The sequence below is a fragment of the Arvicanthis niloticus genome, chromosome 13, assembly GCF_011762505.2.
Source record: "Arvicanthis niloticus isolate mArvNil1 chromosome 13, mArvNil1.pat.X, whole genome shotgun sequence".
Classification (NCBI taxonomy): domain Eukaryota; kingdom Metazoa; phylum Chordata; class Mammalia; order Rodentia; family Muridae; genus Arvicanthis; species Arvicanthis niloticus.
This window is the reverse complement of record NC_047670.1, coordinates 12,064,757-12,208,935: the sequence shown is the minus strand read 5'-3', so window position 1 is coordinate 12,208,935 and position 144,179 is coordinate 12,064,757. Positions and strand designations below refer to the sequence as shown.

The 144,179-nt window shown below is 41.7% G+C and overlaps 3 protein-coding genes and 1 pseudogene across 5 annotated transcripts; 3 read left to right on the top strand and 1 right to left on the bottom strand.

The window, feature by feature from the left end:
• Positions 1-22,919: 22,919 nt before the first annotated feature.
• On the bottom strand, positions 22,920-87,249 carry Ptdss1 (phosphatidylserine synthase 1). Its single transcript, XM_034516443.2, has 13 exons — positions 86,703-87,249; positions 73,643-73,734; positions 67,557-67,601; positions 64,754-64,878; positions 60,797-60,955; positions 57,564-57,715; positions 53,174-53,315; positions 51,280-51,392; positions 49,056-49,121; positions 34,746-34,845; positions 26,980-27,048; positions 25,605-25,674; positions 22,920-23,937 (listed from the first exon to the last, which is right to left on the bottom strand). Exons 1-13 carry the CDS (start codon positions 86,879-86,881, stop codon positions 23,828-23,830), a joined length of 1,422 nt encoding a protein of 473 aa, XP_034372334.1. The 5' UTR covers positions 86,882-87,249; the 3' UTR covers positions 22,920-23,827.
• A 57-nt stretch (positions 87,250-87,306) lies between these two features.
• Mterf3 (mitochondrial transcription termination factor 3) lies at positions 87,307-103,886 on the top strand. 2 transcript variants are annotated; one of them, XM_034516444.2, is made up of 9 exons: positions 87,307-87,455; positions 88,705-88,837; positions 89,842-90,182; positions 91,734-91,886; positions 97,329-97,518; positions 98,971-99,118; positions 99,463-99,534; positions 101,159-101,320; positions 103,620-103,886. In XM_034516444.2, the coding sequence occupies exons 3-9, from the start codon at positions 89,861-89,863 to the stop codon at positions 103,812-103,814; spliced, it is 1,242 nt and encodes a 413-aa protein (XP_034372335.1). In that variant the 5' UTR covers positions 87,307-87,455; positions 88,705-88,837; positions 89,842-89,860; the 3' UTR covers positions 103,815-103,886. The 2 variants fall into 2 exon arrangements, with proteins under 2 accessions (XP_034372335.1, XP_076767354.1); XM_076911239.1 differs by lacking the exon at positions 101,159-101,320 and having other exon boundaries at positions 87,311-87,455.
• Positions 103,887-106,130: 2,244 nt separating this feature from the next.
• Uqcrb (ubiquinol-cytochrome c reductase binding protein) lies at positions 106,131-110,941 on the top strand. 2 transcript variants are annotated; one of them, XM_034517589.2, is made up of 4 exons: positions 106,131-106,243; positions 108,696-108,767; positions 109,952-110,118; positions 110,723-110,941. In XM_034517589.2, the coding sequence occupies exons 1-4, from the start codon at positions 106,225-106,227 to the stop codon at positions 110,798-110,800; spliced, it is 336 nt and encodes a 111-aa protein (XP_034373480.1). In that variant the 5' UTR covers positions 106,131-106,224; the 3' UTR covers positions 110,801-110,941. The 2 variants fall into 2 exon arrangements, with proteins under 2 accessions (XP_034373480.1, XP_076767353.1); XM_076911238.1 differs by lacking the exon at positions 106,131-106,243 and adding an exon at positions 106,514-106,633.
• A 22,996-nt stretch (positions 110,942-133,937) lies between these two features.
• On the top strand, positions 133,938-134,890 carry LOC117719399 (small ribosomal subunit protein uS2 pseudogene; annotated as a pseudogene).
• The last annotated feature ends 9,289 nt before the right edge of the window (positions 134,891-144,179 follow it).

Sequence of the window (144,179 nt, the reverse complement as noted above, 5' to 3'; positions counted from 1 at the left end):
CTGAGCTGGCTCTTGGGCACCCAGGCCCTGCTGGGAGCCTCAGAAGACCTGAGAATGGAGTGGGGGATGAGAGTCCAGGGCTTGGGCTGGCTTGGCTTGGCTTGGTGGTTATGGCTGGGAGCACAGAGAGGTCTAGTATGGGAAATTAGACAATGGCTCTGTAGGTGAAGAGCTTCTCTATGGCTCCCAATGGTGGATCCTGATATTTAGAGACATATCCATGGTTTAAAGGTGTTTATTGTCATGGTGGAGAGTGGTGATGAGTAAAACTGTACCTCAGGAGGGCCTGAGGTTAAATACCTTTTGTAGGGAGAAGTGTCTGGGAAAGAAAGGTTAATTGGCTAAGCCCTTCTGGCCTTTAGGTACCTCATTAATATGGAGATCTGTCTTGAGGCTATGGTCTTGAGGCTTAGCCTCTGGTCACTTCTACCTGTGGAGGGAGAGAGGCGTTGCCCTTAGATGACTGAAGGACATAAATCTATAGAGGCCTCATGTCAAGAGCCTAGAGTCTGGGGATGTGGAGAATCACCTGCAGTCTCTCAGGGTCACCAGGGTTTCCAGCCTGTGCTGGACCCAAAACCATGCTGCCTTTCAAGGTTCTACAGTGAGAAATTTATTATTTGTCTTTGTGTCTTTTTCTTCCCTCACTTGAATATCAAAAGTCTTTGTTCTGCACATCTTGTCTTGTACATCAGCTAAACATTCACAGCACTTCCCTGCAACTCCCCCAAACCACCCTAAAGTCCTTCCTCAAAGCTAGTCTTCCTGTCTTTGATACCAGAGAATTGTTTACAATGCAGGTAAGCAGAAAGATCTCAGTGAACCGCTGGTGGCTTGGCCGTTAAGGCTCCCGCCCGCAGAGGGTGCACCATCTCTTGGTGCTCGGGTTCGAGTCCCGCTGTCGCCTTGTCCCGTTTCCCGTGTCTTGTGGGGAAAAAAAAAAAAAAAGTTTTATAAAGCATTTACCTAACAACAACAACAACAACAACAACAACAACAACAACAACAACAAAAAAAAAAGATCTCAAGAGCAGACTGGATGTAATCCCCTAGAAGCTTTTACGGAGATAAACTGAGTTTGCACCTACAACCTGAGACCTTGAAAAGAAATAACAAGATAATACCTAGATTGTACAGTTGTGCTGTGCTTGGGGAGTAGGCCTGTAAAGAACCCAGTTTTCAGCATTGAAGGGTGGTGGTCACTGAGATAGAGGCAAACAGGGTTGGAGATCCTAAGGGTGGGCATATCCCTTATGATATTGGGATGACATCCTCAGGGATGCATAGCTAACCAAATATTAGCACCAATTTACTGAGTAAATACTGCTTTGCCTCTAGATGGGTAGGAATTGGGATAGGATGTCTGCTCACCCTTTAAAAAGTAACTGAAGGTAGCTTGAATCGTAGTCCTAAGGCTATCAGAGTCCAGACTGAAATGTGCTCGAAAGCCTGGCAGGACCACAAAGACTTAGTTCTGAAGGAGTCCCCCACAGCCAGAATATACCAGGGATCTGGCCGTTTTAAGTACAAGGCCGAGAATAGAAAAAGAGGGTTTCTAACATTTTCATAAGTATCACCAGAGAGAAGAAAATTCTCAGATATACAAAAATATAATGCATAAGTACATATATCAGAGAGTGGGAGTCATAGAAGGCCCCAAGGACTAACTTTACTCAGCCTGAGGAAGAGTCAAAGGTCTCTGTGGGAGCAATATTGCAGTGTATTTCTCCTATGCCCAAACATCTAGTTTTTTTTTTTTTAATGCTGCCAGTCACTCCTCAGTGTTTTCTAGCATTGACACAGTGGCAATGGTCTTCTAGGTCCAAGTCTCGAAACCAGATGTGTAGGCTGAGATTTCTCAATAGAGTTCATTGAGAGTATTCTGAATGACCAATAGTAGGGCCCAGAATGTTAGTCCTGATGTGACATCACAACATATATGCTTGGATTTAAGGACTAGAAAGGTAAGGGCTTGGAATCAAGGAGCAGAAGAAAAACTAGAAATAAGTTGTTCTCTGTATTCTGGTTCCTCTGCTGGGACTCCAGGGAACAGTCATCAGTTGCTCACAGCACTTCCTACATGATCCCGACACATAAACTTCATGTACTTTGGATGCTTGAATACAACATCATTCTTACTCTCTTTGTGGCTTATTCAAATGAAAAGAGTTGCAAAGGAAGAAGACATTTCATTATTCCTGCAAAGACACAGACACTGAATAGGTGAAACACCATTTTACCACCATTTGTTCTACCGCAGTTTGGCAAATGTCAAGTCAGAGTCTGTGTGTTCAGACAGTGGTAGACAAAATGAGGTCAGCAGTCTCCTGGTGGGCTTGTTGTCTGGCTGACAGCACCTTGCCCTCCTTTACTCCACAGCAATTACACAACTCACAGGGGGGCACTGGCTAAATGAGACTTCTGGCTGCTGTCTTTTCTTCAGTATAAACATCAAAAGACCAGTTCATACCAGAGCTAGTTGCCACCACTCCACTACAGAGCTTATCCAGGGAACAAATTCAGGAAAGCCTGGGGGCATTTAAAGAAACAGCAGATGAAGATTTCTGTGTTTTCTCATTTCCAAAATTATTCCCAAACTATGGTGTACCTACAGTCGGCACCAATTCCCCTCACACTAAATGGTTTATCTTCAGCTGACCACATGCACCAACAGTCGCCTCTTTCTAATACATAGATAAGGATGAAGGAAAATATCAGTCTCTTTTAAACGGTTCAATTTTAAAAGCGAGGATGTTGGTTCACAACTGAAATCCCAGCACTTAGGAGGCAGAAGCAGAACGATTACAGCAAGTTTAAAGATGGGTTGGTCTACTCAGTGAGTTCTAGGTCAGCTGGAACGTCATAGCAAGACCCTATCTCAAAAAATTAAATCGATTTCATGAGCAATACTTTTGTCTGCTTGGCACTAAAGATACAAAAACTAGGAGTAAGAAAATCACATGACAGAGAAAAAACCAATTGATTCTCACAAATAAGAAGCCAACATTATGAGAAGATGCTAAAGAAATACATTCAACTTTAGTCTGATTAGGGACAGATCAAGGAGTCTTCCTTTGAGAAGTGATTCCAAGCTAAGTTCTAGATTGAGTATGAATATGAGTTTTCCAGGCAAATGCATAAGAAGGGGGTGGGGACATTGCATGTGAAATTTCTGATTGTGAACGATACTATATGTCATTCATTTTTTAAACTTCAGCCTGGACCAAGGAATATGTCTTAGCTTTAATCAACACTGTAAGAACAATTCATTAATGTGTGAAATACCTCAATCAGTAACACAACTTCCATAGTGTTTCATTAGTATTAAAGTCTCTAATGGGAAGCCCACACTGCAAGAGCCTCAGTAGACCTCCTCAGCATCTCCCTTCAACAGTAGATGGCTTGTTCATGCATGGTGAGTTTAGAACCAGTTTTTGTTGAATGGTGCCGATAAACTGTACAGATGCCTGGGAATATGATCTGGGCTTTCCATGTTCTGTTGCCTGTTTCTGACCAGTAGAGCTTCTAAATTTGTTACCTAGAATATTTTCTCATCATCCAAAGTGTATGACAGATAAGGTAAGGTTTTGAATTTAAATGGAAAAATCATACGTGATGCTTACTGGTAGCTGTAAGTAACAGAATTGGATACTCTCTGGATGGGGGCAGCTATAGAGGGGATCAAGGACCTGTATCTTCTTTTAACTATGATAGACTCTAGATAGCTTGCAAAAGAACTTGCTGAGTAGACACAGCCAAATTGGCAGGAGCCTGTTTTCCACAGCATGGTCCTGTGTTTGTTTTTAATAGTGCCAGCCATCCTTCTCTTCCATTGTAGGAGGGAGTGAGCCAAGGTAGCCGGTTCAACTAAGCAGCAGGAAAAAGGAGATTCTGTGGGAAAGTGCCCATGTCCTCCCAGTAAGTCAATACCTGTCCCGACGAACTGGCAGGACGATTCAAAGACAAAAGCAAAAGTAGTTTGCAACTGATAGTACTGGAGGTAGGAAGGACAGGGTATGAGGCACAGGTCAGGATACATGAGTCACAACTGAGGCTGTGAGCAGTGGGTGACCGCACAGTACACCCTTAGTCACAGTGTTAGAATGTACTGTGCTAGCTTAATGGAATTGCTCCCAGCTGGACCAAAGCTGTCTGCAATCAAGTTCATCACCTACTGTTACCATGTGCATCCTAAGTCTGCTCTGCCACCTGTTCCCTGTTCAGCTGCTGAAATCATCATTTCCCTGATTTTATTTTTTCTTTTCTTTCTCTTTCTTTCTTTCTTTCTTTCTCTCTCTCTCTCTCTCTTTCTCTCTCTCTCTCTCTCTCTCTCTCTCTCTCTCTCTATTTATTTATTTATTTATTTATTTATTTATTTCTCCTCCTTCTGCTTCTGCTTCTCCTTCTCCTTCTGCTTCTCCTTTTCTCCTTCTCCTTCTTTTTCTCCTTCTTCTCCTTCTCCTTCTCCTTCTCCTTCTCCTTCTCCTTCTCCTTCTCCTTCTCCTTCTCCTTCTCCTTCTCCTTCTCCTTTTTCTCCTTCTTCTTCTTCTTTTTTGAGACAGGGTTTCATATAACACAGGCTGGTCTCAAACTTGCTATATAGCCAAGGATGACCCTGAATTCTAAGTTTCCCTTCTACTGGGAACAAACCCCTGCCCCTTGTCTCTTGCCAAGTGCTAGGATTTCAGGTATGTGAAAATATCCTAGTTTACTTCTCTGTTGAAATGATAAAACACTGACCATAAGCTATTTGGGGATTGAAATAGTTTACTTGGGTTATAGGTTACAGCCCAATCACCAAGGGAGCTCAAGACAGGACTCTGAAGGCAAGAACTGAGGTAAAGACTATCATGCTTACTGGCTTGCTTTCTCTGGCTTGCCCAGCTATTTTTCTTATACAGTTCAGGATTATACAGTCCAGGCAATTCCTCAAAATGAGATTTCCTTTCTAAAGGTATATCTAGATCTGTGTCATGTTGATCAAGACTACCCAGCACAGACAAAATCCCTGGCCATCTTTTTAATCGTAATCAATCATTGAGTCCAAGAACTTCTTACCAATGACTTTTTTTTTTTTTTTTTTGATGTTTATTCTACTGGATCACATCCATCTGCCTCAGTTCTAACCATCTCCTGCTATCCTTTGGATGAGTGTCATGGATACTGCAAGAAGGAACTGCACTCCTTTTCTACCCTTGTTGCCATAATACCACCTTAGCCTTTCTAAAGCACAGATTAAAGCTCCATAAAGAGTTCCCTTTGTCTCTGGCTGACCAAATTTCAGAGCAGGACACATCAGAACTCTTTTACTCATACATGGTAGAAACTCTCTTGTGTAAAGGGGGGCATTATTGACTTGTAGATCTACATTGTAGGAAATAAAAGTGTTAATAGGGGGAGGGGTTCAAATGCCATTAAAGTTCTCTCTCTCTCTCTCTCTCTCTCTCTCTCTCTCTCTCTCTCTGTGTGTGTGTGTGTGGTTTTATTGTTTGCTCCATCAGCCTATAGCGTGCCCTGGGAAGTGCAGGGTTCACATTTATCCAATTTTATCCATCTCTCTCTTTTTTTTTTATTCTCTTCAAATTTAAAAACTCTCAGAAAAGACCTTTTGGTCTGGCATGGATAATGGACTCATGTCTAGTCTGAGGCTTATGGGTAGAGTGAAGTCACCATGGATGAGTGCAAATGATCATGGAGAAGAGCTAGAGTCGTCATATATCATCAACACTAGTTACAATGGATGGCCACATAGAAACTATTAAAGTCTTAGACATGCAAACACAGTCCAGTATTTTCTTACCCACCATTACCCTTGCTAATACAACAAAGTAGTCAAGCCCTTAGGCTCTGGAGACAGACCTCTGGTCTAGCATGAGTTAGCTCTCCCAGTGATTAGTTATGTGACCTTAGAAATGTCACTAACCCATGTGCCTTAGTTTCCTGATCTATGAAATGGGGGAGAGTATAGTGATGCCAACATGAAAGCTTCAGGAGACTCTGGGTATTGAGAGCTCCTAGAACCCAAGCAGGCTCAGGCTCATCTTAGCAGGGGTGCGGGCACAAGTAAGCAGCCTTTGGAAAGCAGCAGGGCCTCTGGCTACTGACTGTGCCAACAGAATGAGATCAGGATTAATCAGAGTAACAGACTGACCTGATTCTCAACACTCCAGCAAAGTGACCCAGCTGACACTGGGAGAAGAGGAGCTCTTGGCACTGCATCTTCTCCATAAGGCAGTACTCAGAGGTTGTCAAGCGTCTTATTCTCCCTGCCAGGGGAATATCTGGGAGGAAGCATATCTCTAGCTCTGAGGTTATATCATTGTTGCCTTGTAGGTCATAGCCTGGAATCATCTCTGTATTAAATAATAATTAACATGCCCCTGTAAAGGGAATCTGGGTATAATTACCGGAGTCATGAATCTGTTCAGTCAAAACTGGGAGAATGGTTCACTATTGTGGTCCCACTCTCAGGCAATCTTCACATTTCTGAAAACAAGGAATACAGCTTAACTTTTAGGGGAGGTTTGGACTCAGTGCCATCTATTTTTGTTGATCTACCATTCCAAAGAGCTCCAAGCAAGCACTGCACTCCAGGGACATAGCCTTTTCTTTTCTGGGCTATAGAATCAAAAGTGGTCTTGGAACAGAGAACACAAAGGAAGGGCTGAGAGACCAGTCAAGCAAGGAAACAGCTCATTAGGAGCCTCTAAGGAGGTGTTAAAATTAAGCAAGTTAAAAGCACATTACATTAAATGAGACTTATCAAAAATAAAGAGATGTGTTTAGGTAGGAAGCAAATTTTGAAACAGGGCATAATTTGATAATTAATGGGGAAATTGTCAGAATAATCTTGAGGGAGCCCCAGGAAAGGAAGAAATCTTTCTTGATTAAGGAACACTTAGGAGAAAAAGTTATTGGGATGCAGGCAATTCACCAGCAAAGTCCCGATAGCAAGTCTTTATTAGATGTGTATGTCAGGACAGAGTCTCTTGTCACAGCTGTATTTTAATTCACCAGTCCCACTACCTCTTTAATGGAAACATGGAACAGAGAACAATACGCACACACTCCCCTTTCACGCACGCGCGCGTGCATGTGTGTGTGTGTGTGTGTGTGTTTAGCAAACTCAAGTTTCTTTCTGTTGCTCAGAAAAACTGAGTGTCTCTACCAACCTCACAGAGGACAGCAAGGAATAGTGAACTTGCTGGACACATACACAATGCCCTAAAGCCTGGCCAGCTGACGTCTGCTACTCTGGACCCACCAAAGAAACTTTTGGCAACTTCCTATGAAGAAGTTCAAATTCCAGTCAGTCAGAAAGGCATCTTAGGGAAGCGTTTGACAAAGTTGTCCACAGCACAGTAGCTAAGGCTAAACTCTGGATCTAGAATGCATGGGTCCAGCCTTCCACATGGATGCTGGGTTCTTGGCCTCAGGCATGTTACTTGAACTCTCTGAGGTTCAGCGTCCTGGCGCCTATCTCAAAAGTCCCTTGTGAAGATAAAGAGTCAATCTGTGTAATCGACTGACTCTCAGCAGTGCTTAACCCTTGAAATCTGCTCTGGAATGGTGATTTGTTAATACTAACTGGCTTCACCATCTAATACTGCAGCTACTGGCCACAAGTGATGGTTATGCACTACAAGATGCACACAGACTCCAGGCTTTGTACAAGAGAAAAAACAAAATTTTTTATCAACAAGTTTCCATTGGTTGATTACACATTAAAACGAAAGCATTTTGAGCATAATAAGTTAATTTGTTGTTGAGATTAATTTCACTCTCTCCTTTGAATCTTTTTATTGTGGTTGATAAACAGCACAGAATACAAGATTTATCATGTTGGCTATTATTATTACGTTGGCTATAGTTGTATGGTCGTAGAGAATACAGAAGTTCATCTTGCAAATCTGTATCTCTGTGCTCATTAAACAGTCACTTCCCACTTGCTTTCCTCCTGATCCTGACCACCCTACTTTCTACAGACTTGACTGCTTAAGCAGATACCTCAGAGAAAGAAAATCACAGTATTTGTATTTTTGTGACTGGCTTCTCTTACTTAACACGGCATCCTCAGATGTCATCTGTGCATGGGACAGAGCTTACTTCCCTTTTAAAATAAATTATGTTCCATTATTGTTTCAAAATGGCATAAAATTTAAATTTTAATTTTTGTCTCATCTTACCTATTGGATGGTAACAGACTACTATCACTGACTATCCACCCTACCAGTCCCAACCCTCCTTTATAAGACTTCATCTTTAACTACTCCCTCACCCTCCTGAAGTAAATTTCAAAAATCTTAACACTTATTTACACTGAGAAACTTTTACAAAAAGTATAATATCCTTACTGTAACATGAAGAATAAAGGAAAAGACTGTATAGGAAACATGCATTTCAAAGTTATGTTTAAACATAAATACTTGAAGGCCAAATGCAGAGATTAAGTGACCGTAGGGAGCCCAGCCCCAACTGAAACATCTTTAGGTCGCCCTCTAAACCTGAGGCTCAGAGAAAATTGTGGAAGGGAGAGCAGAAACATTATAGGGATTAAAGGACCAGGCTCCCTACTGACAAATAGTATCTTCTTGAAGCTCCAAGGAGTAGGGAGGCCTGGTGTGGTGGGGGTGGGTGGGGATATCGTCTTGGGGAAGAGGAAGGAGGAATGGGATGAGGAATTGTAAGGGGGCAGACTGGGAGGGGGATAATGACTGAACTGTAAAAAAAAAAAAAAAAGGTTAAAAATAATTTAAGAAAAGAAAAGAAAGGTGCTCATTAAATGTTGTATCTGAAAACAGGCTTGTCTTGCATCTGAGGATTGAGACAAGTCATCCTATACAGTCCTGCTAAGGAGGCTGGGCTGCAGGGCTGGACAGCCCTGATTTCCTGAATCCAAGTATTCACCATGTGGGCAAATGGGTCTCTGTCTAGAGGCGATAAGCAGAACTACAGGTGTGGGTGATGAAGCTGGGTGGGACAATAAGCAAGCCAGAGCTTCTCTGATAGCTCTTTGTGTCTAAGGACAAACACAGCAGCCCTATGGCTTGCTTTTAAACACAAATGTGTTAGGATATTTAAAGAAATTATAACAGGTGAATGTACCAATTGCACAATTGGTACAAACTAGGAATATAAATTTCTATGGTGTCTACTATGAAAGTGATATAAAGTTTCCTTTACAGATTCCAGATGTAGAACTACCATATGATTCAACAGTCCCATCTATTAATATATACCCAAAGGAGCTGAAGTCAGAATCACAGACATATGTGTATTCAGATGCCTATTATATTAGTTAAGACAATGAAACAATCTAAAAGTCTATTGGTAAATAAACAAAACTTAGGGCATTTATACAATATTCCACCATAATAAAGAAGGAAATCATACCATTTTTCAACAATATGGCTAGATCTAGAAGAGATTATGCTAGGAAAAATAAGCCAGGAACCTGAGCAAACACCATACGGCCTCATTTTAAGAGGAATGATTGGTCAAATTCATAAAGTATAACAGTATAGGAAAGTGATAGTCAAGAACTTGAGAAGGAGGAATAGGAAAATATTGATCAGGTTAAGTTTTTGGCGTGCAAGGTACGTAAGTTCTAGAAATCTTCTGTACAGCATAATCATCACCGTTAACAGTATTGAGGTATATACTTAAAATTCATTGGAGATATATATGTTGTTCTTTAATTGCAAAAGAAAAACAATTAACATGCATACATCCATACATAATATGGTGGTTTGAATGAGAATGGCCCCCAGAGGCTCAAATATTTGAACATTTGGTCCCTAGTCAGTGGAGCTGTTTAGAAAAAATTAGTCGCATGGCCTTGTTGGCAGAGGTCTGCTGCTGGGGACAGACGTTCACTTTTGACAAGTTCATGCTCTTCCCTATCAGTTGTGGCTTGAGTTTGCAGGTAAGGAAGAAAACTCAGCTACCGCTCCAGGACCATACCTGCTTGCCTGACTGCTACCATGTCACTGTCTGGATTGCAATGACCTCACCCTCTGAAACTATAAGCTCAATAAACTTTCTTCAATAAGTTGCCTTGGTCATGGTGTCTTTTCACAGCAATAGAAAAGTAACTACAACTAGTGGGGTGGATGGAAACTTCTGGAGCTGATGAACCACATTGTGGAGGCAGTCTTAAATGCATGTGTATTTGTGCACATGTCTGTGGAGGCCACAGGTCAATCTTGGGATTCATTCTCAGGCATCTTGATTGTTTGAAACAGGGTCTCTCACTGGCCTGGAGAAAGGGTTTATTTTAGCTCCTAGTTTCTGGTGGCAGGAGCTTGATGGAGCTAGTCACATCTATAATCAGAGAATAATGAATACACCCTGTTGTTTGGTTTATTTTTTCTGGCTTTATACAATCCAGGATCCCAGACTCAGGTGGGTCTACTAATTTCAATTAACAAATCGAGAGACCCTCCCACAGACTTGCTCAGGGGCCCATTTCCCAGGAGATTTTAGTTTCTGTCAAGTTGACAACTAATACTAACTATCACAAAGACATGCATGCGCGTGCTGCTTCTCCAGTCTGTGGTAGAGTGTTAGGGGGTTTGGAGGAGTCAGGCATTTCAATTTTGGTTTTGCTCTGGGTTTTGGTCATTTGTAATGTTTCCGTCCTCAGTATCTGATAACCATGTTAGATTTTAAGATTTTTTTTTATTGCTTATTTTAAAAAATGAGATCTTGTATAGCCTAGGTTAGCTTATTTTATTGCCATGTAGCCCAGAATGGCCCTCAACTTATGATCTTCCTGCCTCCCGAATTCTGGGATTACAGGAGTATGCCAAGATCCATAGCCCCCATGCTCGCTGTTAATGAACCTGCACTGATGGTAGTGCTCCTCACTTTTTCCTGTAAAGATGGTTGATGACATCTCCTTTTAGACAGGGCTCTAGAATTTATTGAAAACTAATGGCAAGTTTATTGATCTAGTCTTCAACAGCTACTCCCTGATGCTGATGTGTCCCTTTCTTGTGTCTGTGGGTTTAATCCACATCATTTCTGAGATGCAGTCCATGACAGTTAGTTACTCCTCAGGATCTCTGGGTGGTATTTAAAAGGAGGTTAGGCCATCTGGAGTTTCAATTTTGTTTTATCTTTCTCATGTTAAAGAGCACTGTAGGCTGAGAACATATGGAAAGACTATAAGTAAATCAGATTCATTGTCAAGGCAGATGCTAACTGTTCCTTCCAGAGACTCTCTGCTGTTCATGGAGGGTAGATCCTCCAAGATGACAACTTGCCTAGTATTGATGAAAGGAACAGGACATGATGGAGGAGGTTCTAATACAGTTTCATGGGATGATGATAACAGGACAATATGACTGGAGGCAGAGATGAAAAGAGAAAATTCCTGGAGAGAACAAAGCCAAAGCTTATCTTAGGAGACCTGATAGAGTATGAAGCAGGTTGGGCATATAGCCTTAGTTACCTAAGTACTTTCATAGATGGGGGGAAGGGGGGGGTAGTGCTGGTTCTATTCTCAATGCTGGAACAAAAAAGAAAAGGCCTCCTGCAATCATAGCAGGAAGGACCATCATTTTCCCTTCTTGCCTCTCAAGTATTTCTTGAAAGTCTTACCTTTAGCACTTGCTTTTCAGTCCTTTGCACTTTCTTGCATTTATTTAGTGGAGTGTACGTGTGTGTGTGTGTGTGTGTGTGTGTGTGTGTTCTCATGCCATACATCCCACGGAATATGTTGGGAGGCGGGTAAGTCGGATAACAACTGTGGGAATTGATTTGGTCCTTCTACCATGTGCATCCTAGGGACTGAACTCAGGTCATTTGGGCTTGAATTTGGGCTTGGTGGTGAGTGCTTTTACCTGCTGAGCCATCTTGTTGGACATTCTTTGTACTTTCTAAACACTACAGGTCACCTCATATACTGCCATCCACAATGTTTGACTTGGAAGGTATATCAGCAACTCTTTTGATGGTCACTGTTCATTGTCAAGCTGACCAGATTTAGACTCATTATGGAAACACACCTCTGGATATGTCTATGAGAGTCTTTCGAGAAAGGTTTAACTGAGCAAAGAATCCTCATCTTAAATGTGGGTAGGCAGAGTCCCAGACTGAATAAAAGGAGAAAGTGAACAGAGCACCGGCATTAATCTCCCTCTGCTTCTTGACTGAGGGCACAATATGACTAGCCACTAGCCTTTCTTGTCATGGTGTACTGTATCCTCAAATACTGAGCCAAAATAATCCCCCTCCCTTACACTGCTTAGCAGGATTTGTGTCACAGCAAATAGAGCAACTGAATATCTTCATCTGTATACACTTCTTTCTACACACTCAAAGTTTGGAACCCCTGATAATACAAGCCCTAAGAGAACAAATCTGGGTCCTCAAGATGAGAACTGTGCAGGTTGAGGAAGAGGGAAAGGAGTCTGACTGAAAAAACGGTGACTCCCAATGTACAAACAGATCATCTTTGGCAATTATAGGTGAACACCACACACAGGGTAGGAACCCAAGTAGTAGGGATGGGAGTGAACCCTGTCTCTGTTTTAATGATTCTAAGCCTCCAAATCTTGGAAACGTAGGAGTTCACTATAGTCCTACCCTGAGTCCCCTCCTCTCCCAGACTTTTCCATTGGCTCCTCTTTCTTTTGTTCCTATGGACTCTTTTCTGCAGAGCTTTGCACCATCCAGGCTAATTCCTCCTCTTCCTTGAACCATTTGGAACCAGAAGCTGTACAACAGGCAGAGCATTTGGGATTGACTTTCCTTGGGTGGGAAAGGGAGTGAAAATGTGTGTTTCTGTTTCATTTCCTCAGTCTTCTTTTAATTCACCCTAACCCTCTGGTTCCTATCACCACAAGGAACTGGGGAGTTATGGCCTCTCCCTGAGGCCAGATGAGTAATTTGTCCTTGCTCCACTGCCCAAGAGAGAAGTCAGAATAGTACACACACTCTTTCATACACGGATGTTGCACAGAGTGGCTTCCTCTGGGAAACACATTTTAAAAACAAAATGAAAACAAAAGCCAAACAAACAAACATACAACCCACACATTTTTCCCCCCACAGAAAACCATTTAGCTCCATGGTTGATCATTTCTTGTCTGGTAAACTTATGCAAGAAACACATTTGTGTTTAAAAGCAAAAAATAGTTCCGTAAACTAAACTGGTCCCAGCAGGAGAGTTACAAAGATGGAAGATAATTAGTTCAGTTTGGGTACTACCACCAGTGGAAACGCCATTTCTTGTGAGTTCTTTTCTCATTAAAGCAATGAGCAGCCTTGCAAGATGAAGAACATCTTCCTTAGATATAGAGCAGATACACCACCCCCTGGCATCTCAGATCTTGCAGCTCGGCTAAGTTCAGGAACCCCCACCATGATCCCCATTTGGAAACCAGAGTGGTTATTGGTCCCATCAGGAGGGAAGAGACTTCTATGGGAGCATAGATGCCCTTATAAACTGTCAGGTCTGATGACTTGGGTCCTGCCAGCTTAAGAGGAAGGAACAATAAAATTGGGAACTGGGAGACTGTGGGAACAGAATATTTCAGTTCTGCTTTGGGGACCTGGCAAATTATTTGCAAGATACAGCCCCTTGCCAACAAGCACAGGAGGGAGAAGGTGATGTATCTGCAGGCAGACCAATAGGGAGGAAAGAGACTGAAGATCCCACCTTTTTCTTTTGGAAATAGCCCTTATAGGACGTTCTTGGATTGAATAAATAATAGCAATGATGGAGAGACACTTAGATACCAAGGAAGGTCCTCAAGGAGACAGAGGATGGTTGGATGGCAGAGTTGGCTCCCTAAGCTGTAAGGGCTGGGTGTGGTCTAGGGGGGAGAGCAGACCATTTGTGGATGCCTACTGCTGTGCCAGCAAGGATGGGAGCACCTCAGAGAGGAACTATGTTGGTGGGACTAGCCAGTTTGTTGGCCTTGGGCAACAGAAAATGCCACTCATACCCATTTCTTCAGAAAATTTGGGTAGGCTAGAAGGCTCAGAGGACAGCAGAATACTACACTTCCCGTGGACAATGGTATCTTGGAATCTGCCCAATTTATGGGGGAAAAATTACAAGATGTAGCTTGACTGATCTCTATGCAGGTGAAGTGTGGGGTGGGGGGCTGTGAGAAGCAGCTGGGTGCTTGGTCAAGCATGAGCTTGGAATCCCGGAACCTTACTGGATGGCAGGAGTTCAGCTTGGCTCTCAGGCCCTGGTTCTTTTCATTTAGCTTCAGCCCTCCACAACCCCTCCCACCGAGAGGTTTATGACCATCAGTCAGGAGGAACAGTGCCTCAGGCTCTCCCACATGCAGATGAGGTATCTCCAAGCTCTCAGACCAAGCCAATAGGCATTATCTGTTGCCAGACCCTAACCCATCCTGAAACTGTATATAAGGGCTCTATTTAGGGGAAGTAAAGTGTTCAAGAATCATCCTGGTGTCCAACAGTTTCTGTCACAAGAGCTGTAACACTTGGGGAGAGATCTGCTCTACCAGAACCTGCCTGGGACACCAAGCTGCCTCCTTGCCAGCTAGCTGGCTTCTTATTGGCCCAGCCCAAGCCTGGACCGGCTCAGCGGGGAGAGACAGGTGCAGCACCTGGGAGTGACTGGTCAGCAGACTGAGCAGAGGCAGCAGCGGGGGCAGGCAATCTCCCCTCCCTGCTTGCACTCTGTGTCCTTTGGCCTGGACCTCCCGCACCAGGCTGGGCTGGAGACCTACAGACAGTGGAGATGCAGGCCGGAGGCAGCGCAGAGACAGTAGCGAACCTTCCCTGCTTTCACCCTGTCCCCAGCTGGGAGATCATCGTGGGACACCCTCCAGAACAAGGAACCCACAGTTTTGGTTTGGGAAAGCATAGTCTTAGGTGTGGGAAAGCTGGAGCTGGTCCAGGTTCCCGGGCCTGCAATGAGGCTGGGGCCATGGGGTTCTCTAACTGTTGGACATCCAGCACCAATGAGAGTTGTGGAAGAGCAGAGAACGGAGTCAGAGGCCCTAGGGCTGGGGACATGGCAGGGGAGGGCGGCTCAGGCTTGTCCCACAGGGGTGATTGTCCTTATCTTGATAGTGGCAGACTTGGTGGTTGTGGCTGGGAGCACAGAGACTCCTGCGGGAGAATTAAGCTGTAGCTCTGTAGTCAAATGCCTTCTCCATGGCTCCCCACAGTGGATCTTGATGAAGACAGTCCATGGTTCTAAACAATGTATTGTCATAGCTGAAATGGATGCATAAAACCATACTCCACTTCTCAGGGTGGGCTTGAGATTAAATACTTTTTTCCAGGAAGGAATGTCTGGGGATGGATGCTTATTGGCTAAGCCCTCCATGCCTCTAGGTACCTCATTAGCATGGAAAACTCTGTTTTGAGCCTAAGTGACCATAAGACACGTTTCTTTTATGTGAAAAACATGGCATGTGTTCCAAGTCAGGAGTGTGGCAGGGAGCTGGGAGTCACCTAAGCCTCAGGTGTGTGCCCACCGAGTCTCCGGGTCTCGACCTGGTCTACTTTACAAAACTTCCTGGCATGGTTTTAAGTCCCACAGATCTCTTTATTTTTGATTCTGCAGAAGTCCTTAGTCCTCTGGTCTAGGCACATCTGGCCAACACTTGCACTGAATCTTGGTTTCACTTTCTCGGTTGCCACATTTAATGTGTCCTGGAGCCCTGTATCCTACATTTTGGAGGACCGTTTTGCTCACTTCATTTTCCTCCTAGAGTTCAATCAGCCATGGAACTTGATAGCCCTTCTTTTACTAAGTGCTAATTAGAAAATACCTTAAGCTGGGTATAGTGGCAAATGCCTTTAATTCCAGCACTCCAGAGGCTGTGGCAGATCTCTTGCACGTTCCAAGCCAGCCATGTCTATACAAGACCCTATAAAAAACAAAAACAAAAACAAAAACAAAAACAAAAACAAAAACAAAAACCCAGCAACCAAAAGAAACAAAAGTACCACGAAATACCTCTTCTTTGAAAGTAATTGAAGATCTCTGGTCAGTCTTCAGGACTTGGAGCATCCATCCCTTCTTCCCCCGTACCTGTTTGAATATTTTTGCCAGATCCCATAGAAGGCTCTGAGTTTCTTCTTTGGCTACTGATTCATAACACCCAAAAATCCAGGCTTTGTGGGGCCCCCTACTCGGGATTTATAAGCTTGAGATCTTGTCTATGAAAAAGTAATTTTAAAAACTCTTAGGGATAATGTTTCACAAAAAGAAATGTCATGTGGCCTGACTTCTTAGGCTATGCCTGAGAGCCTTGGGAAAGCACCATACCAAAGAAAGGGCCTTAAAGCATTGGTTTCATTAAATTCACACACACACACACACACACACACACACACACACACACACACACCCATTCTACCTTCAGTGTGTGTTAAGTGCAGTAAAACTCCCTGTGTTCTGCCTCCCCAAGTGGCCATGTCCCACAGTGGAGCAGACTAGGGCCTATAGAGACCAGTCTGTATTAGTCACTTTTTTTTTTTTTTTTTTTTTTTTTTTTTTTTTTTTTGTTGTTGTTGCAAGTAGAAGCCAGAGAGTCTTCCTCCATCACTCTGCACTTTTATTTTTGAGACCAGGGTCTCTTACAGATCCTGGTGCTTACCAATTCAATCAGACTGATTGGACAGTGAATCGTTCCCATCCCTGCAGTGATGGGGCTCCACACACCCATCACCACACCTGTCTTTTATTTATCCTACATCTTCATGTACTTTACTGCAGTAAGCACTCTAGTTTTCTGCCTAGTCAGACCTTTGATTATGTCAATTCCCTCTTTTAAAAGTCATTTAAAAAATTTATGTGTAGGGCTACTTTTACTGCATGCGTGTCTGCATACGACCTATGTTCCTGGTACTCGCAAAGGTCAGAAGAAGGCGCCTGATCTCCTGCAGCTGGGATTACAGATGACTGTGAGCCACATCATGTTGGTGTTAGGTGAATACAGATCCTCTCTGTATTCAGTGTTCTTTACTGCTGAGCTATCACCTCCATGCCTTTCTGTCATTTCCCTTTTTTAAGATCAACTAACAGGCCACATATAAAGCTGTCATACACATTCTCTGTTGTTACCACTGGTAGGCTTATCTCCTCCTCCTGCTGACAATTTAGATGCAAACCAGAAGAAGTTTCTAGCAGAGACACGTTACTAAATAAGGGATCCTCAGCTGAGGCGATCTGAGTGGTGAACACATTCACAGCCACGCTGACATATTGGGGAACCATGATGGTAATTCTCCTCCATGCCTTATGTGAGTCTGGCTACCCCACACTCCAGCTGAGCCTGACATTTTATGAATCAAATGTGGCTCAAAGAAAATGACAGTCAAAAAAAGGCTATGTGTGAGAACGGGCATTTGTGAGGGTGTTCTGTGGGTGAATATGTTTGTGATTATAAGCAACAGACTCACACCACACTGCTCTGCTGTGAGCACAGTCACTGACCACACCAAGAACAACAGAAGCATGTTGACTTTAGTAGGTACTTTGGCACAGACAGGCTGTTACAACAGTAGCCTGGGAAAATTTGAGCTCTGTATGTTTTTTCAGCTTTCACCCACTGTTTTGAACTGGGATGAGGCTGGGTCAAATAGGAAAATGCTCAATACCAGTAAAGCAACACCAGCTCAGCTTCTGTGGTCTGAGGATCCCAGCAGCAGGAATCCATGTGACAAACAGTGGCTTCCTCCCTCCTTAGCTGGTCAAGGGTCACTGCTGTGGAGCTTGTGAAAGAAGCCAGAGCCGACCCACCATGATCCAGGACAACTTTGTGGCTGGTTTTCCTGCTTGCAGTAGCAGTGTGAGCCCTCAACAGAATTTCCACCAAGAGAGGTAAAAAGAAAACTCAAAACTACTCCAGCCAAAACACCTGTGAAGTGAAATTTAAGAGGCGACTAAGTATAAATACCAGATATTGGGATGGACTGACACAGGCTAATCCTACAAATATTATAATGTTACTGCCACCTACTGTCCCATCTTCATCAGTGTCAAATGGCCACTTCAAAATATCAAGTGAGTTATGAAGAAGTGCTACTTTTCATTTTGAAAAAAACACTATCTCAGAAGGACATTTCACTGTTATCTGTCTTCCTAGAAATATGGTGGGGCCCTTAGAATTAAAGCCATATGCATTCCTTATTAAAAAATATAATAAAATAACCCACCCCAGCCATCCCATTACTTTTCACTATAGAAATTTGTTATGTATAATTTACATTTTTTGTCATACTTGCTGTTTTTCAGAAGGGAAGGGAAAAGCTCTATGGCCCCTTCAGATTGTAAATCACATTCCTGCAGGCAGAGGGCGCTACCACAGCAATAAATTGCCTTGGAGATGGCTAGGCTACCCACAGAGAGGTAGAATCTTGTTTCTAGGGATGAGCTCTTCTCCTGTTTCAGGCCACATACACAAATGGATAGAAAAGCTGTAAGCAGACCCTAATTGCATTCCTCTTGTAGCCAACATATGGAGAGTGGTTTGGCAGTCTGGTCATCTCAAACGAGGCCCTGAGATCTGAGTCTCTTTAAAGAGGAGGTGTACATAAAAGCAGTGATTCCCCAAAATCTGACTGTCCACCAGTCATCTGCTAGCTGCTGAAGCTGGATAGGAGGACTGGGTGGAGGCACGGAGGCTCTGTCCGGTAGTAGAGAACAGGACAGGAACATAAGCATTATGTCCAGACGTCTCAAAGAAGAGCCTTGGGTTGACCTAACAGCTTCTTCTTGGCCTAGTGCCTAGGTGCAAATATTCAACTGTTCTCTGCCATCTTACACCCCCCCCCCAAAAAAAAAAGAAAAAAAAAAAGAGAAAAGAAAGAAAGAAAAAAAAAAAGCCAGCCCTACTGACAGGACTCATACAACATACATTCCTTTCCTCTGAAATTAAGGTATTACTCTGGCACTTGGTGCACAAGTGAAGCCCTTTGTTTTGGAGGCTGTTGGAAATATAAGGGCTCCAAGAGCTACATGCAGAGTTGTTTCAGAGGTTCCAAGTACCGTTGACTCTGTGATGCTGTAAGAAACTCATTCTCCTGCACTGATTTAGGTATTTCCACTACAAGAGAAGGTACAGGATCCTAAATAACCAGGCTAGCCAGAGACCTCACTCTTTCCTGGTTGTACCTGTCCAGAATGGACCTCAGCAGCCTATGGTCTACAGAACAATGAGACAAGTGAGAGTGAAGCCAAGTGTCCCTTGGTTACGACAGTAGGTCGAGTCAGAGGTCACACTTTAGTAAGGGAGCATTCTGTCTTCCTGCCTACAATTTGACTCTGAAATTAAGGGAACTGTGTGTACTTTACATATAATGATGCAATCTTTTGGTTCTTTTATGAGATTCTGAGAAATCACTTTCTTTTAATGACAGACAAACCTCATTTGTTGTGGTTTGTGGAACCACAGAGTCCTCTTTTCGGCATGTAGAAAGGGGAGAGGGCTCTCTACCCTGGAACATGAATGTCTGACTACTAGGACCATTGGAGGCCACAATATACAGACCCTCACAGTTTCATACATTCCAGTACCAAAGAATATGTAGTAACATATAGTCATACTACAAAATATAAGCATGAGTCTAGATACTTAAACAGGCCCTCAACAGCTGGTTGACTCAGCTGGCCAAGCAAAGTCTTCTAGAAAATTATATTTTCTTAATAATGTTCCTGTCCTTAGTAGGCGCTGGTGGAAGAATGTGCTAATACCCTCTTTTGTGCATTAAGAGAGCAGTCGCAGGGGTCCTGAAAGTCTCTTTCTTAGGACTGTGGGTAGGAAGCTAACCTGACACCTCTCTAGCTAGTCAGGTACACTGTACATAAAAGCCAATTTTCAGCATGAATAATGAGGTACCAAATTATAAAGAGATATAAGCTAAATTGAACCACCTGAATCCTCAATGGGACCTAGACTGTTGCAAAACTTTGAACAGTATGGAACTATGGCAAAATATTTCACCTTAGAGGTCAGGAAGCTTCAAGTTTCTACCCAACAAGTCATATGAAGTGGTACAGGCCTGTATCACAGCACTCAGTAGGCTGAAAAAAGGAAGATATCTGTGAACTCACGGCCAGCCTAGGCTGCATAGAAAAACCTTGTGTTTTTGTTGTTGGGGTTTGTCATTTTCTTCTCTTTCAAATCCATCCGACACATTGAAAGAAACAGCAGGGTAGACAAAGTTCCAGACGAAGTTTGTAAAGTGGACCAAAGACAGTTTTAGTAGACATCAGAGAAAGAAGATCTTTTACAATTTAGCACTTGTTCAAGCTAAACAATTCAAGTCCAGCTATTTCTCCCTTCTTTTGTAGATGTCAGTAATTATTCCTTTTATTTGGGAAGAGAAAGGAAGCTATCAGGGTAAGAGGGGAGGCAAAAGGGAATAATGGTAAGTATATTCTAAGTGCATTGTATACATGTATGAAAATGTCATAATGAAACATATTATTCTGTACAATCAATATATGCTAACAAAATTATGTCAAGTCCACAGAAGATAGGAAAATTTAAGTCATGTTTATTTATTACATCAAATTTCAAAGTCTGACTAAATAAATATTATAACTTTTACCTGTGACCATCTAACCATAAGGTTTAGAATAACAGGTAATAAAGTGAGATGTGAATATCTAGTAATTCTGGATGAGCAGGAAGACTGTGATCAATCAATATCACCATTCCAATACCTACTGCAAAGAACCAAATTTTAAATATAATCATGGAAGCATGCATTCATGTTCCATTAGGTGCTGGGATGCAGAAGCCAGACGTCTTTTTCCATCATAGAAATGGAAAATACACAGGTGCAACTGTCAACTTGTTGGATTTCTAGATATTTAAGTGACACCTGATGAACATGTGGTAAGGCAAGGAGTCCCATAATAGTCACTGAGCATAACAAACGGGTTCCAAGCACACAGTGGTTAGAGGGTACACTGTAGTCTACCGCAAAGGCCCAATTTCTTATTTCCCATCCAGTGGTAAGCCTTTTTTTTCTCTGCCCAGGCTCTCTTCTTCTAGTCACTCTGTGAAGGCCTGGGAATGTACCATTTACCTCCAAACATTCTAGAAACCAAATTCCAAAAGGCAAGCCTTAGCAAAGCAGGTATTATTTCTCAGGATGCTCTGAGGCAAGTGGCTTCTGAGTAGGGACCAAGAGAGATGGAACTTATAGAACTAACTTTATTTTCTTGGGTGAGAGCTTGATTTCCAAGTTCACTTCAGAGGCAGTTGCAGTAAAGCCTGGCAGTTTCCAGATGCTGAGTATCATTAAACTGCTCAGTGGGGCAGCGGACATCTGAGCACAGCTGGGAGAACAGCTAGGCAAGACCTTTTTATGAATGGTGAAAGGGACATGAGGGAAGGAAGAGAGAGGCCTGTAAAGACCAAGGGTAACAAAAGGGAAAGAGGATTTGACACTCCATGTAGTGTGATTTTGGGAGAAAGACACTCAAAATCTCCTCCTGCTTTATATCCTGAACAGTGGTGTCTTTAAAGCCCGCAATCTGGCAAGAGGGTCATGAGATGACTTACAGTCACCACTCATTAACGGATACCTCTGGAACGTATGCTCTAGTTCCATCAACCTAGGGTCAATTTCCAGAGATGGACAGAAACTTCGGGCAGGACCAGTGGTATGGTGTGGAGGAAAAGAGCAGCACAGTCATGCAAAGTGTTGGGTTCATCATTACAGTAGCTAAAACACTTACTCAAAGTGCAAAATAAAATTTGAACTCAACGTACATGGAAAGTATCTAAGGACTTTCCTACAAAGCCAGAGAGGAAACAATGCCTTGTGTGCTTTGGTTCTGGCACACTCCACAGCAATGTCAAATTCACCAGGGGTTCCACAGGCACTTTCTATCTAGTTGTAGAAATTGGGCATGTGCCTCTTCAGAAGGGTTGGCCCACCCACTAGATGAGTCCTATAGTACCAGGCCCTGCTGTCCTGGAAAACAACCTTGGAAACCCTCATACAACCTATAAGAGCAATTTTGTTCTAACAAAATTTTGTTCTAACACTCACCTACCTGCAAAGTAAAGCAATGTTTAAAAGTCATAACTATATTCATAAAAGCCTACTTGATGGAATGTGAGGAGACGGCCAAAGCTCAGTGGCAGAGCCCTTGTCTAGCACACAAGAGGCCCAGAGTTCAATCCCAGAATGGCAAAAGGAGGGATGAGGACTGACAGGTACCTCTTTGTCCCCTTCCAAGCTGTGGCCTGCCCTAGCCTCTTGGTATGGCTCAGTGGCTGCTGATGCTCTTCTCAGGACATGTGTAGCTGGCTGAGAGAGCAAGTCTGTGGGTGGCTCTAAATCAAGTGGTCACCCAGAGCAATGACAGTGACCCGAGCTTTTTTTCATGGTTCATTTAAACCCCTCATCGGGGAATTTTTTAAAAAGAAATATATATAGATAGATAGAGAGAGAGAGAGAGAGAGAGAGAGAGAGAGAGAGAGAGAGAGAGAGAGAGAGAAGAAAGAAAGAAAGAAAGAAAGAAAGAAAGAAAGAAAGAGAAAAACAAAACATAATTTTTATAGTTTAAAGACTTCCTTTAAGGAGGCAAAAACATAGAAATCATTGTGGTTGGGAAAATGAGCAGAAGGGTTGTTTGTAGCAAGTTTGTAGCTGTACAGGTCACTTGTCTGAGTAAGAAAATCCAACCCGGTAAGTATGACTAGAGTGACAGACAAGGGCTACACTTCCATCCCCTGTGGATCACTTTGGAAGGTTCAAATAGGACATACACGTATAAACCCCTTTAAAATATATTTTCTTTTTCTTTCTTTACCATATAGAATATATATATATATATATATATATATATATATATATATATATTATCCTAAGGTTAACTGTAACATATGAAGTTGCCTCCAAACAGTTGGAAGACTAATAAGATACAAAGAAATACTGTTCTAACAAAGACAGATCTTTGATGAGGTTTTAATGTGAATTGATTTATTTAAAACAAGGATCCAGGTAGACCGGGAGAATGTTCTAGTAGAGCATGGCACAGATGGAAGTTAATTAATACTCACTAGCACCTCACATGAGACAGAACAACAAAGTAGGCAACACACCACAGAAGAAAAACCAAGCATGTGGAAAAGGCACCTGGCAGGAGAGCCCCAGTGTCCCAGCTCCTCTAGCAAGGTTGTTCTTGTGCACTCAGTCTGGACAGTATTTGGAAGGGAAATACTGTCTAATCTGAAGCCTAGGCTCCAGTGCCAGCAGCCAGCCTCTTCACTCAGGCTGGTCATCTGCCATGTGGCTGGGGACTGAGTATGCTAAGCAGGGACACAAAAGCTCCTTCCACCCTTTGCTTCTCTAGAAGGAACCCTCCCCCAATTTCAGCAGTGGATTCTGGAAGCTTTGAAGTATTTTAACTTGAAAACACAAAGTAAAAGCAGACTGACTGAACTTAATCCATCAAATGGAAAGGCAGACTCATAAAAAATAAAACCCAGTAACCAGTTCATTAACCAGTTTGTTAAGTCATCTGAATGAAGAGATTTATACAACATTCACAAGACACACCAGCATAGAACCATTGCTGGCAGATGGGAACAAACAGCTATCCCGTCCTTCCAGCACAGTGTATTGCCACCAGAGAACGTAGGCCATGTGCTGAACTTAAGAGCCTCCTCCAGTTGGCAAAGGACCCCAAGCCATGGTCAGCCACTAGGTCTATGCGAGACAAGACACTCTCAAGTCACTATCCCCAAAGCTCCCTCTGTTCTTTCTGTACATTCTGATCTCCGCATAGGAAGGTCCAAATGTGCTGTTCTCCTCTCAGGTTAGGCACTCTGGAACGTCCACCATTAGCTAGCCTCCTTCATTTCTTTCCAACTCCATTGGTGACTTTGGACTTGGAATGCCGGTTCCTTCGTCTGGAAGAATGGCTTTCATTGTTGCTTGAATGCTTCTGCGGGTTGTCTTCAGCACCTGCCCAAAGGAAGCCAAGACACTATCACCAGGGGATCTGGGCTCTGGGGCTGACTCCTGGGATCTGTAGGTCTCCCTTTCTAAAGCATTCCCTGGCTTATCAGCTAAAATCCAGCTCTCACTCAACATTTGCTCTCCCTCTAGTGGCCTTATTAATAAATTAAGGCCAGGGGAATCTGACAGTCTGTGCCTTGTGTGTACCAGGCAACTTCCCCATAAGACTGGAGTTCTACGGCATTTGTAGTCTGGGAATATGTAAGATAGACCAGTCATAGCACAGTCATGAGAACCAGAAGTGAACTGAAATGAAAGCTAAACAAGGGACAACTAAGAGTTCAGCCACATTAGAAGGTATCTATCTTATGCTTATAGCTACAGTACAGATTCCCCAAGTCTGTACACACTGAACTGTTAAATAGGCTTTGTAAGGTCTCAGAAAAGAGTATTGACTTCATAACTTTAAAACTATTAGCAGAGACATCAACATCTTTACAAGCAAGGTACCTGATGCTCTGAGTGACAGCCCTGAGGTGACACTGTAACACAGGGGCTACTCTTTCCTCTGATAGAGCATATGACTAGTCCCTAAGGGAAATGGTCAAACCTACGCCCTGTCTCCTCCAGTGCTCTGGTTCAGTTATGGGTGAAATAGTTACCAAAGACAGCCACTTAACCCCACTCTCCAAAGGCAGGCCCAGCAGCATTTGTCACAGTCCCAAATTTTCTGAAAAGTTCTTTTTTCCGCTCCTCCCTCTCTCTCTCTCTCTCTCTCTCTCTCTCTCTCTCTCTCTCTCTCTCTCTCTCTCTCTCCCTCCCTCCCTCCCTCCCTCCCTCCCCCATTCTTCATATGCATCATCACTTAGATGCATAAATTCTTTCTATTGGACAACCAGAAATGCCCAGGCTGATTGTGTAACTAGATGCCCAGACAAGGTCAGTCTGGTAAACCGCTTTGCCCACACAGGTCAGCACTACAGGGTGGCAGGGAAGAGCAGAGTTCACAGCACCAGCTCCCCAGGGTTATTTCAAAGCATGGCTTGTAGAGGAACTGACAGGTCTTCCTTAACCACAGACCAAAGTGAGTTCCATCTCTCAGACCTAGTTTGATCCTCCCAGCCATGCTTTTCAGTATTTACAAGATCTTACATTTATTGGCCAGTGGAGCCTCTTCACAGTTCATAAATTTAAAAATTTCAAAAAAACAGTGGCCATAGACTATTACAAAATGTTTCCCACAGAGAGGCCAGTTGAAGGCCTCCTCACACTGTTCTGCCTCTGGAATAAAATTCATCAGATTCCTCCACCTCTTCTGAAAGCCTCTCCCTTTGGGCACGCAGCTCTCTCTAAGCATTTCACTCACTATGAAAGCCGAGAACCAAGAGGGAAGTGAGTGCTTCCATCATGCCGACTGAGGCAAAGTAGACCTTATTACCTTTCTGCCTGAGGAAAGCAGAGCCCGGCAGAGAGTCTCATCTCACAGAGTACACTTTTGCCTGTATTCTGTGAACACTGTGTGAAGTAACAGGTGAGATTTGATGAGCAGTGTGAGACTCTTCAATATCTTTACCAATGCTCAGAAGATGAATACTGACCCCAAACCTCCACAGCAGGCCTGAGGATGCAGAGGACTTGATAAAGTTTGACACAATGAACAAGACAGCTATTACCTTTTGAGCCTTTCCCATGATGCCAGGAGATCTCTGGACTGTAAGTGCCATCTTCGCACTCTGAATAGGTCTGGAGAAAGACAAAGGGTTACTGGGTAAACTTAGGTCAATCTTGCAAGGAATAGCAGAATAACAATAACACTAACAGTAGTAACAATAAAAACCAAAAGTGAACCCAGGCTGAGTGTGATAGAGCCTTACCCTGTATTTCTCAGCTAGAAAACCTAAGATCTTCTACCAGACCACACAGAATTAACCTTCTAGAAAGCATTAGCTCTGAGACTGGAGTTTAGCATGGCCAAGGTCCTGGGTTTGATCCTGGTAACACACCTGCACAGATATCTAAGCTCAAAGTTCTGAATAAACGATGAAGTCATCATCTTTACTTAGACAAGCGCAGGGCTGGGAGACACCTCAGTCAGTAAAGAACTTTCTGTGAATGGCTGACACTGAAATTCAATCCCCAGAACACAAATCAAAAAGACTGGCAGAGTGGCTAATGCTTATAACCAGTGAGAGGCCTTGCTGCTGAAAAAAAAAAAAAAGAAAATTGGACAAATGATAAAAGAGGAATGATACCCGAATAAACAAACACCAACACACATGATAATCCCCAGGACTGTCCTAGTGTTGAAACCTACTTACACCATTCTCTATTTTTTAATATTAATACTTATCTTATTTTTTACTTAATCACTTTATATCCTGTTCATTGCCCCCTTCCTGGTCACCTTCCCCCACAATCCTTTTCCTCCATTCCCCCTCCCCTTCTCCTCTGAGTGGGTAAAGGCTCCCCTGAATATCCCCCCCACTCTGGAACATCAACTCTCTTGGAGGCGGGGTGCATCCTCTCCCACTGAGGCTAGCTAGACCAGGCAGCCCAGCTAGACGTACACATCCCACAGACAGGCCACAGCCTTTTGGATAGTCCCGCTTCAGTTGTTCAGGACCCATATGAAGACCAAGATGGTCATCCAGTACATACACCATTGTCTATTTGAACAGAGTGCAGCTGAGACGCCTGAACTAGGACACGTAAATAGCTTAAAAAGACAAAAGAGCCAAAATAGAAGACAACCTTGAGAGTTCTACATTTGTTTTAATTTCTTTTTAAAATTTTATTTAAATAACTAAAATTTAAACCTCTTGCAAAAGGAGGATAATATTGACCAGGCCAGCCACAAGCAAGCACAGCTGTGCAAGAGGCACATTCTGACATGTTAAGTTTCTAAATGGCAGGACTGACATCACTCCCTGAGGCTGCTATACTATTTCTTTCCCTCTGTCTGTGTGTGTGTGTGTGTGTGTGTGTGCGCGCGCATATTGGCCCCCTGCCAGGTCTTTCAAATGAAGACCATCTTGGATCCTTCTCTACCTTTTCCCGGTGACCATAGTGCTCTGCATACCAAACCATGCCGTACAGACACAGGAACGTGGTGAAGGCCTGCAAGACAGAAAGACACAAAGTCCTTTTATAAATGACAGCACACACATACACACAGACTCCACTTCCCAGGAACTGGGTTTCTGTGAGAATCCAGAAGACAGTTTAGCACCTTTCTGCCGTCTGTCTTCAGCGCAAGAGTTCACAATGTTTGGATGTGGTACACATGGGACAGTCAGGAATGGGTTTGGTGAACTGGTGCTGGGCAGGTCATATATACTTTATTTTTAAGAAGGATTATGGTGAGACCAGACATATGGCTCTACCTCATACCCATTCCTAAAAGAGTAGAGACTCAGCTTAAGGAAGAGAGAGACCTTCTGGATAGAAAATTCTCACCTAGCATCTTTATAGCAATGCCTGGGAGTCCTCCCTAGGGACTGAGACCAAGAGAGACAATGCTATCCTTACTGGTGGTGGCTTTTTGGTACCAATTGCCCCACCTTGACCCTTGTTGCTGTTGCTTTTGTAGACAGGGAAACAAAGAGACTGAAAGTATTTTACAACAACCTGAGATGAAAGGGCAAGTGGGGCTACCGGAGGCCAGGCGTCTTTACATCAGACTGGATTGTCTACTACACCTGTACACACCGTAAGGGAGACTCCAGTGTGAGGACAAATGTGCAGGCAGCTAGCCCTCTTCATGCAGAGCTCTCCCATCCTCAGAGTCAACAAAGTGGACCAGAAATATTTTGAGGAAGAAAAAATGTATTGGTAGCAAACATGAAGAGTTTTCAATTCTTATCATTATTCCCTGAAAACAAGTTACATGGTATTTGTGTTTTATCTACGTATGATTGAACTGCCATAGGAGGACATGCATACACTTTGTATGTGCAAGCACAACATGGAACCCATCTTTTATGGCTACTGAGAATCCAAATCTCAAAATGTGTCAAAAAACTTAAGTTTAGGAAAAAGTGTCTGGCTGCCCAGACTAAGTGGCAAAGAACAGAGGGAACAAGAGGGTCAGGAGAAAACGGGGGGGGGGGGGGGGGGGGGGGCGTTAAGAGGACAAGGAGACCAGACAGAGAGGTAAACAAAAGCAACCAAGCAACCGCAACCAAGCAACACGCCCCACAGTCCAGAACACCTGGACCAAGCCATCCCTAATACCCGGTTTCTTTCACATTATTGCCTATGGTCAATGTTCATTACCCAGCACCTCACCCTAACCATGGGGACAGATATGAAATCACAGTGGGACTCTCTCATCCTGAGAGAATAATTTTAATTCTTTCTGAGAATCATAGCTTTAGATTTAAAAGGCCACTTAAGTTACCTCACACGCTAAAGGAGGGAGAGCGCTCAGAGAGGTGAATGCTTGTCAGGGGCACAGGCGCCATGGAGGAGGAAGCAAAGGCAGAACGCAGGTTTCTGGATAGGCTGAGTCCTAGTTTTAAAATCTAATCAGGTACACAGTTTATGTCTTTACATCTATCTCCATCCCTTCGTGAAGCTGCTTAATCCACTGAGGGGAAATAAAAGCATCCTAGGAACAGCAGACCCCAGCAATGCTCACTCTGTACAGACGCAGTCTGGTGGCTGAAGCACAGACAGGTAAGAGCAGCAAACCTGCGAACGGCTACCCTACAGCATGAACCTATGCTCTTCTCCACTCCTTCATGTTGGCAATATCTGCTTTGATATTAGTGTCTTTGAAATTAGTGTCCTCCTAAAATCCCCAAAGAAGGGTCTCTCAGTGCTCCAGTTGGTTGCCTGCTTCTTTACCAACGAGGCTGAGATAGAGGCACAGTGACAAGAGAACATGAAACCTAATTCATATGGCAAACAAGCAGATCTCTATATTTTAAATATGGAGTTTTAAAGAGAAGTTCGCATTCCCTCACATCAAAAAACTGCAATGAATGAATATATTACAAACTGTAAACGATTTCTAACCTCTAGTATATTCTAATATTTGTCCAATTTTCTCACATATACTAACATGAAATTTGCCACTTTTCATGGAAGGGAAATGTACCATGTGGACTGCTGAGGACAGCATACAATGACAAGGACTGCCTGCAGTAGGCTGGGATGCAGACACCTCAGAAGCCCATGGCAGCTCCTTGTAAAGAGGATGGTGTCTGGGACCCTGAGAAGCAGGACACACATCCTTCCAGGGGACCCGCCATCTGAAATAAGGGACTGTCTGCAGTAGGCCAGGATGGAGACATCTCAGTAGCCTGGGGCAGCTCTATGTAAAAACCAGTTGTTCCCATTTCTCCTACCTCAGCCCTGGACAGCGGCTGTATAGATTTCATTTGTGGGTGACTGCTTTTCAGTTGGCCTTGGTGTGCATAATTATTCACACAGGACACACATAGCAAAGTCCTAACGGCCCAGGTGCGTGCTGTGTGTTCTCATCTTGGAAACAATGCAATAACCGCACAATGGTAGTTCCAGATTAATGCTTGACTTGCAAAAAAAGTTTGAAGAAATTATTAGAAAATGAAATAGAGCCAACACTGGGACCCCAAGGAAGGAAAAACCTATTGAAGTTATGAAATAAGTTCTGCATAACATTTAAGAGTGGTTCCTAGATAAGGAAGTATAGAATACATAAAATCTTATACTAGTAAAATTAAGTTAAAACACTGGGACTCTTAGGAGAGTCATTGTGTGCAATGCACAGAAGTAGAAAGCTAGTGGAACTACTGAGTTAAGGGTTAATTTGATTCTTTCTGGCCACTGCCTGGCAGCTTTGCCCATGTCATTTATAAGAGCTTTACAGGAAAATGCAAGTAGCTGACCTTAGAGCTCTGAGCTCTGAAGTATAGTAAGTTAAAAGTTAAAGTTTAAATAATAAGTTTGCAATTATTATTATTTTGGCTACAGGCCTGGGAATAGGTAAGCCTGAAACTTTGCGGAACAACTGTAATTCTTAATTCTTTGTGGGACATGGTTATTCTTTTGAATTTGATTTGGCAATGATTATACAATGTCTTTTTTCTACCTGCTTTTGGAGTATCAGTAAAAGACCAGGCCAAGTGAAAGGCGGAGAAGTATGTGAGGTGAATGTGGAGAGCATGTGAAGAGTGAGTGAAGAAAGAATGTGAAGAGTGAGCGAAGAGAGAATGTGAGGTGTGTATGGAGACTGTATGTATGAGTGAAAGGAGAGTGCATGTGGTGTGTGTGAGGTGTATGTGCGATGTGAGTGAAGAGTGTGTGTGAGTTAGGGGAATGCACAGAGGTGTGTAGGAGTGTGGGAGTTCAAGAAAAGAAAAGCACATAGGAGAAAAGCAGAGTGCTCAGGAGAATGCAGAGTGTGTGCAGCCTCAAGCTGCGAGCGAATGAGCGAGAGAGAAAACAGCGAGTGAGAGAAAAGAGAGAAACTTTAAGCCTTGAAAAATTGCCCATCAGTTTGTACCACAAAGTAGTCTGTGTATATTTACTATGCGCCCTCCAGATATCCCTGCTTCCAGTTGAGAACTCCGATCCTGTGTCGAGGCTGGACCCCCACAGTGGACCCTCTGTATATGCTAGGGATTTTAAAAAGAACAACAGGATGTCCTATGTTTCACACTGGGAGAGGGAAGCTAGGCCCCTCTTCCCAGAGAAGTGGCTACAGAATGAGTCTGGGAGGAGGAAGGTAATGTCTCCTCTAGTCTACCATTGCATAGTTTAACCATCAGAGGGCAGGCGTGCAAACTCTTTCTTTTTCTCATCTCCTGAGCCTGTCAGGTGGCAGCTGGGGTTCCCTCCAAAAGGAAAAAAGGCAGAGCTGGCTGTGCAGAAGGGCCAGGCAAACACTGGCAGGTAGCAAGGAAAGGTGCTTATCATCATGATCATTACACAAAGAGCCTGTTGTGGCTGCCAAATCTACTACCTCACCTAAGTACAAGAGGCCCATTTCCACTTGGTTCAAGAGTCAAAAGCTTGTAATTTATGGGTTTGCCATCATACCTGTGGAAATCTAGGCAAGTATCCACTTAAAATGTCAAGGTCTGGATTTAAAATAGCAATTGCACAGATTTTGTTTAAAGAGAGACAAGGAAGGGAGAATAGAGAACCCTGGAATGAAATCAGGCAGTCCGTGCCCATGGGTGGGAAGTAGTGAGCATGCAAAATCCAGCTTAGCTTTCACAGTAAGGTAATGAACATTAAAATCTATGATTATTGGGCAACTTTATTAGCTAGCACATGAGATGCTTGCTTCCACATTAATTTCAAGTTCTGTGCATGGTACCGTGTCAAGCAAAGGGAATAATGAGAGGCTTTGTTTCTCTGAGTACTGTGGTGTAACTTACCTCTCTCTTATTGAATAATGATCATCTCACTTCCGTGTGGGAGATCAATCTTGCTCTTTAATAAAGGTTGTGGTATGAAAACGTAGTGAGATTCTGTTCCATTCTTTTTGATTATAAAATATGCATGGTAGCAAGGACTTGCTATGCTTTGGGTTGTGAATGTCCCTAGAGGTCCATCTTTTTTCCTTTTTTTTTATTAGATATTTTATTTATACTTTAGATGCCATCCCCTTTCCCCATTCCCCCCCTTAGAAAACCCCTATCCCATGCCCCCTTTTTCTTTTTGCACTTATACATTTTTTTAAAAAATGTTAATCATAGGCTTTATAAGTTTGGTATTGCTCAATCAGAGGTGTAACCCACTATCCAACCTAGATATATCAACTATCTTTGACTGGTGGAGATACATGAACATCTGCCTCCCTGTCTCCCCCCTCTTTCTGTCTTTCATCACCTAGCTTCTCCTCTCCTTCTTCTTCTCCTCTTCTTACTCCTTCTCTTCCTCTCAGTACTCCTCCCACCTTAGCTCCTCCTACATATCACCCTTCCTGTTAAAATGAAACTTTTCTCTCAAAATACAATTAGAGCATAATTATGCCGATTTGTACCAGTGAGGTACAAGATAGTCCTAATACCCAGTCCATCCTTTTGTTGACTAACCAGCACCCCTAGAGGTCCATTTTAATCTGGTTCGTAGCTTGCTGCAACCGGGAGGTGGTAGGCTCCTCCAACATACAGAGTCCAATGGAAGGTCTTAGGTCACTAGGGAACTACTCTAATAAGTCTCTCCTTCCCACCATCTTTTAAAACTCTATCATGTAAATTTGCATATGGATTGAGTTTTCATGTTCTCTTGTTACCATGTCTCTATTGCAACCTACTTGGTAAGGAAGAGGAGGCAGTAAATTGAGCACTGATACACCCTTTCTTGGTGATCTTAGGAGGACACCAACTTCCGAGGATACTCAGCAAATGTTGTTGACAAAGAGGAACAGGTCAGAGCCCATTCGTTTACATCAGGCCAAAGGCAAGCATGCTTTCTTCTTAATGCGCTCACACCATGGGGTCAAATGATTGTAGATTGAAGCCTCCAAAGCTGTGAGCCAAAATAAACCTTTCTCTTTGAACTGACCTCAGGTATTTGTTACAGTAATGGAAGCTGAGCAGCTTAGTGGCCTTTTGTCAAACTGAGTCCTCTCCATGTCTCTCATGCCTGTCTTCAGAGTCTCACTATCATCTTATGAATACCATGTAAGCTTTACTTGGCCTCTTACATCTAATTGCTCCATAAAATCCCATCTTGGCCAGCATCTCAAGTTCCTATGGAGTATCTTCTAACTCTTCCTATAATTTCATGGCATCTCCTGGTCCCACACAGTTTGAGTTAGGTCCCTCTTGGCAAGCCTTATCCAATGTTACTGAGCAGATAAAAATTCCAGTGTAGCATGCAATGGGGCAGGATAGCTTCATCTGTAAATTTAACCTCAACTCGGAACTGCTTATTTCCTCTTGTCACAAGCTTCTCTCATGTGCCCCGTCCTGTTATTAGCACAATCTAGAAACCCTAGAGTTGCCTTCAAGTCAATTCTGGGTAATTACAGGAAAATAGTATCCTATCCAGTTATCTCCTGGACAACTACCAAACCTTCCCTTGAACTCCACGCCTCTATTTCACTTCCCCATTTTGTAAACTGGAACTCAGCAGCACACTCTAACTTAGCATTCTCCCTCTCAACCACATCCTCCAGAGGGTTTCTCTGGGACAAAAACCAGACTACATTATTTTAACATTTACAAATCCTGGAAGAAACAACTACAAGTATGCATAGCCCTTCCTATGTAGGCAACTCTTACCCTCTTCAGTGTTCCCAGTTTGCTCTCGTTCCCCAAAATAGGCTACCATTCTGAGCAGTGGGCACTCTTCACAGTCCCATGTCTATACAAGCTGATCCCTTGGCCTTGACAGCTCTAATCTTTGCCTCTCCAACTCATTCTTTACATACTTGCTGAGATTCCTGTACCCCAGGTTCTGTGCTCATGACAGTGGGAGGCAAAAGAATGATTAAGCTTCTTCATACTCATAAAGTACAACGCTGAAGAGGCAGATATAGACAAAAATCAATTCTGTATACGTGGGGAGAGGATTACAAGAGCTAGGGATGACAAGATGACTGGCTGGCACATGATGCCCTGTGGTAAGATGTTTCCTCTATCACAACTGGGGGCACACTGACTTATCCTCTCTGTAGCCCCATGGCTCTCCACAGCAGGTTAGGCAAGAAGCCCTCCACCCATGCAGGCAGGTCATATTCCAGTCCAAATTGGAAGTGACCATGCCAGAGAACAATTCAAGATCAGAAGCAAAATGTTACATACACTTAACCTTCTCTTCCCCAACCCTACTTTTTTCTAATCTTACCAGACTAGAAAAATACAATTAATTCTGTTCTTTAATTAAATATCTCTGAACTTTACATTGGAACAACTCCCTGTTACTGCTCAAGATCAATGAAGGCAGAGCAAGATACAAGGTGCTCTGGTGAATTCAGGATTTCTAACCTACAACACCCACCACCCCCCAAAAAAACCCCAGATGTTGAGAAAGTAACAACAACAAAATACACAGTACATAAAGTCAAAAACATGTGTTTAATTACAGAATAGGATGAAGCAGGTAAGATGATAAGGGAATCTATAATCTATGATAAGGACAGAGAGCTGCTTTCTCCCTCAAACTGGAAGGGAGAGTGAGCTAGAGACAAAGGAAATGCTACAGAACAGAAAAGACTTGATGGCCATGACAGCTACTTGGGATGAGTGAACAGAAATTGTAAAAATATGAAATCTAAGCTCAGGGAAGACTAGATGAAACTTTGGTTTCTGGACATGATATGACCACTGTATTCAGGAATATGCATCTGTGGTTTCTGCAGAAGACCTGAATACAATTAAGTTAATCATCTCTCCAACATTTCAGTTTAAAAGGTGAGTAAAGGACAGATAGAGCTTTGGGATTATGTCACTCTGGGCTTCTTTCTGCAGAGTGTGCATCTCCCTGAGGTATAAGTGTGACCTATGGACAGAACACCTGTGGTCTGACAGCCTCCCAAACCACTCTGTGATGCCAATTTGTCTATACCCAGGTATTGTGACATGTATGTTATACTATAAAAGCCACAGTGATAGGTTGAAGGAGAAGGCATGGAAACTGTCCTTGTTGCTTTTTCAAAGTCCTCAAGTTCACCTCATGTAGACACATCCCCAGAAGCTAAGAAGCATATAGATGGTTCTGCTGAGGGCATGTTTGGAAATGGCTAAGGTGGCCCATTTCAGATGCTGGATGTTTTATTCTTAAATTTTTAGAGTAGTGTCCAATTTAAAAAATGTCTATGAACATCTAAGGAAAACTTGGTGCACACTTGGGGTGTGAGAGTAACAACTTACCACACACAGAAGCCAAAGCACCACGTAGAGTATCTGGGTCTTAGAGAAGAGATCTTGTCCAAATTTTATGCAAACAATAGCTTCCAGGAAACCAATAACCCTAAGCAGAAAAGAGCAACAAGGTCAATGTTAGTTCACTTTATTAGACACAGCATGCTCATTGCCAGAAACATGCAATGGCTGAGTCACAAACGGTCAAGATTATGGCTCCAAACACGGGCACTCTACAAAAATCGCTTCCCTGGTGCACTTGCACTGAAAATATTTCCCCCCTCTTCTTTTCTCTAAAACTGTAACTCACTCCACACACACACACACACACACACACACACACACACATCAATCACACACACACATACACCCAGCATTACCCGAAAGTGGACACATAGGCCAAATTAGGAACCCTTTGAAGCACAGAGAACCTGTTATCTTTGAAAGATGGTTCAGTTTTCTGGTTAGAGTGCAGCTGCTCCAGAGCTGGTTGCTGTGACTGGAGACTGTCTCCTCTACCTTTCTTTTGCTGTTTTCAGACAGCTCTTGGCATACACAGATATTATTAGCGCCATCTAATGCAGTCGGTTTACACTGCATCAACCACATTCTCTCCTAGTCTTCGAGAGTTCCAGATTAAATCTCCTTAATTTTATCCTCTCTTTAACTTAAGCATTTTGGCTAAGAACAAAAAAAATCTTAACAACATAAGCATATAACTCATGATTTCCCTTTAAATTAAAATATTAATGAAAAGTACCAGGCCTTTATTAAGGCTCAGAGGTTGAAGGTAAGAATGGATGAAGTTAGGGCTATATAGTTACCTAGAAAGATAGAAGAATAAAGATGTTCAATTAATTTAAAGGGTTTATGTTTTAGAACAGAATCCAGGCAGTTAATTATTGGTGAATGAGTGGACTGGTCCCTCTGTCCACCAGCAGACACAAAAGTCACAGACATCATCAAATACATGGCTGGTTCTAAACAACAATAGCCTATTAGGAATTAGTCCCATTTCAGCAAAGCCGAAAAATGAACAGAAAGTCTTCTTGAAAAAGAGCTTGGGACTCTTTTTTCTTCTGTCTATACCCAAACAAGGTTAAATGATTGCCATTTGAAATTAGAGAACACTGTGATTTAACAGCCTCTCTGTCCAAAAGCCCATGATGCATGACTAAGTATTACTTAAACTATAGATTCTTACAGAAGACAATATTCCAGTCTTGAAATCTAGACCATGATCTAACCCTAGAGAGCAGTGAATCGTTCGAGCTGGTAAGACTCACCCTTTTGCTGGGACTTTCTAAACAATGAGGTTGTGATCAAGCATGACATGCAAACCAACTATCCTTTGAGAGGTCATTCAGTGGGAAAAGTAATTCACATGAGTAGTCGACTAATGCTGGCAACAAACCATTTTGAATTCACACACACACACACACACACACACACACACACACACACACACACACACACAAACTTTCAACAGAAGCGTCATAAAATAACTGTAGCTATCATGAGATGAAAAGTATAGGAGGCCACTGTTTTCAACTAAGCTGTTGCCTCAGGTCCCAGCAGAGCAGGCTAAAAGTCACAATGGAGTCACTCATGTTGAAGAAGTTCCATGTCACCAGGTAGAAACCAAGGTAGGTATTCATTTGATTTAAGAAACTGAGATAAAAGATTACAAAAACGCAAAATGTGCCAAATTGGTCAATTTCATAGGCATAAGAAGTTCTTTCTACCTAACCCTATAAAGAAGATAAGTTGAAGTAACCTGGTGTCAACAGTTAATTATTTGTCTATGATTCCGTTTCCTTGTCTTTATCTTAAAGGATTATAATGCTGAGATAACTTATCTTTCTGTTTTTTTGTTTCTGCTTTCTCCCCACCCTTTAATTTCCATTAATAGAAACTCCTCAGTTTATTGGAATAGTAGTCCTATTTTACAGAGTAAGTGTCGCCCAATTCTAGAAAACAAGAGCACTTATGATCTTTAACCAAATTATAATTTGTCTGTTGACACTTACTTTGGTGGTTTTCTATTCTGCTTCATTTTTACTTTATTTTAATTTTATACGTACAACTGTTTCACCTGCATGTATGTCTGTGCCTGTGGAGACCAGAAGAGAGCATCAGATCCCCTGGGACTGGAGATAATGAGTTGTCTTGTGGGTGAAACTAACCTGGACCCTTGGGGGCTCCCAGAGACTAAACCATTAACCAAAGAGCTGGACCCACCCCCATACCTTATTGAACATATGTAGCAGTTGTGCAGATTGGTCTTCGTGCAGGTCCCCTAACAAGTGGAGCAGGAGACTACCCTGACTCTGTTGCCTGCCTGTGGATTCTGCTCCCCTAACAAGGCTGTCTTGTCTGGCCTCAGTGGGAGATGCTGTACCTAGTCCTGCACTACCAGGATAGGTTGATACTCAGGACGAACTTCCCCTTCTCTGAGATGAAGGGGAGGGGGAATGAGGGGAATAGAGGGCCTATGAAGAAGGCACTGAGAGGAGAGGGAGTTCTATTGGGATGTAAAGTAAATGAAGTAATGGCGGAATTTAAAAAAAGAGTAAAACCCAGGTCCTCTGGAAGACCAGCCAACATTCTTAACTGTGTGCATCTCTCCAGCCATCTAGTTTGCTTTTAAATGATCAGGATCTACTATACAATGGGCTTCGTAAAGAATTGCAGGCTTTTCTAAACATCACATCTGCAGGATGTAAGAAGAGTGATTCAGTTAAGCCATTTTCTGTGCACATGGACACATCTCAGTAAGGAAGTGACAACTGAGGTGAAGAACATTGACTCCATTTTGAAGTCAGAAGCCATTATGCTGTGTTGTTTAAAATAAGTTGTTTTTAAGTCTGTTTCCTGGAGCCTGATCTGATCTAACCCATGACCTTGACCCTGTCCTTTCCTAAGCCTCCCCACCACCTTCTCTAAACACATGGTATTTGTTGAGATTTTTCTGTATTTCTTATTGCTCCATTGTCTCTCTTCTATAAACCTGCTTTGCAACTACTTGTGATTTTAACTCTTTTAAAAGGGGCCCAGACCTGCATCGGGCCTGGGCACCACAACAGAGCTGGCACTGATGGTGAAGGCACAGCTGAGCCAGCCGGAACATATGAGAGCAGAAGAGCTGACTCTGTCCCTTGCTGGCTGAGACACTGGGTGAGCTAGCTGGGGGAATACTGGACAGCTTGTCCTGGGATGGTATGGATGCTGGAGATTTGGCAGGCTGACCAACACAGCTACATCCTAAGTCCAGATCCTGGGCTTTGAGCTGACCCACCCCAACATCTATCCCATCTATGACCTGCTAGAAAGTGTGAAAGGACCAGTCTTGAAGATCCAAAGATGCATGGATCTCCACAACACAGGATGACAATAGTATATCTGGAAGGAGTCCCCATGAAGATCCAGTATTGATCCTCATATATATGAAGCTGAAGCCAGAGGCCTTGAAACAGGCCAGTGACTCAGTACAATGAACATCTGAAAGTAAAGATGTGTTGACATGCTACAGCTTCCATGACAAACTTAAAAAAAAAAAAAAAACAAAACTCTATTATATTTTATTTTATCTTGGTGGGGAGGTTGCAAGGGCAGAGTGGATATGGAGGGATGGGGACTGAGTGGGATTGGGATACTTGATGTGAAAGTCACAAAGAATCAATGAAAAGTTAACAAAAATATGTTGGGGGCCGACTTTTAGCAGAAAGCGGCTATCAGCTTTGCAGCCATCTTGAGCCATATACCCTGACATGTGACTTGTTTTACAACAGCCTACAACAGCTGAGCACACTCTGATAACATCTTGGTTTAGGTACCCAGGATCTTTCCTTGGGTGTGTGAGATTAAAGGTGTGTGAGATTAAAGGTGTGTGACTTAAGAGTGTGACTTAGAGATCAGATTTAGAGACAAGACCTAAGGGCATGATTAAAGGTGTAACTTAAGAGGCATGGCTTAGAAGTGAGACATATAAAAGGCAGAGGCAGACAGCAGAGAGATATACTCTTTAGGCAGACTCTTTAGAGAGTACAGCTAGACTTGGGACTTGGACTAGGAAAAGAGACTGAAGAATAAATGGGATTGAATCACACTCTGTTTGGTCTCCATTCTTCGAGTCCATCCTCACTCTCTCTCTTGCTGAACCCCGACCCACAGACCAGAGCGGTAGCTTGGGCCGGGATACAGTGGCCACCAAACTCGGGGCAGCCTGGGCCTCAACATTTTGCTCGGGCCCGCAACAAAAAGAAACAGACTTGGGGCTGTTGTCTTTACCGCGGCCTAGGAGGCAGTCACTGGCCACATCTTGGATGTACCCCAGTAAAAATCAAACTTGTTTCAAATTTGGTTCAATATTGTGGTGGTGGTCTAACTCTTGCATGGTAGGATTAACATTTTCTGGAGGCCACCAGACCTACCACCCACATTCTGAAGTGGGACATGTACACCTGGAGAGGTTTAAGGCTTCTGGTATGCTTTCAGTTTCAGGGGTGATCAGGATAAATTGCTATGCTGAGAAAAGCAGCAAGCATCTACAGATGAGCCACAGCCTAGTCTGTTGCGATCCTGGTCTGGGACATGGCAGGGTTGGAGGAGATTCCAACAGAACCTGAATATTCTCCAGTCCAGGGCAAAAAGGGAAATGTTGTACCACTTACCGAGGTTCTTGCCCTGATCTTATGTCTTCTTCTCTTTGGCTTCATTTTTACTGTCTCTGACTTTTACACTTTTGGTGGTAACTGGTTTATCTTGGACTTGGGGTGACTGAGTGAATGGACAGACTTGCAGCAGCAGTCGATCAGTGCTGCTCAACAGCAACACAGTGTGTGCAATAAGACCAGCAAGCCTAACAACCTGTAATCTGCGCTCTGAAGGATTCGGACCCACGCTTTGTCTCCTTATTTGCTCCCATGAGCATTTTGTTACTCCTTCTAAAGACCAAAGCACCCACACTTTGGTCTTCCTTCTTCATGAGCTTCATGTGGTCTGTGAGTTGTATCTTGGATATTGAGAGCTTTTGGGCTAATATCCAATTATCAGTGAGTGCATATCATGTGTGTTGTTTTGTGACTGGGTTACCTCACTCAGGATAATATTTTCTAGTTCCATCCATTTGCCTAAGAATTTCTCAAATCCATTGTTTTAATAGCTGAGTAATATTCCATTGTATAAGTGTACCACATTTTCTGTATCCATTCCTCTGTGGAAGGACATCTGGGTTCTTTCCAGCTTCTGGCTATTATAAATAAGGCTGCTATGAACATAGTGGAGCATACATCCTTGCTATGTGTTGGAGCATCTTCTGGGTGTATGCCCAGGAGTGGTATAGCTGGGTCCTCAGGTAATGCTATGTCCAATTTTCTGAGGAACCCCCAGACTGATTTCCAGAGTGGTTGTACCAGCTTGCAATCCCACCAGGAATGGAGGAGTGTTTTTCTTTCTCCACATCCTCGCTAGTATCTGCTATCACCTGAGTTTTTGATCTTAGCCATTCTGACTGGTGTGAGGTGGAATCTCAGGGTTGTTTTGATTTTCATTTCTCCGAGGAGTAAGAATATTGAACATTTCTTTAGGTGCTTAGGAGCAAATATGGAGACAAAGCGTGGGACAGAAACTGAAGTAGGGGCCGGCCAGAGACTGTTCCACCTGGGTATCCAGCCCTTGTGCAGTCACCAAAGACAGACACTGATATGGATGCCAGGAAGTGCATGCTGACAGGAGCCTGATATAGCTGTCTCCTTAGAGGTCTGCCAGAGCCTGAAATATACAGAGGTGGATGTTCACAGCTAACCATTGAACTGATCATTGGGTTCCCAATGGAGGAGTGAAAGACTGAAGGAGCTGAAAGGGTTTGAAGCTCCATGGGGAGAGCAACAATACCCACCAACCAGAGCTCTCAGTGTCTAAACCACCAGCCTGGGAGCACATATGTAGGGACCCATGGCTCCAGCTGTATTTGTAGGGGAGAACGACAGTGTCAGGCATAGGTGGGAGAGGAAGTCCTTGGTCCAGTGAAGGCTGGATGCCCCAGTGTGGGGGAATTTGTGGATGGGGAGGTGGGAGTGGGAGGGTAGGTGGGGGGATATCCTCATAGAAGCAGGAGGAGGGGGGGATGAGATAGGGGGTTCCTGGGTGAGGGGGGCAATGGGGAAAGGGGAATCACATCTGAAATGTAAATAAAATATCCAATAAAGAAAAGAAAACAAAAGAATTCTGACTACATCTACAGTCAAGGAGCATTATGATTATCCTATAATCACTAAGAATTATTTCTAAACATTCTGTGAAACAGAACGACCCACATTTGGGGTTGACTGCTCCTCCCAAGGCACTTCTGATTCTCAGATAGCCTGGGCGGTGGTAAATGTCACACTAGGTAAGCCTAGCCACTCAGATCGGATTGCCTTGGGCTGAAGCAACTGCCAAATTGCCCCACTGGATGAAGGTCTATATGGTCTACAATGGGCAAGGTGGCCAAGCCGATTGTCAGCAGATGGGCTCTTCATGAGCCTGTAGCAGAGACCCAGGAGGCCCCTCTGAAAACCCTTTTGCATGACTCACAGGAGGAAGAATCCCTCCTCCCTCCATAAACCCATCTTTACTCCCTTTTCCCTTCGTCACCTCAGTATCCACATTCACCCAGTGCCACCACACAGACTCACTCTGTCCCCTGACCACGTCTACCCCTATCCCTGCCCCCACTTCCCCCTACCCTTCTGTCTTTCCCCTTCCACATACTGGCCGGAAGTCCTGTATGGGATCCTCAGATACTGGTTTTAGGGTAGCATCTCCTTTGGTCCTTGCTTCCCTGTGGCTGTTTCCTGACAATCACTACCTGCATGTTCCTTTCTCCAGTACAGAACTCTACAACTGGAAGAAGCAGAACCGTTTCCAACCCTTTCAGCACTAACCCCAATTCCTTAATTTCTCTAAATGATTTTAGCTTTTTCAATCACTTCCCCATGTGGGGCGACTGTCAGCAGAGTTTACATATTACTGAAAAACAGGAAACTGATTCTCACAAAAGCAGTTGAAGCACTTCTGGAACAGCTTCAATGACTGATGACCAGCGTGTAGAGATAACTGCTAAGATAGAGACCCCAACAACACAGAGAGAAGTAGGAGGTCACTCAATGACTACCACAAGGTTCTGTTAGAAGGGATGAAATGGGTAGCCCGAAAACCTACTAACCAATCTAAGATAGCAGATGTGAAACAGGGCCCAGATGAATTGCCTTCAGCTTTCTTGGAGCACTGCCTGGACGTTTATCAGTTATAGACCCAGAGGACTTGGCAAATCTCAAGGCAGATGGGGTGTCCTACCATGACTGTACTACAAGCCTCAGCTACTTTCCCGTGATAAAACAAGGAGACCTTTACAAAAGGACTGATGTGCCTACTGCAAGGAAGTGATTAATTGGAAAACTGAATGCTCATGCCTGAAACAGGCAGGTCCACCCAAACCAGGCCCACCCAAACCAGGCCCACCCAAACCAGGCCCACCCAAACCAGGCCCACCCAAACCAGACCCACCCAAACCAGGCCCACCCAAACCAGACCCACCCAAACCAGGCCCACCCAAACCAGGCCCACCCAAACCAGGCCCACCCAAACCAGGCCCACCCAAACCAGGCCCACCCAAACCAGACCCACCCAAACCAGACCCACCCAAACCAGGCCCACCCAAACCAGGCCCACCCAAACCAAGCCACCCACTTAGTATTACAGGAGCTCACTCCATCCTGAGTAGAAACAGCCCAAGTGGTAGCTAAGAAATTATTAATGAAAATTATTTTGAGATTTGGCTTCCCCATATCTCTTGGGTCTGACAACAGCCAAATTATCTCAATTGCTCTCTAAGGTTCTTAACATAAATTGGAAACTTTGTTGTATGTATCATCCTCAGAGCTCAGGAAACTCTGGCCTTACATCCTTCTCAGGGTCCAATGTACTCACTTCCAAAAAAAAGTTTACCATACATGAAACAGTCTTTGAACAACCACCTTCCATGAACTCTTCGGTACATGCTGGACTGTCCTGCTCCAATGTCTGAGTCTTTAAAAAGATTGCATTTAACCTCGAATGAGATTTTCCTTCAGGTCCAGGCTGCTCAACCAGTTGGGTACTGTCTACCAGATCACTCATTCCAGCCTGGAGACACTGTATTAGTCCACTGCTTCAAAACTGACCAGCTTGAAACTAGATGGAAACTAGATGATTCTCTAGACGTCTACTGCTGTTAAGATTGCTTGGTACTCCTGCCCGGTTCATCAGTTGCACCTAAAGGTGGCACCTGATGAATCCACAGAAGAGGAGTCCAACCCCCAGAGGTGGAAAGGGAATGAAAAAAAGACCATTAAAAGTTAAACTTTCTAACTTTTGACTGTCTACATAACTTTAAACATTGTGCTCTTAATGTTAGAATTCCCACCATGATTTTCTTATGGCTAATAGTTTTGTTGTTTAATTTCCAACCTATGCCAACAGAACCTAAATGTATCTTGACAGGGGAAATAAAAGGCACCTCTATTATAAGAAACACTCCTATATTGTCTTTCTATGCAAAACATTGTTTTTATCCACCAGGGCCCATAGTTTAGACAAAAAAAAAAAAAAAAAAAAGGAACAGTCTTTAGGCATGGATGGAAGATTATTTAGGATGGACTAATTTAACTGACCCATATCTACATAATACAGACTTCAGCATAATCAAATATTCTTTAAAAGGTTCTGATATTGAAAATTACAGACTGCTAAAATAAGAATGGAAAGGGAAGACTCATTAATTACTTAACATATGCAGAGTAACCATGTCTAATTTATACTACAGGGCCAGTCTCTGGCTCCATCTAGCACTGAAAGCCAATGAGAAAATTCCTGTTGTGTCAGAGGACAGCCCTCTGTTCCTGGGCTCTTAAAAAGAAAATCTGTACAGAACAGAGTTTCCATATAAAAATTATATAAGAATAATGGGGGACGAAATGGAACATGCCTGGCTAATGTTTTAAAAGCTGTGGCTGATGTTCCAGTTGATAAGATATTTGCCTCCACAGTCTGTTTTGATTGCACTAATGTTCTTACTGTAATTCTACTTCTTATCACACCCTCCCCTTTGGTAAAACATTGCTCTTAGGATGAAATTTAAAAACAAACAAACAAACAAACAAACAAACATACTTACTCTGCACTCCCTGCAGGGTACAGGGGTTTATGTGGGCTAGACTTGCTATACCTGTTTTACTCAGCAAATCTTTATAACTGGTTAGAATAAGAGCTCTTCGTGAGAACTACAATGATTCCTTGTATCTATTGGATCCCACTATAATGGCTGCCACCTCAGCCTTTATTACCAATCCCAGGGCTTGTTGTTGGACTGCAAAAGGAAGTTTCTAATTAGAAATAGCTTGTCTAATTTCAAAAACTACTATAGTTTAAAAAAAATAACTGAAATTAATCAAGAAATGGGTGAACTTAGAACTAATTGTTCTACAAAGTAAGAGCTACTATAGGTTATCTGTTACTTAAACATAATCTTGGTTGTCACCATTTTACAGAAATGTGCTGTTTTAATATCTCTGATTTCTCTCCTACTATTGACAACTAAATTGATGATTAAGAAGAAATAAAATCTGTCAACAGAATCTGACAGGTCACTATACTTAAGATGGCTCTCCCACTTCAATGGCCTTCCCATAAGTGGGACTTTACCCTCCAATGTGTTACTAAGTTTATCACCCATCAGATAAAAAATTTTAGAATCATTGCCACTCAACAATACTATTAAAGGCAGTTCCATAAAGATTTGACAGGGATACATAAACCAAGCAGGGAATGACGAACTTTCCTGACTCCATTTTGAAGGCAGGAGCCACTAGGCAGTATTATTAAACAAAGAAGTTTCTATTTACTGTAAGAGCTGAGTTGCTGCTTTTAAGTCTGTTTCCTGGAGCCTGACCTGCTCCAACCTATGACCTTGACTTGTTGAGAACACTGTGACCCCCGCTAGCCTTCTCCAATCACTTTCTCTGATCATAAGTCACCCACATGTTGAGCATTTCTTATTACTGCATCGTTTCTCTTCTGTAAATGTCCTTTGCAGCAGCTACTTGTGACTCGACTCCTTAAAGGGGGCCCAGGAAATGGACTTGGGCTGCTTTCTTTAACTAGACTGGGGAGGCAGTCTCTGGTCAGGTTTTTGGATGCAACCTAATAAAAATCAAGTTTCCTTCAAATTTGACTCAAAATTGTGGTAGTGGTTTTATTCTTGCCAGGTGGGATTAACAGAGTAAATACAGAAGGGAGCAGCTTTGAGGTCTTCTGGGTGTGGGACGGGAAAGCGAGCCTGGCATGGGCAAGGAAAGGACAAAGGCTAGAAGTGAAAGGACAAAGGCTAGAAGTGAAAGGAACAAGAAGAATTGGTACTAGCGGGAGTCAGAGCAATCCTGAAGACTACCTCAGGGCTTGGCTTTTAGAGTGAGGGAAGGCTTAACCTACGGTTTACATATTAATAAGATCGTTCTGGAGGCTGAACCAAGTTGTAGTAATAACTAGGAGTGTGGGCACAGGATGACTACCACTGCAGTCTAGGCGTGGTGACCTGAGGAGATGGTGTAAGAATGTTCTAGTAATCATAGGAACACATCCAACCACCATCCAGTCTTCAATTCATGGGCAGATTCCTAAGCAACAACCTTCTGAAAGGTTAGCACAGCTTTCTACCAACTCAAACTGCACTAGTTTGGGCTAAAAATCCAAAGGCCTGCCAAAGGGAAGCCTGTTCGCCAGATACCTGCTACCTTCTCATCCACCTCCAGATGCCCTGGGGTGAAATTTCTCTTTATTCAGTTCAAATGTAAATATTTACATTTGTATATATGTCTTCTTCCCCATAGAGAAGGAGGTAGCCAGACAATATAGCCTGAGGGATATCAGCCAGTGCCCCCCCCCCCACTCCCCCTTTCTAAACCTTTCATGTCTGCTGCCACCCAGATCTTGAAGTAACAAAGATAAAAGGCAAATAAACATTAGAATAGCCTGAGGCTGCTGCATAGGGGCAGACACTGGAGAGCCTAGCCTCCTTAGTCCAGGTCTATGGCATCAGTCACATGTCTTCCATTTGGTAGCTAGGTCCACTGGGTAAAAAAAAAAGGATGTTAATGCAGGGGTAGAGGTGTGGAATTCCTCAACTAATGGTGTGTGGAATTATTTCTAGAACTGAGTGTACAAGATGAGCAGCATGTAAGGGGCTTTTATTTTGTCATTAGAACCTACTCTACATTATAAGGACACTACAACCATGTGTGCAACCACCTGCATCAGTAAAGGTCCATTAGGGAACCTTTCTTCTGCCTAAGAGGAAAAAAATAAAATAAAATAAAATAAAATAAAATAAAATAAAATAAAATAAAAGGGACTGGAGAGATGGCTCAGTGGTTCAGGGCACTGGCTGCTCTTCCAGAGGTCCTGAGTTCAATTCCCAGTAACCACATGGTGGCTCACAACCATCTGTAATGGGATCTGATGCCTTCTTCTGGTGTGTCTGAAGACAGTAACAGTGTACACACATATATAAACTAAAATAAATAAGTCTTAAAAAAAAATAATAATATGTGGCCTGACTTGAGACATAACATTCCAAACTACCCAAAACAGTTTTGTTCCAGTTGATCACCTGGGCAAGGGACCGCACCTTAGAAAGGCAAAGAGATAAGTGGAATGATCCCTTTAGTGAAATAATGGGTTTTCTTTTCCAGAATCTCTATTCCTAGCAGTCTCTAGCAACCACTGTAAAATCCTGGTGGGTCTGCTGACCTTCCCATGTGATTTCCTGTCTCTCTGAGATTCTAGTTAGAGCCTAGTAGGTTTTAGGGTTTTTGTTTGTTTGTTTGTTTGTGTTCTAGACAACAATTTCCAAAGAATCCCTCAGACTGTCTCTGACCCTACTGTCTGCCATGTGGCTGACCTCTACTCTGGCTTAAATTACACAGCACTCTCCTCCTCCGCCGCCTCCGGGAGGCTGCTAAGAGTTACAGCTGGCCTGTCCTCATGCTTTTCTTTTAAAATCTAATAAAACTGTCCTTCTGAATATACTTTGGCTTTGACTTTCAAACTTTTCTGGTCTGTTAATTCATTAATCAGCAGGAAACAAACCTGTTCCTGCACCTCTAGATGATTCCTACAGGGACTGACCTTTGGAGTATAATCTCAGAACCACCCTCAAGATTGGATACTTGGTAAGTATTTTCTAATTTAACTCATCACGGTCACTCAGGAAGCCAGACAGTGATCCTAGGGTTTGGGAGTGGGCTTCTAGTTCTGGCTGGAAAGAATCAAGACCTTTTTTTGGAAGAAGTAAGAGTTTCACTGAGCCTGAGAGAGAAAGCTAGGATTGTGCTCTAGGACCTCCTGAGCTCAGGAACCCCAAGAGGAAAGAAACAAGAGATCCTGAGCCTACACTTAGGGTTTGAGGCAAGATGCAATTTGAGGAAAGAAAATCAGCTGCTAAAAATCACTTAAATGCTAATGTTAGAGTTGTTAAGATGTGAGAGGGGTTTTCTTATGCTGAGACGTGGAGAGTGCCAAGTTGGAAACTGAGTCAACCATAAGACAATGATGCTGTGAAGACAGTATAAAAGGCACCATGGTCTGTAGCAAAGGCATCCTGGGCCCTGGAGGAGAGGCTCAGCAAAGGGCTGAGAGACAATGTGGTCAGTCAGCAAGATGGCAACCAGTGATCAGGGCCCCGAGAGCCCACACTACTTGTAGTTTTCCATTCTCAACAGCTTTCTCCTTCTCCCGTTTTATGGCTGCATCTGTGCTTGAGACAGTCTGAAGCTGTAAACTGGGAAGAATGTCAACATAATTATGAGAAAGTTTTCTGAAAAACCTCAGATCCAGGCATGGGGAGGTGGCTCAGGGGGTAAAGCGCTTATAGTGGAAGCCTGAGGCCTTGAGTTCAGGTTCCTCAAACCAGGAAGAACCCAGCATAGGGTGGCTTGCCTGTAATCCCTACCTTCAGAAGGCAGGGAGAGCAAACTCAGATGCAAGCTGGCCAATCAGTCTCTCTCAATCTCTGGATTCAACTGAGAGATGCCTCAATGAATAAAGTCGGAAGAGACTGAGAGAGACATCTGACCCAACCTTGGGCCTCCAACCCCGGATATGCACACTACATACAGGTAAGAAACAAAAGAAAACTTAGACCTATGTGTCAACTGAGGGAGATGACCTGGCAAGTCTGTAGTTAGTTATTTAGTAACTCAGAAGGATTTTCAGAGTTAATGTTTATATAACACATACACAAAAAACAAAACAAACAAACAAACAAACAAAAAAACCCAAAAAACAAAAAAAAAACACAAACTATCTCCTTCAGGAGAAAACTGCCTAAAATCCTGGAAAGGAAACCTGAGGTGGGTAGGTCTGTTTGACCTTTGCTCTGCCTTTCCTACCTTCCAAAAGGCTAATGTCAGTATGTATGGGATGTAGATACTCCTCTTCCTCCACATCTTGCTAATTCCTTCTTTAAAACCACAGAGAAGCTCTCTGAGTCTTTCTGATAGGTGCATGTTTATACATAGGCGCACAGGAGAGCACCAGAGCACCAGAGGGAAGGCAGGGTCACAGCAGTTCACCTCTGGATCATCTTCACATGACAAGTTCTTCTGTATTTTGCAAGTTTTACCGATGTGTGCAGTGATGTCTAACTCTGCCTGTAGTCATTTATCCTATCCTACTGTACACTCGAATTGGAACCTAGATTGAGTCTTGAACCTAGGCTACATCAAGGACTTGTCTTCCGATACAGGTTTACCCAGACCCTCTCGAACTCTGGATGTGAGATAAAATGCTTGGTGTTTAAGCAGCAGCATGACCTACCTGACACACAAAAAAAGACACTCACCCGTAAGGGGGTTTGGAGGAGGAACTAGGAATGTGAAACAGTAAGCAGTACCCACAATTTGTAACCATGTGGCTGTGTTAATTCTTGGAGCAATAAAATTATATTGAATATGCAGTAAGCTGTTTTATGGTGGCCTTCTAAGGTCAAAATAACATGAAGTGTAGCTCAGCCCAGGGTAGAATGATGTCTCAAACTCAAATATGTTCAGAGAAAATTCAACAGATCCATACTGGATCTAATTTATTTCGCAACGCAAGGTTTCTGAGTCCTACCAAGAATAGTTTCTTACCTTGATCAACTTCTTTCATGGGGAATTACATTGGAAGACTCTTAACAAGAACTATTCAAAGAAAACTAGGGGCTCAAATGGCTTTGGAACCCCTACAATCACAGATACTCACCCAAATACCCAGCACTGTGTCCCTACGCGTTTGCACTGTGTGTCTGTGAGGTAGGCATAATACTGTCTGAAAGAACAGAATTAGAATCCATGAGAGCTCTACACAATGGCATCACATTGACAGAGGGAACATAAAACCTGCTTTGCCTTGCTTGCCATACTCCAGCAGCCTGGTCTAATTCGACACGAGGGAACAGACAGCTAGGGCTATTCAAACATCCCTGTAAGAGATTCTGAATTTGGGTCAGGTGGGGGTGAAGGGAGTTCAGCTTACAGGATCATGCTATTGGCAAAGGCAGCTTTGGTCTAGCAACACTTCCACAGTCCTGAGCAAGGCAGCCTGAGCCGGATGCAGTTTCTCTGTGGAGTAGAGACCACTCCAGAGGGTTAACTACAGGCTTCTTTAACTGTCTCTTATGGTATCCTCAGGTTTATGGATGCTTATTGTAACCAGGTAAAAATGTAGACATCTTTGCCTTGCAGTAACTAGAAGGGCCCCACCTGCACTTCACTATAGCTGCGTACCAGGACTGAGTGTTGCTGACAAGATTAGCAAAGGGTGTTCAAGGGCTCTAAGCAGCACCCACGACTATGCCATTCAAATATTTCCAGCCATCAAATGAACATAAAGATAGATGAAAGTTACTTTAATAAAGTGACCAATACATTATATATATCAAATATATATAAAATAAAAAAATATATAAAAATATATATAAAATAAAAAATATATATAAAATAATATATATAAAATAAAAAATACATTATATATATCAAAATACTAGAATAACATTTTGTATTGCCTTTGAATTAACACTTGGAAATCTGGTTGGTGTGTTTGTTTACATGTACTGGAGTGGGTGTCGGTAAGACAGTTTGGCTTGTAGTCTCAAAAATACTCCTCAGCTCTATCTATGCCTACAGAAATCAAGTGAACCAGAAGCTTACCATTTTGGGAGAATTACAGATTCCCTAGAGGATTTGAGAGATTCTATGTCAAAAAAATATATATATCTATAATATATGCACAAAAGACTTTCCATTAAACTGTGGGACTACAATGCTATGCGATCCTCATCCATGAACTATGACCTCATTACTTCAAAGTCCCCAATGAAAACGTCTGAACACAGGTTTTCTCTCATTGACCCACATTTTTATTACCTTAATTTGCATTTACTAGATCAACATGTTGTCTTCTAGAGAATAGTTTTTCTAATTTTGTTTGTTCGTTAGTGTTGGGTTACTGTGATAATGAACGATGATGAGAAGCAATGGCTGACAGTCTCTTTGAACAGAGTAGTCCCTCCATTTGTGTGGTTCAAATGGGTATTGAAAATGATGATGTGGCTAGCAAGATGGGTCAGCAGGTCAAGACACTTTCTGCCAAGGCCAGAAATCTAGAGGTTGATTCCTGAGATCTATATGGCGAAAGGAAAGAACAGACTCCTGAAGCTTGTCCTCTTGACTTCCACAAGAGTACTGTGGCACACTTGTGCATGAGTGCAACAAAAATGCATTTAAAATGAAAGCTAAACAATTCTGTCCTTTTTAAAAAAGGCCTGTTTCTTCAGCAGATCTCTGATGTGGCTACTGTACTCTATGAGCTATACAGTGTAAATACTACTTTAAAAAAGGAAACTAACACAAGAGAAAAAGTTCTGGTTTAAGCTGCCCTTCATGAGTCTTCCTGAAGGGCAGTGAATGATGCCCTTCCTCTAGCTCTACAAGAACGCAGAGAAGCATTCTCAAGTACAGCTAAGCTCACCATGGCTGTCCTAGTGGACTGCAGTGTACTTTAAAAGGCATCAGCTTAACTGAATCTCAACAAAGTTCCATTGTAAAATTAACATCTGTCGCTCATGACTTCAACTCTATGCAAACTTTTCTACTTACCAATAATCTCATTTTAGGAAACCTTAGTGTCACCTTTACTGCTTTTTAACAGGATATGTGAACACCAGGAGGGACAGACTACACAGGAGTTGAAAACAAGGGCATTTGTATGGGCGTGCCACTAAAGAGTCTGTTTCTTTTTAAAAACTCTCACTGTTGTACTGAGGACTCAAATAAAAACGTTTTCTTCATATTCTGGATGAACACTTATTTAGAATGGTATTTTCACAGAAAATCTTGTAGTTGATGTGACAGACTTTATGCTAAGAAAGAAAACATACAGCAAGTATATGTCCTCAACAAATGGCAGAGGGACTGGACAGAATTACCTCACTGTGGGAGCCGTAATGCAGCCAATGAAGAGAATTCTACACCAGCTTAAGGGATGGCTGGCTTGGAACACAAAGATGTGCTTCAAGAAGAAGGTATTCAACTCAGTCAGCTGAAGAGAAGAGAGAGCAGTTATCCTGGTGTGCAAGACTATATCATGAGCATACCAGTCCTCAAACAGGCATTCTAGAGCTAAAAATAACCAGTGTATCTGAAGTGTTTTTAGAAAATACATGAGCCTTCCCAAAATTGATACTTAAAGTAGTAACAGCCACTACTAACCACCGACCAACTGGGAGGTGGCAAGTATGTGTGCAGGTGCACGTACATGTATGACTGCAGGGGTAGGAAGGGTATGTATGACCTCTTGTCATCAAGTAACTGAAACATTTTCTATTTTGCATCTCTGTCACTTGGCTCCTCTGTGTGATCTGCTGGGACAGACTCTGACCCCAGGGAAAGTCATGCAAATCAGAGGCTCATGTAATTCAGAGGCTCATATTTTAAAATTTCTCCACACTGAAGGAATTCCTTGGGGAGAATAAGCTAGCTTCTGTATGTAGCCTTGGAAATCAGGCCAGTTCTAAAGAAAGTCCAACTCTAAATAAATCAGCACTGACCTATGAAGCTTGAAGTCCATCTGAAAGATAACTACAGAGGCATATAGTGTGTGTGTGCTCAGGACAGATGCAATTTTTGTTGGTAGCGTTCCAGGATAGGATCTTACTATGCAGTGCTGGTTGACCTGATACCATGTAGCCAAGGTTGGTATTGAACTTGCATTAATCATCTTGTCTCATTCTCCCAAGGGCTGGGATAAGTGTGTAGCACCACTCCCAGTTTGCAAGGATTTTGGGAAAATATTTTTATTTACGGTTGGCTAAATTTTCAGATCAATCTTATACATATAGAGGCATAGTGACATTACTAAACCAAAGTAATGATTTATTTACTTACACCTTTCCATCTATCAAGAAAGGAATTGTTTTCCATGTGTGAACAAGATTTTTTTCTTAAAAGTGATATGTTCTGATCTTTTCCATTGTATTTTAATTTTCAAAATTCCCATTTATTTATATATTTATTATGTGTGATGTATATATGCAATCCAGTGCATGTGTGAAGGTCCAAAAATTTTGATGATTCTTAACGAGCCTTTAGGCAAAATCTAGCTTCCCATGGTGAGTTGCCAGAAGCTATAAAAACCCCTGGAGATAAGATCAGGGGAAAATAAAGAGTCTGAGGCATGAGCGTTCTTCTCTTGTGACTACTGAGATTTCTCCCATCTGGAATTTCTGCTTCTCTCCTCCAGTTTTCCCCAAGATCTAACCAGTGCTTCCATTTCCACAGCATAGCTGTGGACATTATACAAAAAAGAAAAAACTAAGGTAAAATTTTGTACACAAAAGAGTTAAGAATATAAGAAAAGATTCAGTTAATAGGGTGTTTATATTGCAGGTAAAAGGACCTAGAAAAACCAGCTATGTTCCTTCTAATAAGGAAAAGACAGAGCTTGGACACCATGGATTCTATACCCAGCAATACAAAAACTAAAATTAAAAATTAAACTAAAAAATAAGGAAAAGTCATCCCACAGTTTCTTTGGTTTTTGAAATTATTCTTCAGAATGTTAATACCTAAGTCATTGGGTGCTAAATATGACCATTTCTAGGAAATCAGTTTCTAATTTGTAACTCAGAGGCTCATATTTTAAAATGTCTCCACATTGAAGCAGCTCCTCGGACAGGGTAAGCTAGCTTTTAATTGCCTTATATGCCAGCTACAAAAATCTCTTCCAACGTATCCAGCGAAATGCAGTCTACCATTAATTCTAGACTTTAAGAAGATTTATGGTTTTTTTTTCCCACTTAGAATGGGTATTTATAAGATTACCTGCCAGATGATCATGAAAAGGTATATACCAGCCACTCTCTGAAAGGAAGACTTGGGGTCAAACCACCTGACATAAGTCCAGCTAGCAGGGGTGAACTGCAGCACAGCACGCTTGATCTTCCCTGTGGTGGTGTGGATGTCCCTAGGAGAAGAGAATGGAAACCATGAAAATCGAGGGGTTAGAGAGACGGGGAAAAGGAAAGCCAGAGCTGATGCTACTCTAGCAAGTGCTTAGAACAGAGAAGGTCCTTTCTATTGAAAGGGTCCAAGATACACACTGGACTGGGGGCTGGAGTTTCAGGGAGGATGGGCAGGGCACAGTGATGTCAACAAGATCAGGAATCTTGGTGCAGCTGAGCTAAGATAAGGCTCAGTTTGTGAAGCAGTGTCAAATGAAGTTAAACAGGCACTGACGACATAACCTAGAAGCACCCAGAAAGAATGTAGGTGGAGCAAGGATTCTATTCCAGTGCAGGGGTGTTGTAGGCTTCATGAGCTCACCAGTATCACTGATTTACCCTATACTTCCCTAGAGTTTGGGGTAAGAGCAACAGCACTTTTCATGAGTTTAATCCTGAGAATCGCTCATTTAAATGTCTCATGACAGAAAAAAATGTATCTTACATGTGAGAAAATATTTAGGCTCAAAGATTAGGTGGTATAGACCAGCTTTGTCAACATAGGAACTGGGTATAATCCCAGCGTTACAACTAAGGCAGTTAAACTGAAATCCAGGCCATTTAAATACCCAGTGGGGAATCTAATTCACCAGAGGTTTACACTGAGGACTCTGGTGTTTAGACTGTGTGCTCAGTGCCAATGACATAAATAACATTTCAGACCTTTCCTTCCAGAGGGAGAGAAGACAGGAGAAAAGCAGGTTACGACTCTTATCTACCAGCCTTATATGTCTTTTCAGCATAAAAATGTGCTGGGAAGACACCCTAACAAGGTTGGAGTCACAACAGCAATGAGAACAGAGACTAATTAACAAGTATGGCAGAGGACCTGTATTTTCAAAATGCCAAACTTAACCAAACAGAAACAGAAACACATCACAATCCATAAACATAATATTTAATGTAGTAAAGAGGCTAGCTTAGTTTAAAATAGTCGATATTCACTTATATATTTAATGTGAGTTTAAAATACTGAGTGCTTAGTAGTGAGCTTATGACCTGGCATCTTGACAAAATGATTCTGTTAAACTCAGAGGATAAATGAAGTATTGTGGCTGTTTCTGAGTCAGCCTGGTATAAATTCACACGCCACTGTTTAGTGACTGTGTATCCTTAGGCAAGTTACAGAACCTTGGCCTTACTCCTGCCATCCCAAAGAGAATAGCAGTAGTCTACCCTCAGAACTGATGCAGGACTCCAAAGGAGCACTTTGCTCCACTTCTTGGAGCACCGTCGAGCCCAGGTACCATTAAACAATAGATTGTCTTTAAGTAATTACAAAGGCCTCACGTCAACAGGCAAATAAAGGATTATTAGTAAGCCAAAGAGGGTAAGGTAGTAATTAATGTCAAAAGTTATAAACTCTCCCCTTTGTACCACATACCAGTATGATCCTGCCCTAGGCTGAACAGGTAGGCTTATAATCCCAGTATTCCAGAGGATAAATTGGGAAGATAAAGTTCAAGGTTAGCCTAAGCTATATTAGTAGATTTCATCTAAAAAAACCAACAAGCAAAAAAAAAAAAAAAGAAAGAAAGAAAGAAAGAAAAAGAAAAGAAAAGAAAAAAAGAAAACCTCAGAAACAAAAACTCTGAGATAGATCAAACATATTATTCTAGGGAAAAGACACACAATTCAAAGAATTGAAAGAAGAGGGAAGGCCTGCAATCCCAGCTACTAAAAGCTTGATGTGTAAGGGATACAGAGTGCGTTGAAGGCTGTCACTGTAGCTTAATGTGATTGGAGGAGATGGTCCAGAACTTGCTCAGCATATGCAGGCACTGGGCTCAGCCCAACTAGTGCGGGGGCAGGCTATGTCAAAATGGAAAACTACAGTTCTGTGTATGGTAACATCCAAGTATTCTTGAACTTGAATTCTTGAACAGTGAAAAGAGAAACTCCAGAAAATTAGGCAGAAACCCTTTCAATTTAATGTGGGATAAATCTGAAAAGTTTAAAATTAGATTCAAGGAAACAGTGAAAAAATACATCTACACGTTCAATGTAGGTGAGACTGAAATCAGTGGACTCTTAATTACAAGAAGCGTGCCAATTAAAAAGGGAGAAAGGACTAGAGATGGACATATAGATACACATATATGTCATAATTTTCACTGTAGCTTTGTTAACAGTAAAACCCTGGGAACACTTGAATGATCATGAACCAGTCACTGTGGAACTGTAATGGCCTAGAGACATGGAGGAAGGGTTGAGACAGTTTCAACCCTGGAAACCTCAAAGACAGAAAGGCAGGAGTTAGCTATCTTCCCTGCTCCCAACCTAGCACCAGAAATCTGGCTCTCACCATCAACTCTAGTAAGAATTTATTACCTTGCCAGTTATCAGAAGTCAGTCTTTGTTTGACCTTATAAGGTCACCCCTCACCCCCAGCCCCCAGCCCAAACCCTCAGCTCTGAATATGCAGATGAAGCGTCTTCCAACATCCCTGATCAATTGTATACAACCGCACAAACTTTGCCCCAGAGACCCTGGCTACCTCCCCAGGATCATACATACCCACCCCACCCCCATTAAAATGAACAAGTTCTCTGAAGCTATTCCTGTATGTGTATTCATTGCTCAAAAACCTGACCAAGACAAACAGACACAAGTTCCTACTTTATGGTTTGTCTCTAAGTTGAGATATATATGGAAAATCCCTTTAAAATCATCTCTTGGAAGGACATTGGCTGCTTTAGGGAAATGCTCATATTTCATGATACAGATTTCCTAATGCAACGGAAGCACCTACTGCCATTACCACAGCTTGGCTCTTCTCCTCACCCATGGCATGGTTCCTGCCAGAAGCTGAACAGCAAGTTGAACTAAGCACAACGCAGCAGTGGTAACAACACAAACTGCCCCCTACAAGCACAGAGATGTGACACTCAAGCTAGAGTCAGGGTAAACTTCCTGATATTGACAAGTAATCACAGTCAGCAAAGGAAAGCAGAACAGCCTAGTTTTCAGAATGCAGACCAAGTCTCTAGCACAGAAGGAGCTTGTGGAGAGCCATGGGACTGTGGGTGCCCGGCGTGACATGTCAAAGGGTCTTCTCTCCTAGGCCATAGACAGACACTTCGTACTTAAGACTGGAGAAGCTAAAACAGAGGTGTGTGGTGGTTTGAATGAAAAGGGCCTCAGAGGCTCATAAGGAAGTAGCACACTTAGGAGCCCTGCTGCAATGGGTGTGGCAATAGGTGTGGCAACAGGTGTGGCATTTTTGTAGGACATATGTAACTGGGGGTGGGCTTTAAGGTTTTAGAAGCTCAAGGCAAGCCCACTCTCACTGTCTTCCTGCCACCTGCAGAACCAGATGTACAATTCTCTATCAGCTCCTTCCCCAACACTGTGCATCCCTCCCTGTGTGCTGCCATGCTGATAATGGACTGAACCTCTGAACCTGTAAGCAGTCCCAATTAAATGTTTTGCCTTATAAGAGTTGCAGGGGTCATAGTGTTTCTTCACAGCAACAGAACTCTCACTAACACAGAGTGGGACATGTCTTCAAGAGCTCATTCAAGCAATGGTCTGATAAAAGTTGGAGAAGCTATCCCCAGGGGCAGGAAGCTATCCACTTAATCTGGAGGCGATCAGGCTAAGGAAGTGAACGAACTAAAAGGAATGGCTGTGGGAATTATTTTGAACTAAGAGCATGCTCAGAGCCTTTAAATAAACAAAAGGTTAAAAGACAAAAGGGTGTATGATTTAGCACTTTCTACACCTTTTTTGGTGTGTGTATGTGTGTGTTTTAAGACAGAGTCTCACTATATAATGCCAAGCTGCCATGAAAAGCACTTCATAGCCCAGACTGGCCTTGAACTTGCACAATCCTCCTGCCTCAGCCTCCCAAGTGTTGACATGATGTGTTAATAACTAACTCAGCAGCATTTTCTAGATGGATGTTTGAAATCAGATTTATAATTGCTTCAATTACAAGTGCTTCACTTGCCAAAGTGTATTCATCAGTTATTATGAGATTGTACTAGCCGGGCGGTGGTGGCGCACACCTTTAATCCCAGCACTTGGGAGGCAGAGGCAGGCAGATTTCTGAGTTCGAGGCCAGCCTGGTCTACAGAGGGAGTTCCAGGACGGCCAGGGATACACAGAGGAAAAAAAAAAAAAAAGAGAGATTGTATTAAAACCCACTCATAGTAAAGCACAAATGAGACAGACACAACACTGTGACCAAGGTTCCAAAGAAGACTCACTTGAAGCTTGCCCAATGGTAAGTCCTCATCTCCAAAAACCGGCAAACGACCATGCCCAGCCAGATTCCACCACCATTGCACAATAGGATGTCCAGAATGACCTGGTCCCACCAGCACTCAGCAAAGTTGGGCAGAAGATGCATGAAGAAAAGCTGAGGAACACAAAAGATGACAGTTGGGCAAACAGCATCAACGGGGCACGTCATGCATATACATTTCTTTTTTAATATTATATTTCAGAAGATGAGTTTCCTTTTCCCCCAATGTATATAAAAACAACAATAACAAAGTCTGAACGAGGCTTTTGCTTTTTATACTGAAGAGTGGTTTGTTTGTTTTTTTTTTTTCCAAACAACATTTACCAAAATAGCTCTCTTTTAAAAACAAAACAGAAAAAAAAAATGGAATTTAAGAAACAGTGGAAGTTGAATGAGTCACATTGGCTAATGTCACACAGAAGTATCTTCAAGGAGAATAAAGGGAAAGTTTCAAAGCTGACAACAAAGTGTAGCAAAATCCTCAAATGAGAAGCCTGAGAAAGCAAGCTGAGCGTTTGGGAACAATGCAGTATGGGGGCCAAGCATGAGTAACCGTAAAAGAACCAGAAAGGTTGGTTGTTGATGGCAGTGAAGGACACTGGAGGCTCAAAAGGACATCTCTGACTACTGGTGGCCAGTGGTGGCATCTCTCAGTAGGCACTATGATATGTGTGGTGGCCAGTCAACAGGAAGACTAGGCTAAGGATCTGGAGGTTCAACCTCAAAATATCCCAGCAAGGGGGGAGGGGGGCAAGTGCTACAGGGGTGACATCTAAGAACTGGTTTCTGGAATGAAACTATGTTGGAGTGGAAATGTAAACAGAAATTATAGAATTCAAGAGATGGGAAAAGAGGCCATTCCAGAGAGGGCCATGGTAAGATCTAGAGACAAGGTCTCCAGGAAACTGTTTAATACAAAACAAAGGGAGTGTCAGCTACATCTGAAGCACCACACCCTGCTGAAAGACAATCCAGCCTAAAGTGAAATTACACAGATACTGATGACAGCACTCAGTAATGAATGCATTCTGTCCGTCAAATGTTTCTTTTCAATGTGCCCAAAACTGAGAGGCCACAGGACAGCTACCGCATGCTGAGTCTGTGGCTGCTGTGTTAGGGCTGGCATCACCACTGATGCGCCTTTCCAGGTTGTAAGCTACCAGAGTTGGAATACCAATGCTAAGACTAGAAGGAAAAGAAACTACAGAATCAAAACTATGGGCAGAAGTGGGCATGAAAGATGCCCTTCAGCCTAGGTGCTTCCGGGAAGGTTACAAATCCTGGAGCAAGATAGAACCCTAAGGGATGGAGTCTGAGAGCTGGAACATCTTCGTTCCCTCACTCATTAATAGAACTGTGGAGCACGTGTGATGTGTAAGGTAGAGTACTTGGATCTGGGGCATGCAGACATGGGTCACATGCTCTTAAGGCAGACAGGAGGTTCTGAGTCTGAACATGGAACATGGGTAGTGGAGAGGTGGAAAAATATGATAGCCAGGGAAAGAATAGTCTAAAAGGTGAGGAACAGAAAAGAAGGGCTGGCCCAGGCTCTGATAGAGAAGGTGTTCACACACACACACACACACACACACACACACACACACACACACACAAAACCCACAAAAAACAGACAAATGGACCATTAGCTTGAGATGGGCTCAGCGAGGCCAGACTTGGATGCAGTAGTCAGTTCCTCTTGGATTCCTAAGCTGACTTTCAAGAGCAATGGACCACTAAAGAGTTTGTAGGAAGAGGAGGTCTTGATGTGATGGGGTACTGGAAAACACTTCAGACAAAACATAGATTAGACATGAGTGGGAACAGAGGAATGAAAGACTTCAGTGGCTGTACTCCAGGATTTGGAGACCAGAGAATCCTGGGGAATAGCAAAAAAGGACAGAAAATAACCCTGCCAGGTAAGGGAAAGCAAAGGAGTCTGAGAAAGGCCAGTTGCTTTACACAGTCGCAGAATAACTGGGCAAGGAAAATGCTTACCCAGGTAGAATGTGATATAATGGCAGGAAGGTGGGTTTACATCTGGGATGGAGGTGTGACTCTTCTACAATGTCAGCCTGAACTCAGTTTCCTTCCTCTGCACAATGGGAATAGATACAGATGATTGGGAGAATTCTTACTGGGATATAAGTGACTAAGCAGTGCTATGTGGGAGCTGAACTTCATCCTCTGAGAATTCCCTTGCCTTGGCCTCCCACTCCCTAGAGGGCGAATTCACTTGGAACTTTAGTCATTGCAGAAGTAGCAACTTAAGTAGAGTTCGCACTGAAACCAACCAAGTAAGGCCTGATCCACTTATGGTTCGTGTCCTTATAAAAAGAAGTCCATAGAAACTCATACACACAGGGAAAAGGCCACCTGATGATAAAGTTAGAAATCAGGGTGATGCATCTTTAAGTCAAGGGATGCTAAAGACTGTACCAAGTGGGCAAAGGCTCTTAAAAGGAGACCTGGGTTGGGTGTCCACAGCACTGTCAGAGGAAAGCAACCCTGCCCATAGCTTGATTGCAGACTCTAGCCTCCCAAACTAGGAACACACTGACAGAAGCTCACCTAACTGGAATGCTTCTGTACATTCAGGTCAGCAATAGCTGGCACTGAGAAATACGCTGTACACATAGTCAAATTCTGCGTCTTGGGAATGATTAATAAATATTGAACTAATTGGAAGTAGTTCTCCAACTTTCAGTTCGTTGATAGCTTCCCTGGGGGTGTACCTCTCATTAATTAATGGGTACTACCTCTTAATAACAGGTCATAGGGCTCTACTGGGAAGTCCCCGAGAGAGAAAACACCCAGTGGATGCTCTTATAATCGAACACCCAGTCCCACAGATCTAACAAGAAAACCAGCGTGTGGGCACAGTGAACCACTTGCTTCTACACAGATTTCCCCTTTACATGGATTTGTCATACTCTGGACTCCAATGTCATTCGTTTACTTGTTTCGTTTGTGTTTCTTTAAGACTTACCACAAAGGAGCACACGTTCTTAAGGACACAAAAAATTTTGTTTTGTTTTTGCTTTTTACATAAAAGTACACGGTATTGTCACAGGACTGTATAAGTTCAATATTGTTCCCCAGGGGCTAGAGGATGAGCTACCAACTAAGAAGTCATAGCCTCCTCTACACAGTGTCACTGTGACACAAAGCCTGGTGGTACTTTTGTCCATGTCTTACCTCTGTCAGCTCCCACGTGATACTGATGGTCCAGCAGAGCCCATAACTACGGATCAACAAGGCCTTCATGGCCCAGCCCCAGAAATGTCCAAATGCAAATATATCAAAGTGACTAACGATTCTTTCCCAGGTGATCACGTGACAGTTCACGGCATATTCCTGGTTAACATAAAGAAGTTCAAACATGTTAATTGGTTGCATAACAAACATACGATTCAAAATGCCTTAGGAATATATAATGTACTCAAAGCTGAAATTAGAATTAGACTACCCTCTAAGACACCGTAGCTTCCGTTATTCAGTGTCACTGTGACACAAAGCCTGGTGATACTTTTGTCCACGTCTTACCTCTGTCAGCTCCCGCGTGATACTGAGTCTCCAGCAGACCCCATAACTACGGATCAACAAGGCCTTCATAGCCCAGCCCCAGAACCAACATTCTTAAGTGCCTGAGAACTTTCAGCTTTGAGCTTATATAATAACTAATGCAGTTTTGGGTGGAGACTCTTCTGTTTAAAGCAGTTCAGGTTTTTCATCTTCCTCAGAGGTCACTCGCCTGATCTTCTCAGCATTTTCACTGTCATTGGGAATTTACAAATATTCCACAATAAGTTCTTCTTCAACCCAAGATTTTTAGAAAGTGTTTTTAAATGTCCAAGTCTACTGGATTCTTTGTGTTTCTATTGCTAGCTTCTATTCAGCTTCTCTGTGGCCAAGTTCATGTGATGTCACTTTTTAAAGATATGTTGAACCTTCGTCTAATTACATTCTTAACCATTTTATGCCAGTGTTGCAACTGTCATTTAGAAACTACGAATTACAAACTCTTCTTATACTAATTCACTCAGAAACTAACAAGTTACTCTAAGACTCCTGCTGTTACAGCTTTTGTTAAGTTGAGCAGAACACGCATGAGTGTGGAGTCCTAGTGAACTCGTTATTTACCACAGGAATCCACAGGCAAGTTCCCAGATTCTGCAACAGTATACTCTTCCTGGCTGACAGAGACACTCTGGGACTGAAACCACTTGCCAATTAATTTAAGGAGAATGACAAGGTACTGCCAGCCCATAGTTCTTCAACCCCTCACCCTATGATTACTCTGGAATAGGCTGCTTAGGGCTAGATAAAGACCTAAGTTGGGAGTGTCAATTTTAGTGGCCACTCAACATAATCACAAGCAGGAAGTGGTTCTGGGGGATTTGGAAATGTATGCTTTCATTGAACAAAGACACTTTAAAAACTACAAAGAGCCAATTTGAATAACCCAGCATTAGAACTTTAAAGAGTAGATTCACCAATTAATTCCTAGAAGGCCCCAATTAGTCACCACCTCTGAGGTCCTTGCTGCAGGGCGGGCATAGCAGTTTGGCTGCTTCCTCCCTCTTCCTACCTAACACAGTACAAATGCTCTGTGTGGTTTGAGGAAAATGACAAGAAAATACTCTGTCCATGACTGGTATAGTGGTAACTGTCTCTCCCTAATCTTTTTGATCTGAAGTTAGTTGATACAAAGGATGGCATCAGAGATGGCACTAACTGTGATGAAGCTCCACATAAGAATGGAGCAGGAGGGTGGAATCCCAACCTTGCCTGGTGTCGGTTAGTTTTTTTTTTTTTTTTTTTTTTTTTGTCAGCTTGACACAAACTAGAGTCACCTTCGGGGAGACTTCAACTAAGCAATATCTTTATCAGATTGGTCTGTGGGATACTTTCTTGACTAGGAAGCCTAGTCCACTGTGAGCAACACTACTACTGGATAGATCCTGGGCTATTTAAGAGACAAGTTGAGCAAGGCAAGTGTAGGAGGAACTAAGGTGGGAGGAGTAAGAAGAGGAAGGGGAGGAGCTAGGGGAGATCGAGAGAGAGAGAGAGAGAGAGAGAGAGAGAGAGAGAGAGAGAGAGAGAGAGAGAGAGAGAGAGAGAAGGGGGAACATGGAAACAGATGTGCGTGTGTCTCTAGCAGTCAAAGGTAGCTGGTATATCTAGGTTGGGTATTGGGTTACACCTTCGATTGTATGAGCATCTTGTTATTGAGCATTACCAAACATATTTTTGATAATCTAAGCATTATAGTCTCATTTGTACCGAGCCCACGTGGATGGTGGACTGGTTTGGGCTCAGCCAAGCATTGTGCAGACAGTGTGAAAGACTGGCAGGGCTGGTGTCTCTCACCTGCTGAGCAGACAGCCCAAGCTGAGCAGTGGCTATACGGCCAGCCACCAGCCGCAGCCGCTCCTGGCCGCAGGCCTAGGCTAGCTGGGAACATGGCAGCTGATTAAGAAAAGCCAGACTGAATGCTGCCATTTTAAATATCTCTTGCAATAAGCAAGGAGCAAGTAAGTCAGTAAGCGACATCTGCTGCTGCTTGAGTTCCTGCCCTAACTTCCTTCAGTGGTCAGCTGGAACTGGAACATGTAAGCCAACTAAACTGTTTTCTTCCCGGGCTACTTTGGTCATGGTATTTATCACAGAATAAAAAGCAAACTACAGCAAGCCTTTATTCCTGCGTCTAGTGTGCAGGAAATCTGGGTGTGGGAGTGGTGCAGAGCAAAGATCTGTGCCCCAAACGCTTATTCTTTCTCCAGAACACCACCAGCTTGTCCTTTAACCTTCACTGGATGGTAGGCCTTCAAAACACTAGACAAGAATGTCACAGTACAAAACAGCTGCTACTGACGTTGGTTTTAGTCCCTGGCTCCCTTGCAGTTTTCTGAGGAGAAAGGGTCCTGAGTGCATCCTTTGTACTGATGGTCTTTGACCTGTTTCAGGAGAGTTCCTCATGCCCTGGAAATCACAGCGGTTGTAGTGTCTCTTTAAAGAGGCAGTAAGTGGTGGCTCCTGGGTTGGAAGCTGAGCACCAAAAGACAGATGTATTGGAAGTGGGAACTTTCCAGTCCCACCCTACATTCTGTAACAAAACCTCCATAAGAGCTCCGTAACAACAGGGCTTGGAGAGCTCTGAGGAGAGTGACACAGTTGCCCGCTGGGACTGTGGCACACCTTACTAAAGGGACCTCTGCCTCTTACCTCTCAAGAAGCTGCTGCACTTGGAACCCTGCCAGCCCTCTAGCTGAGTACTCATTCTCTGGGTATCGGTGTAAAAGGCATCCCTGAGTTCTATAGGCTGGAGTCATGAAGAGAGTGGAATGCTCCTTCGTGAGGTTGGCCATTCAGAAACACAGGAGACTCACATGTGAAATACAGACACTCCTGAGGAATGACTTCTTAGCTCTGGGGTCTAACAGTACACGCAGGTGGTGCTGCTCATGTCAGGAGAGCTGGAAGACTGATTAGTATGGGCAAAAGCCAAGATACCTCATCACAGAAATGATCATTGTGAATGTAAAGGAAACAATGTTTCTTCCCCAAATAGTCTTATCAATAAAAGAAAGTCAAAATAAAAGTTGTTTTAGGTAAAACTAAAAAGGGTTTGTGTGTGTGTGTGTGTGTGTGTGTGTGTATTCTAAATATGTAACAAATGAAACAGCTTAAGTCATTATAGTTAGCCTCTTTGTAGCATGCAGCTAAAATCTGGCTACAGGCACATATAGCAGAGGTGCTGAACATGACTGGTTAACAGCAGTAGCTGAAGAGACCAGTGTGTGGCAGGCACTGTGCAGGCCTTGTGGAATGCACAGACAATATTACTCTGTTCAGTTCACAATATGCCCTTCCTACCCACCATATGCATTACCATTTTCACCAAAAAGGGAGCAGGCTATTAAGTACTTGAGCAGAGTTCAGGCCAAAGGCCATGTGATGGCAGTGTGTGTATTCTCAGCATTTCCTGGATGGCATCACTTTGGAAAATCCATACAATGGTGCACCCCGAGATCCAATTTTTAGCTATGCTACCACGAAATAAGGAGATTGATCAACTTAAAATGTGGACCCAGTGCTTCCTACGCCCAGGACCATATCACATTAACAACAGGACCACTAACAAGTACATACCATGATGTCTGCTTCTCTTGTGGCATATCGAAGATTGGGATCTAGCCAATACATCAGGGATTTAACCTGCTCAAAGTTCAGGAAAAGGAGGAAAACCAAGAAGAGGAAGTACAGCACACTGAGGCCTGACAAAAACAAAACAAGGTCAAGGTTAGGAGAGACACACATTAGACCCAGTGGCTTGGAGTATATATGAATATCAGAATGCAGCCTTTTGAGACTCTATCATAGCCAGGTCTGTTTGTTGTTGTTGTTGAGACGATTGGATACACAGTCCTAATTCAGGCTGAAAAGAATCTCCCTCTTTGGGGAAATGATAATTAAGCTAAGCCTTGAAGGACCAGCAGCCAGAGAATGTGTAGGGCAGGCCTGACAGGACATAAATAGAGAAAGGCCATGTAAATATGTCCCCGAAGAAAGAGTTAACTCACCATGAGGCTGGGTGCTGGTAGACAGGGGAATGGACTAAGGGGTGCTGAAGTGACGGGATTAGGGGGCAAGGCAAGGCTTTCTGATTTTATCCCAAGGTCAATGAGGAAATCAGATGAGTGAATCAATGTGTTATGAAGCTGAATGGGCAGACGCCGGGTGGGGCATACTTTCATACTCCATCCGAGACTTATCCTTCAAATTAGCCCTGGCAGGTATGATTTTCTTGTCATAGCTACCATAATTGCTATCCTAAATCACCATGTCATTTAAAACAGTAAAGCCACTAATACACTCCAAGGCAAAATCAAGTTCCAAAGATTCCATTCCCCATCCCAACCCCAAAGTGGGCCTGTGATTTATTCTGTTAAACTGGCTGGAATTAGATGAGAGATGCAGGGCATCCAGGAATTGTCACACTGATTACCTTGAATCACAAATGTGGCTTGGCTCTGACCTCCAGGTTCCCAAGAGAAGAGAATTTGCATGGCTAGTATGAATCTATCCATAGCAAGGGCTTTAGCCTCAGGCCTTCTAGCCAGGCCCCTCTCCATTCACCAAGGAGAGTATTGTATTAAGGACCCCTGTAGAGTTGGGTCAACATAGCCACACATCCCAGAGGCAAGGAACATAAATTTTCTGACACATAAGAACTACCTTGGTTTTGAATTTATGTACCAGTTTTTCAAATTTTAATCGTTAATGAGCCCCCCCCCCAACACACACACTATAACCTTTTAAAATTACAATCTTTGTGAGATAATTCTTTTACCATAGAAATGATCTATGACATAGGAATATTTATGCTAGGGTTCTAGGCTGAGCTTCAAGCACTATGAAACCCTCAATACTACAGCAAAAATGGTGTATGTGTGTGTTTGAGTGCTTGGGGTGCTGGGGACTGAACTCAGTTCCCTATGCTTGTAAAACAAGCACTGTAACAACTGAGCTACTTCTGTAGCACCAGGGAGATCTTTTTCAAATAGTAAATACAACCATTCCATCCTTCTAGGAAAGTGCTCCAATGTCCTTTGCACCCGAACTCTTTACCCTGCCCACAAGTCTGAATAATTCTGTATTCTCTGCTCTTTTGTTTACTGCTCTTCCCCCACCCACCAGGGCCTATAACATGCCAAGTGCTTTCCAGCCATGAGACCGGCCACTTAGCAGACATTCTCTTCTAGCTGAAGGTCCTGCTCCCTGACTGTGCTACATGCACAGGTACTTGGTTGCATCTAAACTTTACACTGAGTGTCACTCCCTCAGCCTCTCCTCACTATTTCAGTGGAAGCAGCCCAGTGGCTGTCAACTCACACAGTTGTAAGTAGCTAATGCTTAGTAACCTTTTACTATTGAATTCTTTAGGAGTTTGCTTATTATGGCGGCCCTCTGGTCCTTGGATGGAGGAGGGAGTCACAGGGACAGAGTCTTATTTGTTGCATCTCCACAGTTATCTGGTCTTCAAACCTGTCATATGCTAGTAAAAAAACTGCTAGTGAAGACTTCTAAGTAAATTTGAAAAGATGAACAGTTGCTGGGTGTGGTGGCACACAACGTTAATCCCAGAACTCAGGGAGATCTCTACAGGGTTAAAGTCAGCTTGATCTATACAGTGAGGTCCAGGACAGCCAGGGATACACAGATCTGTCTCAAAGACAACCAACCAACCAAACAAACAAACAAAAATGAAGAGTTACCTTAAAAAATGAAGGAGGCAACTTAAAAGCAAAATATTCTCTTAAAACTTCAAGTATGGTTATACTGTTCTAACCTACAGTAATTTATTTTATGTGTTACTTAGGCAAGATGAAGTCCAGAATCTAAGTATTAAAAATGTATTTTACACTCATTCAGGCAATTTGACTTTCTGGATGACAGAATCAAAAAAAATAAGACTCAATATTTATATGCTTAATGACAAACTTCAGACTCAATGAGGCGCTGTCTGTCAGAAGAGAGCTCTCTTTTTTGAGTTCCTAGAGAGTGCACTGCTGGGCCTCCACAGATGCTAACAAGACAAATGTGCTGTTATCTGCACTTGAGCATGAGCTCCAGGAAAGGGAAACAAGACAGAAAATAAGAGGCATTTGCTGAAGCTAAGCTCTGTGTATAAGAAGAAACAAAACATCAGAAGCAGGCATGTGCAACAGAAAAGGATCCTATGTCTGACAGTTTATGCCATCACCAATCACTTATTTTTTGATCAAAGAATCTAACATTTTTTGTATTAGGTACACTAAAAATGGTTTGTTTGTTTCTTTGGTTTTTTTTTTTTTTTTTTTTTTTTTTTGTATGGTATAAAACTACTAGTGTGATGCACAGAGAAAAGTTTTTTTTTAAATAGAAAATAATTTTATCTACTAATGGGACTCACCAAAAACCATTCGCCATAAGGCTGGATGAGGTCGAGTAAATGGACCTGCAAAGAGATGATATAAAGTTAGAATAAACTGGATTGTTTTTGTTTCCTCTTTTTTTTTTTCCCTCATAACTTTTGAAACATCCTTCTTAACCTTGGAGAACTGAAGAACTATGAACCCTGCACGCTAAGAGGGAAATACCAGCCAGGGCTTTCTTGCTGCCTGTTATAGCCTGGACTTGAACTTGACCTCAGGAGCTAGTGACTAAACAGGGAAGGATGCAGAGCTATCATCTGTGCTACTCCCAGTCCAGTCAGTAGGGGCAGTAGTGCTCACAGGCTCTCTCACTTGGGAACTGAGGGTCATGGCACGATGGTTCCAGTAGGGTTAGGTGTGGAACCTGTTTTGTTTGGTTTTATTTACAATGTTCTAAACAGTCATGTCAGGTGAGTTCTATGAGCATGTTTGGAGAGCACAGATGAAGAAACTGGCCCAGAATGGTGAAATAATTTGCCTAGAGTCAGCTAATAGTATAGTTAGATGAAGCTTCTCAGTGAGGTCCATAGTCACTGAGATGCAGTCATGAGAAGCAACAGTCTGAGGAAAGGTCTTTATTATAGAATATACCCAGGGCCCACAGAAGCTGGAAGAGCCCACTGGAAGGTCCTCTTCTTGTTTAAAGCACCAAAGAAGAATAGGGAATAGAAAGGAGGAAATGGAAAGCACTGTGAAGTAGACATCACACCCTTTCCTTCCCTGGTCTCCCAAAGGCTCTTCTATTACCCGTCTATAAAATGATGTTTCCCTATAGAACTAGGAAGAAGTCCAGAAACCCTGTTGGGATAATGTTATTGTCAGCTGTGTGAAGATTATTCAAATGCTGATTTCTGTGCCAGCAGAAAGTTGAGTGCAGACCAGACTTTGGCATTGTTATTTATTTATATGGCTATATCATATTTTGTAACCATTCCTTGTAAAAAGCTGATGGTCTATACCAAAGGCAAAAAAGAAAAGTGGGGCTTCTGGGCAGAAAGAGGAGCTCTGGGAGAGAGAGGGGTGTGGGAGATTCATCACCCAGACATGGAGATAAGAAACTGAGGAGGTGGTAACAACCCATGTGGCAGAACCTAGTCAAGTATAAATATGTTAACTAAACTATGAGGTAGTTGGAAACAAGCTTAGCTATAATGCTTAGTCATTCATAAGTAAAATCAAGTCTCCGTGTCATTATTTAGGAGCTGGTGGTCCAAAGAAAGCCTCATTATAGAACCTAATCCTACCCACTGACAGGCAAAGGGAGTCTGCTGAGTGTCCACCTCTCTCTTGTTCAACTTGGGTACATTCTAAACCACCAGAGATAACCCAAGTTCCTCTGCAACTTTCCAATCACTACATACGCACTAGACATCTATATGCCCACAGAAGTATGGGAATTATAAATTCCTGTCCTCAGGACTGTGCAGAAGTACTATGTGGCCCAATTCTAGCCAAAGAGACTTGAGAACAAGTACACTAAAAGGCTTCTAGAAAAGAATTCTTCAAGCTCTGTGTCACAGCATAAGCCTGTAGTCTAGGAGCACAAGAGGCTGTAGCATGAGGATTAGGAATTCAAAGCCAGCCCACGCTACAAAACTAGACTCTGTGTAGTAGTTTGAATAGGAATGGCCCCCACAGACTCATGTGTTTGAATGCTTGGCCCATAGGGAGTGGCAGTATTAGAAGGTGTGGCCTTGTTGGAAGAAGGGTGTGGCTGTGGGGTGGTCTGTGAGGTCTCATATGCTCAGGCTAGGCCTAGTGGGGCAGCCTCTTTCTGCTACCCTCACATCAAGACACAGAACGCTCAGTTCCCTCCCCAGCACCATGGTTTCCTTTTCAAGACTTGCCTTGGTCATGGTGTCGCTTCACAGCAATAGAAACCCAAACTAAGACACCAAGTCGCAAAAATCAAAAGCAGGAGGCTTAGTCAGTAACTATTTGTTGTACAAGTATGAGAACCTGAGTTCAAATCCCAGAAACCTGACTCCAACAGCTCATGTTTATAATCCCAGGTCTGCAATGGTGAGATGGAGGAAGAGACAGAAGAATCCCCGGAAGCTCACAATCCACACACCGTGGCACATGCAGTGGCAAACAACAGAGAGACCAACACCCAAGGTTATCACTGACCCCGATCTGTATGCTACGGCACACATGTGCCTGTACGAACTCATATCAACATGGGCACATACTTCTCATACAAACACACACGTACCCACACAAATTTTAAAAAAATCAGAAACAGGTTGTTTTACTCCTAATAACACAGAACATCACCTAAGCTCATCTGCTGATGGACGAGGCTGAGCCTGGGTCCCAGCTTAGAACCATCTGGGTGGGGCTGTCCAGGGCTAATTTGAAGGAAAACATGAGTTTGGCACTTCCATTGTCACATTCCTTTCCACACTTTGTTTGGAAGCATGTGTCAAGGGTGGGGAGAGCAGAGAATAAGGTGACAACACCAGAGCAAGAGGGAAGTCATATAATGTATATTCTACTCAGGAATGTATCCTCGAACAGTGCCTTCAGCAAGGCTAGCAGCCTGAAAGCTGGAGCAGAGGGAAAAGCTGCAAAGCCCTCCACAACGTCCACTGGGATCCTGAGCCTACTTCTAAGGTATTCTCCCACAAAGAAAAAAAATGGGTTTTATGACCTATGTAAAGTGTGAGAGAGTGGCCTTTGGAAAACAAGTTATGTTAACACTTATGCTGGGCAAACATGGCTGCAGGAAGAGGCTTGCTGCCTGCTTTCCTTACATGCTTTGTCCTCTGGAAGCTCTGGAAATGCCTGTTGAAGTCTGATTGCTTCCTTAGCTGCCTGCGGCTGTGCTGGTGCTGGGAAGAGGGCCTTTAACAGGTGTTTGGATGATTCATGGAGCTCTGTAGTTCATCAGGCTACTGTTAATTCTCATGGGTGTGATGAAGCTCTGTCTCATGGGGCTGGGTTACTTATCTGGAGTTTGAGTTACTATAAGGATGTCTGCAGAAGAAGGCTCAGATCAATATTCTAACTTCTTCTAATCATATACTACTTGAGGGTAGCAGAGTAGCGTCATACCCAACCTTGACTTGCCTTTGGCAATACCCAAAGCATTCTATGCACAGGCCAACCAAGTCCACACTATGGGAAGAGAAAAGCTGACAGAAAGGAAAAGAAACAGAAGGAAGGGGAAGCATTATCGTACAGCCAGGTGAAAGCCCTACATAGTGGATCTAGTTTGAGAGACGGCTAAAGAGAGGCTGAGGTAGGAAGATGCAGACCCAAGCTGAAAGCCAGGCAGACTGGGGCAGGCAGCTGACCTCAGACGATGACTGGTGGTCACAGGTTTCAGCTTTCTCATCTATAAACTGAGTGAGCTGAATTAGGTGAGTTCCAGATGGGCCCTTCTCTCCTCCTCTGGACTATAGTGTCTGTATGGCTTGGCTAAGGATAAGGATAGGGACTAAGAGCATGGTTTTACCTTCCCAAGTCAAAAGAAAATCACAGTTCCATGATGAGAGAGGACATGCTTCACTGAAGAATGGAGAAAAACCCAGAAGTTATACCAAATGTTACTTCAAATACATTTAATCCCCTACCTCTATGCCTTTGGTATCCTGAGAAAAGTATCTCAGTTACTGAAGAAGCACCAGGAAAGACATACTTGCAGATCAGGGCTTATTAAGATTCACTTCAAATTTTCAGAAAGCTCTGGACTCAAAATAACCAGAAAATGAAAAAATAGAGAAAGAGACAGACAGACAGACAAGACAGGACAGACAAATACACCTTCAAGTCATGAGTACATGACCACTAACAACTAAGCTGTATTTTTATACCACCTTTGAAAGAGACCAGGGGAAACAGACTTTGGCAACATTCCAACATGGCACCCTTGAAGGAAACGCTGGGCTGAAAAATGCCCAAAGTCTCCTTCTAAGCTTAAAATCTGAAGATTTTGAATGATACATATACAAAAGAAAACAAAAGTTGGTAGAGCCAAAAAGATATCTGACATTGAGGGCTTGCTTTTAGCAAATTTTACAGCAAGGTCAATAATGTACACCTTGTCCTCCAATCTTGGTAACTGTAAATAACATCAATCATCAAGAAAAAAATTATTATATCTGCATATGATCTGCAGGTTTTCATATAATGCAAAATTTCCATTAAAGGTACATTTAAAAGCTAAGCTGAGAGTTTGCCCCCAAAATGTGAGGACCAAAGTTCAAAATCCTAGCACTCACATAGCTCCTGGAAGGCATGATGGTCCACCTGTAATCAAAGCATAAGTGGCAGAGTCATCATTCTTGGAAGAACTGCCAAGCTCAGGGTTTGAATGAGAAATGGATAGTGACCCAAGAAAACACCTAGGTCAACCTCTGGTCTCCATTCCACACATACACACTTGGGAATGCGTGCACACATGCACCCACACCAAATGAAAACAAAGAAAGGGTAAAACATTAGGGAAGCTAAGGGAACTTAGAATTCATTTTTGAAAAAACTCAAGAGTTGTGGGTCTACTGTCTTGACTTCCAGGCTACCAGTATAAAAACACCATATTTTTTATAAACACAGTGCTTCACAGAAGAAACAAAATAATAAAACAAAATTCCAGTGCCACCAGCTTGGGAAACCTGGAGGCCTTTGCCATGGACCATATCCAGCAGCATTCAGTAACATTCAGAATGAGCTTCCTAAGCCATACATAGCAGTCTTCTGAAGCATGGGAGCCTACATGCTGAATACACTTTGAAGAATGCTATTTAAAATATGAGTAGTTCCATGGAGCATAACCCATAAGGCAGACTGCAAAAAATCTCAGAGGTGTGAGAAAAAGACAAGGCAACAGTAAGCATTTAGAAATGGGTACAGAGAACAAGCACAGAACATTCTAGAAAGGAGATATGGAAAGGGATTAATTACAAAACAGAACAACTTCTAAGGAAAACTTCAGAGGGAAGGTATGAATCAATTAGAAGCATGCACGAAAAGTTCTGTTTCTTTCTTTATCTACTCCTGACAGAAGAGGTTTATAGAAATCATCAGATTCCTGCTTGATCCAGATGCGCAATCAGTAAAGGTAAATTGTTTAAGTAATAAATACACATTACTCATTGGAGCCAGTTCTATCTTTGGCAAAACAATATACTGAGTACTGTACACCTACCTCAGCTAGCAATAATAAAAACATTTCAGAAAAGAAGAGCTGAGCTGGGCATGGCAGTGGATCCCTGTAATTCTTGTGATCCCAACACTCAGAGGCCCAGGAAGGAGAATCAAGCAGACTGAAAAGCAGACTGAAAAGGCCTCCCTGTGTTTTAGAGCAAGTTGGAGATAGCCTTGGAATACATAGAGATCCTTTCCCCACAAAACAGTTTAACAAACAAATAAAAAGAATAATTATCAAGAGTTTAGCATTCATCTTGGTTTGCATGTGCTTCCTCTTCAAAGGGCTCAGGTGTCAGGAGCTTGGTCCCACAACAGGGATGTTAAAAGGCAGTGGAAGCTGTAGGAGGCAGGACCTAGTGGGTGGTCATTGAGTGTTGCCTTTAAAACGAATAATACAGTTCTCTTGGGACCTTGGTTAGTTCTCCTCAGAGGGTCATTATAAAATATTAAATCTAGTCTTACCATGTAAGCTCCCTCTCTTGTACATAATTCTATCATGAGACCATGTACCATGATGCAAAGGCGAGGAGCCTCACCAGAGCCAGTAACATGCAGAATGCAATTTCAGCTTGAAAACGGTGGGCTTCAGAACTTTCATGCTTTATGAGGTATGTAGTCCCAGGCATTTTGTTATCGCAATTAAAAAACAAGACAACACATGGCTTTAACGTTATTAATTTAGTTAGCTCTCAGAATACCTTCCTGTTACCCTCATCAAACAGGAGAAAAACTGAAACACATTTAAAGACATGGAGGCCACACAGCTGGGAAGTGGCAGAATAGGTGGTCTAGCTACTGAGTCTGTATTCATGATAGTTATGCAAAACCCATCTTCTAGATGATTTGCAACTCAAAAGCTCAGAAGGGCATGATGCACAGGAGAACCTCTTTAACTTAAGACAGGACTTACCATTGGGGAATGCTAACACACTGATGATGAGAAAGAAGAAAATAACGGAAAGGATGCCTCTCCAGATGTTGTCTTCAGGAACAGAGTCATCCCTGAAAATGAAAAACGACATTGAGAATCCACCTTCAGATTTAAACAGGAAACCAAAACCCAGTGTGTTTCCCACCAGTCAAACACCAGAGACTGCAGTCTTTCTTTTGCTGAGCAAAGTCACTACACACAGTTCACTGTTCAGTGTCACATCCTAAAACCAACACTCCCTAAATAAAGCCCAGGTCATACATAAAAGGAAATGGTGGCTGAAGGTAGAGCTCAGTGTGCTTAGCATGCACAAAGCCCATCTCCACCACCAAAATTTCTATGAAATAATATACTTAAAAAAAACTGATCATCTTAAACATCAACATATATTCTACTCAAACATTCATTTGAGATGCACTGTTATTCAAATACAAAACCCCAAGATGTCAAAATCACAAGGTTTTGTTCTGGAAAAATGTCTTGATCTTAAAAGATACAAAAGATACCCTTGCTTGATACAGCAGCAAGGGAAATTTTCACAAAGAATAGAACAAGAAGTCACCAGGAAAAGAGCAATGTGACAAGATTATATCAACTATTCTTGAAAACGGACCTACAGGATACAGGAAGAAGCATAAAAACGGTGGTCAACAAGAAAGCAGCAGTAAGCCAAGAAAAGCAAGAGAAGAAAAAAAAATATATAAGATTTAAAATCAGAGCAGAAGCAGAATGATAAAAAAAGAAAACGGCTACCATTGCTCTCATGTCTGGCTTTCTAACATCACTTGTTCACTGATCCATCACCCCAGTGGTTGAACTGGTCCCATTTGTTGGTTGCTAAGTGTTCCCTGTCTACCTTGCAGGAATCACACTTATGAAATAGGGGCTTATTCCCTTCTGTTCTTGGAACCTGACACATGCTACACATTTAACAGACTGCGGACTAACTGCGGATGACAAGGAGCTACTGTGGAAATGCTGTTGGACCCTTTATGTTGAAGGAGCAAGACAGACAAACTGAAAGACTAATAAACACTAACTGGTGACATATGTGGAACTCACAAAAAGCAAACACAACGTGGGAAATAGAAATGTAAAACAAGAAGAGGATTTCCTGATTTACTGATAATTTCTGAGACGCTTGAAAGAAGAAAGTTCAGTTCTGCAGTTTTTAAAATGTAAAATAAGTAGGCAGAAAGTATGACATGAAACAGAATGAAAGGAGATATTTCAAAGACAAGGAGACAAGAAGCAAGCAAAAAGAAGCTGAATTTATGATGGGCAGTGGCAGCTAATCCCAGCACTCGGGAGGCAGAGGATGGAGGTCTCTGAGTTTGAGGCCAGCCTGGTCTACAGAACAAGTTCTAGGACAGCCAGGGCTATGCAGAGAAACTGTTTTGAAAAACTCAACTCAACCCAAACCAAACCAAACCAAACCAAACCAAAAAACCCAAACAACAACAACAACCTCCACCCGGCCCCCCAACAAAGCTGTCTGGGTTAAGACCCTTGCTGTGTAAGCCTTTGATCCCCAGAACCCATAGAAAGGTGAAAGAGAACAAAAGTTGTCCTCTAGTCTCCACACAAGCTCACACATTCACACTGTGTGCCTCGCACACACACAAACACACACACAAAAAAGAAAAAGTTATCCCAAAAACCAAGTATGGAACATGAAGAGACATGGAATGATACAACGAGCTGCCTTCATTTAAGGACTGTCCTAGGGTACTGGGTTAAAAACAGAAGTTGGAAGCCAAGTTTCTGCCACCAATTAATCAGCTTCTACAGTTAGAACAGGGCTGAGCAGTTCTGAAATGAGATCACATAGCGTTTCCCAGACCATCCATGCATCCAAGTAGCTTAACAAACTAATGCTGGTTCCATTATAGGGCTCCCTCCAAAGCCAAACCTAAGAAGCCAACAGATCTCATAGGCCAGCACTGTGTAATTTTATTTCAATGGACACCCCAATGATTTACTATCTACCACATTGCCCTAAAAATCCTAGCCTGGTCCCTTTGGCTGAAAGTCAAGGAGGCTCCATATTCCTTTTTCATGCCACTGGTCTCATGGAAGAATAGCTGCATAGAAGGAACAACATTTTTCTTCAAGCCAACATCCCAGTGCCCTTGCTGTGAGATGGTGACACTAACACCTCCTTCAAAAATCAAATAACAGAAAATACAACAGATGATCATAGCAAAATCATCAACAGGGAAATGGGAGAGGGTTGTGAAGAAACTAGCATCAGGCAGGAAATGGAAAGAGATGGACAAATTAAGGTAACACTAACAGACCATTTTTATCTGACTAAGCAGGAGAGGCTATGAAGAAACAGGTAAGCAGGCACTCTATGCATTAGTTACAATTATATGAACTTACAGCTTTTCCTGTGGTTCAGATGTTCTACCCTGAGAACCTCTGCTTCAAACACTCTCTGGTGTATGTTAAGTGGCATGTATACAAGGCTGTTTATTGCAAAATTATATGTATTCACAAAAGACTGGACAAAAGTTAGACATTCACCAAAGAAACTTGATTAAATTACAGTCTAGTCTCACAGCAGAAAACTAGGCAGCCATAAAAAGGAAGGAAAGTTTCTACAAATTAACTGTTCCCAGAAATTTAAAAAAAAAATCATGAAGAAACAGTAGAACAGTAGGCACGATGAGCAATTATTTGTACAAATAAGGTTAATATAGGAATTTAAGTTATAACTTGCATCTACAGCCACCTAAAACGTCTCTGCACCCAAGAAACAGAGAAAAAGACTTTATTCAGTTAGGGTCTGAAAGCGAGGTACTGGGAGAGACTTTTCCCTATACAAACCTTTGGTATAACTTTAACTTCAAACAATGTGAATAAATGTCTACAGAAACCATCAAATCAATCTCCATTTCAAGTTATTGGAAAATAGGATGGCTCAGGGGATAAAGGCTTGTGCACAAGACTGCAACCCCGAGTTCAATCCCCACGACTCACATAAAAGCAGAACTGACTCCGCAAAGATGTATTCTGACCCCCACATACCTACCTCAGCATATATGTACCCCTTCTCCCAACACACTCACACACACACACACACACACTCCCTTACACATAATTTTTAATTTAAAAATAATTACTGACTAGTCAAAACACTTGAAACCATATCAATAAGAACTTGGGATCACTACTAAGAATATAAAATCAAAGCTGGATATAATAAAACATATAGGTGATCTGAGCACTTAGGAAACAAATGCAGGAAGACTGGGAGTTTGAGACCACCTTGGGATACAGGACAATCTGTCCCAAAAGAATAATAATGATACTTACAATTAATAAAACAAACCTATAACCTGTAACCTTTGAGCAACATTATTGGGCAGAACCAAATGTGGCCTATTAATGGAAAAAAGGTAGTGAGACAACACTAAAATGGCAGTTTCCTATTTGCTTAATTAGAAAAAATGTATGAAGACACTGAGGACTTCAATAAACTGGAAAAATCCTGAACAGGGGGATCAAAGCAGACCATGCTCAGTGATGAAAGATGAGGGGAACAGGTAAAATTAGTAATCTGAGTCTGCCAGACCACAGCCCCACCTTCATGCCTTTTTTGAGCACCTAGCACAGCTTCTATGAGTGCATAAAAGGAACCAAACACTGAAGGGTTGCCCAGCTAGCCTCAGGGCAACCTGAGCACACAAGGCCACACTTCAAGAGTCTATCTTCTCTAAACTGCAAGTCATTGAGAAATTTAACCTTGGATTAAGATGTATTGACAGTTTCCTATTATTCATAACAAGGAACTTTGAGAAAGGGGCCATTCTTAATGAACCAGACTATCTACAGTCATCAACTATGTTCTATGCCTCACTGGGCAACTACCTGCTCTGTGCATAAACCACCTACACCTTAAAGTGGAAGGTAATCATAGATGCATCTTACTGATGAGTCCCGGTCCGAGGTACAAGCATTGTCCTGTGGAGCAGCTACACAGTACAGTGTTGAAGGCTACAGTCTCTAGCTGAAATGCCAGCTGTGTGACCTTAGGCAGATTATTTAACTTTTCTGTTTCCTCCTCAGTTAGTAGTCACAGCTCTCCATGGGATCCTCATGAGGATTACTTAGAGGAGAGTCTGCCACAAAAGGGTCTACCCTCATTAGTTCACATGACTGGACAGTCTTGTTTCCATTTGCTCCTTCATCTAATTCGTGCTATGTTGGGGAACTTTAGAATGCTGGTTGAGGTCAAGGTTTCTCAGATGCTAACACATGGGTTTGAGGAGACAAAGTCCTCTTCTCTCTTTGCTAAACCTGACCTATGCAGAAGAGCACTAGCCAGACACTGACAATGCAGCTGTGAAGAAGATTGCCATTAAGTTTCCTAAGGAACAGGTCCCACGTGGTTCTAACAAGGGACTTCCAATGCTCACAGCAAGTATACAGTGGATATCTGCAATACATTGGGTGGGGGCAAGAATGTTGCAGATGATTTGGTAGAGTGGGTGGGAACTGGATAACATGAAGGCGATCCTACAGTTTAACCTACAGTGTCCATTGACAGACTTTCCTTCCATCTACAAAGGGTCACTGCAGGGGCCTGCTGAGCCTACAGCTGGTATAAACAGTCAACACTTCTATGCTGTGAACATGGATCCAGTACTGTAGAAATCACCCAGAAAGGGGTTAACCAGAGTAGGGAAAGGACAAATCAGGAGACTTAGTGACTCAGATTCTATGTCAGTTTCATTTTTGACATGTATGGATAACAGAGTATACTCTTCAGGAAACTAGGCAACCATCCTCTCAATGATGGAAGATACTGGGCATCAACGATTTGACAGGAAACAAATATTGCAATGAAGGAAGCTATAATAAAATGGCATTGAGAACTATATACATGGATCATCCTTCTTAGAACATCAAGAAAGGTGGTTCAGGAAAAGAACCAGCCAAATGGGCTGTGAAGGGTGCTATGTGCTTGTGAATAGTCAGAGGAGCTGAAGGGAGGACATGGGGGAGGGGGAAAGAGACAGAGAGAGAGAGAGAGAGAGAGAGAGAGAGAGAGAGAGACAGACAGACAGAGAGGGGGAGGGGGAGGGAGGGAGGGAGAGAGAGAAAGAGAGAGAGAGAGACAGAAAGAGACAGAGACAGAGACAGAGACAGACAGACAGACAGACAGACAGACAGACAGTACTAGGGTATCTTAGGGTTTTACTGCTATGAACAGATACCATGACCAAGGCAAATTTTATAAGGACAATATTTAATTGGGGCTGGCTTACAGATTAAGTCCAGTTTAGTCCATTATCATGAAGGTGGGAACATGGTAGCATCCAGGCAGGCATGATGCAGGAGAAGCTGAGAGTTCTACATCTTCATCTGAAGGCTGCTAGCAGAATACTGACTTCCAGGCAGCTACAGTGAGGGTCTTAAAAGCCCATATCCACAGTGCCATGCCTACTCCAATAATGGCCCACATAGGCTTGTTCAAACATGAGTTTATGGGGGCCATGCCTAAACATTGCATAATGCAAAATACATTTAGTCCAACTTTCAATGTCCCCATAGTTTATAACAGTCTCATCAATGTTAAAAGTTCAAAGTCTCTTCTGACATTCATCCAATCACTTAACTGTAATCCCCAAAGCAAGACAAGAAACCAGCTGGGTAAACTCTGCATCACCATTGCTGATGTCAAAGCAGACTTCAGATCTCCAACTCCTTTTTCATCTTTGTTGACTGCAACAAACTTTCTCCTGGGCTGGTTCCATTCCCTGTTAGCAGCTTTCTTCAGCAGACAGCCCATGGCTCTGGCATCTTGAACATTTTGGGACTGTCTCCAAGGCAACTTCAATGTTACAGCTTCTTGTTTCAATATCTGGAATTCACACATGATTTTCTGGGCTCCTCCAAAGGGCTGGTGTCATTTCTCCAGCTCTACCCTCCGTAGCACTCTAAGCTCAGGTTGATCTACTCCACTGCCATGCTGTTCTTGGTGATCATCCCATGGTACTGACATCTCCAATATGCTGGTGTCTTCCACTGCAGCTAGGCTTCATCAATAGCCTCTCCTAGGCTCTCTTTATGGTATTAAGCCTCAACACCTTTGCATCACCCATTCAGTGCTGGATTATCAACTGCAACTAAGGTTGCACCTTCACCGATGAATGGCCTTCCATGGCCTCTCACAGTGCCAAGCCTCAGCTGTTCTTCATGACCCCTTCATGCCTTCAAAACCAGTACTATCTGGGTGACTTTTACACATTACCAAGTATAGCTGCAGCACAAGGTACAACCTGGCTATCTCTGGAACACAGATTCTTTGTGCTCTCAGAAAACACTTCCCAGAAGACTTCACCTTAGTGATTCTGGTCTCTTCTTAATCACCACTAATTTCTTACCTCCAGCTAACTACCATCAATTATCCCAGTAGTCCCTTCCATTCTGGACTCTAAAGCCAGAGCCACATAGCTGAAGCTGCCAAGTTCTGCTGCTTGCAGGAGCTGGAAAATGGCCCCTTGTTCTATTACATTGTCACTAGCTTTCTGTTTTCCAATTCCTTCTCTGCCTAAGCTTGGCTGTCCTGGAACTTGCTCTGTAGAATGACTTTGAACTCAATAGATTTGAATTGTGCAAACTTGGCTTCCTGTCTCCTAAGCACTAGGATTAAAGGTGTGGTCCATCTAGCCTGGATTTTAAGTTTTTTTCTTCACTTAAAACTTGCTCTGTTCTAGGCTGGCCTTGAACTCAGAGATCTGCTTGTCTTGGCCCCCTAGGATTAAAGGCTTGTACTACCAAGCTTGGACCTAAATTTAGCTGGGTGGGATCTTGCCCCAAGGTTACTACTTCCTTAATTTATTATCCTTGAACACAAGATTTAGCTCCATTTCACTTCCTGGTGCCCCTTTACTACTCAAACCATACACTTTATATTTTTCCTTTCTAAGTTTGCTATGCTTATTCAAAATGCTCTTCGAGAGACTTAACCAGAGAATGAAGTCTATGATGGGCATCTCCGAGACTTCCTTTATCAATGCAATTCATCTGAGTCTCTTCACCTTAGCCTCAGGCAGACTCTTCAAGGGCCACAAGCAGTCATGTTCACCAAAATGCTACTAAAACAGTCTCTAGGCCACATACTGAAGTTCTTCTACACTGAAACCAAGTTTGCACAATTCAAATCATTCTCAGTAACAAAGTCCATAGTCTTATTAGGATGGCCCATTAAGCCCCATTTAAAGCATTCCACTGTTTTCAAAATCCAAAGTCTCAAAATCCACATTCTTCTAAATAAAAGCATGCTCAGGCCTATCACAGCAATACCCCAGTCCCCGGTACCAACTTCTGTCTTAGTTAGGATTGTACTGCTGTGAAAAGACACCATGGCCCAGGCAAGTCTTAAAGGACAACATTTAATTGGGGCTGGTTTACAGATTCAGAGGTTCAATCCATTATCATGAAGGCTGCTAGCAGAATACAGACTTCCAGGCAGCTAGGATGAGGGCCTTAAAGCCCACACCCACAGTGCCATGTTTACTCCAACAAGGCCATACTTACTCCAACAGGGCCACACCTTCTGATAGTGCCACTCCCTGGGCCCAGCAGAGGCAGGCAGGCAGGCAAGATCACAGTTTTGCTTTAATATGTAATGATCCTTGAAGAGAGGCGTGGGAGTGTGCTGTTCCAAGGGGCTGGCGATTTGCTAAGCTAGTTTGAAATAGTCAATGGAGAACAGGTACAAGAGGTCCCCAAAACCTGCTAAAGATAACCCAGGTGAGCTCAAGAATAGCGAAGAGTTAGGCTGAATGGAATAGGGACAGCTCAGCTGTTGAGCAGTACTGAACACAAAGCCAGGACTAAGGAAGCAGACCAAGCGGGCTGGACCAGTCCTGGTTTCTGGACTAGGTGAAATTTCAAAACAGCTAGCTCCTGTACACAAATCAAGAGCTATGAGGATTATATCACAGGATTAAACTTGCTACGTCTGAAACAATAAACAAATATTTGAAAAGACCAGTATGAATTAGCATCATTTACCAAGAGGTCTGAGTATATAATCCATTCAGGGTAAGGTACCGTTGAAATCAAAATATCTGAGTCATCCAAGGGTCTATTCACTGAAGATGACCTCAAAGAAACATATAACTCTTCTACCTAATAGGTTTATAATTTATTGGGAGGAGAACAGATAAATTTAAGAAAAATATTTTAAAAGATGCTTATTTAATCCTAATTTTAAAATGATTCAAATAACAGGGAAACAAACGGTGACTATCAATGTTAACTGTCCTTCAAATGTGACCTAATATAATGCAGCTGAACAGCATTCTGTGGTTAGGGCTGGTCTAGTGTTAGCTGTACACTTCTTGAGCCAATACTACAAACCATTAATTAATATTGCCGGTGCCAGAGACATCAAAGTTTCTCTTACAGAGAGAGACAAAAAAAATTATATATATATATATATATATATATATATATATATATATATATATATATAAAAGCAGAACCAAGGCAACTTCATTAATAATGTACAGAAGCATTTTTAAGGGGCCTTTATATGCTCTTGAAAGAGAAATCAGGAAGGCTGGCAGGAACCCCTAGAGAACCACAGAAAGGCCAGAAATGAGGCCCAAGGAAAAATGAAAAACTGGAATTTGCAAAGCTGGTAAGGGAAATTAAGTAAAAAACACTACTCAAAACCAAAGCAAGCATCTAGTCCCCTCCCCTCCCCCTGGTCTATCCTCTTAGTTCTCTATCTGGAGAAAACAAGGGCAAGTGAATTAATAATCACATAGGTACCATAGGTACCGTCGTTTGCACTGAGATGATCTCATCTACACAGGGAACAATTTCTGTTGGCAAGTGCTAACAGCGTGCTAGCAGAGGGCTGCCAGTTCACTGCAACCTTTTCTGTCATGGGTAACAACGGCAGGAACGTGTGTGATTGAAATTTTGGGTGTCCTTTTTTTGTTTGTTTTTGAGACAGTCTTACTACATAGCCTGGCTGGCTTGAAACACACTATGTTAAGTGACTATATTTAAAATAGGGCAAGAGCAAGTTTCCTCCATTATAAGACCCTCCTAGTAAGATTTCAGTGATGAAATAAATAAAAGAAACCTTCCAAGAATAAGCACACAGTGGTCATAAGAACTTCCCGATAGGTACTATCTCTGAATGGTTCTACCATCTTCCAATATCTTGTAATATTCTACCATCTTCCAATATCTTGTATTGAACCTCCCACCAATAAGTACCCTTGAGTGACACTCAAACTAAAGAACTAACAGAAGAACTCCTGGACAAATCCAACCTTACTTCACACTGCTGTTTGACGTATCAAATCCTTCACAATCTAGAACTCCTGCAGGGTATTCACAGCGCATTAAAAATTAAGCCATATTTTAAAAGTTTGATTGAAGGACTTGCACTGAACATTGTCTCACCAGAAGTTTATATAAGGTAATATAGACAGTCATTACACAAAGAGCATAGTGTGAAAAGTTTTTTTTAATTAGATATTTTATTTACACTTCAGATGGCATCCCCTATCCCCATTCCCCCCCACCCCCCTTAGGAAACCCCTATCCCATGCCCCCTTTTCCTTTTTGCATTTATACATTTTTTTTTAAAAAATGTTAATCATAGGCTTTTTAAGTTTGGAATTGTTCAATCAGAGGTGTAACCCACTGACCAACCTAGATATAACAACTATCTTTGACTGGTGGAGATACTTGAACCTCTGCCTCCCTGTCTCCCCCCTCTTTCTCTCTTTCTTCACCTAGCTTCTCCTCTCCTTCTTCTTCTCCTCTTCTTACTCCTTTTCTTCCTCTCAGTACTCCTCCCACCTTAGCTCCTCCTACATATTACCCTTCCTGTTAAAATGAAACTTTTCTCTCAAAATACAATTAGAGCATTATTATGCCAATTTGTACCAGTGAGGTACAGGATAGTCCTAATACCCAGTCCATCCTTTTGTTGACAAACCAGCTCCTCTGTCATCTATTCTAACTAGAACATTTAGTTCTGAACCTGGCTTTAGGATGAATGTCAGCTGACGACCATCCACTCAAATCTTTTCTCTTAAGGTCAATAGCTATATGTTTTCAACCCCATCAGAAATCCAGAATGACTGAGTTAACTGTAATTGTGGGAAGCACAAATCGTAGTTTCTAAAACTTAGCCAATTTATAGAGACCTCTGAACACCTGGACACTCGCTCTACTTCAAAATGTTGGAGCATCTGTTCTTCTGCCTTCTGGCCGTGTGAAAAGTTTTTATTTGAAAAACCATTACTTTCAATCTTCATGGAGAAAACTGCGCTATCGTTATAACAGCTCACATACATGGATCATAAACTAGTACAGAAAGTAGACACTAGTAACTCTTAATTCTATTAATTATGCATCTGATTTTATGTAAAGTAAATGTGCGACTAATTCCTCAGTATGTGATTTCTTTATGAAATTAGCATAAGAAATAAAATTGTTATAACTTTTGGAAAGGTCCATAGTTCAAAGTTCAAGTGATTTTTTAAAAAAAAACTACTTTTCACAAGCTGCTAAGATTTGTATTCATTTTTTCATACTTCCCTGCTACAATACATCAACTAGACAGAATATGGCCTAAAAAAGAAATTCTAGAACATTACTTTCTGAATTAGAAAAGAGAAAGACAGCTGTAGTTTGAAAGGGCTTACAATAATTTTAAAGACACATTGTTGAAACAAATTATGCATTCTGATTTTCATCATCTAAAATAAAATAGTATAATACAAAAATATATAAATAAAATAGTAATATTTTTTGTCATTTCAAAAGAACCCTCTCACCACTCCATCACTTCAAACCCACCTGTTAGATGAAATTAAATATAAGTTAATGTGAGACAAGCAGACATGCTATGCAAGCCTCATTTTTCAACACCTCTACCTTCGTTCTCAACTCGAGAACATACTGTATCTTCTCAGCAATAAATGTAGCTTAGAAAGTATTATCACACAATGAAATGGTATGCCATGCACTTAGCTAAGTAAGCAACAGCTATCCAAAAACATTAATTCTCATTACAACTTTATAAGGTGTCAATACTGGTATTTTCACTTTGTGTACAGATGAGGACACTGGGGACTAAAAAATTAGGCAGTCGGCCGGGCGGTGGTGGTGCACACCTTTAATCCCAACACTTGGGAGGCAGAGGCAGGCAGATTTCTGAGTTCGAGGCCAGCCTGGTCTACAGAGTGAGTTCCAGGATAGCCAGGACTACAGAGAAACCCTGTCTTGAACCCCCCCCCCCCCAAAATAGGCAGTCATACAACTTTTATATGGTAAAATCAATTGGCACAATGAGTAGTTGACAGTAACCATAATTAGGCTCAAGAGTGAGTTCTTTCTAAAGCCAGAAATTTGACTGGCTAGATGCTATAGGAAGAAGGGTCTGATCTGCAAAATATTAGCATACTTTACAATAATGGGAACAGCACCCCTAAGTAAGAATAACTTACCTACTGTTTCTATATTTGAAGTAATATATACAAATAAACATTTGCAATGTAGTCTGTATGGTACAGCACTGTCTCACATGTAGCATTACATGCTTCTGCCCTCCCCTCTAGTAAATACCAGACATTGCTTCAAAACTTACGATTGGTCAACTTATTTTCCCCAGACTTTGACTGATTATTGGATAAAAATACCAAGAAAAGCTGGGTATGGTGGTCCAAGCCTATACTCCCAACACTGGGCTAAGGCAGGAGTGAGGATTAAAGTGTAGCTAAGGCTATACAGTCTAATCCTATCACAACAGAAAGAAGGGTAGACACTCAGGGCCTCATGTGCCAGGTAGTCTGCTGAACAGTGCACACGCTCATTTAGTCTTCCTAATCTGCAGGCATGGACCCTCACAAATAACTCCCCTAAAATCATAGCCAGTTCTGAAATCAACTGTCTTTCTTGGTTACTCCTGAAAGCCATAAGGGTGTGGTAGGTAGGGTATGACCCCTCTCTTTTAAAAAAAGTAGTTCAGATAATATAAACTGTAAACAGAAAGAGGGGTGTGTGTGCTCCTTGGCTGAGGTCAAGGGGCCACAGATAGAGTACCCTTGCAAGGTACGAACACTCGCAGCTACTTGAAGTGATCTGAACATGTGTGTATATTTTTAGGGGAATAAGAGCTGTGTTATGTTGTGTGCATTTTACGTGTTTTGTTCAGTATGGTTAGCATTCTCTAGTCTCTAGATAGTACACAATTGCTCGACACTATCTCCTTTCAGCCGGTATGTTGATGCATGAGAAGGCAGGGCAGGGTATGCCCCTTGTGATGTGTGGTCAGCTGTCGCCTATAGAGTACAGTACATTGGAGCTGATGGGTATTGGCCTGTGCTTGATGGGAGGTGTCCACTGGGATGTGTCAACAGCGGCTGCTGATGCAGTGGCATAGCGGTGGTGTTTGACACTGGAAGAAGAGTTATGCTAGACGACTGGAAAATGTATTGGAAGAACAGTGTGGCGCACCTCACATGTGCGTATGTGCGTGTGCGTGTGCGTGTGTGTGTGCCTGGTAATACTGAATGACAGAGGATTTCCCTGTATACCGGGCCTGCGTATGGTGTGTGTTTTATGTGTGTAGTGAGTAGAAGAAGGTTCAATCATGAAATGGTTCATGCGGTTTGCTGGGGACAGACCGCGGATGAAATGGTTACGGAGCAAAGCCACCTGGTAGTGACAGGGAATGATGCAGAGCAAAGGGGTGTGGGTAACCCAGCTAGGTGACCTGCATGAGCTTCTGGTGTGGCCGGATGCAGTGAATGACAGAGATGGAATTTGGACATGAGGAGTGGAAGGTGGAAGAGCAGGCAGAGAGGACTGTAAGCCACGCGGTAGGAGGAGGAGCTGCGTGGCCCTTGTGTCCGCGAGCTTGCACGCAGGGAACAGCTACTCACTTCCTCACCACCAGCCACACCGGGCCACCTTCCCCTCCACTGCTTCCCCGTCGTCTCTGCCCTCCGCTCTCCGGCGCTCTGCGCGACTCCAGGCCCAGACTCACCTGGTGAAGGCGAAGTACATGAGGCTGATGATGGTGAAGCTGAGCAGGGTGATGGTGTGCGGCCGGTAGAAGAAGTCTATGGTGATGTCCTCCACTTGCTGCTCGTTGATCATGCGGAAATGCATCCTGTAGTTCACATCATCCTTGCTCAGAGTCCTGCTCCCCACGCAGGATGCCATAGTTCTTCTCCCCGTCCTGCCGCGGCGCCGGAGGCCCCGGCCCGAGAAGGCTGGGACCCCGGCAGTGACAGAACACAGAAGCAAAGCCGCCTGACGCTGGGGCCGGGTCTGGCACCGGGAGAAGCGTGCAAGCACAGGGAAGGACCCGCGCGCGAGGGCGGGGTCGCGGCGCCACCACCGCGGCCCCGGGCAGGGGGAGGATGCAGCCTGAGGAGGCCGGCCCTAACGGGGCGACGTCGCGGAACTCTCACCCTCTCCACATTACCGCGGAGTCACAGATCCGAGGAACGCGGCGACCAGCTCCAGGGCCCGCAAGACCCCGGCCGGCTCTGTCCCCGCCCCCTCGCAGCGTCCCCTCCCGCGCCCGCAGCCGATGGTCTCGCCCATCGGAGCGCAGCCCACGTGGGGGGCGGCGCCGGCCGAGCGTGGCGAATCGCAGGCTTGCGGGGCGACGGTGCACCGTATCCCGGCGTGGGTTGCGCGGCCACCGTGAAGCAGCAGCGCGAGGCCGCCGCCCGGCCGGGTTAGGGTCCGGCCTACCTGTATCCAGCAGCGACCGGAGCCTCGTGGTTTGGTAGGTATCGGTGACCCGGAGAGGAGGTTTCAGGCTCGATCGGTGCGTCCCGGAACCTTGTGGTGGCAACGCCGCCGGGTTTGCTAATCAGCTCCAGACTAGGGCCCGGAGGGTGCTCCGGCTTCCTGCGGAAGTCCTGCCCGCTTAAAGCCCGTTGGGTAAAGGGTCTAGGGACCGCGGCTGCGCTGCCGGGAGGCCCTTTATTACGAAGTACGCCTTTCACCCCCAGAGCTCAGGATTAGTTGTAAAGATCTCGAGCCTACAAAAAGCCTGTTTCTGCTCTTGTTCCTATTCCTAACAAAATAAAGTGCCCGGTATAGCCGAGAACTGGAGTACCCTACTATGAACTTGAGAGATTTTTAAGGACCTTGTTCTTTTGTTCTCTCAATGTGCATATCGCAAGACGTTATATATGAGTGCGCATCTTTACTCGTTTCTGAGTCCTTTGTGTCTCAACAAACTGGAACCCTGCAAGCCTCTGGCTTGGTGCTAAAAAGACCCTGGGAAGGTGGGTCTCGAGAGGGGGGCGGAGCTGTGCTGTCCACAGTCTATCAATCTTTGACATTGCTGAGACAGGGAGTGCTCTGGCACATAAAGTGGAGGGTAAACATTAGTCTTTAGCACTCAGATAGTTGAATGCAAATGGAATTCAACAGAGTCTGTTAGTTGTGGAAAGGGTAATGCATTTGATTATGGACAGACTCTAGAATGAAATTGGAGGTTCTGGGAGCTGGGTTGTAAGTACCCTGGGGCGCTTAGACAAATCGTTTTATTGTAATCCCCAACATTATAAAAACTACTTTGATGCTGAGAGTGGACCCCAGGTTAGACTATACCAGTGATTTTTTTTTTCTAACATAGCATACATAAAAGCATTATGTGGAGAATAGCCTTTGAGCTTCTCTCATCGTGGGCTACAATGGCATGTCCAGTCTTGACAGTCAAGCTATGACCCCCATGGGGGTAGGTATATGCTTTAAGAAAGCTTACTCTTTGTGTTGAGCCACATTATTCGTAACTGCCTTTGGCCACTTGTAGATTGGACCTGCTTAGCTGTGCTGAAGCTTCCCTAGAAGTTTGGTCTTGTCTAGGTGGCATTACTTCGTTCCCACTTTAATGTAACTATTTTGGAGAGCAGAGGAAGTTTGAGGGGAAAATCGACAGGTTTGGAAGCCCTTTGAACTATATTTAGCAAAAATTACCTAGTCCACAAGGTTATTGCCAACACAGCCTTCCTTTCTCATTTCAGAAGGAAGAATTTGCCCTTGCCTCTTAGCAAGCATCCCCAAACTGTAACAAGAGATCAAACCCTCAAATGGTTGTTCCTATTGAGGGAATAAAACTAGCTGAATCCTCTGGCCAGAGAAACAAAACACAAAAGCGTAAGTAAGAGTTAATTGGCAGTATTTTCAATGTATTCATTTATTTATTTGAGCCTGTCTCACACTTGTAGCTCATGCTAGCCTTGAACTTGTGAGCATTCCTGCCTCAGGCTATTGAGCACTGGGATTTCAGGCATGACCTCCCCACTCCATGTTCTTTTATATGGATTATTTTGATTAATATGTAGGTATTACACTCAACTCCCTCTGCTGTTTTGGTTTTGGAGTTGGTTACTTGTTTGGGTTTTGTTCTTTTTCTTTTCTTTTAGACAGTCTCAATAAATTGCTCCTGCTTGCCTTGAGGTTTCAATGCTACATCTATGTCAGAAAGTGGGGTTACAGGAGGCATTCAGTCCCATGCCCCAGCTGCTCTCTCTTTTGACCCTTTCGGTTTGAAAGCTTTTTGTTGCTGTTGTTTTTTCCGAGCAGGATTTTACCAAACCAGTTTTGTTCAAGGGTCTTTTGAAGAACTGGGTCTCAGACTCAGTCAACTGTTTCACTCTTCTGTTTAGTAATATGACTTGTTTAAGGCACTGAGTTTCTTTTCATTTATCTTTTGACTAATTTGGATGCATAAAATACATTTTAATAACAGACAGTATTAATAACATTTTAATAATAACAGTATTATAGTAATCTGCAACATATTTTCTAAATACACTTAAAACCACAGTTTCTTTTCAAAAGCAGATTAAAAGTTGATTTGGTTCTGTTGTAATTTGAGCATTTACAAACATTTTTGGTTTAACATGATTCTTTGTTTTTGAATTGGAAGGCATAACTTTATTTTTCCAGTTCAGAAGTTCCTGTTTGGTAGCCGAGACTGCCTGTATTTTTGGCTTTTAATGTATAAGAAATATTTGACTACCCCGACGTATTTATTTAAATTCTTTGGTTTTGGAAGTAATTTATTATCTATTTTTGTTTTTGCTGTTTGAATACTGTTTTAAATATGTGAGTAAATTAATCTTTCTTCCTTTGATGGTTGTGTTTTTCCTTTGTAGACTAAATGTCAAAAAAAAAATGGCCCTGTTAGCCCCACAGTTATCCAGATGGTTCAACTCAGTTAAATTGTGTAGCTTCGTTAAAGCCACACAAGTCACAAAGCACTCTGCAAGACCAGGGACAGCGCTGGTGGCCAGCTTCTCAGCTCAAGCTCTGGTGTCCTCGGACACTTGCTTTCTCCAGGGGAAAATTAAGACTCACAGGACTTTGCTCTCCTGGAATAGTTTTCAGTCTGCCAACACAAATAGGAAAAAGAGTTCTGCCGAAAGCACTCGGCTTCCTTCAGTAAGTGAACAGCAAGAGAAGACGCCTACTCTTGAATCTGAGCTGCCTCTGGAAGGTAATTCTGTACACTGAGAAAAGTCCCCTTTTTACAGATAGTTTTGATCATGCTACATATTTAGACAATACCCAGTTCACATCCTGTTTTGTACCAGACAAAGTAAAGAACAATGTTAGTTCTATTCATTTAGTTCTATTAAACTGTTATTATAAGAAGTTCCTAGGTTAATTAATTTGTATCATATTATTTTATAGCTAAGTGTGTAAGATGGCTTTTTTGCTTTCTAAATATTCTGTTTTATAGCTTCTTTTGAAAAGTGTCCTTTTGCCACTAAGTAGAATTATTAGAATTTGATTCTTTTGTTTCTCTTTGGAGTATACAGTTTCAACATAGATACTGAACTGTGTAGTAATGACTAAGTGGGGACAGCTATGTCACACCTCAGATTTCTCTGGAATTGCTCTATAGTCAGCCCTCGACTTCCCATGCCTCCTGCTGTAGGAATCCATGGTTAAGCCACAGGTCGAACACTGCTCCATTAGTAGAATGTGGACAGATGCTAAACGGGGAGCAGGGAAGAGAGACTGACTGTGAGTGAGAAGGATGAATAATAGAGTGAAACAGTAGAAGATCATAGCCTGCATTCTTTAAAGTGACAATTTCAAATGTCTTCCATACCAAATTACATTAAAACAGCAGCAGAGAACTCCATATCAGCCCAGGCTGGCAGAAGGTTGCAGATGGTAGGAACATAGAAATTCTCTTTAAAGAGCAATCTGGGGATGATGGCATTGGGTTAGAATAATAAATTCAGACGATCTTAACTTTAGAATGTAGATTTGGGGTTTTTTAAGGTCATTCTTTCAGCCAAGTTTGTAAACCATGGACCTCACAGTGTGGTTGAAGAGCAGTGGATCTTTAATATTCTTACCTGCTGATGAAACAGGAAAAGAAATAGTTTTGTGCCTTACCCAGGCAAGGCGATTCAAACTTGTAATCCCAGCATTTAGGAGCCTGAGGCAGGAGGATTGCTTGTGTTGTTTTCACTGTCTCAAAAACAGATTGAATACATCCAACCTTCTCAGCAAGCTTCTTACCTTAGAAGAACAATAGTTGGTCTCTCTGGAACTTTTAGATCTTCCGTTATTTGTGGACCTTTGTGGTGTGGGGGTCATCACTATCAGGCCATGCTGGCTTCACACTTGGTATACTCCTCCTATGTCAGCCTGCACAGTGGAATGCTGGGATTACAGGTGTGGACCATCATGCTAGGCTTTGACTTTCATAAACATCCACTTCTGGAATAATCTCAGTATTTAAGCAACAAAAGACACAAAGTAGGGAAGATAGAATATTTATGGAAATAGATTTTGGATTATTTCCTTTTTTAAGATTTATTTTATTTTTAATTACACATATGTATATGGCTGTGTGCATGTGCATGCAGGTGCCTATGAAGCCCACAGGCTGGTGTCAGAGTCCCTGGGATTGTAGTTAGAGGATCGTGAACTGCCTGTTGTAGATGCTGTGATCCGCACTGTAAGAGCAGTACTTAACTGCTGAGTCACTGCTGACTGATTCTCTCTTTCTTCATGATTTGCTGCAAAGAACTGGATGACTTGCCTCCATTGTCCCCGCTACAGCCAGTTTCAGAGGAGAAGGCTATTCAGATTGCTGCACACGCTCTGCTGCCCCTTTCCTCCTTCACACTTGCAGATTACGTAGACCATTCCAAGACTCTGCAGAAGCTAGTGCAGCTTGGTAAGTTTCTAACCTAGCAGTCAGCCCTATTACATGGTGTGTTAGTCTGTCAACCCATGGTGCACTGCTCTGTTTAACATGTTATATCCCCTGACCTTCCTCCCAGAGCCCACTGTCCTCATACGGGTTGTTCTCTCAGCCTGTACTGTAACGTTGATATGCTGGCTCATAGGTTATCCTTGAATCTAGGTAACTAAAGGCAGCCAGAGCCTTTTACTGCACACTTGCATTTGGTCCTGTCTGTGATGTAGCACTTTGCTGAACCTTTATCTTTTTTGAGTCTGGTTTAGCACTTCTACTTGATTTTCTCAGTGATCCTAGGGAACTGACAGGAATACTGTGGGTAAGACATTGAAGAATCCAAGTTTCCCACATAGAGCCATACATAGTTCCCCATTTTTAGCTTGTGCCTCAGCTTGTACATCTTAATCTCTAGGGACCCCAACTTCTGAGCCTCTGAGGTTATAATTGTTGTTTAATAGGTATGGAGTATTGTCTTAAGTTAGGGTGTCTAGTGCTGTGATGAGACATCATGGCCATGTAAACTCATAGAAACGAAAACATAGTTAGGGCTGGCTTACAGTTCAGAGCTGTAGACCCCGCCTTGCCTCATGCAGGCAGACACGGTACTAGACAGAAGCTCAGAGTTCTACATCTGGAACTGCAGGCAGTAACAAGAGAGTCACACTAGGCCTGGCTTGAGCATTTGAAACCTCAAAGCCAACCTCCAGTGACACTTCCTCCAACAAGGTCACACCTACCCCAACAAGGCCTAATAGTACCACTCTCTGTGGGTCTGTCGGAGCCATTTTCATTCAGACCACCAAACAGTTTCTTACTGAAAATACCTGGAGGTAGAAGTGTTTGAGATTTCACACTTTTCTTGTATTTTTTTTTTGGACTATTTGCGTAGACCTAAAAACCTAAAAAGATCAAATTCTAAATTGAGTGTTTCACATCTTAGTTTTGTCCGTTTGCGGTCTGATCTGTGGGCTTTTCAGTTTCTTCCCTGATAAAACTTTTTTTGTTTATATTTCTCATTCCCTATATCTTGGAGAACTGGTTTTGTTTAGTTAGTTTGTTGGTTTGTTTTATTATCAGAAAGAAAAAGGAATACCTGTGACATTCATACCGGAGACGATCAGGGGTTGTCCTTGGTTTATTGTTCCTCCCTTTCACCTTAACATCGATTTAGGACCTCCAAGTTTGCTCTTATCCTGTAATATCTTTAGTTCTCTTTTGTCATTGGACAACTGCAGGAACTCCTACCTTGTTGAATGAGTTTGATTTTCTGTGTGTGTGTGTGTGTGTACGCATGCGCATGTAGAAGGCAGACATATTTTTCATTTAATTGCTTGCATTTCTTTTGTTTCAGGTCAGGTTCTTTCCTTGTTCTGGACTTGCAGATAGGCTAAGCTGATTGGCCCATGAACCCCAGGGATTTATCTGTCTCCACCTACCTAGTACTGAGATTACAACTGCACATCACCCACCAGGCTTTTTTTCTTTTCTTTTTCTTTTTTAAATGTGGCTTCTGGGGATCAAACTCAGGCCCTCAGGTTTACAAGGCAAGCACTGTACATACATACATACGGAACTGTCTCTCCAGCCCCTAACTTGATAGCTTCCTATTCTTCAGCCATGTTGGCCCTGTAAAATACCTGTAGTGTTAGTGTTCTTTTTGTAATGCAAGTTGGCTACACTGGTTAACTGCTTAGTATCTTTAAAGGCTTTCCAGGCCTTTGCTTCGCCCTACTTTCCTGCTCATCTTATCAGTCTCCTGCCTTGCCTGCTTCACTCCTTAGGTTGACCAACAGGTGCAGTTGGTTCAACAGCTTCTGAAGTGTGTTCTTTGAGTAACTTCTGTGAGTTGCACTCAACCTGTTTTTATGCCTGTGCTAATGACAGCATATGGTAATGTTTCATTCCTGTTTGTGACCTAGTTAACCAGGTGTTACCCAAATGTGTAAGAAGTGACCTATGTTCCCAAGAAACTTCGTGTGAGGCTAGGCATCTAATCCCTGCATAGGGAGCCAGACGTAGGCAGATCTGTGTGAGATCAAGGCCAGCCTAGTCTACGTAGTGAGTTATTCAGGGTTACAAATACCTGTTTGAGAATAACTGGAAGAAAATAGAGGTAAAATGAGAAGTTCCCAATGAGATGCAAATAAAGGCTCTTTCACTAACCTCAGCATTCATCAGTTCGTGAATAATTAAAGGAAATGCAGTACACATACACACAGAGGGATACCAGTCAGCAGTAGTAGAGAATGGAGTACTGTCATTTCCAACAGGATTTGGAGGACATGCATACAAAGGCATATTTGACTAGTAGAAGGTGAATAAACCAAGCTCACAGAAACAGAGAATGGTGGTGGGGTAGGGGGGTGACCATGGGGAGATGTTGGTGGAAGGGTACAAAGTGTTCATCCTTAGTAAGTTCTGGAAATCTATGATATACTAAGAGTGTGTTTTAAATACACATACACACAAACACACATAATTCATGGGGTGATATGTTAATTAGCTTTGTTTAATCAAGGAACAGTGCAGATGTACCTAAAACATCTATTGAACCTCAGAATGTACACAGCTTAAGAGATGCTTTCTGTAATAAGATCAGAGATGAAAGATGTCATGTTACCATGACCTCCAGCAGCAGAGTAAGTTAGCTTTTCTTTCAGAATGCCTTCCCTCCCTATCAGGTACTTAATGTGATAAAGGATCAACGTGGGCCTGACCTATGAATGTATAGTATACTTAGAGCTTTGAGGTATGCTCCAGCCATAACTAATAATTTTAATAGCATGCCTTGGAAGGTAACTGTAAATGGCGGTAACCTAGGAGATCCGTTATTGCCGTTGTTTTTGAGTCTTCAAGCCTTGGTCGTCTTCTGTCCTGTTTTCCTGGTTTTTTTTTGCTTGTTCTAAATTCCAGGAGGCCAGTTCTGTGCATAGGGGCTCCTGTGTAGCTGGCTTCTAGGTAGCTTCTGCCAGGGCATTGTAAAGGCCAGAAGGGCCTTGGCCGGGTCATTTTCCTCATTCTCACTCTTTAGGTCCTTTAACATCTCACTCCATGGCAACAGATCTCTCTCCTGTGGCCTTTCACTAACAGCTTACAGCTCCCTCTGAACTCTGGAAAAGGATTGGTCTACTTATGTCTGTTGCTACCCATGCCTTTGTGTGTCCACTTAACTCTGCTCATGCCGTCATAGTACATTTCCTTTTATTTGACCTCTGTAGGATAATATGCTTTCCAGACCCTGATGTCTGAGTGTATGTAACTGCCGGGATCTGTTAGAGCATCTATTGCCCACTTTCTATCCCCCATCCTTAGCAAAAGTGACTGTTCCACTGTGGGCAATCAGTGGCTGGATTTTCATATTAATGGAATCGTGTATGAGCTTTGTACTCTCCTGATGGGATTTTCTCCCACTGCTCCTAAAAAGCAACCCCATGACCATAGTGTGACAGGTCATGCTGAGCGCTGAGCGAGGCCGTCCAACATGTGTAAACTCACTGTCTTTTAGGTTATTTTTAAAGCATTTCTCCCACATATCACAGATTTTTGAAACTAGTCTCCATCTCATTTTTTTGAAATCATTTATTGATTGCACTTAGCCTTATTTTATTTTTAAGTAACAAAAGAATTACATGTAATTAATAGTTTGGTTGAAAGGATGGTTTTCAGATGGTGATACAGGCTAAAATCAAAACATAATGAGGTATAGAATTATAAGCTCTTTAGGATAGATGGTAAAGTGCTTTATCTAATTGACAAGTATGATGGACTGGATGTTAATTGGTATATTATACTTTGTAATTTGCATAATTGTTATGGTTCTGTTCAGGTTATGTCTGAGAGAAGAGCCTTTTAATTTGGACAGAAAAGGTGAGATGTTGGGGATTAGTTCTAATGCTTTGACTTAATCCAGCTCCCCAAATCAGGTATCTGTGTGTTCAAACGCTAAAAGGTCCTTGTCCCCAATTGGTTTTTGATCAATCACTAAAGAAACAATGGCCAGTGGCTGGACAGGTAGAGTGAGGCAGGACCCTTGAATTTGTGCGTGCTAGGAACTAGAGAGGAGAGATACTCGCCTTGATTCAGAGGGAGACAAATCAGATTTAGAGCTGCAGAAAGAAAATTATCTGAAATGTAGGTGAGAAGGAATGCTGTCCCACAGAAGGGCTGCCCAGAAGCATCTTGGGCAGCAAAGACTAGAGAGTTGCCCAGAAGGAGCCAGGACAACAAAGATAAAATGTAGAATTAGAGGGCATTAAGCCAGGATTACAGGAGGGAAATGTATGCTAGGCACAGGGAGGACTAGAACTACCCAGCCTTTGAGTTAGTCAAGGCATATTGAAATTAACTCTGTGTGTGTGTGTGTGTGTGTGTGTGTGTGTGTGTGTGTGTGTGTTTCATTTGAGAATCTAGATAGCTTCTAAGCGGGTGCAATGAGTGTGAGTGACCCACCTGGACCAGAGCAGATTAACTACCTACCCTATACTATTGAATTAAAATGTAATCACTAGTGTTTGGTAAATTGTTTTAGTTTATTCTGAGTTAGTTTCTGGTCTCTATCCATGTGGGAGTGTGGTATGCATGGCAAGAAATTTAGATTTGTAATTACATTTGTTTCTAAAAGTGGTGAGTGGATATGATGATTTTTTTTTGATTGTGGATACAATTACGGAAAATGTTATTTCACTGCTTTTATAAGACATATATAAAGGTGCCTTTAGAAATAATTCTAGAAAGTGAGTTTTGAGGTACTGAGTACTGAACCTGTAGTTTCCTGTATACTAAGCAAATACTCTTCCCCTGAACTGCCTCTCGAGCCTTCTTTGTTTTCTTTTATCTTTGTATTTTAAAATAGTCTCTTCAAGTTTCACCATTGACCATGAACTCACCATACAACTCAGGCAGGCCTCAAACTTACAGTCCTCCTGACTCAGCCTTCCCAGTAGCTATCAACATGATTTAGTGACTTTGTCTTTTGGGAAAATTTAAGCACAAATGTTTTTGTCTTCTTCTCTACATTGACCTTTAACATATAAATGCAGTAAATGATTTTAATTCATTTCGGCAGCAACCCGTTCATTTAAACGTACTTAAGCTTCCGTTTGTCTATATCAATTCTGTCTTAAAAAGATTACTCATCAGTATTCTTTTCCTTTTTCTTTTTTTAAGATTTATTTATTTATTTTATCTGTTTGAGTATACTGTAGCTGTCTTCAGACACACCAGAAGAAGGCGTCAGATCCCATTACAGATGGTTGTGAGCCACCATGTGGTTGCTGGGAATTGAACTCAGGACCTCTGCAAGAGTAGCCAGTGTCCTGAACCGCTGAGCCATCTCTCCAGCCCCCAGTAATTTTTTTATATGAAATTAATGACTGAATAAGAAATTATTTTCAAGCCAATCTTTTTCATTTGTTATAGGAGTGGATTTGTCCAAGATAGAAAAACATCCAGATGTAGCCAACCTCCTTCTAAGGCTGGATTTTGAAAAAGACATTAAGCAAATACTGCTATTTCTTAAAGATTTGGGTTTAGAAGATAACCAACTGGGACCATTTCTGACAAAAAATTATGCTATTTTCTCTGAAGACCTTGAAAATCTTAAGACCAGGTAAAGTTTAAAATGATTTCCACATAACCTATGAAGTACTTATAGAAGAATTACTTATATATGTGTGAGAAACTTTTCTAGTCTGCTATTCAAGGATCTACTGGGTATGATGGTTGTATATGATTAGTCCAGGGAGTGGCACTATTAGAAGGTGTGGCCTTGTTGGAGTAGGTGTGTCACTGTGGGTAAGAGCTTTAAGACCCTCATCCTAGCTGCCTGGAAGCCAGTATTCTGCTACCAGCCTTCAGATGAAGCTGTAGAACTCTCAGCTCCTCCTGCTCCATGCTTGCCTAGATGCTGACATGTTCCCGCCTTGATGATAATGGATTGAACCTCTGAGCCTGTAAGCCAGCCCTTAATTACATGTTGTCCTTATAAGAGTTGCCTTGGTTGTGGTGTCTATTCACAGCAGTAAAACCCTAACACAGTGAGTATTAATGGTTCTTTTAGTTATGGACTTCTTAGCTGAAGAGTATTTAAAATAGTTGTTTCGTCAGTCATCAATTACTATTTTCACATTTCAACTCACTGATGAGCAACTATTGAATTTCTCTTCAGAAACCATAAACTTTCTCTCTGACAGTTCTATTAACAAATAATTGAATTATCTAAGGGTACAGTTACAAGTTAAGCAGATTATGAAAGCATGGTCATTGCTGTTTTTTCTTTCCTTTTTCCTGTTTGGAAACAGAGTCTCACTGTATCATCCTGACTGGCCTTGAACTTAAAACCCTCCTGCTTCGGACTTCTAAGTGCTGGAATTATAGTTGTGTACCACCATACCCAGTATTTGTAATTTTTGATGGCAGATATTTAACATTCTTTGAGCAAATTGTATAATAATAACAACAACAACATTTAATAATATGCTATCTCCTAAATTGAAATTTCCTTTGTTGTAATCATGATTCTTTCAAGAAGAAAACTGGTAGCCTTTTAATATATATCTGTTAGAATGGTTTACAAACTGTGATCTGGCTCGTCTAACAATGCCCATCGCATGACCAGAAAGCCAAAATGCTTTAGTTGTTTGCTCTATGAGGTTTCTCCGCAAAAGTGCCCATATTCGGGCTATTATACAGTATTTTTATTGATCTTTCTTATGAGGGAGTTATAGGATACTTTTAAAAAAAAAAAAACAAAAAAAAAAAAACCCACTACTTTAGCACTGAGTAGACTCAGAATTTTGTATATATGTATGTGGATGGATAGATAGGTAGATAGATAGATAGATAGACAGACAGACAGACAGATAGACAGACAGGTGTAAAATTAATTGACGAGATGGTGTGGAACACAGGAAGCGTGGGGATAGATATCATTTGACTGTAGTCCTCCTACTTCCTGAAGTAATGGCATATTAGTAAGTATTTGTATGTGTATATATATTTTGCTTTATTTCTCTAGGAGATGTTTACCATGCATATGTGTATGTGTATGTTTATTCTCTAGAGTTGCTTATTTACAGTCAAAAAATTTCAGTAAGACAGACATTGCACGGATGGTCAAAAATGCACCATTTTTGTTGAGCTTCTCCGTGGAAAGACTAGATAACAGACTGGGGTTTTTCCAGAAAGAACTTGAACTGAATGTGAAGAAGGTAAGGGAAAAAAAAGTGTAAGGTAACGCCTTGCCTCTTTTAGTTATCTTTAAATGTCATGTTTCCAAGTGCCTGGCCTACAGTATCCTATTACTGCATGATACTTGTGTACAAAGATGACAAAGGCTGAGGAGGCTCCATCCAATTGCTTCCTAAAGTTTTGTTTCTATGTAGGATTTTTCATCAAACCATGCCATTGATGTTTATTTTAAAGATTCCTTTCATTTATTTGATTGGGTCTTATTTTGAATTTTTGCTTCACATTCCTTATAATGCTTTACTTTTCCTAACTAGTTAAATGTGTTTGTATAGTGATGGTAATTATTATTATGTTTTAACTATAGACTCGAGATCTGGTTGTTCGTCTTCCAAGACTACTAACTGGAAGTCTGGAGCCTGTGAAGGAAAACATAAAGGTAACATATCTGGAAGCTATAAAAAGTTAATTGCTATACTTGATTAAGGTTTTTTTTTTTTTTTTTTTTTTTTTTTTTAAAGAATGAATACTACTGTTGTCATCATGCAAAAACAAAACTTTTAGCCTAACTTTTTAGCAGAAATGTGTTTTGTGTTTCTGTGAAAGAAATCTGTATGTTAAATAGGTAAAGTTTCTTGCTCAAGTTGTCACATGCTCTTAATAGTCAGAGAAACATTTATTAGAGTCTTTGTAGAAACCTTAAAATTGTAGCAGAAATTATTTCTAAAAGTCATAAATGAGAGTTTATTTCAGCCAGTGTTTTTTTGCACATGCCTTACCTAGTCTACCTAAGTCAGTCACCTGCAGACTAGGACCCATGATCCTGAAGCAGTGAGGAAGAAATGAGACCTGGAGACTGCTTTTGTGATACCTGGTATGATAGGCAATGACTGTGCTTCCTGGCCATGTTCCCATTCTGTGAAAACATTTGTGACTATCCTATAGTGGTTCTGATTTAGCTTTTTTGCAAACTCCGTAATAGCTGCCCTCACTTAACTACAACCATGCAGTCCATAAGCTGGACAGCTTCTCTTACTGACCAAGGCTCCCAAGCTAATAATCACTATGCTGACTACTTTCCAGTTGGGCCTGTATCCTAATTTCACTGGAACTGTGGGAACCAGACACAGCATTGAGGTCTGTTCAGACGTCGCCCTGTCGTCACATGTTCAAGATCCCCTAGGCTTTAATCAGGTAGCTGAAGACATGCAGCAGGTGTCAGGTTCTCAGGCTTTACAGCAGTGAATGGGAGATGGGTCTCCAGAGGCCAGCTTGTTCCTGGCAGCCAAGGGCAGGGTTACTTTTCCTTATGCATTTCACAATGTAGGCCTCCTGCCACATGTACTTTGTACTTTATGCCTCCCCTTCCTCTTGAGGTTATTGTAGATTGGATTCAAGCCCATCATCTCATAGTTGTCACCCACATTTCAGGACTCCACTGGAGCTCAGATTCAAACAATATATTATCTCTCAAAATGGCACAGAGTCTCTGTATACCACAGTATACAGAGACAAAATGGGATTCCTGTCCACCTCTGGCCCAGGAATTACTCTAACAGAATCCTGCAGTTTTGAAGACTGTGTAGTCTGTGGCTATATCTTAAGGATTGGAGTCTGCCTGTCTTGATAGTTGTTCATTTCTGAAGGTCTTCCTCTTGGTCTCTTTGCAGTCAAAGTACTTTTTCTTATTCTGCCCTTCTCCATAAGGTCCCATGGGAGCTTCTAGTCCAGCATCTTGTGTGGAAGTCCAGCACTGATTGGCTTGCACCAGTCCATACAGGCCTCCTTTCTCTATGTTATTCCATCTCAGGGTGTTTTGTTTGTTTTGCTGTTTTGTTTTTTTCCTGTGAGCCTCATGACAACCAGTGCAGAGACACCCTTGCCTGGGTAAGGGGTTTGCAATTTGGGTGACTCTAACCACTGTGAGCCATAACCCTTTCAGTGTACTGGTATAAATGTACCCAGATTTTAAAAAATCATTACGTTAAATTTGGAAGGATCAATTTGCCCTCCAGCATAGGCCATTTCTACTCATGACTCCCAGGAAATTTACTTTTTTGTAGGTTTATCACCTTGAACTTGGTTTTAAACATAATGAAATTCAGCATATGGTCATCAAAATCCCTAAGATGCTAACTGCAAACAAAAGAAAACTTACGGAGACTTTTGATTATGTACACAATGTGATGCATATTCCCCACCACATCATCGTCAAGTTTCCACAGGTAACGTATCTCCTAGCTGTCTCAGACAGCTGCACTTGTCTTGCACTCAGGCTGCTAGGTGTGGTTCTTGTATTTGTAGGAAGTTCACAGCTGCAAGTTTCCTGAAGAGACTTCAGTGAATTGTCTTTGCCCCTATAGATTTTTCCTCCAAACTTAGTCTCTTAGTCTCCATTAAGTTTGAAAATATTGTTTCCTTTATCCATGGTCTAGAGATGTGAAAAGATACATGACCATAGCACACTCTCAGAATTACATTGCATTCAGTCCACTTCCTCTTCATAGAGTAATGTTTATTTGCCCATCATACTCTGAGTGATCCTTATAGGTTACTGTAGCCATATTAGAGAGTATAGCAAGCTGAGAATTGTGTGACTTCAGTTTATTCAGTAATAAGTAACCTTGCATGAAGGAATATTGACATATTGTCTCCTAGGTTGTTGGATAATTGAGAATTGGTTGTATGAGAATCTGACCTTGTCCTATTCAGTGGGATCCAGTCCTTCATTATAGAATGGATCCTCTGCCACGGGCTAGACCGCGTATGAGCACTGAGATTACAAAACTCAATCAAACGTGGTTTGTAATCTAGTGTGAGAGACAGAGGTTTAAAATAAGTTTACATGGTAGTAGAATCTTAACCAGAGGGCTCTTGGGGCAATTAATTCAGTGTAGAAGAGAGAAAAATCATAGAAAAATGAACAACTATTAATTGCTTATTTTTTTGTGAATACGGACTCCTTATAGTTATTTTTCCAACGATTATCCCTATTTGACAAATGAAGAAAACAATCAAAGGGACAAAGTGGGATTCTTGTCCACTATGGGCCAAGATGGAATAATATATAGAGAAAGGTGACCTGTATGGTCTCACCAAATCACTCCCCAAAACCTGTAGTGGGTTTTAAAATTGTGTTAGGCTGTGGGCATGTTTTGAGAATTGGAGTCTGCCTGTCTTGATAGTTGTTAATTTCTGAAAGTCTTCCTCTCAGTTTCTCTGCAATCAAGTATAATTTTTCTTATTCTGACTCTTCTCTATAAGGTCCTATGAGGGGTTCTAGTCCAGCATCTTGTCTGGAAGTTCATCACTGATTGGCTTGTGCCAGTCCATACAGGTCACCTTTCTCCATATATTATTCCATCTCATGCTTCTTTTTCTGTGGGCCTTATGACAATCAGTGCAGAGACACGAAGGGATGTTCTGTTCCAGGGGCAACCAACAAGTTAGCAGCATATACCTTCTTTGCTCGCTGTTCTCAAGGCTGTTAGTTTTCCCGAGTTATTTTTCTTGGTGTTTTTCCATGTGTACAGTTTAGTACTTTGTATCCACTTTTGGACACTGGGAGAGAGGCCTAGAAGTATTTGCCCTGTGGAGCACCTCACTGTGTCTGAAGTACAGCCAAGAGAAGTGCTTTGGTCCAGCTCAGCGGCTCAGATCCCCATGCTGCAGCCTCTCATTCCAGTGTGGGCCGATCCCCATGCTGCAGCCTCTCATTCCAGTGCGGGCCCTTCCCCTCCTGTCCCTTTGTCTGTATAACAGCAGGTTCTAGGCCTGTAGCCAGCTCATGATTCCTTTGTCAAATGGCTGTCCTCTTCTTAGTCCTTGAGGATTATTTTAACGTTAAAAGGCATGCTTTTCCTATTCACTCCCAGACGGGTTAGCCTCATTTTATTTTGATTTTCAGTAGGTACCAGAATTTAAAAATCAAAACAGAGACACTTTAATACTTCACAAATAATGAAGTCCTTTTTGCTGACACATCTTAGTCTCTAATGTTAGTTCTCAAACCTGACAGATAATCTAAATTCTAAATAGCTTGTTAAAAGAAATTTCTGGGTCTCATGCTCAGGTTACAGATAAAGTGGCTTTGGGGTGACTCCTGAGGGTTTGCTCTACTAATGCTCTCCTGTGTCTCAGGAGTCGTCATGTTGGCCGCCCTCTGTGAAGGCCTTTCATTATCATTCTTCATTAGTGTTTAGTCCAGTTTACCGTCTTCTTCCTTCATTTTTTAAAAGATGGGCTCTTGCCCTGTAGTCCAGAGTTTCTGCCCAATGGCTCAGACTGTTTGGAACTCACTGTGTAGCCCAGGCTGGCTCTAAACTTAATACTTATGCTTCATGTTACCAAGTCCTGTGATTGCAGGTGGGCAGCTCGTCACTTCTTATTTCATAACACTCACGAGTGTGCTGGGAATCAAACATACAGTTGGTGTCGCTAACTTATTAACTAACTTATTAAAATAGTTAACCAAATAAGTTTGTTACTATTTCAGGTTTTTATTGTAAATTTCTTTTTTTCCAGGTATTTAATACAAGAGTATTTAAAATTAAAGAAAGACACTTGTTTCTTGTCTACTTGGGAAAAGCACAGTATGATCCAGCAAAACCTAACTATGTCTCCTTGGAGAAGTTCGCATCTTTTCCTGATGAAGTGTTTTGTAAAGAGATTGCCAAAGCTTCAGTAAACGATTTTGAGAAGTTCTTAAAAACTCTTTAGTTTTTGATAAATGTTTAAATATATTCTTGTAAAGTAAATATATACATGAATAAATATATTTTTAAAAAATGCCTCTGGTTTCAATATTAAATCATTTTTCTCATAATTCTTTTTTTGGGTAACTTATTGGTTTGGCTTTTGGCATTTATTGTTTAATAGGAAAATTGTATCACTTTTTCCCTTTTCTTTCTTCCCTCCACACTCTCCCAGGTACCCCCTCTCCCATTCCTCCCATACCCTACCTCAAGTTGACAGCCTCTTTGTATTGCAGTAATTAAGTGAATATATACATTTATAAATGTGCATGCACAAATATATAAATACAGTCTAGTGATGATTTTTGTTGCGTGTGTTTGGTTTCAGGGCTCACCATTCTTCACTGGCCAACGGTCTTAGTCATTTTTCTGTTGCTGTGAAGAAACAGCATGACTAAGGCGACTCACAAAACAAAGCGTTTAGTTGGAGGCTTGGGGCTTGTTTTAGTAATTTGTGTGTTTATGTCAATGTTCACGCATGCATGTAGGTACCCACAAGACCAGAGGAGGGCGTCAGATCTCTTCGAGCTGAAGTTACAGGTGTTGATGAGCTGCTTTACATTGTTACATTGTAACAAGGCACCGAACTGAGGTTCTCGGGAAGTGCAGCAAGTGTTTGTAGCCACTAAGCCACTTCCCCAAGCCCCTAAAACTTTTCAAACCAACATTAACAAGCAGGAGCAAATACCAAGCCGTAGGCTTACTGCACATAAGACTGGATTTTGTGACTATCTTAGAGATAGGATACTTTTGACATACCTTGACATATGATCTTCTTCTTTAGCCTCTTCCACCCTGGCACTGAAACTTGTCAGGATGAATAGTTTGATGAATACCCTTTCCAAAGCAATGTGCCGATGTACAAATGTATGTATTTACTCCTATCCATCAGACTGCATATACTCCTAGAGCTGAGTGATACAACGCAACAGAAACAGAAGAAAAGGGGAGAAGGCAACAGAACTGTAGAAGTTGTGATTAAAACCATTAAATAACATTTTGGATTCATAATGAGACAGTTCTATGTTGTCCTAGGTCTCAACTTAAGTCTGAACGACAGCATGGTAAGAACACTATCAACAGTAGCACCCTTTTCTGTCCTTAGTTTTGTGTTTTAGGCTCCATCTGTTGGTGCTGAGATCTTGAAAGTGTACAGTCCATACAGTCTCTCTGCTTGTTCTGCTTTTAATACTGTATACAAATTCTAACTATATCTTAGGTTGAATATATTTTTTTGTTTTAGGGAATGTCTTGCAGAATGATGTCAGATTCACTATGTAGACAACTCCAGCCTTGAACTTGCAAGGATCTTCCTGCCTCAGACTACTGAATTCTTGGATCTTGCATGTGCCATTTACTCCTGCCTTAAAGTTAATATATATATGTATATATATTTGTTTGTGTTTTTTGGTTTTTCGAGACAGGGTTTCTCTGTGTAGCCCTGGCTGTCCTGGAACTCACTCTGTAGACCAGGCTGGCCTCGAACTCAGAAATCCGCCTGCCTCTGCCCCCCACCTGCTGGGATTAAAGGCGTGCACCATCACTGCCCGGCACAGTTAATATTTTCAAAGCTTATCCAACCTACCTTTCTACCAAAATTGTTTGATATGGATTTTTAGGTAAGGGAAAGTGAAGCCTAGAGGCTTAAAGTTATCTGGGATTGGTTGTACAGCTGAACCTGGATTTCTGGAGTTTAGTTAAACAAACAAACAACTGGACTCCACCCAATTTTCAATGCCCTTCGACAACTACTTTTCTGAGGCTCAGCTTCCTTCTCTCTTCAATACTGATAGCACCAATAATTATACCGATGATTTAGAATTAAATGAGAAAATAGCCACCCTTCTGAACCCAGATTGCACTAGATTCAATCTACCACAGATTGGGAAAGGGTATATGTATATTGACTATAGATATTCGTTATACCTGTGTCATAAAAAATTTTGAGTATCAAGTGTATCCTCTCTCTGGTGTCCTAGAATCCCCCCATCCATTCTGAGGAGCTATGTTCCTGAAAATCATCTACTACATAACCTGTCTTCAAGCAAAGGCTTTATTTATACCGTAAAATTTCTTTCCTGTAACAGCATTGAATTAACACCGTCCTGTAATTTCGCACTACTTTGCCCATTGAGTCAGGAAGTATGTTTCTTGTAACAAGGCACACAAAAAGTTCAGCCCAATGTGTGGAGTCCATTGGGATAAGCCTAAACTCTTTCCAGGGGCCGGGAACTGCGCCTGTGCAGGCGCCCTGTGCGCCCCACCCCCGCCCCGCCCCGCCCCTCCCACTCCGGAAGTATGCAGGACGCCTGCGCGGGAGCCGGGCTCGTCCTCTAGGACTTACCCAGAAGGCAGCGCTTCACGCCTCGGTCAAAATGGCAGGCAGACCTGCTGGTAAGTGACCTGGTCCTCCTTTGTGGGTATCGTGGAGCGGTTGTATTTTCTCACGAATTTGCTCTCCTTTTGCTTTAGCTAAATAGTTAGTTCGTGATAAGAGACGTGGCGGCCCAGCGGCTCAGAAGACAGGTTTCGCTGACCTAGGCCGGGCCTGCATGGGGATTAGAACAGGGACCTCTGCCGGAAGGAGCCCGCCATGGCTGGCGGCGGGTTCGGCCTCCTTCCCCTCCGCCTTGGGACAGCTTAGGGAGGTGAGGTCAGCAGAAGATTGCCGCAGCGAGTGGGGAACATTTGGAGGCAGACGCAGGCCTTTTCAGTGACGGTGATCGGAGCAGATAGCACCTGAGCCCGCATGCCGCTCGTGCTTGTCAGAAGAATTAAAGAGAGGTAAAATAGGTTTATAGTGAGGTTTCAGGTTAACCTTGGCATACTGGGCTCACTGGAGCTGCAGAGCTGTAAGGACTTTTGTTCAATGTAGGCACTAGAACAAATTTGTCGTGGGATAGAATGTCAGAATGTTTTCACAGCAAATAGTACTCCTCACCCACCTCCCTTATTATTTTTTTTAAAGCTAATCTTTGCCCTCTGACGGCATAAATTATAATAGTCATTAAAAACAATACTGATAGCCTTCTTACAGTCCCTGGAAATTCTAAAGGCATTGATTTTACTCATTTGACACAATTTTAAGAAACCTTACTAAATTTAAGGCATTCTCTTTTGTTATTTGAGTTTATACTTACATAAGCCTGCTTCCTTTTCTGCAACAGCTAAATGTGGTAAGGGCGAACAACAGAGTAGTGCCTGACACATAAGTGTTAAGTGAGTTTTAATCGGTATCATAATCACTGCTATGTTTACAATTTAGTTCTTAAGCGCTTTTTTTTTTTTTTTTTTAATATTTGTATTTTTTGAGCCTGGGTGTCATGTAGCCTGTGTATTGAAGGATGACCTTGAACTTCTGATTCTTCCTCCACCCTAAAACTGCTGGGATTTCGGGAATGCACCGTTATGCATGTCTTATGTACTGCTAGAGTTGGAGCGCAGGGTTTTGTGGTGCGCTAGGCAAGCAGTGAACCAACTGAACATTAGGCCTTGGCTATTTTAATTTTCGCTTAGAAACAATTTCATGCATGACTTCTAATTTCTCAGGTTAGAGGAAGCCATGTAGTAATCCGTACTAAGGAGTAGGAAGGCCGAAGGAGATAATTGAGAAGGGAGCTTCCTTTTTCTTCTTTGGTAAGAAAGTAGCCTTAGACAGAAATTTAAAAGAAAGCTTAGGGACTGAGAATATAAATATAGCTCAGTTGATTAAAAAGTTTGGCTTGCAGTGTAAGGACCAGCCTGATTTCAATTCTCAGAACCCATGTTGTCTGTTGAGCTTTTAAAGCCTGAGTTTTATTATATGAGACACTGACTGCCTCAGTAGCCCTAGTCCATGCCTTCAATCCTAGTGCTGGAGACAAGGACACAGGTCATCTTGGGTCTCACTGGCCTGTTAGCCTAATGTTCCAAGCCAGTGAGAGATGCCATCTCAAAAAACGAAAAGGGATAACTAGGACCTAATGTTGTCCTCTTTCAGTCACAGGTTCCCACCCCTATCCCTCACATTTAAAAAAGAAAGGTTAAGCTTGCTCTGTCTTCTTTTCTGTACCACGTCTGGTCACCTACTTCCTTGACTTCTCTCAGGCACAGCCTTCTTCCCCAAAGGGTTTTAAGTTGTTAGTTTTGTTTTAGCATAGGGTTGGTTTTCTTTCTTTCTTTCTTTCTTTCTTTCTTTCTTTCTTTCTTTCTTTTTTTTTCATGCTAGGCATGAACTCTAAGGCTGAGCTATATTCCCAGCCCCTATTTTAGTGTTTGTTTGTTTATACAAGGCTTGATATTCATAGTCTCAGCTTTCTGCATGCTGAGCTTATGGGCATGCTCTGTTACATTAAGAGATTTAAATGTAACATTGCGTGTTTCTCTTTATCCATGTTCAAATACTATTCCCTTAATGAACAGTTTGCTGTTTGAGAAAAATAAAATGGGCTGCTTTTACTAATATATTGATATTTAAATTAACTGAGTATGAATGTTTTTCTAGAAATAATTATATTTTAATTATTTAAAATTATAATTTTAAAGATGATAGCCAAATGTAAACTAAAAATTTCTGCAACTACAGGAGACAGAAATGCTTCAGATCCTTTCCTGTTCCCTGTCCCCTGTCGCTCAGTTCTTATAGTAGCAGGACAGAGGAGGTTGGACTTGGAGAACCCAAAGCGGCAGAAGGTATACCTGTGGCTAGTTAGGCACATTTACTATTTGTTCCCATGGTGTCATGAGTGAAATGATTATCTACATTGTATGCAAAGGGATATTCTTAGGTTCATAAGAGAACTGATTCTTTGCCAATTGGTCTATTCCTTTATAAGTATTGTAGCAACTAACATTGTGGTAATTATAGTTGCAGCATCGAGCAAGTGGCTGGATGGTTTTCGAAAGTGGTATTATAATGCTGCAGGATTCAATAAACTGGGTGAGTATCCATTCTGTGGTCCTCCTTCTCTTGTTCTTCCTGAGTTCAATACTTTTAAAGAAGTCTTATAGTTCAAAAGAGATATTTTGGTTTTGTGTGTATCAGATTTAAAATTAAACTGTTTTTGAATTTTTGATCTTTATGTGATATTTGAACTTTCTTAGTGCTTAATTTGCCGTGAACTTCACATTGTTGTCTAGAAGCTGAATGGAAGCATCAGCAGATCTTAGGGTTCTTTAGTATAATTAAAGTTCTTTATGTGTTTAAAAAATTATCATTTGCATATATACCAAGTTGTGCTTGTGGAGGTTAGAGGAAGACTTCTGGGAGTTAGTTCTCCTTCCTTCATGGTGTCCAGGGATCAAACTTTGGACTGTACAATAAGTACCTTTACCTGCCTATCCATCTCCCTGGTCCTAGTTATATAATATCTTGATCTCAGATTAGAAGAAGAAATTGGGTCCACATGGTTTCTAGGTCAAGATACACATTTTAAATGCTTTCTTAACTGGTTCATATGAAGTAGGAATTTTAGTGCTTTTAAAAAGCCTATATATTTCTTAAATTGATAACTAGGATCTAAAATGCATTTGGTTTCCATCTTTCCTAGTAATTTGGTGCTTTTTCAGTCAAGTCTTGAGTTTTAAGACAAAGATATTTTGTTCATTAGAAAAGAAAAATTCTGTATGGAGGAGATGGCTCAGTGACTCCACAGGCCTGATGATCTGAGTTCAGAACCCACATAAAAGCTGACACAGCTGAAGCCGCTCTAATCCCAGTATGCTACTCTGGGAAGGTGGGAGCAGAGACAGGAATCTCTAGGCACTCGTTGGTTACCTTATACAGCAACATGGAGACACTCTCAAACAAGGTGAAAACTCAAGGACTGATACCTCAGATTTAACCCTTTGGCCTCCACGTATAAGTGGAGGTACATGTGTATAAATGTACACACACGCACACAGGAAAAGCTCCTACCAGATATGGTGAGTTATTTATGTCATTGTAGTAATGTAGAGGCAGAGGCAAGGAATTCAAGGCAAATGAATCTAAGTCTGAGTGGGAAACAATGATTTTCTATGAGTTCAAGGGCTACAAAGTGAGGCTGTCTCAAAAGTGCAAAACAAACAAAACTCACTTTTTTGAGATTGTTCTATAATCTGGTTCTGCTGTTCCTATTGCAGGGTTAATGCGAGATGATACAATGCATGAAACTGAAGATGTAAAAGAAGCCATAAGAAGGCTTCCTGAGGACCTTTACAATGACAGAATGTTCCGAATTAAGAGAGCCCTGGACCTGACCATGAGGCATCAGATTTTGCCTAAGGATCAGTGGACAAAATATGAGGAGGTAGAACAGGTTTGATGTGTCTAACAGTGTTGGTTACCCAAGATGCAGTATCAGAAACAGGGGAAACACACTTGTTTGTTCAGTGTTTTAGTGTTCTCCAAGTCATGCCACATAAGGAGCCTTTCAGCGGCCAAGTGAGGTTAGTAGAAACCTGTCAGCGGCTCTGTTTTAAAGAAAACAAGGTGAGACTTGGAGGTGCAGTGACGTCTAACATCACTGAGCTAGTCTTTAGTATGGAAGGCCTGGGCTAGAATTAAAGGTTTTCTGCCTCATCAGCCGTTATTGCTTTTCCCCTCCTCTGCTTTCCCTCTACTCTGGTTCCTGGTCTATGAAAAAAATTTTAGTTATGTGAAGTCTATTGAATGATTTTGTAGCTCTGAGCATGGACATCTGTCCTCAAAAGTCATCGAAACCAGGCAAGCCTAAAGGCATTGTACACCTTTTGACCTGCTCCCTGCATGATCTTTCTGAGGTTTTACATTTATAAAGCACATATTTCCTAGAGGCTCAGATTATATGTTCTTAGGTTATAAGCAAAGAGTAATTCATTGCAATGAATTTCATTGGTCGTTTAAGGCCTATTGTTTTCTTTTTGATTCTTTAGGACAAATTCTACCTTGAGCCCTATCTGAAAGAGGTTATTCGGGAAAGAAAGGAGAGAGAAGAATGGGCGAAGAAGTGATCGTGTAGTTAAGATCTGAGGTTGTGCCTGGTCTCATGATATTTTCATGAAGTTATTTCAACCCAAGTCAAAATTTAAGAATTATTTGCTCTACATATTTCTCATTAAATAAATAAATAAATAAATAAATGTCTATTGTAACCATTGTTGTATTATTTGAATTGAATTCAAACTCTTACTCTCATTCTGACAGTTTTTTCCAGACTTTTAAAATATTTTTAGTTGCTGCTTAACTGGAGATGAAAGGAGCAGCTTTAACCACCTCTCCATTGGCTAGATAACTAGCCAGCTACTGAAGGATACAGCATGTTATACAAGCTCAGTAGTAGGCTTTAAATTCCCTTTCTGGGTTCCAGGGCCTATACAGGTTGAGTTGAGGGATCAGGCACTCAGCACTGAAGGCCATCAGCTTTCAAAGTCACTGATGGAAAGAAAGGAAAGTTTACCCCAGGTTAATTACCCTGGGGACTTGGAACACAGCCTGTCAGAACATTCTTCTTTGCCTAGATTTATTTTGCATCCTGCCATTTAGAAAAAATCTGTATTCCAATATGGGCTTATATAACTTACCTGTTTATGTACAGATGCACATGTCCCTATGCTAATCAGTAATAAGTAAGTAAATAAATAACAAATGAGGCATTAGGAAGACAACAGAGAAAAACACAAAGGCAAATTATGCTTTTTTGTTTCTTTAAGAACTAGGAGCTCAGGGAGTCTTGTGGAAGAATTGAGGGGAAGGTTTGAGGGACTCAAGGAGGATGAGACCTCTACAGGAAGACCAACAGGATTAACCTGGCCCCTTGGGGACTCAGAGACTGAACCACCAACCAAAGAGTGATCGTGGCTGGATCTGGGCTATCCACACATGTGTAGCAGATGTGAAGCTTTGTCTTAATTAGGGTCCCCCAACTGGAGTAAGGACTGTCTCCGAACCTGTTGCCCGCTTGTGGATCCTGTTTCCCTAGGTGGACTACTTTGTGGGAGGGTATGCCTAGTCCTGCAGTGCTTTGATGTGCCAGGGTGAGGTGGTACTGAGGGGAAGCTCCCTCTTCTCTTTGAGGAGAGGGGGAGGAGCTGGGAGTGCTGATATTGGGAAATGGAATGAATAAATAGCAACAACAACAAAATAAATGAGTTACTAAGCTAGGCATAGTAGCTCATTTCTAGCACTCAGTAGGCCAGCCAACCTGGTCTATGTAAGTTCTCATATACCCAGAGCCACACAGACACCCTTAAACACCAAAGAGGAAGCCAACAAAAAACGAGAGCACAGATTCATTTAAAAATACAAATTCTGGCCTTGAATTGTGAGGTTCTTTGGTGGAGATAAAAGCTGGAATTTCAATAGGCATAACAGGAGGAATGCCTGCTTTGTACATGTAGCAGGAGTTACTGATCTAGATCAGTAAAAACAAGATGGAAGGAAAGGAACAGTTTTCTATTACAGTTAAAATTCATAAAATAAAACATACAGAGGCATATATGTATTCCTTTTTAGGGAAAAAAAGACAAGTTAGCCTTTAAGGCAAGATTCTAACAGGTTTTTTTGTTATTTGAGACAGGGTTTCTCTGGGTAGCCCTGGGCATCCTGGACTCACTTTATAGACCAGGCTGGCTCTGCCCACGGAGTGCTAGAATTAAAGATGTGCACCATCATGCCTGGCTCCTAACAGGTATTTTAAAATCAAATGTGCTCAGCATGGTGGCATGTGCTTGTAATAGACCCTAGCACTTAAGAAATGGGTGGCTGCATCTGAAATTAGCCTGGGTTGCACAGTAAGACTGCTGGGGGAAAAAAAGAGAATATCTTGAAAGTCCTGTTGGGATGTTAGAAAGCTAATTTATTATTGATTAAATTTCCATAAAAATGTTTTCTTAGATCTTTAATCGTATTTTGAAACCCATCCTGGAAGTTACACTTGTTAGTTCTCTAATGAGTTAGAGCCTTCCTAAAAATGTTTTTCTTGTGGTAAAAATAGTTCTGTAATGTCCTTAATATTTAAGCTATTAAAGCAAGACTAAAGGCAATACCAAGAGATAGACTTCAACAGATGAGGTTTTGACTTACTAGGAATAGGAAGTTTCAGGCTAGCCACCTCTTTTATAGTTAAAAATGTGGCATAATGGGTTGGAGAGATGGCTCAATGGTTACAGACACTGACAGCTCTTCAATAGTTCCTAAGTTCAATTCCCAGTAACTATAGGGTGGCTCACAACCATCTGTAATGGGATCTGATACCCTCTTCTGTTGTGTCTGAAGACAGTGACACTGTACTCACATAAAATAAATAAATCTTTGTTTTTAAATGTGGCATAACAATGATTTGAGGAAAGATTTCATCCCCAATCTAAGCTGCCAATGTACATTACTTGGCTATTGAACTCTTAATGATAGCAAATAGGTACTTTTTTTTTTTTTTTTTGAAAACCATAGAATATACTTACTGTTCTTTGGGGTTTTGTTTTGAGTTTGGTTTTACTTTGAGACAGGGTCTTCTTATGTTGTTCTGGTTGGCCAGCAAGTCACTATGTAGACCAGGTTGGCTCACATAGATTACCTTCCTGTTATTTCCCAAGTGCTCAGATTAAAGCCATGTACCACCAAAACTGTCTTAATGTTTCCAGTGCTATGAATTAATCTGTTCTGTTTAATGTGAAGAACAAACAGGGCCAGGATTTAGATCACTGGGAAACCAGGAAGACAGAAGGAACTTGTAAACAGAACAGTGCAATCCTGTCGTGGACAGAAGAGAATATTTATTTATCACAAGCTGTCCTGTCTACAAGTGTCTGGGAAATCTGACACAGCTGAAACCAACAGCCATTCCAAACTTATCCGGGGTTGGAATCACACAGCCGCAATCCTTTCCCTTTCTCCTTAGCCATAGGAAAAACAACCTCTGTATCAGTTGGCTCTTAAGGCTACTTTTAGAACCTATTTTACAGCATGGTTACAAATGTACTTTCTATATTATATGTCAAAACTTTACACCACAAAATTATTTGGGGAAAGACCAATAAAAAGTCATTCAAAGTTCAAAATCCTAATGCCATAACTTTCTAAAGTCATAAGCCTGGTGGCTTTTTAAAAATAGAAGTATGTTGGGTAGCTTTGAAAATAACTGTAATGCTGGGAATTAAAAGGCTTAAGTGACCATAAAAGGTCTCATGCAGATCCTTGTCAGCATGGTGAATGAACAGCAGAGTGGTTCACACTGTATGAGGGATATCTTTTAGAGCCCAGCATCAAAGTAAGTTTGTAAAGATGAATCAGCCCTTTCAGAGCAGAGCAGTATGCACTGTGTGGGGGATGTCTTTTAGAGCTCTGCCTTAGAAGTGAATGTAAAAGTAACTTTTATTTTCCTGACAATTGTTATATTGGAGGCTTACTGCTTAATAAGCTCAGCCTTCCTAGTTCTTTCTGAACTCTGGCTGGCTGGTTCAACTCAACTATTCTGGCTCAAATGCCTCTCCAAACTGACTGATTCAAGTGGGCTTCTCTTGGCTTCTGACTGAATTGCTCTGCCTGGCCTCAAACTAACTTATTAACTTATTAACATTCTAAGTTTTTGTCTCATTCTCAATTCTCTGGCTAGTTTTTTCTTCAACTGTGTCTAGCCTGTTTCTGTAAAACTCTCCTAGTAAATGTTGATGCCTGCTCCCCCAAGCATAGCTGTAGCCATTTTTTCCTATGCTTGCCAGTTATTTCGTATTGTTACTGACTCAGAGCAGGGTCATCTTGACCACATACCCTGTTATGTTCTGAGGTTTGTTAATCTTAAGAAATTCCACAACCATAAGCACCACTTGGACCAATCTGAATGAAGGTCTGAATTGTTCTGTCTAGCTAGTCAAAATAGCTTGCCACTGGGCAGTGCTTCCTATACCTGCACATGAACTCATTGTGGGTTTTGCCTATGTAAACTGGCCCTGAGAAACATTCTTGGTCACAGTCAGCTCTCTGACATGAATGCCCAAAAATCTATCCTTGGCTGACTGAGATCGGTGTACGTGTGGTTTGTCGGGCAACTCTTGGACCCCAATAGTAAAGCCTGCCTCTTAACTGAACTCAGCCAAACTCAGCTGCTGGACTCAACTGATTTCCACTGCACTCTACACAGATGACACAGATGTAGGAGATCTTTGGATGTGATCTCTTGCTAGAGCAGCCATGTTGCTGGATTAAAATCTCTCTATAGGTCAATATGGCAAAATGGATTAGATGGCTAGCCCCTTTCCTTTAGAAAGCAAGAATCCCTTTATAACAAGGACTTAAATTTTGCCACTAGGTGGCAATGCACCTCAGCTTTTCAACTTGAAGGTATATTTCTCTGGAGGAGATTTATACATTTTGTACCTTCATCAACTCCCTCTTCATCTTTCAGGATGACAACACCTTGCTGGTTTATGGCCATCAGTAGAATTTACTGCTAAGCTATATATTGACCTAATAAAATCTAATATATGCTATTATTTAGTTTGAGTATTTTGTTACTTCAAGCATGTCTGACTATATTTCCTTTTATGATTATTCACTCTTTAAACATACCAGATGACTGTAAATGAAACACTTAAAAAGTACATATATGTTAAAATATAAATGTTTTCATTGACTTGCCATAATTTATTAAACATTTGATCATATGTTAAACATCTCTTGGGCCTATGAGATAACTCAGTAGGTAAAAGTGATTGCTACCAAGTGTGACCCAAGGTCAATCTCTAGAATTCATATAGTGGAAGGAGAGGATTGACCTCACAAGTTTTCCTGAAGCCCCCAACTGCACCCACCCCTACTTTCACACACACACACACACACACACACACACACACAATTTAATAAGTGAAAAAATATAGAAATATTGGTTTAAAAAATCATCATTTTAGAATCTAAGATTTTATATATATTGATGTACATAAATTTTGCTATGAAATTTGCTTGTCTGCTTTAGTAATTCATCATGAAGTGCTGAATTATTGCTAAGTAGTTACAGTTTAGTCTATATGCCAGAAAGCCTATTGATATTTGAGTGTTTTGAGACAAACTATTTAAATAATTTCAAATTCTGACTAAATCTTCTATACTAGAAAAGTGTACTGTTTGTTTACTTTATATTTAATATTTTTGTTTGTTTTTACTTAAAGGCAGAAATGTAATTGTAACAAAACTCTCTGTGAAACTTCTGATATTTCCTAAGTAAAATAATTTGTGGTTAATCTATTTTTTTATTGTATATGCTTGCAAATTTATAATCTGAACCAAAAGGGATAATCCTTTCTTTTTGGATAGTCAGTTTGTAGTTTCTTTATAATTTATATTTTGCTTTGTCATTAAGCCAAAAACAGATATGAGGATTAGATTAGCCTAACCATTGAGTCATATTAAATGAATCTCTCTCTCTCTCTCTCTCTGTGTGTGTGTGTGTGTGTGTGTGTGTGTGTGTGTGTGTGTTATTCGAGAACCCAGAACAATGGGGTGGGTAGCAAGGAACTCACACACCACTGCTGGGGCGATGTGAGTAGCTTTAATCTACTACCACAACACTGATGAAACACAAGCCTTGCTCCAGACACTACTTCTACATTATCTTCATCTTATTTGCACCCACATGTCATAGATATTTTGCCCATGAAATGGAGTCATAAACTGAACTTTAAAGATTCATTTAACACACATGCATACATACATACATACATACATACATAAACATATATGGACAAATACACTGGCAAAAATGAACATTTTAAATCTACATATTGAATTGTGCAAGCATGATACCAACATTTGGGAGGCTGAGACAGAAGATCTCCAGTTCAAACCAGCCTGGGATACATGGTGAGACTGAATTACCCCAAACAAACAAAACCAAAGTTTATTTTTCCCTGTTCAATATATAATTTTGTAGATTTGGGGGATAGAAAGTACATGTATTTATGTTCCAGATAAGAGGAAAACTAAATACACTACATGAGTTTTGAGTTATTAACATTTAGGGCTCATTAAATTGTAGAGACCCATCTAGAACCGTTGACTGGCAACATCTTTGCCTTCCCTACACTAAATACTGTTGCCATCTCCCTTCTCTACATTATTATTTTGTTTCTGTGAGCTAAAAAGAGGGTTTGATGGGTAAGAACACTTGATGCTGTTACAGAAAACTGGGGTTTAGTTCACAGTACCCAAATGGTTCACTGTTGCCTGTGCTATGAACTACTTGCCATCCAAACCTACCTGCCCTTGGTGGCTGAACAAGGCTGCAACCTCCTTTAATACCCTCCACCAGCACCCCATTGGTCCCAAGAAAGGATCTCTTCTAAACAGCAGTCCTGATTGGCTGGCATTGTCTGCACCAAAAATCCTTGATCTCTCAGCCAGTCCTCAATTAGGCCCTCCTGCAGGAGATGCTTTTGTGGCTGTATGGCCCCTGCCATTTACATAGAGGTGGCCCCACTATTCCTGCTACATATCCACCCTTTTGTTTTTAGATTTTGACAGCCTAGTGAGAGCTGAGGTGCCATTGTCTTGATGTTGTTGACCCCACCTCAGAGGATTCCCAGTATACTAGATTGGGTCTGTCTTGGGTTGTCCTGTCTTCCAGGATCTTACCTATCATTGACTACCAGCCCTCAAAGAGATATCACTCCAGAGGAACAGTCTACATGGCAGTTTCATGTATCTCTGCTATCCATGCTTTGATCACTTCCTTAGGAGGGCACAATCAGGAATTTTGAGAGCCACCAGCACCTAGAGGATTGCCTTGTTTATGGAACACTGCCTGGATATATGCTGTGTGAGACACTTAAAAAATAATTATTAGTATGACAGTTCCTCCCATCATAGCATAAATGGCTATCCATGAAGGGCCAAACAGCCTCTTAATATTGTCCCACACTTTTCCCAAGAATCCAGCATCTAGGGAGAGCACAGATACCCTGGTTGCATGGAGGTTGGCTATGTTTCCCCGTAACAGGACAGAATAGTTAAGGAATTTATCTAACCAGGTACCTTTAAGATATTGAGCCAACTTTTGTTGGGATTCAGTGGTGTTATGTACCTGGTAAGGGGTTAGGCAGATTGAGTAAAACCTGGGGTTGCATGCCAATAGAGACATATCCTTAGCAAGGGCCAACTCTTTTGCCAGTAAGTCAATTGGTTATTGTAAAATGTGGATGGCTTGATAAATATGTTGATTTAGTACCTCCTGTGCCTGCAGCACCTCAGCTGACTTAGCAACTATAGCATTGAGTGTCTCTAACATAGTGGCTGTCTGGGTCAAGGCAACAGCAGCTGTTGTTGCCCTTGCAATGTCTGCAGTGATGGCTGCAATGATTGCAGCTGTAATACCAAAATCCCTCTTTACCTGATTAAGGGTTGTGAGTCTGGGCCATCAGAGTGATGGCATGAAAGCAGGTGGTATTTACCACAGGCATCCAAATAGCACCTGGTTCCCTCATCAGGATGGCCAATGTTGAGTACCCCATCCAGCAGGTGGTCAGGAGACATTGCTCATTAAAGCAGTTAAGGCTCTCTCTGACAATGTAGTTATTAGTGACCAGAAAGACAAAGGGAGGTTGGATACAGACAGACTGGGGTGGCTTTCCAGTCAACCTAGCTGTCGATGGTCACATTCATGAGGGTTGCCCAATCCACATTTTTGCTGATTGGTTTATGTGGAAACATGTCCCATTAAAGAGATGGACACCTTTTAGCAGAGTAAGATGCCATAAATCAAGAAAATTAGAGGAGCTACATAAATTCCAATTGTTCATAATGGGGTCATATCAGAATCTAATGGAATCCCTGTTAACATAGGGAGTAATATTGGAAGCATCATGTGAGGTAAGGCTCCACATGCCAAGTGTGAGGTTAGATTATAATATTGGGTAGTCCCCAGTGAATTTTACACCTAGTGCAGGCTGGCAGTGCTCCAAAGGGATAGGAAGTCCCACCCACTAAAGTGGTCATTTGAAGGACCCTTGGACAGTGAGGCAGGGGTGGATGTAGTATGCTTGAGAGATCCTTTGGGGATTTTTAATCAGTAAGGGGAACATGAAGTTCCATGTCTAACATGGTGTTATAAGTTAGATTACCATAAAAGTCCCCTGTGGTCATATTGTGTAGTTGGATACAAGGGCCAACAGAGGAAACATTGGTGGTAAAGCAGAGAATTTCCTTTGTGGGCCAGGTGCCTTGTAATTGTCATGTAGTAGTGACTAAGTCCATGAAGGGCAAACCCAAACTCATGTTGGAAGAGAAAAGAACAGGGTAGGCTAGGAAGGTAACTGCCAAAGGAAAAAGAATGGGGGTCAGGGGCACCAAAGCCCAGAGCTCATCAGCCCTCTAAGACTGAAGAAAAATTAATAAACACAGAATGTACATTACATCTCTGTGAGTTCTTCTGGCTCCTTCATTGCCCCTGGTCTGTGGCCGGTAAGCATTTCAAAAATAATGGTGAGGTTATATTCTAAATTAATCTTAGCCTGATTTTCAGGCAAGTCATGATATGTAGACCTCCAATTAAGAAACACAGTGGGGCTGAGCACCTCCTTAAGGAGATTATACCAATCATAATAGGTAGGTCTGGACATGTACAGTCCATTGCTTCAGTACTTGTTCAAAATAAGGGGAAATCTGGGCCAGAATCATTGGCATCTTTTCTGATTGGTGCCAAGTCTGGTAGAGGAGTGGGAATACAAATACATCAGGGCCAAGATTGACAAGGAAAGCCCCATAATATACCTGAGGAGAATGAGGCCCCTGGGAGAGAGGCAGTCCAGCAGGAGCAGCAGGCATCGCAGGACCAACCACCATAGGAGTGACTGCTAGAAGGCAAAGCCTCCCTAAATCACACCAGGGGTAAGCTGGGGGTACTTCTGATGAGGCAGGTGTGGAAGGGCTAGTGAGTGAGGGACCTTGGACAGTGGCACTAGAAGATGGCTTGGGCCTGACATCTGGAGGGCTGGAGCAGTGACACCCTCATCCTCATTGCTAAAATCAACCTGTTTGCCTGGAGAAAGCTGGACTGGGTCAGTAATGGAAAGGTGAATACTAGCCTGATCCTGGCAGTGTTTGTTATGGACAGCCACCACTTCCTCTGGGGAAGAATTCTTAATACTGGTGATGACTGCAAGAAGGATGGGGTCAAAAAACAAGGGAGGAATAATCCCATACTGTACCTTACTATTGCAGGCAAAGAAGAGAACATGTATCAAAGGTCAGGGTTCCCCATGTTCTCCAGGGATATCCAGGGAGCCAATATAGCAGCTGAAAAGGTTAAAATTTTTCAAAAACTCCTAGCAGACTGAACATAACCAAGAGTGCAGGTCAGCTTGGTTATGAGCTCTGTGTTTCAGGAACTTGGCTGACCACAAGATAGATGGTTGATTATGAATAAGCTCTTATAGAATAGCCTATACAAAATGTTCCCCATGACTGTTCCTTGACCCTGTCACAAACCGAATAATGGGCTGGAACTTTCCACAGGTACTCTCCAATAACCCTCCTTCACTCCCCTTGGGTTGTGGTTTCCCCCCTGAGTTGTGGTTTTTGGCTTTAGATTCTCTCTGTCTCCAAAGCCCTGGGGTCAGACCCCACTGCCTCTGCGTGGGTCATGACCCACGCATGTTGACCTCAACATGTTGATCGAAATATACCTCTTGCTGATCGCATCAAGTTCGATGCCTTGTGAGTTAATGGGTGGCCACGAATTCCTGAGGCTTAGGTGAGGTCCTCCCTTCGTGGGGGCCTTACACAGCCTCTTCCCTTGAGACCATTAGTAGCCAGAATAGTTTCTTGATGGTGGAGAGGAGAGAACCCATGATGACAAGCACAAAGAAAACAAATGACAAACAGATATGACAAAAGAGATGATGAAAGTCATGGTGTCCTAAGCAAGGGACTCCCTCAGATGTAGTTCAAAGGGTTTATGCCTGGATGGTATACCCAGGATAGAGCTGATCTTTCATAACACCACCTGGAAAACCAGCCCCTATGTCAGGTACCAGGATGAATCCAGACCAAAAGTGAAAATGAGAGACAAAGACAAGACAGAAAAGATGGCTGCTGTATGCTCACCTAGACAAAGACAAAGTAGAATGAAAAGATGGCCACCACATGCTCACTGCAGCACACTCACCCAAAGACAAAGGACACAAAGATGGCTGCTGCATATGCTCACCCAGACAAAGACAAAAAAGAATGAAAAGATGACTGCTGCATACTCACCCTTGAACCAAAACAAGGGTAAAAGTGAGGTCACTGGGATGAACAGACAGAAAAGACAAAACAGACAGAAATGAGGTCCACGTGCACACTTTCGTGGGACCCACAGCATAAAACACTAAAGGGCCAACTTACCAAAGAAACAACTGAGGGGGACACAACAGCAGCACCAGGAGGAGAAGAAGTGCAGATCAGGTCGAACTACGAGCACAGTCCTTGGAGCAAGAGGCAAAAAGGAGCCCCCAGAAAAGGCAGTTCTCAAGCAACCACAAAACAAGTACAATGAAGTAGTCTATCAATCACACTGGGTTCCAGATGTTTCCTGTGTCCTGTACTACTTGCCACCTGACCCTACCTGCCCTTGGGGGTTGGAGGTGCAGTGATACAGAGTCAACAACACAGACTCCAGAAGCAGATGAGAAACACTGCAGCAAGCTCTTTGAACACTGCTGCAAGCTCCTTTAATACCCTTTACCCATGCCCCATTGGTCTCAAGACAGCATCTCTTCTAAACAGCAGTTCCTGATTGCCTGGCATTGTCTGCGCCAGCAATTCGTGGTCTCTCAGGCAGTTTTCAATTAGGTCCTCTGACAGGAGATGCTTTTGTGACTGTGTGACCCCGGCAATTACATAGAGGTGACACCACCGTTCCTTCTACAGTTCTGGGGAGGCACTGCCCTTTTCTAACCTCCATGAAGAATAAGCACACATGCTGTACATACATACATGCAGGCAAAAGCACTCATAAAATAAAAAAATTATATATAAATATTTTAACATATATTAAGTATAATTTTATATTATATAGGATGATATATAATAAATACATAATTATAAATTGAATACAATATAATATATAAAATAAATGTATAAATAATTGATATAGTTTTAATTTCTCGTATATAAAATATATGTTATAAATTACATATAATTTAAAATAAAATTAAAAATATATGTATATAGTGTACTTATATTGTGATTTTTAAACCTGGTTTCTTTGTGTATCCCTGGCTCTCCTGGAACTAGCTTTGTAGACCAGGCTGGACTCAACTTATAGAGATTCATTTGCTTCTGCTTCTCATGTCCTGAGATCAAAGGATTATGTCACCACTTCCTGGCTAAAATGAATAAATCTTAAAAATATTGGCAAATTTTATTGAGGAAGTAGAATCTCCCCCACTTTGAAAACCATCAATGTAGGAGATATTAGAATAACAACCAACATGTCAGAAAAAATGTGTAAATAGATATGTAAATTAACATGAGCATATTATGTAAATTATGTACGATAATCATGTACTTAGTGCATTGAAAACAGAGAAGGGAAACTGACTCAGCAGATTCAGGTCAGGAAAACCATGACATCTTAGGTGTTTCCAGAAGAGTGAGACAAGGCAAGAAGGAGGAAAAAGAGTTCTAAGTAGAGTAAAATGATCAGAAATGCTTCAAGGCACAGAAATAGTTTTGAATTGATGGTGTGACCAATAACATCTGGAGAGATTTTCTATATCAATCTTGAATTTTGCCAGAAAAATTTCAAGAAACAATTTCAATTTTTTCAAACATTTTTTCTATATTTTTCATCAGTTTTTTCATAGTTTTCTTCAATATTATAAAATATTTTTCTTCCATCATCTTCAATATTTTAAGAAACTTTTTTCATTTCAATCTTCAATTTTATTAGTAAGTTATATAAAATGAGTTTCAATTATGTCATACATTTTTTTCTGTATTTGACTTGTTTTTTATCAGTAAATGTACCTCTGGGCATGCTTATTTCACTTGAGATGAGGAGCATCTATGTTTAAGTACATTTTTTTTTCAGCTGAAATGCACTGTACAATGCAATAAAGAAACTTTCTGTGAAGATATGTGAAAAGAAACACATACAGTGTTACTGCATTAAAAAAAAGCAATTATAAAAACTAGAACACACTGAATGTGTTCTAATAGATGATGATACTACTGAGAAACATTCTTTTGGTGTTCGCATATACACTCTTTTACTGCCTGAGTAATATAAAGCTAAGATATATTGAGTTATTTAAAACTAACACTTTCCTAGTTATATAACAAAATGAGTACCACCTGGGCATGATAATTCATGTGACCTGTAAAGCATCTCTGGGTAAATAGCTTCCTTTCATCTTAAATGCACTGTACAAGGTAAATGAAGAAACTTTCTGTGAAGATACACAAAAAGAAACACATACAGTGTTCCTGCATTAAAAGAAAGCAATTATAAACCTAACCCTAACCCTAACCCTAACCCTAACCCTAACCCTAACCCTAACCCTAACCCTACTCTAACCTAAACCTAACTATACACTAACACTAACCCTAACTCCTAACCATAACCCTAACCCTCTAACCCTAACCCGAACCCCCTAACACTAACCCCCTAACTCTAATCCTGAACCCTGAACATTGAATGCGTCCCTGAACCCTGAACCCTGAACAATAACCCTAACCCTAACCCCCTAACCCTAACCTTAACCCCCTAACCCTAACCCTAACCCCCTAACCCTAACCCCAACCCTACCCTAAAACTAACCCTAATCCTAAACCCCTAAACCTGATTCACAAAAAGAAAAACATAAATTGTTCCCATGTTAAAAGCCAACTACTAGAAAGCAGAAAACACTGAATGCATCTCACAGGTGATGTTTCTGTTAAGATATGTTGTTTTGATTTTTGCCTAAACACAGTAAACCTCTGGTATGCACACTTCATTGATTTTTATAGATTGTACGAGTATCTTTATTACAGCTGAAATGCACTGTAGTATGTAAAAACATTATGTGAAGATACATGAAGAGAAAATAATATGTTGTTCTTGCATTAAAAGCTAACTATTAGAAAGCAGAAAATACTGAATACATCTCACAGGTGATATTTCTGTTAAGATATGTTGTTTTGATTTTTGCATAAATACAGTAAAACTCAGGCATGCATATTTCATTGATTTGTTAACCTAATCCTAACCCAAACAAAAACCTGAGCTCGAACTTTAAGCCCTAAGCCTACACTAAACCTAACCCTAACCCTAACCTTAACCCCTTGACCCTAACCCTAACCCTAAACCTAACCCTAACCCTAACCCTAACTAACCACTTAACACCAACCCTGAACTAACCCTAACCCACAACCCTAACCCTGAATGCTGAAATCAAAGCCTGAAACCTAACCTTAACCCTAACTCTACCCTAACCCCCAATCCTACTCCTAATCTGAACCCTAACCGTAACCAAAACCCTACCCTAAAGCTCAATCTAACCCTAATGAACCACTTAACCGGAACCCTAACCCTAACCCTAACCAAAACCCTACCCTAAACCTAACCCTAATCCTAATGCCCTAACCCTAATCCTAACCCAAACACTAACCCTAACTCTGAACCCCGAACCTAGACCTTGAACCCTAAACTTGAAACCTAACCCTAACTCTAACCCTAACCCTGAAACCAGACACAGACCCCTGAACCCTGAACCCTGAACCCTAACCCTAAAAATAAACCCCTAACCCTACTCTAACCTAAACCTAACTCTACCCTAACCCTAACCTTAACCCCTTAACCCTAAACCTAATCCTAACCACCTAACCCTAACCCTGAACCATGAAAACTGAAATCAGACCCTGAACTCTGAATCATGAACCCTAACCCTAAACCTAACTCTAACCCTAACCCATAACACCAACCATAACCCGAACTTTAACCTTAACCCTAACCTTAATGCCCTAACCCTAACCCTAACCCTAACCCTAACCCTAACCCTAATCACCTAACCCTAATCCTAACCCAAACCCTAACCCTAACCCTGAACCCTGAACACTGAACCCAGACTCTGAAACCTGACCCCTGACCAAAAAACCCAAACCCTAAGCCCCTAACCCTAACCCTAACCCTAACCCTAACCCTACACTAACCATAAACTTAACCCTAACCTTAATGCCCTAACCCTAACCCTAACCCTAACCCTAACCACCTAACCCTAATCCTAACCCAAACCCTAACCCTAACCCTGAACCCTGAACACGGAACCCAGACCCTGAAACCTGACCCCTGACCACAAAACCCAAACCCTAAGCCCCTAACCCTAACCCTAACCCTAACCTAACCCTAACCCTAACCCCTAACTCTTAACCCCTAACCCTAACCCTCTAACCCTTAACCCCTGATCCCTGATCCCTGATCCCTGATCCCAGATCCCTGACCCCTGACCCCTGACCCTGACCTTCACAACTCTAACCCTAGTGAGCAAATAATCATCCATGGTCTGCTAATTAGGCAGGACCATTAGAGTAAACTTGAGCAGCTAAAACTTGTCTGTGCCAGGCAAACAATGAATGCAGTGTTCTCATCTCTGCAATGTAGTGAGAGAAGAGAAAACAAATTCACCAGCTTACATTTTCTTTTTTTGTCTTTTCTTTTTACATTTTTAATTGGATATTTTATTTACATTTCAGATGTGATGTCCTTTCTCCATTTCCTTCCCACCCAGGAAACCCTATCTCTTCCTTCATCCTCCTGCTTATATAAGGATGTGCTCCCACCCAACCACCCAATCCCCCCACACCCTCGAATTCCTTCATACTGGGGCATCCAGTCTTCACGGAACCAAGAACCTCTTTTCCCACCTATGCCTGACAAGGCCATCCTCCCCTACATATACAGCTGGAGCCATGGGTCCCTCTGTATGTGATCCCAGGCTGGTGATTTAGACCCTGGGAGCTCTTGTTGCTTGATCTTGTTGCTCTCCCCATGGGGCTGCAAACCCTTTCAGATCCTTCAGTCTTATCTCTAACTCCTCCATTGGGAACCCTGTGATCAGTTCAATGATTAGCTGTAAGCATCCACCTCTGTATATGTCAGACTCTGGCACAACTCCAAGGAAACAGGTATATCAGGCTCTGGTCAGCATGTACTTCCTGGCATCCATGTCAGCATCTACCTTTGGCACATGGGATGGAACAGGTGCAACAGTCCCCAGGTGCAACAGTCTCTGAATGGCCCCTCCTTCAGGTTCTGTTCCACACTTTGTCTCCATATTTTCTCCAATGAGTATTTTGTTACTCCTTCTAAGAAGGACTGAAGCACTCATACTATAGTTTTTCTACTTCATGAGCTTAATGTGGTCTATGAATTGTATCTTGGGTACTGTGAGCTATTGGGCTAATATCCAATTATCAGTGAGTGCATACCATGTGTGTTCTTTTGTGATTGGGTTACCTCACTCAGGATATTTTCTAGTTGCATCCATTTGCTTAAGAATTTCATGAAGTCATTGTCTTTAATAGCTGAGTAATACTCCTTTGTGTAAATGTACCACGTTTTCTGTATGCATTCCTCTGTTGAAGGACATTTGGGTTCTTTCCAGCTTCTGGCTATTCTAAATAAGGTTGCTAGGAACATAGTGGAGCATGTGTCCTTGTTATATGTTAGAGCATCATCTGAGTATATGCCAAGAAGTGGTATAGCTAGGTCCTCAGGTAATGCTATGTCCAATTTTCTGAGGAACTGCCAGAATGATTTCAAGAGTGGTTTTACTAGCTTGCAGTCCTACCAACAATGGAGGAGTGTTCTTTCTTGACATCCTTGCCAGCATCTGCTATCACCTGAGTTTTTGATCTTAGCCATTCTGACTGGTGTGAGGTAGAATCTCAGGGTTGTTTTAATTTGCATTTCCCTGATTACTAAGGATGTTGAACATTTATTTCTTTAGATGCTTCTGTGCCATTTGAGTTTCCTCAGTTGAGAATTCTTTGTTTAGCTCTGTACCCCATTTTTAATAGGGTTATTTGATTGTCTGACATCTAATTTCTTAAGTTCTTTGTATATATTGGATATTAGCCATCTATAGGATATAGGATTGGTAAATATCTTTTCCCAATCTGTTGGTTGCCATTTTGTCTTATTGAACAGTGTCCTTTGCCTTACACAAGCTTTACAATTTTATGAGGTCTCATTTGTCATTTCTTGATTTTAGAACATAAGCCATTTGTGTTCTGTTCAGGAACTTTTTCTGTGTGCCCAGGTATTTGAGGTTCTTTCCCTCCTTCTCTTTTATTAGTTTCAGTGTACCTAGTTTTATGTGAGGTTCTTTATCCACTTTGTACAAGGAGATAAGAATGGGTCAATTTCCATTCGTGTACATGCTGACCTCCAGTTGAACCAACACCATTTGTTGAAAATGCTGTCCTTTTTCCACTGGATGGTTTTAGCTCCTCTGTCAAAGATCAAGTGACTATAGGTGTATGGGTTCATTTCTGAGTCTTCAGTTCTAGTCCATTAATCTTCCTGCCTCTCTCTGTACCAATACCATGGAGTTTTTATCACTATTGGTCTGTAGTACACCTTGAGATCAGGGATGGTGATTCCCACAGAAGTTTTTTATTGTTGGGAATAGTTCTTCCTATCCTGGGTGTTTTGTTATTCCAAATGAATTTTCAACTTGATCTTTCTACTCTTTGAAGAACTGAGTTGGAATTTTGATGTGGATTGCATTGAATATGTAGATTGTTTTTGGCAAGATGGCCATTTTTACAATATTAATCCTGCCAATCCATGAGCATGGGAGGTCTTTCCATCTTCTGAGATCGTCTTCGTTTCTTTCTTCAGAGACTTGAAGTTATTATTATACAGATCTTTCACTTGCTTGGTTAGATTTACACCAAGGTATTTTCTATTATTTGTAACTATTGTGGAGGTTGGTATTTCCCTAATTTGTTTCTCAGGCTGTTTACCATCGAGTAGAGGAAGGCTACTGATTTGTTTGAGTTGATTTTATATTCAGCCACTTTGCTGAAGTTATCAGGTTTAGGAGTTCTCTGGTGGTCATTTAAGTATACTATCATATTATCTGCAAATAGAGATATTTTGAATTCTTCTTTTCCTATTTGTATCCCTTTGACTCCCTTTTGTTGTCTAATTGCTCTGGCTAGGACTTCCAGTACTATATTAAATAGGTAGAGAGAGAGTGGGCAGCCTGGTCTAGTCCTTGATTTTAGTGGTATTGCTTCAAATTTCTCTCCATTTAGTTTGATGTTGGCTACTGGCTTGCTGTATATTGCTTTTACTATGTTTAGGTATGGACCTTGAATTACTGATCTTTCCAGGTCTTTTACCATGAAGGGGTATTGAATTTTGTCAAATGTTTTCTCAGTATCTAGTGAGATGATCGTGTGATTTTTTTTCTTTGAGTATGTTTTTATAGTCTATTACGTTGATGGATTTCTGAATATTGAACTATTCTTGCATTCCTGGGATAAAGCCTACTTGATCATGATGGATGATTGTTTTGATGTGTTTTTGGATTCTGTTTGTGAGAATTTTATTGAGTATTTTTGCATCAATATTCCTAAGGGAGATTGGTCTGTAGTTCTCTTTCTTTGTTGTATCTTTGTGTGGTTTAGGTATGAGCGTAATTGTGGCATCTAGAACACATTGGGTAGTGTTTCTTTTGGTTCTAGTTGTGGAATAGTTTAAAGAGAATTGGTATTAGGTCTTCTTTGAAGATCTGATAGAATTCTGCACTAAAACCATCTGGTCCTGGGCTTTTTTTTTTGGTGGGGAGACTGTTAATGACTGCTGCTATTTCTGTAGGGGTTATGTGATTGTTTATATGGTTTATTTGCTCCTGGTTTAACTTTGGTACCTGGTATCTGTTTAGAAAATTGTCCATTTCATCCAGATTTTCCAGTTTTGTTAAGTACAGGCTTTTGTAGTAGGATGTGATGATTTTTTGAATTTTGTCAGTTTCTGTTGTTATGTCTCCCTTTTCAGTTGTGATTTTTATTAATTTGGATACTCTCTTTGTGCCCTCTGTTTAGTCTGGCTAAGGGTTTATCTATCTTGTTGATTTTCTCAAAGAACCAGATCCTAGTTTTGTTGATTCTTTGTATAGTTCTTTTTGTTACTATGTGGTTGATTTCAGCCTAGCATTTGATTATTTCCTGTCTTCTACTCTTCTTGGGTATATTTGCTTCTTTTTGATCTAGAGCTTTCAGTTGTGCCTTCAAGTTGTTAGTATATGCTTTCTCCAGCTTCTTTTTGTAGGCACTTAGAGCTATGCATTTTCCTCTTAGCACTGCTTTCATTGTGTCCCATAAGTTTTTGTATGATGTGTTCCCATTTTCTCTAAATTCTAAAAAGTCTTTAATTTCATTCTTATTTCTTTCTTGGCCAAGTCATCACTGAGTAGAGTGTTGTTCAGTTTCCACATGTATGTGGGCTTTCTATTGTTTTTTTTGTTATTATTTAAGACCAGCCTTAGTCCTTGGTAATCTGAAAGGATGCAAGGGATTATTTCAATATTTTTGTATCTGTTAAGGTCTGTTTTGTGACCAATTATATGGTCTATTTTGGAGAAGGTACCACGAGGTACTTAGAAAAAGGTATATTCTTTTGTTTTAGGATGAATGTTCTATAAATATCTGTTAAATTCATTTGGTTCATAACTTCTGTTAGTATCACTGTGTCTCTGTTTAGTTTCTGTTTCCATGATCTGTTTATTGCTGAGAGGTGCTGTTTATTGTTGTGTGAGGTGCTGTGTGTGCTTTGAGCTTTAGTAAAGTTTCTTTTATTATTGTGGGTACACTTGCATTTGAAGCACAGATGTTCAGAATTGACGGTCTATCTGGGTAGATTTTTTTCTCTGACAAGTATGAAGTGTTCTTCTTTATCTTTTTTGATTACTTTTGCTTGAAAGTCCATTTTATTCACTATTAGAATGGCTACCCCAGCTTGTTTCCTGGGACCATTTGCTTGAAAAATTGTTTTCCAGCCTTTTCCTCTGAGGTAGTATCTGTCTTTGTCATTGAGGTGTGTTTTATGTATGAAGCAAAATCCTGGGTCCTGTTTATGTATCTAATCTGTTAGTCTATGTCTTTTTATTGGGGATATTAAGAGATATTAAGAAAAAATGATCATTGCTCTCTGTTATTTTTGTTATTAGAGGTGAATTATGTTTTTGTAGCTATCTTCTTTTTGTTTTGTGGGAAGATCTTGTGTAAATTTGTTTTTGTCATGGAATACTTTGGTTTCTATATCTATAGTGATTGAGAGTTTTGCTGGGTATAGTAGTCTGGGTTGGCACTTGTGTTCTCTTTGAGTCTGTATGATATCAGTCTAGGACCTTCTGGCTTTTATAGTTTCTAGTGAGAAGTCTGGTATAATTCTTATAGGTCTGCCTTTATAAATTACTTGACCTTTTTCCCTTACTGCTTTTAGTATTTTTTTCTTTTCTAGTCTATTTAAAGTTCTATAGGCTTCTTGTATGTTCATGGGCATCTCTTTCTTTAAGATAAGAAAGTTTTCTTCTATAATTTTGTTGGCGATATTTACTGGCCCTTTAAGTTGAGAATCTTCACTCTTATCTATACCTATTATCCTTAAGTTTGGTCTTCTCATTGTGTTATGAATTTCCTCTGTTAGGAGCTTTTTGCATTTTGAATTTTCTTTGACAGTTGTGTCAATGTTTTTCCTGGTATCTTCTGCACATGTGATTCTCTCTTCTATCTCTTGTATTCTGTTGGTGATGCTTGTGTCTTTGACTCCTGATCTCTTTCCTAGATTTTCTATCTCCTGGGTAGTCTCCCTTTGATATTTCTTTATTGTTTATACTTCCATTTTTTAGATCCCGTATTGTTTTGTTTAATTCCTTCACCTGTTTGGTTGTGTTTTCTTGCAATTCTTTAAGGTATTTTTGTATTTCCTATTTAAAGGCTTCTAGCCGTTTACCTGTGTTCTCCTGTATTTCTTTAAAGGAGTTATTTATGTCCTTCTTAAAGTCTTCTATCATCATCATGACAAGTGATTTTAATTCTGAATCTCACTTTTCCTGTGTGATGTGCTGTCCAGGATTTACTATGGTGGGAGAACTCAGTTCTGATGATTCCAGATAACTTTTGTTTCTATTGCTTATGTTTTTGTGCTTGCCTTTTGCCATCTGGTTAACTCTAGTGCTACCTGCACTCACTGTCTCTTACTGGAGCCTGTCTTTCCAGTTATCTCACTTGTCTCAGAATTCCTCAGACTCCGATGTCTCTGTGATCCTGTGATCTTGAGCTCCTGGGCGGAGGAGCTCCTGGCACTCAAGCTGCCTCTGGGATCCTGAAATCCTGCTGTTCTGAGTTCAGTGGTTCCTCTAGAATGGATCAGGATATGGTGTCTTCATAGGATCAGACCAGCTAGGCATCCACTGTTCTGAGTGCAGTGGTTCCTCTAGGATGTGTCAGGATACGCCGTTTTCACAGGAGCAGACCAGCTAGATGTCTGTCTCAGCCGAAAAGACCAAGCCTAGTTTACATTTTCTTAAGAAGTAAAGTGTTCTGTAGAGTGTGGCTGTGCAGTGCTACTTATGTAGCCTTGATAAGTCAGGAGGGTTTGGAGAGGTTCTTTTCAGAAAGCAAAGGCAATTTCTAAGAGGACCCGAGAAGTGTCATCAAGTTTCCAGCTAAGAATAAAGAGCTCTACTTTGTGTCAGTGCAAACTCTTGTTTGCATGAAAACTCTTGGCAGTTGGATACATGAGAGAAGGTGAGCATGAAAACACATGCAAGGCTAAAGCTAAAAGACGTCGTGTAATATGGCAAGTTTACATAGAAATAGTAAATAGTGTCGAGACATATGAAAAAGTCATGGGCTGGGAAGATAGTACAGGCAGTAAGGAGCTTGTTACACAAGCCTGAGGATACACACTCCATCTTCAGTCTGAACATGCCTTCAAATGCTTACAATCCCATCTGGAGAGGTGGGCACAGGAGAGCTTCAATGCTGGTTGATTGCTAACCTAGTCTAACTGGCAAGCCCCAGTTCCTAGTGAGAGACTCTGTCTCGAAAACTTCAAGGTAGAGAATAGCGACATGCCTTAGTCAGTACTGTGTCTTCTGAAGAAGCTTAAAACTTGAGTATGGCTTACCAGGACCCATTTAAATACATAGGTATTGCAGCTAGTGTCTGTAATGCCAGCATTAATGGGGCACAGACAGGCAAATCCCAAGTGTGTAGTGGCCAGCCAGTCTAGTCAAATTGACGAGCTCATGTCTCAGTAAGAGACTAGCTAAGGTGGACAGCAGTCAAAGAAGACAGCCAGGGAGAGAATCTGACCTTTACAACAGGTACAAACATGTGCATATGCACTTGTATAATCTTTTGCTGTGCATTCACCTTCATAAGCATATCCATACCACACACACACACACACACACACACACACACACACACACACACACCATACTCCCAAATAAAAGTAAGACAGATGGCTCCTATGAAAAACAGCTGGACTTAATTTCTGGCTTAAACATATAGTGCATACATATTATGTGTCCTCTTGGACATGTAGGCATGAACACACACAGAATAGTACACACCTGCACACATACAGACACACACACACAAACACACAAACACACACACAAACACACACACACACACACACACACACACACACACACACACAGAAACACACATGTCCAGTAGTTGAAGTAATAACATTTTCTGAGGCTGTTGAGAGAGTGAAAGAATGAAAATGGAGGCAGAGACAAGGAGGGGGGAGGGTAGGGGAAGGAGAAAAAGATGAAAGGAGAAAAAAGAACAGAAAGAAGAATTGAGTCACACCCAGATGTCCCTCAACAGAAGAATGGATAAAGACAATGTGCTTATTTTCAAAATGAAGTATTACTCAGCTGTTAAAACAATAACATCTAACTTTTGGTTGTGGGTCTCTGCTTGAGTTTCAGTCAGATGTTGGGTGGAGCCTCTCAGAGGACAATTAAACTAGGATCCTGTCATGCATGTCCTATTGGGTTTGGTTTACCTCACTCAGAATATTTTCTAGTGTCATTCATTTGCCTACAAAATTAATGATGTTCTTGTTTTTAATAGCTGAGTAGTATTCCAGCTATTAAAGTTGTAGAAATGAACCACATTTTCTTCATTCAGTCTTCAGTTGAGGGACATCTAGGTTGTTTCCAGTTTCTAGCTGTGAATAAATAAATAAACTATGAATAAAGCTTCTATTAATACTGTTGAGTAAGTGTCCTTACCATAAGGTGGGGGATATTTTGGGTATATGCTCAGAAGTGGTATAGCTGGATCTTAAGGTAGATTTATTCCCAGTTTTCCATGAAAACACCAAATTGACTTACAGAGTGGTTGTACCTGTTCGCACTCGTACCAACAATAAAAAAGTGTTCCATTGCTTCACATCCTTGTCAGCATTTTGATGCTTTGATTTTAACCATTTGGATGGTTGGGAGGTGGAATCTCAGAGTTATTTTGGTTTGCATTTCCCTGTTGACTAAGAACATCTATCATTTCTATAAGTGTTTCTTGGCCTCTCGAGAGTCTTCTATAGAGAACTCTCTGCTTAGTTCTAGCTGGAGCTTGTGGAAGAGTCAGGGGAAATATTGAAAGATTGAAAGAGGATGGGGATTCCACAGGAAGGCCAACAGAGTTAACTAACCTCGACCCTGGGGGCTCCCAGAGAATAAACCACCAACTAAAAAGTGAGCATGGCTGGACCTAGCCCCCCTGCATATATGTTAAAGGATGTGCAGCTTGGTCTTCATGCCAGTGTCCCCGAAACTAGAGTGGGGGCTTCCGCTGACTCTGTTACTTTCCTGTGAATCGGTTCCCCTAACTGGGACACCTTGTCTAGTTGCAGAGAGAGAGAGAATGTACCTATCCCTGCAGTAACTGATGTGTGTGTGTGTCTGTGTGTGTGTGAGGGGGCATGATAACACGGGGGCTGCTCTCCCTTCTCGGAAGAGAAGGGAAGGAGAGAATGAGGGGCTGATATTGGTATGTAAATTGAATCAAGATGGAACTAGAAGCTTCTTCTGCACTACCTAAGGAGGAGTCTATATGGCTTGTTCTTAGTTCCCATGGTAACTTAGAAGGGAAACTTACACAATGTCTGGAGCCCTTGACATCCTGCAGATGAAGGAAAAGGATGTCCTCATATTCTTTGCTGCATGCACCCACTTAGGTGGCACCAACCTTGACTTTCAGATGGAGCAGTACATCTACAAAAGGAAAAATTATGGTATCTACATCATAAATCTGAAGAGGACCTGGGAGAATCTGTTGCTTGCAGCTTGAGCTATTGTTGCCATTGAGAACCTTACTGACTTTAGCATCATCTCCTCCAGGAACACTAGCCAGTGAGCTGTGCTGAAGTTTGCTGCTGCCACAAGAGCTACTTCAATTGCTAACCGCTTCACACCTGGGACCTTCACTAACCAGATCCAAGCAGCCTTCAGGGAGCCATGGCTTCTAGGGGTGATTGATCCCAGGGCTGACCAGCAGCCACTCACAGATGCCTCTTATGTCAACCTGCCCACTATTGCTCTGTGTAACAGATTCTCTCCTGCATTATGTAGACATTGCCATCCCCTGCAACAAAAAGGGAACTCAATGGGTCTGATGTGGTGGACGTTGGCTTGGGAATTACTCCGCATTCAAGGTATTATCTTTCATGAGCACCCATGAGAGGCTATACCTGATCTTTACTTTTACAGAGACCCAGGGGAGATTGAGAAGGAGGAGCAGGCTGCTGCTGAGAAGGCTGGGACCAAGGAAGAATTCCAGGGTGAATGGACCACACCAGCTCCTGAGTTCACTGCTGCTCAGCCTGAGGTGGCCGAATGGTCAGAGGGTGTGCAGGTACCCTCAGTGCCCATCTAGCAGTTCCACATGGAAGACTGGAGTGTGTAGTCAGTCACAGAACTGGTGAGCAGCTCCCAAAGCTCAGGCCACTGTGTGGGTTGGAGCCATCACTGAGTGGTCCTGAGCTGCTCTGCAGATACCCGAGCAAAGGGAAAAAAGTGGAAGGAAAATAAAGTTCTTAAAAGCTTAAAAAAAAAAAAAAAGAGATGGAACTAGAAAATATAATCTTGTCTTAGGTAACCCAGACCCAAAAAGACCATTATAGAGCCTGGCATAATCACCATCAGAGTGCTTCCATCTAGCAACTGATGGAAACAGATGCAGAGAAACCAAACATTTAACAGAGTTCAGAGACTCTTGCAGATTAAGGATTGGAGGAGCCAGAAAGATCATGGACATGACAGTAATACAGAATCAGTTAATATGGGCTTATAGGAGCTTACTGAGTCTGAACTCACAATCAGGGAGCTTTCTTTGTTCTAACAAAAGCTTCTACATATACATTACAGTTGTATATTTTGGTGTTTTTGTGGTTCTCCTAACAGAAGGAGCAAGGGCTGGCTCTGATTCTTTTGCCTGCTTTTGAGACCCTTTTTCTCCAACTGGGTTGCCTCATCCAGCCTTAATACGAGGAGAGGTGCCTACTCTTACTATAACTTGGTATCCCATGTTTCCTTGATTTCCCCAGGAGACCTGCCCTTTTCTGAAAAGAAGCAGAGGAGTGGATGTGGTGGGAGAAGTGGGGATGGACTTGGAGAGAAAGAGGATAGGTGAAACTGGTAAGGTTGTTATATATGAAAAAATGAAAAACATGTTTTCATGAAGCTGATAAGGATTGCATAGGTTGACAGGAGTCAACAATTAGATAGGGGCGTCTTTGGACCTACATCTCTTGGGATAGTGGCAAATTCATGGTAAATCCTAGTTCTAAGACAAGACCATGGATGAAATTGGCAGCAGAGGAGCTAGGGAATGCTGGGGCTAAGGTCAGGTAGTTACAGGAAAATATTGTGAGGCAGAATGAGCATCTGGAATCGGGGCATAGTGTGTGTGTGTGTGTGTGTGTGTGTGTGTGAGAGAGAGAGAGAGAGAGAGAGAGAGAGAGAGAGAGAGAGAGAGAGAATGTTAGACCTGAAGCCCTTGATATCTGACCAGAAAATACCAGCCCTGAACTGGAGCAGAAGCAACTTTGAAGTGTGTAGGCTGATTTTTCAAAACCTACTTTAATTAGGGCTCTTAAACCCTTTAAACTCCCATCTAGTCCACCAGGCAAAGGTAGGGGGAGAAGGTGGTTAATAGGACAAGGGAGATATGGACTTGTTTAGAAGTAGCTATTTGGGGCAATTCCAAACATGAATCAATAGCAGTGGCTCCATCCAGAGGAAACCTCAAGGGTCTGCTGAATTAGCCCAAGTCTGAGTCCAAAGACGTGGCAAGAAGCAGCTGGAATACCACAAGTTCTTTGGGGCATTTCTGTCTACTAACACGTGGCAAATGACGATCAGTGAAGACCACCAAAGTGTTGCAAAGTGTACCAATGGGAATGTCGGTGAAGACCAGTGAATTGTTGCAAATCGAACCAATGCAAGAGTGGCTTCTCATTGTCTGTGGGGTTATATTTTTTCTAAACATTATATGCCCTCTCAGTTGTCGGTTTTCACTATGAGCAAAATATCATATGCCATTTATCAAAACAGCTTCCAGAAAAACACCATGTGTCTCTTCTAGCAAAACATCAGATGTCCTTCTTTCATAAAACAGCTCCTCCCCCCCCTCCCCCAAATCACATGCTACAACTGAGTCTCCAAGTAAACCAGAAATTTCCACTTCAGAAGTAGATGAATAATCAACTCTGAAGTGCAGGGGGAAAGGGCCCTGGAGTGGAGGGGGAAGTGGCACCAAGTCTGGATCTGAGATGAAGATTCAGTTAATGAAATGGGTTAATGTCTTTGAAGGCAAGGAAGTAGAATTCTAATTTTTTTTAATCACCTGAACAGTATAGTCTTTAGGGTGATAAGCAGTGTTTAATTCAACAGAGAGAGCAGAATCCTTCAATTATTTGATTTTTAGTTGCTTAATCTTAAGAAAGGCAATGTTTAGAAGTGTTGGGGATGTCTTTGCCGTGAAATTTATGCATTTCTGGTTCAGTGGAAATTTGAATACAGTAGAAAATTGTTGAATCGTTTCCTCAGTCTGAAAGTAGAATATTCAAATTAAAGATTAAAAAACATACTAAGCTCTAGAAAAATCTTTGTTTTACAGCATTATGTTATAAGCACATTTATCTCAAAACTAGAGCTCTGTATCATTGAAATATAGAAAGTTACACGCTGTGTAATTACAAGTCCTAGAGTCTACTGTCCTGGTTTCCTTTAGATTGTTATGATAAAAACATTCCGACAAAAGGCAACTCGAGCAAGAAAGGATTTACTTCATTTGGCACTTACACATCACAGGACATCATTGATGCAAGTCAAGGTAGGAGGAACCTCAAAGCAAGACTGCTTGGAATTTCACCCGACGTTGCTGCCACCCTGGGAGCACACAAGCCAAAGAATTCCATCAGGAACCATGGAAGATGTTACTTATTCGCCTGCTCTCCCACAGGCTCATCTTAGCTAGCTCTCTTATGCATCACATGATCATCTTCCTTGAGATGGTAAAGCCCACAGTATGGTAGCCCCCCCTAGTGTTAGTAATCGAGACAGTCCTCCCAGGGGCCAATCTGTTCCAATCTGTTACCAATCAAGGCTTTACTCTCACCAGCTCTAGAGTGTCTCAAGGTGACAATTAAAGCTAACTAGTACATTATCCAATAAGCAAATATTCAGTAACTTTTATTCTTGAAAGTATCTGGTTTGGGGGCTGGTGAGATGGCTCAGTGGTTAAGAGCACCGACTGCTCTTCAGGAAGGTGGTCATGAATTCTAATCCCAGCAACCACATGGTGGCTCACAACCATCCATAACGAGATCCGATGTCCTCATATGGGTGTCTGAAGACAGCTACAGTGTACTTTGGGCCAGAGTAAGCAGGGCTGGAGTGAGCAGAGCCTGGAGCAAGCGGGGGCTGGAGGGAGCAGGGCCAGAGCAAGAGGGAGAAGGAAAGGGGAAAAAAAGAAAGAAAGTATCTGGTTTTGACAATAAATTATCTGAGCACCGTGTATGCTTCTCCCCAAACCTAGAGGGCTTAGCTCTTACCCATGCTTGCTTGCATCTGTGGCAGCTCTACCTGCATTCAACCAGTTAGCCTGAGAGTCAGTGAGAAGTCACCAGGACTTATCAACTAACAAACAAGGTACCTCTCAGAATTTATATGTCTCTGGGGTGTTCAGGTTAATTTTCAGAAAAAAAATGGAAACCGTAAGTTAGGAAAGAATAATAATGTATAACCTTTCTCCTCATATTGGTGACTTTTTTTTCTTTTTTTTGGAAGATAATTTTGTAATTATATTTATGTACAGAAAACTCAGTGTACATTTTTTAACCCAGTTTAGTGGCGAGTTCTTCAGCCTTTGCCTTCTCCAGCTTGGCAATGCGAGCCACAGACTTAGGACCCAGGACGTTGCCTCCCCAGTGGCGGCGGATCTCGTCATATCTGTCATTATAATTGGTCCTAATCGCTTCCACCAGCTTAGCCAGAGCACCCTTGTCTTCCAAGTTAACCTGTGTGAAGGCAACAGTGGTGCATGTCTTCCTGTGGACCAGGCGCCCCAGCCTGGCCTTCCCCTTGATGATGCAGTAAGGCACCCCCATCTTTCGACACAGGGCAGGCAGGAAAACCACCAGCTCAATGGGGTCTACATCATGGGCAATCACCACCAGCTGAGCCTCTTGTTCTCCACCAAGGTGGTGACTGTACTAACTCCTGCTCAGAGGACAGGTGGTCTCTTGGGACGTCCCCTTTGCCAGAAGCTTTCTTCTCAGCATGGGCCTTTGCTTCTTCTCTTGCTTTGTCTCTGGCTTGTACTTGTGGGCAAGCTTAAGCAGCTGAGTAGCTGTTTGCCTGTCCAGGGCCTGGGTGAACTGGTTAATGGCAGGAAGTACTCTGAGCTGCTTATTGAGTATGGCTCTTTGCTGCTGCAGCCTGATGTTTCGGGGCCATTTGACAAAGTGTGTTAGATCTCTTTTGGGCTGGATGTCCTGCCCAATGCCGAAGTTCTTGGGCCTTTTCTCAAACAAAGGATTGACCACCGTTTTGGCTGCGGCCACCTTCTTCCCCTTGGCCTTCTTTCTTTTGGGCATCTTGCTCGGCTAGAGGAGAGAGCATTAGTGAAGTTTCAACTCAATATTATGCTCATATAAAATGTCTTTTCAGTTAATTTTTGACTACTTATTTAGAGTAATATATTTCCAGTAAAACGTTTTTAAAGGAAAATATTATATTTTTAATAATTTTTATACTCTAAAAATTATTCTTCGACTTCAATCTTTATTCTAAAATTGGAACTTTCCATTTACATAATGAATACTGGGTTTTCTGTTGTCCAAGGCAATTCAACAGTCTTGGAACTTTTAGATTGACCATGTCCTACTAAAATACTATGTGTTCCTCTTGTATTCTGACATTATTTTATATGTTATTTTGGCAAAGTTCTTGAAAGCATAACTCAGGATAATGAACAGTTAAACACACAGAGTTTGAAGTATGCATGTTCAAGAAGAACTTACTTAGTCTCCAGATTAAAGAGTTAATTTAGAATTTTTTTTTATGTCAAGATGGAGGACATTACTTTAATAACCTAGAAACAGCCCTGTTTCCCCAAACAAGAGACACAACAGTGTACAAGAAGACCTATTTAGATAAAGCAACTTCAAGCTATGGAAATCAATATAAAGTCTCACAACTTACCACATAAAAATGAGTAAAGTGATATTGACTAAGACAAGCAAACAGAAAGGTTTTTGAAAACCAAGTGCCTTCTTTCTGAGCCAGAACAACAGTTGTCCAGCAGAGGGCTCCACAAGACTGGAGGATATTTTGATCCACAGCTCTGATGAGGTTCAAGTGAAGCTATATTATGATTATGTACAAAACAAGAAATAGTGTTTTCAAAGTCAGCCATAGTAGTATTTTCCAGGCTGCCACACAGGAGAATGAGAGTAAAAAATTATTTATGCACAACACACACACACACACACACACACACACACACACACACACACACACACACACAGAGTAAGTAATCCAGTACAGACTATGTGGGGGACCTCTGGTCTAACACTCTGGTATATGTAAACTAGCCATCCTCCCAGACTGCTGTCTGGTGATACAAAGCAATCCAGTGTCTGAGCTGCAGGACACATGTGGGCAATAGAAGCTGTTTCCTTGACAACCGCTATGTGAAAGCTCTCAGAACATCTCCTCCCCAGGAGTTAATTTGTTTCAGATGGGGAAAGGTGATTACTTATAAGAAAGAAAAAGACAGACAGACAAAAAGAAAGAAGCTCACAGGGTTTTCTTTTTCTATGACCACTGCAAATCTCCACTTCCCCTCTCTTTATTCCAAAAATTGTAGGGTAAATAGTAGTAGCACGGATAAATATTCATGGCATTCTCTGCTTCAAGACTGTAACTCCACAACAGGCTTTACCTGTATGGGCAAGAAAGAGGATTGTGGTGGAACAGGAAAATTTCTTGGCTGAGGCAAGTGCATTCAAAGTGTGTTACCCATCTCTTCCAATTACTGGGAAATGTTCGGAAGGCCATGCTTCTCTTATTGCCAATCACTATGAAGTACAGATGTCTACCGCGTGGACAGAATTACTTATAACAGAAAATGAACTGTCATATAATAAAAATTCCATTTCCGATCTGCTGATTGAAGTTGCTTTCCAGTTGTAATGTCTCAAATCTTCTCTCTTGCTTGCCTTCCTTCTTTGTATACTTTGCCTTCAATCAGAAATTGTGCTGTGTTCATGGGATGGAAATTTCCTCAATTCTGTAAACATGGGAGTGGGCATTCAGTAAGGGTCTTTTTGCTGACCAGTTAAACGCTAACATTACAGACCATGGTTGATTTTAGGTTTGGACATACTGAGTTGTAGAAAGCAAATAAGTCTGTAAGGGGAAGAAATCTAAGCATCTGTAAGTCCTTTTCATCACTGCCTTGATAAACAAAGTGAACCAAACATACAATATCTTACAAAATGAAGAGGGTTCAGCTTTAAATCATTTTGGTTCAGAAATTTCTCAAGAATAGATGCTAGCTTACATTTTATGGAGCTTCTCAGTGGAATATGGTCAATGTAAGAAAGTATAACTAAAACTAAAAATCAAAGCCAAGGCCAGGAATATGGCCCAGTGTCACAGTACTTGCCTAATATGTGCTTTTATTGTATCCACATCTGGACAAAAATGTAAATAAAAAGTAAAGTAGATTTCAAATATTTACACAATAATTTCATACTGAGATAGAGCCTTTCCTTGAAAAGATGTTGATGTTATCTGATGTTCTATAATTTTTAAAAATGAAAACTCTCATTTTTCTGTACTTTTTAAGTTCTCAATGAAAAATGAGTAGTTTAACAAAGCCCCATTTTTCTATTCTGCTGCATACTTCATGTATGACTCTTAAAAGAATTTTCATCAGAGAATATTATCACAAAAAGGCTGCTATGAATATTGTGGAAAATGTTTCCCCATGGCATGGTGAAGTATCTTTTGGGTATATTTCCAAGAGTGATATTGCTGGGTCTTCAGGTAGATCTATTTCTAATTTTCTGAGGAACCTCCAGATTGTTTTCCAGTGGTTGTACCAGTTTGCAATCCCACCAGCAATGGAGGAGTGTTCCACTTTCTCCACATCCTCACCAACATGTGTTGTCACCTGAGTTTTTGATCTTAGCCATTCTGATTTGTGTAAAGTGGAATCTCAGGGTTATTTTGAATTGCATTTCCCTGATGATTAAGGACTTTGAACATTTTTAAAAAGTGCTTCTTGACCATTTGAGATTCCTCTTTTGTGAATTCTCTGAGACATTTTTTATACTACTTTCTATATTTATGCTATTGAGATATCATTTGTAATATTCATAATTTCTGAAGAATTCTATTAAATACTTTTGATTGTGAACCAAATAAATAGATAGCACAGTAGCATTTTTTTTATTGGAAGAGTTTTGATCCAGAGTATATGAAAAGTGTATATATACATATATATGCACATATACATACATATTTATAAATACACATATATGCTTCTATTTATACACATACTTCTAAACACACACACATATATACATATATATTCATGTTTATAAAAAGATTCTGAATACAATACAAACATTTTTAAATCAGTGAAACATTTTATCTGTTTAATTAATATTTTGATTATCTTACTGTGGAGAAAATTTTCCTCAATAACACAAAAATCATCCATAAAAGAATACCATAAATTATTTAAAAATGAATAGCATGATGCAAATTATTTAAAAAGATGAAAGGGAGGAAATAAAAAGAAAAGTAAAAACACCAAAATGTTACGGAAGACAAATATTTTTAAATACACAAGGAAAATGTCCATGGGTTGACATCCATTCTATTTTTAAAAATCTAAAATTCTTCATAGGAAATGTACAGAATATCTGCTGAGTTGTAGACAACAGATATAACACACATTAAAAAACAACAGAGTATATTTGAATATATGAGACATGAAAGTAACAATGCCGATAGGAAACAGAAAGGAACAAGTCTGGGAAAGGGTGAGAAAGAAAGTAGAATAGAAAGAAGCAAGGAGGAAGAAGGATAAGGATTGAGCTGGAGAGGATGACCAACCAGAACAAACAGTATAGGCAAACACCAAAATGAAACTTATTAAGTTGTATACTAATTCAAAATAAATAGTATACAAAGATCAGAAAATTAATCATGAGATAGGGAAAAACCTAGTTGGGATACAAATATTAAAACCAATAGCAACAAAAAACTGACAAAAATCAACAAAATACTCAAAGTGAAGGAATGAACATTCACAGGACTATCTATAGACATCAGCTATTTTATCAATGTAAAAAATACCAGACAGAAATGATTAAAGGCAGTGTTTACGAGTCTGGTCTGGGGTCAGGGGTTCCCTTGCTTCCAGGCCTGTGTGGGAGGAGACATCATAGTTGAAGGGAAGAGCAAAGGGAAGAACAACTCCTCACATGGTAGACAGAATGCAAGGAGGAGCAAGAGCAAAGAGTGATGTATGTATTTGCCCTTACTAGTCCCCACCTTCCACATTCTCAACACCCCCAATTGTCTATTAAAGCTTGCAAAACATTAGTGTGTGAATCCACCAGTAAAGGCCTCATGACCTAGTCAAGTCCTAAAAGGCTCACCTTTGTACATTGCTTGCACTGGAAACTAGAGCAGAAGACCATGGAGTGAGGTCACCACAATACTTCACACCCACTTCTACCCAGCATTACCCTATGTAACTTTGAAAAATAATATTTTACTAAATATAGCAAAATTATCTAAACAATAATTTAAACCAATACATTTTTCATAACATATGTCTTAACAATTTAAAAAATATGTAGATTGAATGATCACACAAACATAAAGGGATGTTGTAAATAATAAAAGCCAGACCTTATCAATGAAAAAAGAAGGTACAGGTAGCTAAAAAAGAAAGCAATCAATGTTAGTGCCAGATTAAAATTGAAGTAATTATTGGAAACTTGTGACTTCTGATCTATATACACACTTTGGGGTGAGTACGATATCATATCCTACAATTCAACATAATATATACACTGATAACAAAGAAGCAGATTATATGTATATATTGAAATATGGGTGTATACACATTGGATCTGCCTGTAAGAAGTATCAATAATGGTATTCTTCAAGAATGACCACACATGACATACAGATCTTAGTGTCTAAATTTCATTCAATAATGTAAGGAATTGGACTCCAGTTAAATGGCTGGTTCCAGTTCTGATTCAGGAAGTGTTTCAGGAAGAACATGCTTAAAATACAGATTTTGCAAGATAAGGATCACCAGTGGATTTTTAAATTTGGTGTGCAAACTTGAACAAGAAGCAGGATTATTTGTATATTCTCCCTTAACACTTATTAGTTAACCAAGGAAAATACTCACTGTAAAGTGCAAAGACTAGTGTACTCCAAGTGACAGTTTTTTTTTTGTAGTAATAGTTTTTGTTAATTTATTAAAAGCCATGGTCTGAGTTGATAAGGATTCTAACATGGTGCCACACTCTCATCTGAAAATGCAAAACTTCTTTCTTCTGTGGAGCAGGCAGATCTAAATCCCTTTTGACCTTTATGGAATTTTTAGAAGCTCAGGAACTTGGAGTTCTTTCATTCCTGATAAGAGTGGTGGTAAGCTGACAGAAACAATTTCTTTTTATTTACTGGCCATTATAGTTGTAAAATATGGCAGACACAAGTCGCACATAAATCAGTTCACCTTAGGTGAATGTGCCCTGAGAGAGGCTTTCTGCCAAGGTTGCCTCACCTCAGCCTCATC

Excerpts from the sequence above, each read along its gene's own strand:
- Ptdss1 (XM_034516443.2), bottom strand. The coding sequence starts at position 86,881 with ATGGCATCCTGCGTGGGGAGCAGGACTCTGAGCAAGGATGATGTGAAC. Across the intron at positions 73,735-86,702 it reads ATGTACTTCGCCTTCACCAG|GGATGACTCTGTTCCTGAAG; the intron begins GTGAGTCTGGGC and ends TTTCATTTTCAG. Across the intron at positions 23,938-25,604 it reads TCATGGGAAAGGCTCAAAAG|GTGCTGAAGACAACCCGCAG; the intron begins GTAATAGCTGTC and ends TCCTTTGGGCAG.
- Mterf3 (XM_034516444.2), top strand. The coding sequence starts at position 89,861 with ATGGCCCTGTTAGCCCCACAGTTATCCAGATGGTTCAACTCAGTTAAA. Across the intron at positions 91,887-97,328 it reads GCAGAAGCTAGTGCAGCTTG|GAGTGGATTTGTCCAAGATA; the intron begins GTAAGTTTCTAA and ends CATTTGTTATAG. Across the intron at positions 97,519-98,970 it reads CTTGAAAATCTTAAGACCAG|AGTTGCTTATTTACAGTCAA; the intron begins GTAAAGTTTAAA and ends TTTATTCTCTAG.
- Uqcrb (XM_034517589.2), top strand. Across the intron at positions 108,768-109,951 it reads TGCAGGATTCAATAAACTGG|GGTTAATGCGAGATGATACA; the intron begins GTGAGTATCCAT and ends TTCCTATTGCAG. Across the intron at positions 110,119-110,722 it reads AGTGGACAAAATATGAGGAG|GACAAATTCTACCTTGAGCC; the intron begins GTAGAACAGGTT and ends TTGATTCTTTAG.